The sequence below is a fragment of the Candoia aspera genome, chromosome 17, assembly GCF_035149785.1.
Source record: "Candoia aspera isolate rCanAsp1 chromosome 17, rCanAsp1.hap2, whole genome shotgun sequence".
Taxonomy (NCBI): Eukaryota; Metazoa; Chordata; class Lepidosauria; order Squamata; family Boidae; genus Candoia; species Candoia aspera.
This window is the reverse complement of record NC_086169.1, coordinates 3,036,159-3,169,676: the sequence shown is the minus strand read 5'-3', so window position 1 is coordinate 3,169,676 and position 133,518 is coordinate 3,036,159. Positions and strand designations below refer to the sequence as shown.

At 50.2% G+C, this 133,518-nt stretch overlaps 6 protein-coding genes across 7 annotated transcripts in view; 1 reads left to right on the top strand and 5 right to left on the bottom strand.

The window, feature by feature from the left end:
* Positions 1-18,171: 18,171 nt before the first annotated feature.
* Positions 18,172-33,276, bottom strand: LOC134506626 (ephrin-A4-like). Its single transcript, XM_063316875.1, has 6 exons — positions 33,121-33,276; positions 25,177-25,475; positions 23,514-23,579; positions 22,094-22,153; positions 20,622-20,992; positions 18,172-18,418 (listed from the first exon to the last, which is right to left on the bottom strand). The coding sequence occupies exons 1-5, from the start codon at positions 33,240-33,242 to the stop codon at positions 20,901-20,903; spliced, it is 639 nt and encodes a 212-aa protein (XP_063172945.1). The 5' UTR covers positions 33,243-33,276; the 3' UTR covers positions 18,172-18,418; positions 20,622-20,900.
* Positions 33,277-39,497: 6,221 nt separating this feature from the next.
* ADAM15 (ADAM metallopeptidase domain 15) lies at positions 39,498-65,372 on the bottom strand. Its single transcript, XM_063316767.1, has 24 exons — positions 65,196-65,372; positions 63,816-63,919; positions 63,336-63,418; positions 62,674-62,752; positions 60,989-61,065; positions 59,890-60,055; positions 58,790-58,855; positions 58,391-58,459; positions 57,347-57,516; positions 56,450-56,531; positions 54,638-54,786; positions 53,456-53,630; positions 52,224-52,316; positions 50,816-51,011; positions 50,027-50,135; positions 48,231-48,384; positions 48,074-48,145; positions 46,982-47,093; positions 45,509-45,650; positions 43,628-43,733; positions 42,076-42,153; positions 41,144-41,212; positions 40,861-40,976; positions 39,498-39,681 (listed from the first exon to the last, which is right to left on the bottom strand). Exons 1-24 carry the CDS (start codon positions 65,266-65,268, stop codon positions 39,621-39,623), a joined length of 2,601 nt encoding a protein of 866 aa, XP_063172837.1. The 5' UTR covers positions 65,269-65,372; the 3' UTR covers positions 39,498-39,620.
* A 2,521-nt stretch (positions 65,373-67,893) lies between these two features.
* Positions 67,894-80,543, bottom strand: DCST1 (DC-STAMP domain containing 1). Its single transcript, XM_063317199.1, has 16 exons — positions 80,480-80,543; positions 79,720-79,845; positions 79,376-79,450; positions 78,880-79,008; positions 77,613-77,752; positions 76,579-76,750; positions 75,910-76,053; positions 75,534-75,655; positions 75,261-75,421; positions 74,808-74,907; positions 74,413-74,508; positions 73,687-73,813; positions 72,716-72,832; positions 72,135-72,277; positions 70,871-70,984; positions 67,894-68,235 (listed from the first exon to the last, which is right to left on the bottom strand). Exons 1-16 carry the CDS (start codon positions 80,541-80,543, stop codon positions 67,990-67,992), a joined length of 2,076 nt encoding a protein of 691 aa, XP_063173269.1. The 3' UTR covers positions 67,894-67,989.
* A 1,130-nt stretch (positions 80,544-81,673) lies between these two features.
* On the top strand, positions 81,674-95,910 carry DCST2 (DC-STAMP domain containing 2). The gene is made up of 15 exons (XM_063317198.1): positions 81,674-81,995; positions 82,450-82,620; positions 83,448-83,549; positions 84,603-84,797; positions 86,003-86,068; positions 87,097-87,310; positions 87,462-87,619; positions 87,798-87,962; positions 88,686-88,853; positions 90,530-90,630; positions 91,280-91,410; positions 92,380-92,507; positions 93,329-93,422; positions 94,895-95,188; positions 95,790-95,910. Exons 1-15 carry the CDS (start codon positions 81,674-81,676, stop codon positions 95,908-95,910), a joined length of 2,430 nt encoding a protein of 809 aa, XP_063173268.1.
* A 2,425-nt stretch (positions 95,911-98,335) lies between these two features.
* ZBTB7B (zinc finger and BTB domain containing 7B) lies at positions 98,336-125,909 on the bottom strand. Of its 2 annotated transcripts, none has more exons than XM_063316861.1 (3): positions 125,868-125,909; positions 100,516-101,512; positions 98,336-98,997 (listed from the first exon to the last, which is right to left on the bottom strand). In XM_063316861.1, exons 2-3 carry the CDS (start codon positions 101,502-101,504, stop codon positions 98,535-98,537), a joined length of 1,452 nt encoding a protein of 483 aa, XP_063172931.1. In that variant the 5' UTR covers positions 101,505-101,512; positions 125,868-125,909; the 3' UTR covers positions 98,336-98,534. The 2 variants fall into 2 exon arrangements, with proteins under 2 accessions (XP_063172931.1, XP_063172930.1); XM_063316860.1 differs by lacking the exon at positions 125,868-125,909 and adding an exon at positions 125,677-125,806.
* Positions 125,910-132,701: 6,792 nt separating this feature from the next.
* LOC134506548 (mothers against decapentaplegic homolog 6-like) overlaps positions 132,702-133,518 on the bottom strand; it is a 9,785-nt gene continuing 8,968 nt past the window's right edge. The window contains exon 4 of the mRNA XM_063316781.1: positions 132,702-133,518. This exon is cut by the window's right edge and continues 2,097 nt beyond it. The gene's annotated coding sequence lies outside the window, so the exon portion shown is untranslated.

Genomic DNA, 133,518 nt, shown 5'->3' with positions numbered 1-133,518 from the left:
AAATCATCCCCATTATCGAATCCCCCCTGAACCAACAAACTTCCAGCCGTTCTCTCTTGGCCCAAACTACCTCAAAGGGTTGTTGTTATGGGGAGGGAATTAAGACAGACCCACCTTGTAATGGATCTGGAGCTCTTGGCAGAAAAGGCAAAATTCATGGGCATAAGTCAACAAAGGACGATCAATCATAATACAGTAGATTTAGCTTTCAATATATAATTCATATACAGCCCGAAAGTTCCTCAAGGGTGCCAAGGCCTCCCTTGGCCCCGTTCTTCCAGCCACAAATTCATCCATCAGGACTCAGTAGTTCTCAAAAATTTAAATTTCGGGAAGGCGTTCCACCCCAATCCTGGGGAAGAAACGTCTCCCGGTTATGGGGAAAAGAGCAACCCATCAGCCCACGGCCAGCTTTCCAAGTCCCGCGGGAGACGGTGGGAGGTTGCCAACGTTCACAACCAACCTCTGCTCCTCTGCCTTTTGCTGCAGGCGGACAGCAAGTCACGGGCTTCATTTTCAGACTGGAGGGACCAAATTAGGTGCCCCTGTATTTTATCGGTATCAATTCCCCTTTTCCATGCACACTTTATATATTTCTTTATCGGATGTATGCACAGCTCTCTTCCCACCCAGGCAAACTGGAGAATGCAACATGGCATCTTTTTTTTTTTTTTGGTTAATTGTTGTTTTGATCAGTTTTAATACCGCACGCCCCCGACTGGCTTTAATTGGGCTGACAAATCCAACAAATTAAAGGAAAATCCTTCAGCGATATTAAGGATCACAAAGCTGGAAAGAGCTAAGAGCAGCGACTGGGGGGGACAGGAGAGGCGTCCAAAAGAAGCAGCAGGGTGGGGCCTGTGGGATGCGAGACCACAAGGTGATCCCCTGGAGGGGGGATTGAAAAAACCATCCCCGATGATGTCATTTTTTTTTTTAATCTAAGGGAAAACACCAACTAGTCTATTGCAACACCAGTGGCTATTTGTTCCCCAGCACAGCCTTCAACGTTTGGGTCAATTCATTTGCTACGTTAATGTACGAAACAGCATTTTGATCAGCCCGGCGCTGACTCAAGCAGCTGATTTATTATTCTTTAAATGAATCTTAAATAAGATGGTTCGGAGCAGGGAGAGTCACCTGCATCTGAGGCCTCTGCCCTGGTTTTGAGATCAAGAAATCGATGACTGGCAAGGCCCAGCTGCTTTTTCAGCCCAGAGAGAAAGCAAGGATGAAACATTCGCAGGATGAAATGAACCGGGCTGTGCCCCGATCATGCTAACCAAAAGCCAGGGTCCACATTAACTGCATTAATTAATTGCATCAATTAAAGGGGGAACAGGCACCCTATCTGCGTTTGCTCCTCCTTTGCAAACCAGACCTCCCATTTGGGGAATTTCTCTTTGGAAACTCTCCTTGAAGGAAGAAAGATGCCTTAAAAAAATCTCAGAGGGCTCAGAATGGAAAGAGGGCAGAATTTAACTCTTTGGTTCCCATTTTGTACCTCCACCCTACATAGGGAATCTACAGCCACCTAGAAGGGAGTCCTAGAGGGCATTTTTGCAGGGCTGATCTCTATATCGACAAGATTTAAGTTTCTAAATTAGTAGAAATTTTAGTTTTGCACAATCCGCTGAACTATGCACCTACCGTGTGGCTGGGCTTGGCCTGATCTGATGTAAGTCAGAAAGTTTTCCAGGGTTAAAATTTCTTCGGGTCAAATTTGTCCATGCAGAATTTTCCACTTCAGTCAAATTTGGCAGTTTCAAAGTTCTGGAATGTTTGATTTCTGGGTGATGCTCCTAAAAAAAATGAAGCAGCAGAGATTTGCAAAACTCTCCCAGCTCCGGATCACCACTCACAATTTGGAGTTCGGATACGAAGATGAATCAGCAAACTGGCACTGGAAAATCCCCCCCTCCCAAAGTTTCCCCAATCTCTGTTGCAAAGCCATAAAAATACTAACTTTGGCTAAGACTGACTAAGATTAGCATCCTGAACAGATGTTCCCAGCTCTTTCATCGGTGTATCAAGTGTTAGAAAGAGGAATGCAATGGAAAATAAAGCATTAAAGAAAAAATGGGAGGATGAGAAGGAGAAAAAAATGGGGGGGAAGGGAAAAAAGGAAAATTTCTACCTGTTCTCCCTATTTGGTGACTCCCCCTCCCCAAAAATTACATATATGAGAACACTGCCCCTGGCAGAAAAAGGACCTATTTCAGATTTCAGCGACTGAAAAATGAAATGGCATGCATCGCTTGGAAGAGGCATTCCCGCTTTGCAACTGGGAAGGCCTCTTCTTTGAGGTTTCTTGCCAGCAAAATGGGGGTTCTGGAGGCCAAAAGCTGGGTTTCCTTTATTTAGAAATTAGGTTCTCCCTTCCTCCCAGCATGTCATTTGGAAGGACCACACAGGGCAAAGTGGGGACCCTGCTAAGACCCCCCACCCACAAATCTTTTTAAATGGGGGATCTGGGTTGACTCAAGCTGGGGATGGCTGGAATTCTAGCATGTCAGCATTTATGGAGGGGGGAGAGATCCATAAATGCATTGCTGACCTGGACCCTATGGGGGCTGTGAATCTGTCATTGTGGTGTGTCCATTCCCCACGCCCCCCCACCCCAATGGCTCCCCTCTAAATTATTCACACCATCGATCTTTGTTCTTGCTGCTCCAGCGTCTGGCTTTCCACTTGTGGGGCTGGTATAATGGGGCGGGGGGTGGAAAAGGTGGCAGAGAATTGCAAATGGCATGCAACTGGGAGGAGATAAGCCCCAAATGCTTGCAATTATTTTTTAAAAGCTATTTAACAGCCCCTGCTGCTGCTGTTAGCGAGGTTGTTTTGATGCAGCAGCCACCAGCCATAAAAGTTGACCGGGGCTGGACAGAGCTGGACTACAACTCCCATCCGCCCCAGCCGGTGTAGCCAAGAAAAGGTTATGCCTTTGGGCCTGGTTCAAGCTTTCCCTCCCAATATTCAGAGTTACCGCTCCCCTCTAATAGTCTGGATTACATCTTTGCTCATCCGCACCCCCCCCAGCGGCAGCCAGGCAGCCTAGGGATGATGGGAGTTGCAGTCCGACACACTGGGGAGTCAATGAGACAACTCTCAGCTACAGGGGGTCATTTCCCAGAATACCCCAACAAGCCGGGCTATCACTGAGAATTCTGGGAGGGGAAGGTTGTCTCAACTCCCAGTTGACAGCCTTCGACTCCCAGCATGCCCCAACCAGCAAGCCCATTGCAGGGAAGTCTGGGAATTCAGATCCACAGCTGCTCAGGTGGGGAAACACACAGGCTGTTGTGTGAGCAGATCTGGTGGGCACAGGATCAAGGTCTCCATCAAGGGGGGGACCATGCAGGCAAAGCAGAAAGCGAGTAGATTTAAATGGATTCAAAACAAGCCACAAGCGGGACCGGAGGAATCAGTCTTAACTGGGGGAAAACCTTCTTCTTGGTTTAATGTTAGATTTAATTTCAATTACTTGAACATGGGCTTTAGAAGAGCAATCCAGGGACCTCTTTCCAATCTCTCTTATTTCCTTCCCCATCCTTAGACTAAAATATTTGTGTGGCCAGGCAGACAGCCTGCCTTTCCCCACCACTCCCCTTCTCAGCCATTCCCAACATTTAAAGAGAGAGGCCCAACCATTTGTTCCTCCAGAAACACATTACAGGCTTATTAACACTCTCTTGACAAAGTTTTATTCTTGTTTTAAAACTTCTGAGCCCTCATTACCTCTCGCCCTGAGGCTGGATGGATTGCTGACTCCAAAACACCTGATTGGAAAGTCAGATTATCATCCGAAAAGGTCAATCCTTTTCAGCATCTCCAAGGGGGGGGGGGGAATCTCTGAACCCAGCAACTGGGTTAAAAGGTGGGTTTGGGCTGCTTTCAAAGCTCTTAAGATCTTCACCTCCTCTATTTATCCAGAAAAGCTCCCAACATTTGCGGAGATCTGTTGGCATTGCGGCTTGGCTAAAACCTGGCCAATTAAATTAAATTCATCCCGGAGCAAAAGAAAGGAACATGGCTAGAATATGCTCTGCTCAAAGGGTTGGTTTGCAAATGGCTCACGACCAGCTGGCACCAAGATAAGTACAGAATTCAAGCCTTGAGAAACTTTAATTGCAATTTTGACATCATTGCGGCAACATCCAAAGTGCAGGATGGGTGTGATTTTACCTCTGCTGAATCTAACAGGAAGAAATGTGGGCTTGTATTAAGCATGCCTTGTTGTGTGTGTGTTGCCCATTGCGTTCTTATAATCAGTCATTGTTACTGTATTTTACAAAAGTACCCGTCCATGACGGATTGAAAATGAAAAGAAAAAAACAAGAACTGGTCCTTTAGCACAGATAATTTGAGAAGTGATGATGTCAGAAGCCCACCCCTTCTCCCCCGCAACCCTTTCCCAATAATTGCAAACACTCCCAATTCTTCCTTTACAAGCCACGGCGCTCTTTTTCAAAATGAAATGAGGCCTTTTAATTTTTTCCCCCCTGAATCAGCTCGAATGCCCTGAGAATGAGCCAAGATTTTTTTTTTCTCCTTTAAATCGCTTTTTTACAGGAAGGAGAAAAAAGACATTAGCATGGGGAAAATGTAATTATGTAATGTAATATAACATACTCCCCACCAGAATCCTCAAACTCTTCCTCTTACGCTGGATTTCCAGATGGTAGTAGAAAAACACGATGTTTTGCCTTCAGTCTCAGCAACAACCTGCATTATGGGAATAATAATAATACCACTCAACTCCACAGGGCTGTGGTAAGCAGGGCAAAAGAATAATACAGGTAGTCCTCACTTAACAACCATTCATTTAGTGATGGTTCAGACTTATGACGGTGCTGGAAAAACCAACTTATGACCGGTCCTCACACTTATGACCGTTGCAGCGTCCTTGCAGTCACGGGATCACGATTTGGGCACTTGGCAACCGGTTTGCATTTATGACTGCCGCAGCATCCCACGGTCACATGATTGTCATTTTCAACCTTCCTGGCCGGCTTCTGGCAAGCGATATCAATTGGGGAACCACGAGCTTGGCTTAACAACCATGTGGTTTGCTTAATGCCCGCAGTGATTCGCTTAATGATGACTGCAAAAAGGGTTGTAAAATTGGGTTGGATTTGCTTAATGACCGCTTCACTTAGCAACTGAAATTCTGGTCCCAGTTGTGGTCATTAAGTGAGGACTACCTGTACAATGAAACTCCTTATCTAAATCATATTAACTCTGTGGTTCCGCTCCACCTTCCTTTTTATTCATATCGCTGGGGGGAAAATAACTCTTTTTGGCCCTAACATTTCCTGATCAAGCAGCTTCTGACAATATAAAAATACACATATACTAAAAAGGAATGTTGGCTTATTGACTTTCTGGGAAAAAAAAACCCAGAATGGAATGGAATCTCCCAGCAAAGACGCTAGGCGGCCACTTGCCCAGAAGGAAAGAGCACCACCCTGCGATTTTTTCCTGCAGTTCCCACCTTGCATCTACACACATGCGCACATGCGCAATCATCTGCTTCAATTCCACAACTGAACAGTAGCAAAGGCTTTACTGCCATAATAGAAACTCCAAAATTGCCCCACGAGATTCTGACAGTAAATCTGTATGGCAGGAGAGAGCTTGGTCCTATTTAATTTTTTGAAGAGTGCGGAGCCTAAAGCCAAGGCTAAGATGTCTTCCAACCAATTTCCATCCCGTCCCTTTGCAAACACCTCCCTCAGTTGCTGATTTTTTTTTTTAACTTACCTCCTCACTTTCTGCCCGCTTCTAATGGCCAGCCCCGGGCTGAAGTCCTTTGAAAATGTCCTTCCTTCCTCCAGGCTGTCCTTCTTTTCCACTTTGCACCAATTTTGGGTGGTCAGAAAGGTGAACCAGTTTCCCAGTGGCAACAAGGCTGAGCTGCTGGAGATTCGAAACAGGAATTAGGAAACTCTGGAAGACGGCCGAATGCATTTGCAAGACAAAACCAGGTCTCCTTCAAAACGGGGATGGAGAACATTGCAATCCTATTCAAACATACCAAGATCTTTTTTCCCCCCTAAGCAAAGATTGCTGCATAAACCAGATCAACTTATTAGACCCAATTCTTGGGGAACAAGCCCCAATAAACTCAGAAGGGTTTCTTCCGATGTTATCTATCTGGGGACTAAGATGCAGGGACTTTCTGCCACAGCTCTCCTTATGAGTTGGTGGAAGTAACCCAGAACAGCTGTGGCTCTATTTTTTTAAACCTGATTAGTGAATTATCCTATTTTCTGGTCGAAGGAAGCACAGAAGGTGGGCACGTGCAAAATGCTAAACCTTATAAAGGCTGCAAAATTAGCTGATGGGGGTTGCAGGGAAAAACTGGGTGAACTGATTCCCACCAGGAGCAGCAATCAAGGCATTTCGGTCCATGTGCGAGCAGAGCAGGGCAGGCACAGCCAAGTTCTGCAAACAAACCAGGGCCTGCAGTCACATTTCAAACAGGTATTTCCTGGCTTTAATAAGTTCCCTTGACAACCAATTTGCAGTTCTGTTGGTGCATGTTTACAGATGGGAAAACTCCGGCCACGCCGTTCCACAGCAGGATCAGAGATGCCATTTTTAAACTGGGCATCTGTGTGTGGGAGGAGGTGGCGAGGGAGGGAGAGTGAAAGTGAAAGAAAGGAAAGGAAAGGGAAATTGAAAGAGGCAGAAAGGAGCAGGCAGAGTGGGAAAAAAAGAATCGGAGGGAGGAAAAAAGCAAGCGGAACGAAGAACAAGAGAAGAAGGAAGGCAGGAAAAAAGAACAAGAAGGAAGGAAGAGAGGGAATGGGAGGGAGGGAGGGAGGGGGGAGGGAGGGAAAGAAGGAAAGAAGAACAAGAAGGAAGGAAAAGAGGGAATGAGGAGGGAGGGAAAACAGAGGGAAGGAAGACAGGAGGGAGGGAGGGAAGAAGGAAAGAAGAACAAGAAGGAAGGAAAAGAGGGAATGAGGAGGGAGGGAAAACAGAGGGAAGGAAGGAAGACAGGAGGGAGGGAGGGAAGAAGGAAAGAAGAACAAGAAGGAAGGAAAAGAGGGAATGAGGAGGGAGGGAGGGAAAACAGAGGGAAGAAGGAAGACAGGAGGGAGGAAAGGAAGGAAGACAGGAGGGAGGGAGGGAAAGAAGGAAAGAAGAACAAGAAGGAAGGAAAAGAGGGAATGAGGAGGGAGGGAGGGAAAACAGAGGGAAGGAAGGAAGACAGGAGGGAGGGAGGGAAGAAGGAAAGAAGAACAAGAAGGAAGGAAAAGAGGGAATGAGGAGGGAGGGAGGGAAAACAGAGGGAAGGAAGGAAGGCAGGAGGGAGGGAGGGAAGAAGGAAGGAAGACAGGAAGGAAGGAAGAACAAGGAAGGAAGGAAGGAAAGAAACAAGAGGGAGGGAGGGAAGGAAGGAAAACAGAGGGGAGGGAAGGAAGAAGAAAGGAAGGAAGGAAACCAGGAGAGGGAGGGAGGGAAGAAAGGAAAACTGTCTTGCAAAAATAAGCTGGGTTCAACTGGTCCATTTGCAGCCCATTTCCACCAAGACATTTGCTGTATGCATCACGGCCTCAACCTCGAGGCCGCCAAAGCCCATCAGCCCCAGCCAGCGAGGGCCAATATTCAGGGTTCAGAGTTGGAATCCTCAAGCCGGGGGGGGGGCAGCTTCCCCTGGCAGCCACAACCAACTTCAGCCCTCCGGTTCTACCTTGACGGAAAAGGGCATCGCTCAGCTTCCCGTGCAAAGCGCCCACATTTTTTATCCAGATGCAACATTGGGGACGTCAGCGAGGGCCTTGCTGGGGCGGGTGGCCCCATTTTTGTACCAGTGGCTTCATCACCCATTTAGGCTTATGATTACCCGGAACTGCTGCTTCTTAAATCTGTTTTTCCCTTTCCTTTCCTTAATCACTCAAAGCCTCATTTGTGGGTAGGTCTTTACGCAGATCTCAAAGAACGTCGTTTAGTTATACGAAGTCACCACCGTTCCTGTTTGGCTTTCTTCGCTGGCTCTGTTTTCGCCCCAGCCCTGTTGGCATTAATCTTCTGGCGCTCCTTATTCGAAGGAATTCAGGAAACCGCCACCTGCTTAGTGCCCAAAGGCTGCCCTCTCACCATCAATTTCTCCCAGGCTTCTAAGAATACGCAGGCCATCCGCCGGATCCAAACTCAGGACAGTTCAGAGCTCCAGAAAGCCCTTGAGCAAAACAGGGCAGCAATTCCTTTTCCCCGATTATCTGGAAGTAACTGGCAGAGACAGGTAGACTGTTTCTGAGCAAGGCAGCTCTAAAGGTGTACTGCAGCTAATAGCCATCTCTCCTTCCTGGCTAGTCTCGCAGCTCTGCAAAGCCATGGGTTTGACTTAGTTTGAACCTGGCTGATGGTGGTTTGTTCAGGAATGTATGGTTACTGGGGAAAAAAAACAGCCCACATATTGAGCAATTCGCTAGCGATCTCTGTAGCTTAGTAGTTGATTTGCGTGATATGCAAATGATATGCAGATGATATGCATGGTATGCAGATCCAAGGGAAGCATCTGATCTCAGCCTTGTGCGATCCCTGCATCTTTTGAAAAGTGAGTTCCATAAGCTAACTGTAGATGAAGGATAAGCTTCAGATGTTTCTTTTCTTCTGGGGGCTTGCAAGAAATTTAGGAACAGATCCCAACATAACTGGTCGTTCCAGGCACATTTCATGCCACAAGCACAACCCAAACTCAGTTTTACTCACAGGATCCTTGCAAGCCACAACCTCAACCTAGGGAGTATCTAGCAAGCTTGCCTATTGTTGCATGCAACTCCAACCAGGAGCAAAAAAAAAGGTTTTCAAGGAGGGGAGAAAAAAAAGAAAAAAACAGAAGAGATAAAACGTTGCTATAAACCCCATTTCCAAATTTCCTTTCCATTCCTCTCTCTCGGCGTGGATTTATTTTGCTTACTCTGACTTGCTCCCTTTCAAACTGGGGGCCACGCTGTTGCTGCTTAACCCCGAAAGGGGACAGCGGCCAAAAGGGGCGGATGTCAAAATTTAACGAAGTCGCCGACCACCGTTTTGTGAGGTTGGAGGACGGTTGGAAAAGCGAACACCAAATACGGTGGGAATGCGGCCCTTGTGGGGGGCAAGTGGGAGAAAGCTGGGCCTTCCTGCCCAGAAGACCAGCTGCCTTTCCCCCTGCGAAGAAGAAAACTTTTGTTGAGGAAAGTGTACCCGCCAGCACACACTCACACACTCACAGGATGCAATAAAGCTGGGCTTAAGTGCTGCGGCAAGTTTTCTCTTCCTCTTGGGGGCAATGAAAAAGGGGTTTAGCATGCGAGTGGCAGAGGCGAGAGATAAAGACAGGGTGGACAGCCTGCCCCTTCCAACCGGCTGGAAAAGATTACTGTCTATCAGGCTTAGCATGCAGAGGGGAGACAGGCTGGGGAAGATGGGGAGGCAGACAGGAAAAACGTGACGGGGAAGCTGTTTGGCACCACCGTCTCCGTTGGCTTCCAATGGCTGTCCGCCACAGCTGGTAGGGGCAGCGATCAGAAGCCATCAGTCTCCCTGGCGTGGGCACAGTGGTGGCCCTGCGGTGCGTTGTGCCGAGTTTGGGCCAGCGTGGCTCAACGCGTGAGCCGCAACGGGCCGAGCGGATGCTGCGCCCAACTCCGGCAGGCCATGTGTGGTCTGCCGTGCGCAGTGCCGAAAGAAAACACGGGCACGCCGCAACGGCACGCTCTTTTCCCACGAACAAATTCGCGCGGCCTCCCACCCTGCTCCAAAGCCACGTCCAAATGTAAGTTTGTCTGCCTCGGTGGAGAATAGTCCAGAGGTATGCACCCAGGACCCCATTTTTTGCAGAAACAGCCGCACGCCGGCATCCTGGGGGAACGCCCTGGTCCCCTCCAGATGTTTCGGACCAAGGTTCCCACAATGCCTTGCGGCAGATCAGCAGGACTGATAGGATGGGGAGTCCTCAACATCTGCAGCTAGCCCCCGCCAAGAAGAGATTAAGTTTAGGGCTAATAAAGATAATGAAAGGGCTCGGAGACAAGTATTTTCCTCCGCTGGCTGGAGATCAAAGCCTGGCAGTAAAGATTTAATCTGCCTTTTCCTCACTCTGGGCTTTGCCCCAAGCAATCTGCGCTTGCAGTTTTCTAAGAACTGAAGACAGATCCTTGCTAGATTCCTATCAAATCCCCGCAGAGCCGACAGAAGTTTCCACGTTGGAGAAAAGGTGGTCACCTTTGCAATCTCAGTCACCCAACAGCCGGTATTCAGAGACAAAGGTCAGGGCGCAAGTTTGAGCCCTTGGCTTCTCCTTAAAACTAGCCTGACCCTGTCACCTTATGGCAGAGAGTTCCATAAGCTCAACATCTTTTCCCCTGCCCTGGATCTCACGCTCATCTGTTTCAGAAGGTGAGGTCCAAACTCGGGTTATAGCACAATAAGGAAGAGGGAGCTTTTAGAGGGAGCATTTTAGAGGGAGCTTGCCGTGAAACCAGTATCTGTTTGCAGTTGGACGGCTGAGCCCCATGGCCATTGGAGTCACTGTGACTTCCAGGAACCCAACTTAGTGGCCAAGAAACTCAGGGGCCTGGTAGAAATTATGCTCTGACCTCTGTGGCCCGATACAGACTCAATAGCCAAGTCCCTTGGCCAAAGAGACAAGGCAGAGGGGCGGTTAGGAATCCCAGGCTTTAAAAAAAAAACCCAGAGTCTTCATGCGCGTCGGTGTGCATGGCTTAAGAGATGAGACCAAGCCAGTCCCTTGACACAGGGAGGGGGAAAAAAAGACAGCACTGGAAATGACAACTCATCAATTAAGACAGTTGTCCGCAAATCCACCCGTTCGGTGCTTGGCACTCATGGAAGCCCATTTTACAGACAGGTAAAAAGTGGACACCCCCCAAGTCCATTCCTTCAACATCACAATTCTTCCTCCTTTCGGATTAAACCTCTCTTGCTGCCCACTCTCCAGACCCCTTGCTTCATCGCACTTGCCATCTTTGATTTTATTGTCGTTTGATTGCCGTGAGCCGCCCAGAGTTGCTGGCAGTCGGGCGGTATACACGTTTCATAAATTACTACTACTACTTTTATTATTCCTGCACGTAAACCAGGCGTTAGAAGCCATCCTCCGGTGGGAGGAGATGGGCGGGGACAAATTTAATAAATAAATAAAATAAATAAAATTCCTCCTTCTTGACCAAAAGGCACTTTGGGATGCATGCAAGGGCGGGCTGATGGGTTTCGGCTTCTCGTTGCTAACCTTCCAATCACGTTTCCAAGTTTCTAGAAATCGACCTAGAAGGCACGCTTTGGCAGGTTGTGAGTTTTGCATCAGCCCCCCCCACCCCTTTCCAGCTCTCTCTCATCCCCAGAGTTGCCAATATCTCTGCCTTGGATTTTAATTGTTATAAGTGGCTCTGAGAACCCAGCTTGGCCGAGAAGCCAAAGCAGAAATAAAATTTAAAAATCAATAGCGATAGCCAGCCTTCGGGGGAAACAGAGGCTGGTCTGGCAGCTGAAGGTTCGCTGCTCCGGCAGCATGGCCAGCAAAGGTGGGAATTGCTACGGGAAAATTCAGTTTCCCCCAGAGCTGGTAAGCAGACATTTTTACAAAGCAGCATGGGTCAGGAGCAGGCTACCTGAGCTAGAAGTGGAAAGCTGAACAGCGTACGCTTTTTAAGGCCACCTTTTTAAAAAAGGCAGACGCTTTTTTCACTGCAACCGGTTCCAGAGAAATCAGAAGCAGCAGGGAGAAATGTCGGGCCCGGTCACACCACCCCTTTGGGGCAGGAAGCAGTTAGCCCCGGCATGCCACAGACAAGGGGGCGAAGCAAGTGCAGCCAGCTGGAGAAAGATGCAGTTTGGGCCTGATGCAGCACGAACATCAGAGACTCCCGGCAATCAGAGAAAACGAAGGGAGATAAATGACATTGTTAGGCGCGGAGGGAAGAGCCGGCATCGTTCATCAATGCCGACACCGAGGATTGTTAAACCGCCCTTGCCCAGCAGCCTGGTGGACGCCCAGAAGAGGACCTTTGTTAGCACTGCTGCAGCTATTGCCTGGGGATCTTGACAACTCAGTGGAACCTCCCTCTCCCAAGGCAGTCTACCCCGGCAGGCAAACCCCACCCACATGCAAGAGCAGAGGATTCTCCTTTTTACGGATGGCCCCCCAGTCAAGTATATGGACTAAACAGGGTTAGACCCAGCCCGATGGGATCTTAAAGCTTGCCACAATGCCTGGAATCAGACCCAAGAGACAATTTCTTGGATTGTCCATCTGTTACAGGATCATAACTATCACCGCATTCCCTCTCCCCCCCTGCCCACACTTTGCAGCTCAGGGGAACCTCCCCCTTCGGAGGCAGTCTACCCCAAGTCCTGGTGAGAGGCCAAGACCCAATTTGCCTTGACGCCCCTCCTTTTCTTGCCACACCAAGGAATTCCAAGCCTTGAGGCTTGGAATCAAGACAAGCCACTTCATTCCAAGCGTTGCCAAAACCTGGTTGGTCCTGCTGGTGTTTTAGGGGTGTGCCTTGCACCCCAAAATCTCATCCCAGGGACCAGATGCTCAGAGGCCACCCGGCAGAGCCGGCTTTGTCCATTTTCACACACACACGCCGGCTGCCTGTCTTCCCATCTCATTTGCAGATTCTGGTCCAGGTGTCTCCCTGGGGCGGCATTAAACGGAAGCCCCAAGGCCCAGCAAGAAAGCAAGGGAGCTTCATGGCGTAATTTACCTTTAATAGATTCAATTTGGGCAGCTACAGGCTGGCGGGGTGGAAGAGCGCTCTCCCCATTCGGGGGCCGAGCAATTCGATTTGCCAGGCCCCGCCGTCAATTAGCTGTTATTGAGGTCATTTCTCATTCCCCACCAAGGAGAGACGGGGAAAGCTGCAAATTGCAATCGGCCCATCCTTTCTAGCGAGCCCTCAGCCCTTGCAGTGGGGGGGTGGGTGGGTGGGGGGGTGGGTGGGTGAGGGGGTCAGGCAGAAAACCAACCGGCCAGGCTCCAGTGCCAGGCTGGTGATGCTAACCAGAGCCAGGCAAAGTCCCACTAGGACGGCAGCCTGCAAAGCTGCACCTGCTGCGGTTCAGCCTGTAACTGGGGGGAGGCCTTGAGAAGCAGAGGCCCCCAGTTTTGGTGTAGTCTGCTCAAAATTAACCCACTGGTTTTTGACCGGTTGGGTATCTTCCTGGAATTGTAAAGCGGGCGGGTGGAACTTGGGTTGGGTGGCTGCAATCTGTAAGATTTGCAGAAAAGGCAAGCATCTGGTTAAAAAAGCCAGCATCAAGACTTCTGAACATGGACAGAGTGCTACCCTCCCCTATGCCAAGAATAATCCGCAACAGCTTGAGACCCATCGATCCCTACATCCCCCCAACCTTGTTTGCCGGCTAAACCACAACTCTCTGGGTTTACCCAATGTGGGAGATGCAAACCACTATGACGTCGCCCATTGAGCCAGCCTAACCGCATCAGATTGCAGCTTAGCCTAGGCAAACCAGGCCAGAAAGCCAGCCAGGGCTTGGAAACCAGGAATCACCTCATTTCAGACAGGAAGGGCTACGTCGTTCATTAAACAGCGATTCCTTGCTGGAAAAATTGGGGAGCGTTTCCCAAAAGGCGTGTCATTCACCCATTTCTCGCAGAGGCTGGCTGGTTGCAGCAGGCAGGCGGGCGGGCGGCCACGGAGACCCAGGGCAAGCAGCCACGTTGGGGAGGGGGCCAGGGAAAAGAAAGGCAGCGGCGTCCCGTGGCAGACGACGTCAGCAGCTTGCAGGCAAAACCATAAACCCCCTTTCGGCGGGGCCTGGCCGTCCTCCGCAGTGCGTTGTTGAGCCAGGAAGGAGCAATTGAGCTGAAAAGGGAGGCTATTCAGTGGCAGGCCAGCAAGTTAGCAAGCCAGGGCAGGAGATAACCAGGAAAGGTGCCTGGCTTTGCATTGCCCAGGATGAAGCTAGATTTAAACCCGGTTTCTGTAATTTGGAGTGGGAGGGGGGCTCCCTGGTCTTCACCTTCTGAAGGTCTCTTGGGTCAGCACATGGCCTCCAAATCCAGATGGGGTGCCTCCCGTTGCAGTATGCAAAGGCAACAATTGTCAGTAGGGAAAAATGCCACTGTGCGTTGCACAGAAAGTGGTCCCTGCGCATCAAGTTGAAACCAGCTGCTGGGGCATCTGCACACAGCTCCGCCCCCTGTCCAACAGGCCCCGCCCCCGGGGCACCAGCGTCTGTTCCCCACGAAGCGGGCGGGCCTCAGCAGCCAAAAGCACCAGGCACGTTTGCACCAGGGGTTTGCGTTGCAAGAGGCAGAAAGGGGGGCACGAGCGCAGCAGGGAACAAACCACCAGCTGCAGAGACTGGCATGAGGGGGGGCCGCGGCCTGGGAATTTAAGGCGGGCGGCGGCACCGGATTGGCTGCCCTCGGTCAGCTGATCTGGAGGGATAGAATTCCGGGCCACCTTGCCGGCATTCCATCGGCATTGTCTGGAGCGCCCTCTAGGGGTGAAGGGGTTTTATGTGCATTTCGTGGCATTTCTCAAAGGCAGAGGGAAAAGGAAAAAGAAAAAGGGAAAAGAAAAGAAAAGAAAAAAGAAAGGAAAGAGAAAGGAAAAGAACTAACAGTTTGGGACTTCAGGTTGTCAAATGGCAATGTTCAACTCCAGCAATTTCACAGACACATCCATAATTTTTTTTTTTTTTTGCCTATACAATAAAACTGGTCCTCATCTGAAAGTTCCCACTTCGGCCCTCTGCCCTGGCATAGCCTGGCGGTCTCCTCTCCATCCCCTAACCAGGTTGGACTGCGTTGAGGATCCAATGGGGACAATGAGGTCCTGCTGCCTGGGGAGGCCGTTTTTGCACAGAGAGGTTGCAAAATGGCAGAAGGGCGGTTGGTTGTCAGGTTTCAGGGCCTGGGGCAGCACAAATCAGTCTGTGAAAGTATTTAAGGGACAATGATTCAGGAATATTTACTCACCTGTTTTGTGAGCTAAGAACCCAATCCAATCCCCAGCATTTTTAGGGAGGGCTGAATAAGACTACCTGGTCCAAAATACAGAGAAATGCAGCTGTTTAGCGCAGCCCAACAAAGGGTTTTAAACTCTTAACTCCCAGAAGCCACAGCCAGTGTGGTCTGAGGTTAAGGGAACCATAATCCCCAACATCTGGATTTGGCCTGCCATCTCCGAGGGCACTTAGGTTCCCATTTCATCTTCATCCCTTTGTTTAGAACCATGAGGACTAGACCCTTGATTACAGAAAAGCCCTTAGCTCGGTAACCAAATTTGCTCCCCAAAGACCCTGTCTTCCATCTTCAGGACTGGGAAAGAGAACTGATTCCCCAATTCTGGAAAATCTATAGCATTCCCCTACTGCGTGATCAAGCAAGGGAATGAGATCAACAGATACAAGTTGGGGGCTAAATTTAGGCAAGAGAAATATCTAGGGATACATTCAAGTTACACAACCAAGATGGGAGCTGGAAACTGGGTTGGGAAGCCGCAGGCAAGCCCTCCCCAGCTGCCCTGGTGGGAGCAGAGGAAACCAAGCTGCATTTGTACATCACGGCCCGTGAAATCAACATGCTGTGCCAGGCGCTCGCTGTTACAGCCGTTTATCAGCTCACCCTCCTACACCCCGGAGCATAGATTAAACCTGCAGGCGCATCGGATCAGGCGAGGGGACTGCCAGGCTCAACAAAGCCATCTGGGGGCTTCCTTGAGCATTGAAGCAGCTGGCTGTGCCCGCCACATTTGGGAAAGTCAAAATCGCATGGCATCCTCCCCTCCCAGCAGCATTCAGGCTGGTGCCCAGAAGGCCCTATCTATCAGGACGCGGTCTCCAATAGAACATCCACAGAACACCCAGGCGATACGCAGAAGCATCGAAGTCCACCCAAAGGCCACCTGTCCATCGGCGGAGTGGTCCATCCAGATGACCTCTTAAGGGCCCTCGCAATGCTCCAATCCTATGAAACGGCAGGTGTTTCCCAGCGCCCCCTAGAGGCAAGATCGCGCCACTTCCCGTGCCCACCGCAGCCCCCTTTCCAAGCAAAGACCCAATTCCGGAATCCGGGACACCAACGTGGCATCTGAACGCTTTGTGACAGCCACACCCCCCCATCTGCAGTGCGGCTGAGCTGCTCGATCGGCAGGGCTCGGGCGGGGGGAGGCGCGGGCCGACACAAATGCCACCTGCGTTTTACGGCTACTAGCCCCAATTTGTGACCGGGTGGGGGGGAAGAGGTATGGCCCAAGAGCCATTAACCGTCCACGCCATGCTGTGCAGAAGACTTCAGGAGGGGGGTGTTGGGGAAGCGTCTGACAATTGGGGAGGGCAGGAAGGGGCGTCACAGAATTCGGCGCCGAGGACGGGCCACGGCGCCATCACCCCACCGTTGCGTGCGTTTTCTTTTGTGTGCAGACCAACAATGGTTCCTCGGCTTCCCCTCCCATCTGATCACGCCGGTCCAATCCAGTACCCACAGCCATGACCGCCAGAAACGTCCCTGTTAAACGTGACACTCGCTTCTTGCCAGAAGAGCACAACAGAATTAAGATGCCGTTACAGAAAAGCGCGCTGGCACAACGGATTGCTGTGGCAAAATACGTTTTTGCAGGATTAAATTGTGCCGAACGCGCCCGGGGAAAAACCTGGCAACCTGTCTAGAAAGTGATGCATCAGTTCTGGTTTATTTGGGCTTGGCTCCCTGTGCAGAAGGCAGAGGCATGTAATTTAAAGCCCCCACCCCCACCCCCCGTTGGACACCGGTGCCCTGGGCCTGATCATTTTCTCTACCACAATAAGGACTAGTAACTTGTTCTTCCAAGCTTGCAAACGAACCAGACCTGAAAGTGCTAAAGACAGAATTTTACACCCGGTAGGTGTTTTTTTTCTTTTGAACACATCAATTCCAACTGGACTTGGGCAAGCCTGCTGCCTGATTAATTTTGCTTAGTGGAAAAAAATGCTCAATTTCTTCTACCGGCCTCAAAGAAGCCCTCTCCTATTTCACGGATAGGAAAGTCCTCCTTTCCATGTTTTCTGCCCTTGATGTTTCCCCGGGAGAAACAGGGAGGACCCTCTCTAGCTGCACCCCACACCTCACAAGATCAATCCTCGAGTGACTTGGGAAAGGCGACGCGTCCAGCATCTCAGCCAGACCCGGCTATCCACGCTAATTGCTGGCAAGTGATCCGTAATTAAAACTTCCATTGTGACATTTTCCCGACATCTCAATATCAAACACTGCAATTAATCCCAGCCGCCTCGGAGGTCGCCGAGCTGAGCGAGGGCTGGAGGAAACAAGGCGAGCAGAACAGGGGCGGATGGGCAGGGGAAGCACGCCAAAGAGTAAACCATCATTTCGTTCCTACCAGGCTTGTCTTGGTTATTCCCAAGCCTGGAGCTTGGCATCTGCAGCATGGGGCGTCTGCTTGAAAATCAAGCGGCGGCACAGAACGGGCTCTGCCGTTTTGTCCTCCCGGGCCCAACGTGGTGACCCCTGTGGGCAATGCCCCTGGTTTAATTTTGCTATTTTACAGACACCCCAGCTGGGGAAAGACATCCAGCTACCACTAAGGGGAAGAATTTGGTTGAATCCCCCCATCTTGAGAGGCGGACGCTTCCTTGGCCGATCTGCTGGGCTCTCCAAGCCAGCTGTGCCGAGGAAGGGGAGAAAGACCCCCATCGTCAGTTAGGGAGGGAGAGAAACCCCTTTAATTCCACGTGCGTTTGGAGGTCCAGCCTGTCAAGGATCCATCTCTTTGGAGTAGCCCTGGGCTTAAAAAGCAGAGATTAAAAGCAGCAGTAGCAACACCCATCTGCAGCTATCAACAATACCCATTTTTCCCCCTCATATCCTCGTTCTTACCACTACCATCGCCCCAACATTTTTCCTGTTCCCCCCTCCCTCCATTTCTTCCTTTCAAGGACTCCCGGGAGTGAAAACAAGGAACAGCATTTCTAAAATGGATTTATTGCTTGGCTCGGTCACTGAGGACCACCAAATTTAAAAACAAGGGCAGCACCAGCTACGGGAAGTTGGCATCTTCACGGAAGACAAAAACGGAGCCATCCGTCGTGAGGGTCGTTCTCGTCGAGAACAGAATAGGGCTGAGAGGCTGACATGGTCCAGATGTTTTGGGAGGTGGGCTGGGGAGAACACAGGGCTCAAAAGACCACCTGAAAGAGGAAAGAGGGAGGGGAGGAGCCAACCTCCTCCATTCCAGCAGCAATGTTTTAGGTCATCAGAAATTGCAAACGGGGGGCAGGGGGAATCTCCTATCTTTGGCGTGCAGTCCTGGAGACCCCTGGAAGAAACTAAAATCTGGATTTTCTTTACGGGGAGGGAAGCCCGGGTCTTAATCCGGTCCCCGACGCAGAAAGCGCAGCTTTGACATCCGGTGGGAACAAGACACAATGCCTGGAGGGGAAGACAGAGAAAGAGAGCTTGTTACAAGCCAGTTGTGCAAAGCTTTAGGAAGCAGAAATGTGCTGGGCGGGGTGGGGTGGGGTGTTGTGCATCAAAGACTAATTCTAATTTTGAGAGCCAAAGCTCAGGGCTTAGCCAGACACGAAGGCCCCAGGGTGAGGGACCCTGCTCAGCTGTCCTGGTCTTTCTCGGCATCGACCGGCTGGCTTTTTAGCAGGGGCACTTGAGCGAGTTTCAAGATTTATCCCAGCTACTCTGTGACCTTCAAAATCAGGATTCGCACTCCACGCTTGATTATCCTGCAACAACGGGCAAATCTGGTTTCTCTCTCCAGCGCGGGTCCACGCCGACCTGCGTTTAACTGCTCCCCTTTTCCAATCTCCCCAATTTTAATTCCCTTCATTCTTGGGTCAGGTTTACGCATTCTCTCCCTCCCCTTAAAAAGTTCATTGGCAAACCTGTATGCATTTCTCCCAAGGGACGAGATTTGCACTTTGCCTAAGCTACACTTTTGGGTGGAGGGAGCCCCCCCCCAGTACAATGCTGTTGCACATATAGCCCGCCAGCCTATTTTTGCCCCCGGTTTGGAAGAGGCAAACCGCAGGGCCAAGTCTGGAAAAAAACAGACAAACAGTGTTGAAATGAATTTATGCTTGCATCTAAAACCAGGGGGCGAACCGAGTCGGCTTGCAGTGACCCAAATGAATTTTCTCCACATTCTCTCCCCGGTTCTCATACATAATGTTTTCAGCGGCGTCCTTTGCTGACACCACTGGTCCCCCTTCCTTCCATTCCTTCATATTGACTTCTGACATTTTCATGGGTCTGTTATTTGATTTCGGCTCGGCCTCAACAGATTACCCAATTTGTTCTGTAATTTTCTGCCTTCGCCCTTCCAACTTCGGTGGCCTTTGGCAGCAAGCAGACAACTGTGGCCGTTTTGTGACTAGCTCAAAGGTGTTCTTTTTTTATTTAATGGTGACTTTTCTTTCTCAGCTCCAGAGGTTACGGCTGGTCTTTGGGCAGCCATACGTTACAGGGAGTCCTCGCTTAATGACCACTTGCTCAGTGGCGGTTCATAGTTACGACGGCGCTGAACAAGTGGGACTTACAATCAGTCCTTTGGCGTCCAGTGTGAAATGACAACCGTCGCAGTGTCCCACGGTCACATGATCACCCTTTGCAACTTCTCTGCTGGCTTCCTACAAGCAAAGCCAATGAGGAGGCTGGCTGGCGGTCACAAATGGCGACCAAGTGACGTCACACTTAACGACCACGCAGGATTCGCTTAACGACAGCAACGGGAACTGCCAGAACTGCTGTCATAAGTCAGCGTGGCCACGTGACATGGTGTTTTACGATCGCGCCACTTAGCGACGTAGTTGCCAGTCCCAGTCACCGTCGTTAAGCGAGGACTACTTGTAACGCCATGAACCAGTTTAGAGCGATCTACGAAACGGGCCTATGTGATATGAGTGTGTCCTGGACCCACAGGATCCCAAAAGGCTAGGGCACAGAATGAATGGAGTACTTCATCAACGGGCGCAGCTAGCTGGCTGGCTTTTAATTTTTTTTTAGAATTTAGACTCGCGGCTGGGAAAAAAAAAGTTAAAATCTTTTCTTCGCTGAAACAGCAAAGTCATGTTTTTATCCTTGCAGGGAAAAAAACTGGCAGACGTATCTGAGCTGTGTCTAGCATCTGGCTCCCCAGCTCGGATGGAAGGAGGGCACGCAGACGAGACTTGCTCTCTTTGTCGCTCCAGGCTTAATTTAGGTTTTTTTTTTTAAAGTTATTTCCACGCTGCTTTTTCCAGCAACGCTATCAAAGCGGCTCCTCTGAAGGAGAAGGGGAAAAGAAGCGATTCAAGACATGAAGTTTTCTTTTACTGGGAAGTTACGATGGTCACGGAATCGAGTTCTACGGATAATGCCTACCCAGCAGAAGTGACTCCCCGGTCATCCCCTGCCGGTTTGGTGAGCAGAGCCCCCCTCCCCAAATCAGAGTTTGATCCTGGCTAAAGATGGGCAGAAACGCCTTGCTAGTGAATAGACCCTCAAAGGGGTTTCTTTGCAAGAAACAAACATCAATCTATTAGGGATGCCGGTCGGACGTCCAACTCGGGGGGTTGAGCTAAATGACCTCCACGGCGCCCTCCTCCCTCCCTCCCTCCCACTCAATATTCCCCAGACTTACACTCCCATTGAAAATCCTCCTGAGCCTGAATGGGAGCAGAGATGAGCATCCCGGATTAAAGAGGCGAATCCTGTCCCTCGGCAGCCGGGAACGCTGCCCATCCAAGATGCAGCTTTGTGATCGGAGAATTGGAGGGGGGGTCCCCAGCCAGGTCTAAAGTGCCAAGTGACAAATCGGCATCTCTGCAATGGGGGTAGCAGCGGGGTGGAGAAATCCCTCTGGCAGCGCTCCCTGCCCGGCCCGAGCCTCAGGGAGGCTTGTAATCCAGATTCCCCACAGTCAGAGCCACAGGAAGGGCACTGCCAGGAGTCCCAGGCAGGCAACGCTGAGCTGGATCGGGGCAGGGCCGTTTCCTTGGGCGACGACCGCTTCTGGGGGAAAGGAAAAAAAATATCTAAGTGGAAGGAGACTGAGTGCTGAGAACGGGGGTTCACATGCATGAAAACTGGGAAATTTTGCAGGGGATTTCCTTCCCTATTTTATTTATTTATCTTTATTTCTTTATCTAATTTATCCCCGCCCATCTCCTCCCGTTGAAGGCCTCTGATCTATTTCCCCCTAGATCAGGGTTTCTCAACCAGGGAGAGGTCCCTGGGAGATCCCGATTTATTTAAAACATTATTTCAAATTTGGGCCACTTCATGTTAAAGAGGCAAGTTTCCTCCTTTATTTTCAGTTTAAGAACACGGTTAAGGCTTCTAGACAGGCCGACACATGAAACGCATAGAGTAATTTGGTGACTTCTGGCCTCTATTTGAGCCTGAATGGGCAGGGGTTCCCCGAGGCCTGGAAAATATTTCAAGGGTTCCTCCGGGGACAAAAGGTTGAGAAAGGCTGGCCTAGATCTTCCCAAATCACTTGTGCATGGTTTTCCTGGAAGTTTTGGGGTGTCCTGTCATCCCTCTCAACGAGACCACGAGGACCCCTCTCGCAGGGCAAATGCCAACTGGTATTGGGGCGGGAGGCCCGCCTAGCAAAACAGGAGTTCATCCTGTGGCAGTCCCAGTTTGCAGAGGCAACCGGAAAATCCATATGGACGATCACCCACATGAGGCTTGAACAGATGCTCAGAGGACGGAAATTCCACACCTGGGGGCCTAGCGCAGACCCGCAAGAGGCGGCTTATCCTAGCTTGCAGGGCCCCCCTAAGAGGATGGTAAACCACACAGGCTAGAAATCCATCTGCCAAACCATCCTCCTTTGTCGTTGGGCAGAGCAGCAAGGTAGACTGTGGCTAGAGAAGGAGGTTCCACCAGGGCCCAATCATACAGAATTCCCCTCTCATTCTCACACACACACACACACAGGCCTTTTAAAAAATGCATCCTTGCCCCTTTCGATTGGGACTCAAGGACTTCCATTCTAGATTTTTTTAAAAAATGCCTGTTGCATTAATTAGATAAGTATCTGCCAATTGCTTCTCAGTATGACCTCCCCGCCCGATCTAAAACACCAATATTCCCCAAACTCACTCTCTGGACCGCCTCTCCCACGTGGCTGAGATTTGGGTGCCTCTGTGACAGGGTCTGTGGCTAGAAAGGAAACAGGGATAAGCAAAAAAGCACAGAGTGGTCCCCTTTCCTCTTCCCCCACGCACAGCCTCAAAAAGAGCACATCAAACATCACCAGAGGGGCAAACTAAGTGGGTCTCTGCTTAGCGATTCCGGAGAATACAGACCAAGTGTTTCCCCCAAAATAAAACATGTCCATTGCATCTGAAGTCATCCAGGCCAGGTAATTAAACTTATGTTCATTTTATGCTAATTGTTACAAATAATCTAAACAACATCGTTGGCATTACTCTACAGAGGATGGGAATCACCGCATGCTATCTTGGGGTATTTAACGGACATTCAGAAGCTGGAAATCTGGTACCCACTCCAAAAATGGCCTGTTAAAATGAGATTTGAACTTTAATTGCATTCACACAACCCACTTGACGTGTGTCCCCCCGTTGTACGAAGCTAACAAACATTTCTCTGCCTTTGAACGACAGATTACCCTCTAAAGCGGTGTTTTTCAACCTTGGCAGCTTGAAGATGTGTGGACTTCAACTCCCAGAATTCCCTAGCCCTTCCCCATGCTGGCTGGGGAATTCTGGGAGTTGAAGTCCACACATCTTCAAGCTGCCAAGGTTGAGAAAATGCTCTAAAGTAACAAAACTGGGGAAGCTAGGATGCGGCTGCCCTCTTTATAAATCACCGTTATCATTTCAGGTTGGACTGGAACCCACTTTCAACTTGGATTGAATTATTTTGTTTATATCCTTATTCTTGTTGCTTTCAGTGCTTGCTCAAATGCTCAAAATTCGAAGTTGACATCGTTCCCAGCCCTGCTATGGAGATACTATGCTGGTATCAAATCAGCGTATCAAACTCTGACCCCGAGACAGAGCATTTTCCCTCATTTTTTTTAAAAAAAGGCTCTAGTCCTCATGGTTTTGAATTCAAGGACGTCTTACATACTGAACTTTTATCAACCAGATTATTAGTCCAACTCACCGAATACCGTATACCCTGGTCCTCACCAATCTAGCCACCCCACCAAGGGTTATTGGACCACAACCCCGACCATCCCCAGACAGCCAGGCCATTTATGGAAGCTGTAGTCCAACAGAGCTGGAAGGTGGCCAATTAAGAAAGGTTAGCCTCTCCACGATTCCAGACATGGGGGTTGTGCCAAGTTCTCAGCGACGCTGAGGATCAGAACTGGAACTTTTGAGGAACTTGGTTTGTTCTCGCCCTTTCATTGTATTTTGAAGGAGGGATGTGCCATCATCCAGGATTCTCAGGCTGAGAACGCAGGAGCATCAGAACAAGGGCCCTGTTGGATTTCACGGGCCCACCACCACAGACCCCCATAAACAGGAGGGACAGACCCACTTACTGGTACTGGCTTTGCAGCAGACAAAAACTCGTAGCTTCAAACACTGCCCAGCACTCTCCGACGTCGGGATAGCTGTGGGAAAGGAAGAGAGCGAGGACAGTGGGCAGAAGATCAAATGTGCACGTTGGCCCACAAAACCAACAAAATTAAAAAGCCAGCCCAACGTTGGGGAGATGTTTCATTAAAAAAGGGATACGTAGGTTGATGGCCCAGCAGCGAGACCCGGAAGGACTCTGGATGGGGAGCTTGTAGGGGTTGGGTGGTGTAATGGGATGTGGGAAAGGCCTTGGGAGACGGGGCAAAGAGACGCTGCCTTGGGAATGGACAGGTAAGAGGGAGCATAGCCCGCAGCTGCATAATGGGTGGAGAAAGAGGCTTGGGAGGGACCCTCCCTTGTTTCTCGGGCTGTAAAGGAGACGGGGGGAGATTTGTACTTTCAGACTTGCAAGATTGCTGTCAGCCTCACCAGATAGACCAGTCAGGAAACATGACCAGATGAGCCAATTCTACTTTATTGTAAGGCTCCACTGACATCAATCTTGCAAGTCTGAAAGTACAAATCTCCCCCTGTCTCCTTTACAGCCTGAGAAACCAGGCAGGGTCCCTTCTGAGCCTCTTTCTCCGCCCATTATGCAGCTGAGGGCTAAGCTGCCTCTTATCTGACCATTCCCTTGGCAGCGTCTCTTTGCCCCGTTCCTCAGGGCCTTTCTCACATACCATACAGGTAGTCATAACTAGGCCAGCAGCTGTATTGATGGGTACAAGTGTCCAATATAAGCAATGCCTAAGACTTGGGATTTACTCCCGGCTTGCACCCATTTTTCAATCTGCAGATTAATCCACTCAAACTGGAGCTGATTAAGTGGACACTGCACCATTCTTAAGCCAGGAGACATTGATTCATCAAGGGGCTTTTTTCCTAATGCATTGCAAACAATAACAGTAACGATAATAATAGTAATAACCCCATCAGCTATGCATTGCTTAGCCCTCCTGTGAAGGGGTCCGTCTCGGATCCGAGGGCATCAAAATGCAGCCTCTCACCATTAAAATTTAACTTCTCCCTCCTCATTCTGTGCCTTTCAGACAGGCAGCGTGGCAACCGAGCTCTGCTAACAGGCGTATTTATTTCAATAAACTCGGCCCAAAGGCATGATGATTAAGGCCGAGCGACACAAGGCACAGGAACCGTGACTCCCTTTGCGTGTTTTTTTATTATTATTTATTTTTAATGGAGCGCATCAAATTGGGGAGGGCAGCTTTTGTTCAGAGGAGCAGACTGGAATGTGATAAATTCCGCCGGCGGGGAAAAATAAGGCCCCGGTTTGAAAATTGGGAATATTTCAGGGTGCATTACAAATCTCTGTTCTCTAATCAGAGAAACGGTGTGCTCCAAAGGGCAGTTAAAATCTGGGCCAAGGACAGAGGAAACCTAAGGTGCCTGGGGATCAATCCTGATTTCTCAACCCAGCCTACCCCGCAGGGTTGTTGTTGTCAGGCTAAAAGCGGTGGCAGATCTGTTCGATATACTGCCTGGGGCTTAGGAGATCGCTCAAATGCGTAAGAAAGAAAAAGACACATTTGCATGATTCCCACCAACTTAGCTGCTTCTTAAATTAAATTACTACGGCCAGATGCACAACCCCAATCAAACTCTGCTTCAACTCACATATATAGTAATATTCCTGGCCCCTCTGAAACTCGATGCCCAGGGAGAACGGGGTGAACCTTTGGATTTTCTCTGAGAAGCGGATGGCTCCGTAGGGAGCATACGGGCGGTTGCATTCCCAGCGTTTGAAAGCTCCCGGAGTTTCATAGCACCCTCGGTAGCCTTCGGCGTTGACCATTAGCAAAGTGAAGGTTTCTGGGTTTCCCGCAGCCAACGGCCGCTCATAATGGGGGCAGTAAATATCCAGATAGTCATTGATGGACACCTGGATGGCGTAGCCTCCGTCTGAATCAAAGAACCTGGAAGCGGAGAAGAAAAACAGCTCGTGATTCCAAGCGGGATCACTAGACCCATCAAAAATTCAGATTATGTGGCTCAAAACACCCCAGAGATGCTCAGGAGAGGGGATTTCTCTCTTCCACACTTCCTGGAGCAAAATTAATCTCAGTTCATCTGGACGTTGCAGTTCATTGCAGAGACTCGGCTTATCCAGTCTTATTTTTTAAGGAGGAGGACAAAGCAGTCACTCAAACAGGGAAGCAACAGACTCCTTCCCAACTTATCCACTCGCACCTTTACATGACAGCACAATCACTCAAACAGGGAAGCAACAGGCAGACTCCTTTAGTTTTGCTAAAATGGAGGCAGCCTGATGCACCCACCGGAGCTGCGAAAGGCCCTTCCCTGGACCCTGATTAGAAACAGCGCTGACTGCACCGGCCACTCATCCAGAGACACAACGGACATCCTCTTTCTGTGGGCGGAAGTCAAGGTTCTTTAATTAAGAATTCATTTCTCATGAGGTGCTCCTGGGCCTCACCCAGCATTGATCCTCTTGAGCGTTTTTACTAACAGGCCCTTCGGAGCAAGCCAACTTTCCCCGGCTTTGCTAGCTGCCATAAAGTTGTCTGGATTTTGTTTCTAAGTTGCCCTTGGGGGAGGCTCAGGACTCTGATACGATGGAAGAACGCACAAATTCCCTCAACGGAGGACCGGATGATTAAATCGATGGAATCGGCACAAATGGCTAAACTGACCGCACCGATAAGAGAAAACACTGTAATTAGATTCGTTTCCATCTGGAAGCTGCTCTTGGGCTATTCGTTGGTAATGCAAAAGAATGAAGTCCTGACTTTACTTTTTATTTATTTAATTTTTCAAATTTCTATCCCTGCCCATCTCTCCCGAAAAGGGCACTCTGGGCGGTGATTTTAGGTTTTGATGACTGAATGGTTCAATTTTAGAGATACAGTGTTACTACATGTTTAATTAATAGGAAGAGAATAACTTTTATGGACTTGTACACCTGTGCGGGAAAAGGTCAGAGGCCACTGGTTGGATACGCTTTTTTGCTTATTCCTGCACCGGTTTAGCGTTTCCTGTTCCTTCCTTAGACTTGTATTCTATTGGTCTTATATTCTGCATTATATGCCTGAATTATATCTTGAACAATTAATGAATCCTCAACAACAACAAAAAAAGAAATTAACCACCATCAACTTCCCACCTGCCTCCAACAACTTTGAAGACCCTTCTGTCTCCCCACTGAATTTTTCCCCACCAAGTCCGGAGTCTGGGCCCCACAGAAAATGCCTCCCTTTCCCACACCCGCCACTCTGATCCAGCTGTCCCGTCCAGCTTAGCAAGGAGATGTCAGCTCTGATTAATTCAAGGGGCCGTGAGAAAAACGGGGCTGAGAAGAAGCCAGAGTCAAGAAATGGCTTGGGGTCCCACCACATTCCTCCCCAGGGCTTGAGAAAGGTAGGGACTGCAGCCTCTCGCCAATGGTGAACAACGGGCTCTTCCAGGCGGGCACCACTGGCCGTGGGCTCTTCCAGGCGGGCACCGCTGGCTGTTTCTGTCAGAAGGAGACCCAGGAATGGTTTCAAGGCGAAGGACACATTGGCAGTTGTACCATTTTGTTTGGATTTTTTAACTCGGGGGTAAAGAAAATTGAAGGGAAATTGAAAAAAATTGGGGAGGGGAGGCAGCCTTCTTTGCAGCATCTCATCAGAGCTACAGATCCGTAAATTATTTCATGTCCAAGGGGCCGTGTGACCGAGAAAACGGGATGCAAGAGGGTCCAAAGGAGAAGATTTGCAACCTCGGCTGAATCACATCGAGTGAGCACGCGCCTGTTGCTCCCAGGGAGAAATTCTCCCCAAACCCAGCCTGCGCAGCCAATGAAGATAAGCATAGGAGTTGTAGTCCAAAACAATGGGAAACCCCCCTTGCCTCTTAACTCCATCTTCTCCTACAGTTCAGCCCAAACGGTCCTTCTTTCCATGTAAGTTAAATCTCAAGGATTTAAACCTCAAGGATTGCAACAGAGAAAAAAAAAATCTTTTACTTTTAAAATGTGCTAGATTTGGAAACCGCTGCATATTCTTCTGACCTCACTCAGCCTTTCAGTTTCCAGGTGACACCAGAGAAACACACTGGGGAAACTTGGAAAAATCCAGCAAAAAAAAAAAAAAAGTATAAAAACTAGAGAGAGAAAAACAGTTTTCGTCCAATTTGCTGCTTATTTCTTCCCCGCGCTTCTTCCCAGGGCCTTCAGAAACCTAGGCTCAACCGATCCTTGCTGTGGATTGTCCCCAGCCCCCACTAAAATGGTCCTCCTTTGCTAAATTGGTCAGATTAGCATAGAAGGAATGGAAGCAATTATTTCTCAGGCCAGCATTTTGGCGTGGCCCGTGAACCGGCCCACTTGCTTTCAAGAACAATGCGCAAACATGTGCCAGTTGTGCAAGAAACAAAATTGAGTGGAAGTGGGCCACAGGGTGGAGAGGTTTAAGGCCCTTACCAGCCAAAGGCCTCAGCTGGACAATTATAAATGCCAATGACCTATTTTGATGCTGTGAAGGTGTTGCGAACAAGGCTAGGCATCTCTTCCATTCTGGTTCGGCTTTAATATAACCGCAGGAACGTTCTGGGTTTGATCCGGTATCTCAACTCTCCCCACCGAGCCAGCCCACACTTAATTCCTTGAAAATTAATTGGAAGAAGAGGAAGAAGAATCCAACCACAGCTGTGATGATAATGAGGAGAAGGAGGAGGAAATATCCTTTATTTATTATCCTGCCTTTATTTATTTTTTAATAACTCAAGGCAGCAAACATACCTAATACTCCTTCCCCCTCCTATTTCCCCCAAAACAGCACACTCGTGAACCAGAGAGGTGTTCAGAGGGGACAAAACAAATTTAGTCAAATACTGACATTTATTTTTCAAATTTCTATCACTGCCCATCTCTCCCAAAAAGGGGACATACAGGGATTTTGGAAGTCAACGCAATGTTTCATGGTAAGCGATTAGCGAGCTAAAAATAAAAGCACTCTCAAGTATTTGAAGAAAATCTGCTCTCTTCTCCGTGAGTGTGTGTGGGTGTGTAACGCAAGTATATTAGCAGAACCCCAATTATATATATGTGGGGTTTTACCGAAAATCATCGCATTTTGTTGGCCGGCAGAATCCCATTCAAAGAGACGCTTCGGGATTGGCAACGTTTGCCTAGGAACGACCAAACGCCACCCATTCGGAGGTGACTCGTCAGCCACACTCTGCACGTGATCGAGAAAACTCTGTTTAATCTAGCATTTTTTCTTAAAGTTTTGTGGCTTAGATGGCAGGGCTGGGCCTTTGCTGAGATTAACACCTTCCCCAGTTGCCAGATGAATGGCGCCGGCAAGTTGAATCAACCTCTTTCTTTTCCTTTCAAAAAGGGTTTCTAATATCTTACCCAAATTAAAATAATAATAATAATAATAATAATGCCACAATGACTAAACCGCCAAAGCACAGATTAAGCGCAAAACTCAAAGCAAGGATTTGGCAACTGCAGAACCAAGTCCAAAGCCCGGATAACTAATGAGATCTCTTTAAACGGACGTGAGAACAGATCTTGCCTAATGGATGTTTTGCCTCCCAGACCCAGCTTTCAGCCTCTCCCCTTCTCAGTTTAGGAATCCGGTCTGTCCATCACCTCCCCAAAGAAGCCACAGGAGACGCAGAATCCAAAATATGCTGTATTTCCAAAGCCCCAACATGTGGAGTCTTGTCAGCTGTTTGGGTTCCCAAAGCTGCCGTAAATACAAATGGGAAGATTGTGCGCTGGATTCTCCAGAAAAAAAACAAGGAGGATCACAGGAAGATGCGATCCGAACGCCCCAAGCTGCAGAGCGGCGATGTTAAGCCACAACTGAGACACTGACGTAACGTGCCAGACCAGCTGGGACATAGAGCAAGCTTTGGGTCTCACACCTCTGGAGCCAGGCTGCCCAAACAGCACCACCAGATCTGGAATCTGGAGTCCAAGCGGACACGGTCAAACGTGGATCACCCCCCCCCCCCAAACCGCAGATACGCCCCGTAAGTTTCCTTTGGCAAGCTGACATTGGCAAGAAGCTGAAAGGCTGCTCGGGGGCAGAGCTGAGTTTCCAGGGCTGGAAAGTTGGTTTTCAAAGGTCCCCTTGGAAGTTTGAAGCAGAAAGGACTTTGCTCAGGCCATCAAGTCCGGCCGCGAGCCGTCCTCCCTCCCCCCCATTACCAGATGTCACGGCCCACTGGGCAACTCACTCCGCAAAAGTTTTGACCCATCTTGGCCACACAGGAGAAGGAAAATAATGATGGAAAGCTTTAATGTCCCTCTGCAAAAGGAGACAGGAGCCCTTGCTGTGGTCACATTTGGGCACGGGATCCAATGGAAAGGAAGTGAATTGGAAAGCGGGGGATTCTCTGGCAGGAGAATCTGTCTGCAACCTTGAAAAAAAGTCCCTCTCAATATTTCGCCTGTGGGACACCAGAAAATGTCACTTTTCCCCCCCTTTTGCAAGCTCAAACACAAGATAGTTGCCACAGTCCCAAGGCCACGTTGTGCTTCCCAGCAAAGCAAATAAACCGAAAGGCGGGGAAAGGTTTCCATATACCTTGGCTGCCCTTTGCTTCGCCTCCCAATCGCAGGCAGAAAACCGTGTGCAGATTTATGGCCTTTTGCAAATTTACGGCCTTCTCCTCATGCACCCACAAGGACTCTGGGGGTGCAAGAATATCTCTTACGATGCTGTTTGGAAAAGATGAACAGACCCTCGTTATAAATGGGGCTTGTAACTTTATAGTCCGGCATTTACCGTCCTGTAGATGCACAACTACAAAGTTTTGCTAGAGATTTTCTAGTTCTGAGCATTGGAGACTGAAGCCACTGCAGGGTTTTGAAAAATCTGGGCAAAAAACAGGATCACAGCATCGCCATTTGTTGCTCGGCCACAGAAATTAAAACTCAAAAGTTCAGGTTGGTGAGAACGCAACTCCCTGGCCAAACCTGTTTGGAGCCATTGCACCCAATAATAATTTATTTTAATGTCTGCATTCAATTCTTTTGAACCATGTTTCTATTTTAATGTTTGCATTCAATTGTTTCGAATCATGTTTTTATTGTAACGTTTGCATTATATTGCATGCTTTTATTGTTATTGTTATTGTATGCTTTTATTGTATTGCATGCTTTTATTGTTATTGTCATTGTTTATTGCATTCAATTCTTTTGAACCATGTTTTTATTTTAATGTCTGCATTCAATTGTTTCCAACCATGTTTCTATTTTACTGTCTGTATTCAATTGCATGCTTTTATTGTAACCTTTGCATTCAACTGTTTCAAACCGTTTTCTATTCCAACCTTTGCTTTCTACTGCATGCTTCTATTTCCCATTGCTGGTTTTTATTTTAATGCTTGCCTTCTGTTGCAAGCTGCTTAGCGCCTTGCTTGGATCAAGGTGACATATAAATGAGCATAAACAGGAACACACACACAGAGAGGCGGCTTCAAACGCAAACTGGAGAGAGTTGACATCGCAAGGAAAAGATGAGATCGGAGGCCTTCTCCCTGAGATACTACATTTCTAAGTGCGGGGAAGGAATCGACATTGTGCAATGAGGAGGAAACCGATTTGGGAGGTTTCACCTGTCAACCCCTCCCTAGAGCAGCAGCTGGAGTTGCTGGCTAGCCCTTCCCAGTCCTAGTGTGGCTTTAACTAGGCCTCAAGAGTGCCAACTAATTTGCTCCCACGCTGAGCACAGCAAAAACAACCTGGAATGTATCTTGCAGATCACCCACCTCTCTCCTTGCAAACTTGCCTCTCCCCCACCTACCTGGGTGGGCCCCTCTCAGAAGGAAAAAAAAAGGGGGGGGTAACAAAAATCAAAGTTCTATCGGAGCAGCAGATTCCCACCAGCATAAAAACAGCTGGGCCTTTTGCTGGAGAGCATGCCCTGATGTCCCATGCCCATTTCAGCCTCAGGTGGCCCCAGGAATCTTGGACGCTTTAAAATAAGAGCCCCCCTCCCCTTTGTTTCTAAGGCTTGCTGAGATTAGGGAAAAAAACCTGGCGTGTTTTTCCCAAAACAAGGCCTCGGCAATTCCCTTTATGGATTAATAAATGGCAGGGAAGGAGGGAGGGAAAACAAATTCTCCCTGCGTGTTCCACCTTTGATAGTTTTGCAAGCAAGGCCCTGAACCTTCAAATGACTTATGCCAACGAAAAGCTGGCCAAACAGAGCAACTGGGGCAAATTTCTCAGGCGGCCCTGGTTTGCTTTAAGAAATGCGACCGCTTTCTTCCTAGGTCCCCATTCTCAGGGGCAGGCATTTCCTCCCCCCGCCACGCCAAGCAGGCATTCCAAACTGAAATAACAACCAGAAAAATAATAATGGGAAGAACCAGCCAGCCCCAGCTGAGGAGGAGGACCATGGAGCCTCAGCAGAAAATAATAATAATAATAATAATAATAATAATAATAATAATAATAATAATAGAACCATCCAGCCTCAGCTATGAAGGAGAAGAAATAACAGTAACAATAACAAAAGAACCATCCAGCCTCAGCTATGAAGGGAAAGGAGGAGGAGGAGGAGGAGAATAATAATAATAATAATAATAATAGAACCATCCAGCCTCAGCTATGAAGGAGAAGAAATAACAGTAACAATAACAAAAGAACCATCCAGCCTCAGCTATGAAGGGAAAGGAGGAGGAGGAGGAGGAGAATAATAATAATAATAATAATAATAATAGAACCATCCAGCCTCAGCTATGAAGAAGAGGAAGGAATACTAACAGCAGCAGCCAGCCTCAGCTATTAGCCAAAAAAAAATAAAAAATGCACATTTTGGAAAGAAAAACCATGGGGGAGCAAAGACAGAAAGCTGCTTACCCCCCCTCCAAAATGTTAACCCGAATCACAGCCGCCCCTAAACCAAATGAAAAAAGGTGGCCGGGGCGAGGAGCCCCCCCCCTGCCAATGCGCTGCCTTGAAGCAGACGGGGGGGGCTAAATCAGCACCCCCCAAAAGGGCGAAGTCTAGGGAAGGCAGCCGCTCCAATGGAGGAAATGGGGGGGGGGCGCCGCGGGCACCTGGGCGGCCTTCAAACAAAGGAGATGCTGAGCGCGCAACATGGAGCCGGCTGGGGAAGGAGGGCACAGCAGACGCCCCCCGCCCGGACCTCCTCCTCTCCCCCCCCCGCCCCGCCGCTTTAACTAGTTCCTTCCCACGAACAAACTTCGGGAAACTTTTTTTAAAGCAGAGCCTCTGGCCCGGAGGGGGGAAAGAGAGAGGGCGTTAAGTTGGGAGGGCCTCCCTAGTTTTTTTTCGGGGGGGGGGAGAATTCCTTCCATGTTGCGCTTTCTTCCTGCGCTCGGACAAAGGGCGTCCAGCCGCTGGGCCGCCCACCCTCCCGCGCGCAAGGCTTTGGGGGGGGGTCTTAGCAATGCAGGGGGGGCAGGCTCAAGAGGCCTCCCTGGGGTGCAAGGGCTGGGGGGAAAGCTTTTTCCAAGGAAAGGAGGGAGGAGGGCCAGCGCTGGCGACTCAAGACCCCCGGGAAGGGGATGATGGGCGAAGGAACCCCGGCGGCGCCCCCTCCCCAGTTTCCCCCCCCTTCCTTTCTCTACCTGGGATTGCTGGCGTTCCAGTAGACGCTGTGGCGGAGGCCTCGCACCTGCCGGCCCAGGAGGGCCCCCCCGAACAAGAGGAGCCCCCAGGGAAGGGCCAACAGCGCCTCAATGGGGCGCATCGCTCCGGCGGGGGTTCAGCGTTGGCAGCGGCCGCGGGAGGGGAGAAAAAGCGCCGCCGGGGCCCCGCCCCCGCCTCCCCACCTCGCTCGCAACTTTCCGCCAATCGGGAGCCGCGCCGCGGCCAAAAAAGCGAGGAGAAAAGTTTTAGCCGAACTTCGAGGAGAGGATGGAGCGCGGCGGGCGGGGGGCGCGGAGGCGGAGGGAGTTAACCCTTCGTGGCGCGCTGGGCCCGCTCATTCGGCTCCCCGCGGGAGGGGGCGGCCAACGTTTCGGCCTGCCCCTGCTCCTCTGCCTCGGAGGAGCCGCTGCCACCCCGAGGAGGGAGGAAGGGCAGGGCAACCGAGCTCGGGACGCGCTCGGCTCCCGGCGCCGGGCGCTCAGAAGACGCGCAAGGAGGAGGCAGCGTGGTTTGGGCACCTGGTCAATTGGCAACCCCGGGGCTGAACACCTGCCCTTTGCTTTTCACCTGGGCAGGGGAGGGGAGGCTGGGGCAGCAATCCAGCCCGGCCGTGCAAAAGACTTTAAAGGCTTTAAAAAGTCCCGTGGAAGCGCGGCCTTCTGCGTAATTAAGGCTCAGCTGTTGCTGGTCTGCAAGAAGGAAAACCTTTTGCGCCCTCAATTTCTTTGTTCCCTCCTTCCTTGGAAGATGTAGACCGTCGTTGTTTTCCGCCGGGAGGGGCTGTAATCGACCTCATCCCTCCCAGCTCTGTGGTTCGCTCCCGAAAGCCAAAAATTTGCCCTCCGATCGAATTTATACTGTGCGAGGTGGAGATTAAAATGCAGTGTGAGCCGTTGGTTTTTATTATTGCAGTTTATCTACCATCACCTCCATCAGAGCTGATCAGATGGGGCCTGCAGGGCCAGAAGTGGTCTGTCTGGATCCACCAGAACCTTCAGCTCCGAAGGCGGTCTATCTGGATAAAACTGAATCTCCATATTCAGAAGTTATATCTTGTGGTAATATATAAAGAAGCCTGTTGTTCACCATTGTGATTACACCAGTGTTTCTCAACCTTGGCAGCTTTAAGATGGGAGGACTTCAATTCCCAGAATTCCCCAGCCAGCATGCTTTAAGATGGGTGGACTTCAATTCCCAGAATTCCCCAGCCTGCATGCTTTAAGATGGGTGGACTTCAATTCCCAGAATTCCCCAGCCGGCATGCTTTTAGATGGGTGGACTTCAATTCCCAGAATTCCCCAGCCTGCATGCTTTAAGATGGGTGGACTTCAATTCCCAGAATTCCCCAGCCGGCATGCTTTTAGATGGGTGGACTTCAATTCCCAGAATTCCCCAGCCTGCATGCTTTAAGATGGGTGGACTTCAATTCCCAGAATTCCCCAGCCGGCATGCTTTTAGATGGGTGGACTTCAATTCCCAGAATTCCCCAGCCGGCATGCTTTAAGATGGGTGGACTTCAATTCCCAGAATTCTGGGAGTTGAAGTCCACCCATCTTAAAGTTGCCAAGTTTAGAAGCACTGAATTACACAGAGACCCATAATGACAGGCTGCCTCTGAAGGTTTGATCTAACTTCTCCAAGTTTTTCACTGACCACGGTTGGACCCATAACACTGGGCGTGTTAGGCTCATCCAGCAGGATTTTCAATTTATTCTTTGGTTCCACTGATTTATAAGCCCGGCTTCTCCAATCCGCGTCTGTTTCGAGGGCTGAGAAGCTGCAGGCAGGGTGGCCCCGCTGTAACACACGCTGGGCCTCTGCAGGTGGTGCGAATCCATCCTCTTTAATGAAGGTCTGTATTGATCACTCAGAAGACCGTATCGAACCCAAAACGCAGCGGCACGTCAAAAACAGTTTTAACAGAACCGGGGCCATTAAAAAAAGTTTGAACAAGATCATTGCCTTTGCTAGTGGTCCAACCTCTGAAATGAGTAAATCCTGGCTTATGGATTAGTGTGTTCGTTGGCACCTTAAGAGGGGGAATCTTGGCTTAACAAATTCAGAGTTAGCTCCTTGGAGCACAGAAGGGATTTGAGACACAATTTGTTGTGTTGTAAACTGCCCAGAGTCCCCCTTTGGGGGAGATGGGCGGTGACAGAAATTTGAAATACAAATAAAATAAAATAAATTCCATACACACAAGGGAAATAGGACCCTGGGACTGACTGTGGAATAAACAGACAGGATTACATGGTTAGGCAGGGTGGAAAATCTTGGCAACTTCCTTGTGCAGTATATTTGTCCCCCCCCACACCTTTCCCTCCCCCCCTCTAAATTCCAGATTGTATTATGTGAAAGACGAGAATCTAAAGGTACTCATTTAGCACCCAAGCATGATCAGGTTCCTAGGCCCTTAAAAACAGAACGGGGGGAGGGAATTAAATATTGTCGCATTGTCTTTACCCCCATGCCTCCTCTCCCCAAAAGGCATGCGTTCGGCTCATACTCAGAGGCTCTCTTTTCCTTCCTCTCATTTGGAATGGTTCAGTTCTTAGCCTTGCTGTTTTAAGCAGGGCAAGGCTTAAGGGCTTCTAAGCCTCTGGACCCCTGCAGAAACTTAGTTCCTTCTGGGATCTTCCCAACGGTCCCATTCATAATTTTCAGTGGGGCAAAGCTCCAGAGACCACATATGTCAAAGTTACCCTTTATTAGTTGAAATATTTGTTTTATGGGAAACGGATACAGGGACAACATTCCAGGAGGGAAATTAGATGCTCGTCATCACAAATGTTCTCTCTGGCGCGCCCTCTGTAACAGCAACAGCTCTTCTCCTAAAGACATGAAAACTATCCTCCAGCGTCAACCGTTCAACTTTATGCAGGCCGTGGCTTCGCTCTCATTAACCTAAGTGGGATCGATTTGTTATTTCACGCTTTGTATTATCGGGAATGGATGCCCAGCTACGCCACATCAACTCCAAAGCGACGGCGAAGCGTGCAAAGGTTTGGATTGCAAATCCTTCACCAGGGGAGGGTGGGGGGAGGGATCAAAAAAAGTTCAAAAAGTTGGCCGGGTGTTACTTGGCGCATCAACTTTCTCCTGCCGCGGGAACCGGGGCAGAAGGTTTGCAGTGGGCCACCCTGGGGAAGGAAAACGTGCAGGCCTTGTTTTCAAGTTAGCCAGCGCAGTGCGTCATGGCAATTTCTCTTTGGCAGCTCGGGCTGCTGTCAAGAATCACGTCCTTGCTGAAATTACAGGGTGGAAAGGCTCATCAACGTGGCTGTGCGTGGTTGGCAATACAAGATGCCCTTTGTTCTCCCACAGCAGGGAGGGCAGGTGTCAGAACAGAGCGTGCCAGGGACGGGCATGGCACTCACACGTCCAGACAGGGGTGCGGTGGTGCATCGGCGAGGGAGAGGGCTGGATTTTCAGTACCTGTTTGCCAGAATTAAAAAGCCAATGCAGGACGTTCAGTGAGGCCGGGGCAAACCCACTGGGTGTTGGGGGAGGAGAGGGGATCTTCCTAAAATTTTCCAAAATTCAGCTCCCCCCCCCGCATCTCCCAGCCACCATGAGTCCTCTTGTGCATTTAGGCAAGGCGAATCCCAGCTCGGAACAGACCAAAGATATTTCGTTTTGTGCTTTTTCATGAATATCATTGATATCCTAACCCTCTACGGGCAGTCCTTGCTTAAAAACTATTCGTTTAGTGATGGTTCAGACTTACGACCGGTCCTCACACTTACAACCATTGCAGCATCCCCATGGTCATGTAATCACGATTTGGGCGCTTGGCAACTGGTTCACATTTATGACCATCACAGTGTCCCATGGTCACATGATCACCATTGTCAACCTTCCCAGTCGGCTTCTGGCAAGCAAAATCAATGGGGAAACCGCGTGATTCGCTTAATGACCATGTGGTTTGCCTAATGCCTGCAGTGATTCACTTAATGACCATTGCAAAAAAAGGTCATAAAATCAGGTCAGATTTGCTTAACAACCACTTTGCTTAGCCACTGAAATTCCAGTCCCAATTGTGGTTGTTAAGCGAGGACTACCTGTACTCCTATTGACTATTCTAAAGCCTTTGACTGTGTGGACCATAACAAATTGTGGCAAGTTCTTAGTGGTATGGGGATACCAAGTCATCTTGTATGCCTCCTGAAGAATCTGTATAACGACCAAGTAGCAACAGTAAGAACAGACCACGGAACAACAGACTGGTTTAAGATTGGGAAAGGAATACGGCAGGGCTGTATACTCTCACCCTACCTATTCAACTTGTATGCAGAACACATCATGCGACAAGCTGGCCTTGAGGAATCCAAGGCTGGAGTTAAAATCTCTGGAAGAAACATTAACCATCTCAGATATGCAGATGATACCACTTTGATGGCTGAAAGTGAAGAGGAACTGAGGAGCCTTATGATGAAGGTGAAAGAAGAAAGTGCAAAAGCTGGTTTGCAGCTAAACCTCAAAAAAACCAAGATTATGGCAACCAGCTTGATTGATAACTGGCAAATAGAGGGAGAAAATGTAGAAGCAGTGAAAGACTTTGTATTCCTAGGTGCAAAGATTACTGCAGATGCTGACTGCAGTCAGGAAATCAGAAGACGCTTAATCCTTGGGAGAAGAGCAATGACAAATCTCGATAAAATAGTTAAGAGCAGAGACATCACACTGACAACAAAGGCCCGCATAGTTAAAGCAATGGTGTTCCCTGTAGTAACATATGGCTGCGAGAGCTGGACCATAAGGAAGGCTGAGCGAAGGAAGATGGATGCTTTGGAGCTGTGGTGTTGGAGGAAAATTCTGAGAGTGCCTTGGACTGCAAGAAGATCCAACCAGTCCATCCTCCAGGAAATAAAGCCAGACTGCTCACTTGAGGGAATGATATTAAAGGCAAAACTGAAATACTTTGGCCACATCATGAGAAGACAGGACACCCTGGAGAAGATGCTGATGCTGGGGAGAGTGGAAGGCAAACGGAAGAGGGGCCGACCAAGGGCAAGGTGGATGGATGATATTCTAGAGGTGACGGACTCGTCCCTGGGGGAGCTGGGGGTGTTGACGACCGACAGGAAGCTCTGGCGTGGGCTGGTCCATGAAGTCACGAAGAGTCGGAAGCGACTAAACGAATAAACAACAACAAACCTGTACTCCAGTGTTCCTCAACCTTGGGAACTTTAAGATGTGTGGACTTCAACTCCCAGAGTTCCCCAGCCAGCAGAATTCTGGGAGTTGAAGTCCTCACATCTTAAAGTTCCCAAGGTCGAGTAACATGGCTCTAGAGAGAAGTGTATAATGCTGGGAAAGGTGGAAGGAAAGAGAGGGGATGACCAGCAGCAAGGTGGGTGGACTCTGTTACAGGTGATGGGGGCACCTGAAGGACCAGGTTGGGGAGAGATCATCAGGCAGAAAATCTATCTCTGGTCGCTAAGAGTCAGCAACGACTTGATGCCACGTAATCCATCCATCCATCGATTTTTCTTCTCCAACCTTATTTCGTACTCTGTTAGCTTCTTGGATCAAACAAGGGCTGTTTAAAAGGGCCTCCAGTTACCAGCAAGGGTCAGAACAAAACATTTAAGATGACTCTCCACCCTGCAGAAGACGGGGCTGAAGAAAGGCTCAGCGCCGCCTTGACCAGATTTCTCGGCAAACCTAAAACGACACTTTACATAAAAGGGGGATCTGAGCGGGGAGCGACACAGGCTGCTTTGGGTGGAAAGGCCGAGCCTTCTGCGTCGCCTCATCTTTTGGTCACGGTTGCTGCTTCTCTGCTTTCCACATCGTGCGCCACCCGCTTCATAAATCAAGTTAATTAAATTACAGTAAAGGCGATGCTTGGGAAAGAGCGAGAATGTGGAGTGAGGAGCCATCTAGTGGATAAAAGACAAATCCATCTCAGGGACTGGGGGGGGGATAAACCCTTCTCCCGTCTCCCCAAAACAGTTTCTGCCAAAACCAAGCGAGTCAATCTGTTTTTATTACGAAGAAAAGATTGCCTCAACCCGGATTGATGGATATATTCCAGTGAAGATGGGAGAGGAATCCACTTCCATAGAGAACAGCCTCCCTCTTCCAGGATGTAACTAACACAGACCCGTGTGTGCTGTTCCCTTTGCACACGTACGCAACTGCACCTCCAGCGAGCATCCCGGACAGCCCTTGTTGCCAGTGCAAACACTTTCCCCAGAATTCCTTGGGACAGGATTCGAAGCAGGAGACGGCAGAGCCGAAAGGGCGTCCCCTTGGCCAAGTTAGGACTTCTAGCCGCTGGGCAAAAATCACACAAACCCAATGCACCCGGGCACGCAAACACTGATCTGAGCTTGCTACGGATGGACGCGACGCTCTGCAAAATCTACAGCCAAAATCAGCCAAGCGAGCAACAGGAAGGACGGCGGGGGGGTTCTTTCTGCCGGGGGACGAGAAGTGACTTCGATGGCTCCTTTGGTCCAAACGAACCAGATTAAATTTCACGACTGTGTCCTGAAGAGCTGGCCAGCGTGGCAGGGGGTGGAGGAGCTGGTCTGGCAGAAAAACAGAGAAATAAAATCAGACGTAGGAATACGCGCCCCCAAATTGCATTATCCGCTCGGAACTGAAATCTTAACTTAAACCTGAGCAGCATTCAGACATCTCAGCGATGGGTAAGGCTACAGGTAGTCTTCACTTAAGGATGGTTTGTTTAACGATGGTCCAAAGTTATGATGGCCTCCAGATAAGTGCTTTGTGACCTGTATTCACACTTCTGACCGTCTCGCCACCCCCGCGGTCACGTGATTGCAATTCGGGTGCTTGGCAGCCGGCTCGCATTTACAACCAGTTGCAGCACTCCTGTGGTCAACGTGATTGCGATTTGTGAGCTTTTTTTGCTGGTTTCTGGCAAAAAAAAGTCCATGGGGGAAGCTGGATTTGCTTAATGACCTGTGCTTCGCTTAACAACATCACAAAAATGGTCGTAAAATCAGGTCCGGTCACGCAGTGACTCGCTAAATGACCACACCGCTTAACAACCAATTTCCCAGTCCCTGTTGTTGTCCTAACAGTCAGGAATCACGCTGAGACGAGGAGCAGGTCTCTAGTGTTTATTACCGCTACATAAGACAGAATCCTAACAAACTGAAGAAGCGTGGGAAAACCCAGACAGGTAAACCCAAAAGTCAAGGCGGGTCTGATCTGTGTCTCTTTGAATGGCTGCTTAATTCCTCAGTACTACGCCTGCGTTTTCCCCCCTGGATAGAGGCCCCCTCCTGCTCGCCATCAGTACTCATGACAATTGTGGTTGTTAAGTGAGGACTACCTGTACAATCTCAGCTGCAGAAATAGATGCAACCACTCGAGGGAGCAAGCGTTTGTGTGACTCGCTGCCGCCCTCTGGTGGCCCTCTGCAAGACTGCAGCCTAGTGATTGCTGCCCTTTTGATGCAGCGTTTCTCAACCTTGGCAACTTTAAGATGTGTGGACTTCAACTCCCAGAATTCCCTGGCCAGCATGCTGGGAGTTGAAGTCCACATGTCCTAAAGTTGCCTAGTTTGAGAAATGCTGGACTAGAAGTTAGGCATCCCTTCAGCCCCTTAGGTTTACGTTTTTAATATTTTTGCCCTGCTTCCTGGGGTTGTAAATTGGGCTCTGCCAATTTGCCGATTTCCCTCAGCCTCCCTTGGAAACCAGTTCTTCTTGTCGCCCCGTTTCTATCTGTGGGCTCACCTGGATGGCAACATCTGGACTTCAGGGTCACAGCTGGGCACGGCAGACAGCTGAGGCCGGAGCGGATCCGAAGGCAGTGGCTTCTGGGGAGGGGGAGGCTTGGGGGGGCCAGGAGACTATGGAGAACGGAGCCAAAAGTTGCATGAGTGGAAGGCAGCGCCCCCCTTCGTATTTCCTCCCCACAAACGAGTCTCTGGGAAGTTCTCCCCTCTTTTCCATTTGTGTGACCCCTCTTCCCTCCCCTATGCAAACTCACCTCCGCGGGGAAGGGCGAAACAATTACCTGAGTTTTAGGAATAGGGTTGGGAGGCAACGGCCGAATAGGAGGGGCTGGCCGGTCCCCAGCGGAGGCCTGGGCAGAAAAAAGTTTTGATGGCAAAGAGCGCACGTGCAGGGCTGAAGAGGGGTTATTTTCTCAGAGAGGGGAGGTCCTGGGAGATGAGGAATGGCCATTTACCACAGAGAATCATCAGCCCTCTTAGGGAGGGTCCAGATTTGGTAGAAAAAAGCAACACATTGGTTGCTGGGCCAATGAACGTTACAGATAGTCCTTGCTTAATGACCATTTGTTTAGTGATGGTTCGGACTTATGATGGTGCTATAACCTGACTGGCGACTGGTCCCCGCACTTATGACCACTGCAGCATCCCTGTAGTCACATGATCGCTACTTGGGCACTTGGCAACTGGTTCCCATTTACAACCATCGCAGCATCCTGCGGTCACGTGACCCCCATTTTCAACCTTCCCAGCCGGCTTCCGGCAAGCAAAATCAACGGGGAACCGTATGATTTGCTTAACAGCCACACGGTTCGCTGAACGACTGCTGCAAAAATGGTCGTAAAATCAGGAGAGATTCGCTGAATGGCTGCATTGCTTAGCGACCCAAATCCCGGTCCCAAATTGTGGTCATTAAGCAAGGACTACCTGTACATTAAATCTTCCTTGAAGCTTAGGGGATCTTGGGGAAGGACGCAGCACAAGCAGAACGGACTCCTTGCATGCGAGGATCCTGCCCTGTGTCCGCTATCTCGATTTCTTGCAAATCTGGAGCAGGGAAGACTGGCAAGGGCTGGGGGGCAACGTGAAGGAAACGGAGGTGCGTGGGGGGGCCGCCTGCCTCATCCATCCATGCACAACCATGCAAGGTACATGCCACAGCCTCAAGGAACGCATGAAGGGCCCCCCTTCCCTTTCCCCCTCCCGGCTCAGTTACCTGTTGATTCTTTGGGATCGGGTCAGGCGGCAGCGGCTTGGAGGGTGGGTCAGGCCGCGCGGCACCCAGAGCAACGGGCTGCTGCAGCGAGGCAGAAGGGGAAAGCCACAAGGGACAGGAGGACGAGAAAAAGAAAGAGAAAGAGAGGAATGGACAGGGCGCCTGATCTTTGGCTCGTGACATGCTGGAAGTAAGTCAGACTTCGCCATGCGTGGGGGGGAACCATGCATCATGCACCAACTGGCAAGAAAAGGGGAAAACACGGACAGAAACAGAAGGGCAACCCAGGTTTCGCCGGGTGGCAGGGATCTTGACCTGCGCCGCCCGGTTTAGTCCTTCCTCGGCTGCCTCTCTTCGGTGGCTCAGAGATTCTAAGAAAGGACCAACTCTGCCCGTGTACAGAGGGCCCTACCAGTCCAGGACTGAGGAGCGGAAAACAATAATCATAAGGAAACAGATTTCTAAATCAGCACAGGGTTCTTTTTCTTCCGCTCAGTTGTTTATCTAGCTCTTTATAAAAAATCTACCTGGCTGTGCATGGGAAGCCACTGGGACCGATCAGACAGTTCATACTGAGGTTCAAGTCCTGCCTGCCGCCAAATCAAATTTATTTCATGGTGGTTAAGGACCAGGATTGGCACAATGCACACATTTTCCCTATCGTCACTTTGGTGAACTTGGCATATGGAGCTGCAAGGCTCTACGCTTGGGGCAGGGGGTTCAAATTTATTTTATTTTATTTTTAAAAAAGTCAAGTTTCTAGCTCTCATGAACGCTGAGGGAAAAAGTGAGAAGGCCGGAGTAATTTGAAGAGAGGGGGAAGCTGAATCCAGGTTTCTAGAAACAGGGAAAGAGACGGGAGATGCCCTCGGCGTCCACCGAAACCTACTTGGGGCTACAAATACAACTTTGGACGGACCCTAAACTTTTGCTCTATTGCATGTTCTAAGCCACGCCCCGCTTGCATGAAGTCCCGCCTCCCTTCAGCATCCTTTCCAATCACCGGCGATAAATGCTCTTGTCAGTCATTTTCCATCAATAGCAACAGTCCCCCCCCTGAAAAATGCCCCAGATTTCTAACTCCAGAGGCCGACACAGAGGGGATCCCCCGTTTTATCCAGCTGCACCCAGAATTATCCCCTACCGCCCCCCCCCAAAGTACAACCCCATGGCAATAAATCCCCCGTTTTACCAGCTGATCTTTCACTCTGATCGGCAACCTCGGAAATACGATTCACAACATCCCAAGATCTAAATGAGATCAAACATTTCTGCGTGGGGCGTCCTTCCCTCCCGGCCTCGCTTCTGTGAAGCGTGGGAAAGTCCAGCCCCTCCAAACCAATTTGTGGCACCCCAGACTATAAGAGGGCCAGAGAAAGGAAAATTCTCTTTTTTTGCAAAGCCGTTTCCTGGTTTGTTTTCAAACGGATGCTGCAGCTTTGGAAAAACTTTCCTCGGATCGATGCAGTCCAGGTCCTCCGAAGGCAATACTGGTTTTCTGGGATGAGCAGAAGAAGTGGGGGGGTTCTCTCAGCAGCCCCCCCCCATTTACCTTAGAAGTTGGCATGAGCTGAAGTTCTGTGCTATGCTTCCACTGTGGGGGACGTGGACGGTTTGGGGGGGCTTTGCTGTAACTCCGGGCTTCTGGTTGGGTGATCCTGCAGCAAGGGGGTTGGGGAGGGAGTGTTAATCCCTAATTTTGAGCCCGCTTGGGTGAAAAACGTCCCACCGCCTGCAACATACAAAACACCCAAGTGCGGCCATTCATGCCATGTGTCTTGTTCCTGCTTGCAAGCACCCCCCCAGGCAGCCTTGCGGGGCTGGCGAAGCGACCAAATTCCCAGATCCCCAGAAGAGGCTCTGCTAAGCCAAGGGTTTAAGAGCGGATTAAGCCATCCATCATCAAGGAAGTTCCAGCTGGCCAAATTTAGGAAGAACCACAGCAAGGCAGAGTAACTCAACCTCAAAGCTCAGCAGAAAAATCTCGGGCCCTCTTAGAAAGCGGAGCGGTGGGGCGTAGGAGCGTCAATCCAGGCAAGAAAAGAGGCTTCGAGGCCAGGAGAGGCCACGGGCTGGAGGCCCTCACCCTGGCCCCCTGGCTGCAAACTGCATTTGCGGCTTGCCACGTCGAAGGGCATTCCAGTCCTGTTTGGTTTATTCCTGCAGAAGTTTGCAGGACATTTTGCACCAACATCTAGGACGGAAGAGGTGGGAGGAATGCCAGCTATGTGGAATGCTCTGGCATCGAGAAGCATGGAGGCATTTGGATGCACCCCACACAGCATGGCACAAAGGCCCAGAAGCTGCAGAGCAAGGCAGGGGAGATCCCCTTATACACATGAAACCTGATTCTTCCCAACTGAAGCGTAGGAAGCCATTCTTGTTCATGCCCCCAACTTTGGGGTCCTCAACTGGCTGCCCATGGGCACCGGGTGGCCCACAAAGCTCTCCAGCCAGCTCTGAATATTTTTTTAAAAGGGAAGCTGCCACGGAAATATTCCAGCTACCACCCCTTTATTTTCAAGGTGGTTTGGAGGCTCTCCCGTTTTCTAATTATAAATAACTTCCTCCCCAAATTGAAAGCTTTCTCTCTTTCAAAAGAAAACCCCGCTCTTGAAACGGGAGCAGCATCAGAGGTGAGCAAAAACACTGGCTGGCTGCTGGCTGGCAACGTTTCCTGCATCCAGAAGACCCCCACAGATGTGGTGGTCTGTGGGAATGGCCTCGGGAGACAGGAGGAAGAGATGCAGACTAGGCAACTGGCATGCAAAAGGTATCTTCGGAGTCCCCCATTGGGGGAGAGGGGCGGTAATATAAATCTAATAAATAAATAAATAAAAGCTCAGCCCACCGAAAGAAAAGGGGCGTGGGAAGCATCTCAAAAGGGACCCTCCCTTGCTTTCCGGAGAGTAAAAGGAAAGGAGGGGAGAAATCCTTTCAGACTTGCAAGATTCTGTTTATAGAACCTTACAATAAAGAGAGAGCTAGTCCTCCTGGGTGCGCTTCTTGCCTGGACTACCTCACAGGGCACACACAGCTCTGCTCTCCAGAGTCCAGTCCCCCAAGCCAGCCCAAATCCATCCCCGTTCAGAGCCAGGATTTAATCAGCACCACCATTGTTCCAACCGAGGAAGACCCCCGTGGTTTTACATGCAGAGCGAGGGGCGCGTGTACCCCCGAACCAATACTCAGTTGCACCTTTCAGCTGGGTGAAGGAACTGCACCCGGGACTCAGGGTCAGCCCTAAAGAGGAAGGGTGGCAGAGTGAAGGCACGTAACAAGGGCTTTTCTTTTTCCCAACCTTAAGATTCCCACCACGCTCTTCCGGAACGAGCCCGCGCTGGTCTGCCTGGGCAAGTTACACCGGGGGAGCCCCTTCGAGTGGGAAAAGGCCCAAAATGGGAGCGAGGAAGAGGAGGACTGGCCGGCTTACCTGTATTGGCAGCTTGTCCCCTTCCCAAACTGGCAGAGGCGTTTGTGGAGACCAAGCCGTTTTGCGAAGCAGAGACCGACAATGAGCAACGCAGCCAGGAGGAGAGCGATCAGAACAAGCACCGTCGGGGTGGCTCGGCTCGCTGCAGAGGAAGAGGACGGCAGAGCGTTATCCCGCGCCGGGCAGAGCCAAGACCCTGAATGGCGCACGCCGAACTGTGGGGGCTGTTTGCCAGCTCACTAAGACAAAAGAAGCCTTGTTCCCCCATCGTTGCCTGCCCCAAACATCCCAGTTTTGACAAAGCCAGGCCTTTAAGGCATCAGTTCCATGGTGTCTGGCCCTCCCGGGTCTAATCTGGAGCTCGATTTGAAAACACGAGTTTCCTAAAGTAACGCTGGCGAAGGGGGAAAAATCCCAAGGTTTCTCCACTGAAAACTTCCTGGTTTTGTTTTGGCTGCCCTCCTTCCCTGCTGAAAAAAGAGGCTGGAGCCCCAAGGTTAAATCCCGGCTAGGGATCCGCACGATCAGTCGGTAATTCTAAGATAAGGCATCAGAGCTGTGGATGGGGAAGATGCTGAACGGGGCTGATTACCAATCTCACAGCTGCCTTTGTGCCATTTCCTGATCTCTGTTAGTTTTAGTCTGGCTTTGCTTTTTTCAATAGTTTTGAGTGTCAAGAAAATCCAGCCCCCTGGATTGCAATGTATTCTGCAAACCAGGAAGATGAGTTAATTCTGTACCAGATGAACACACCCAGTATAACATTCAGTTACCTTTCTAGCTGGTCCTTATACAAATCGTAAGGCATAAAGAATCTTCCTCCCTCCCTCCCTCCCTCTCTCCCTTCCCTCCCTCCCTTCCCTTCCCTCCTTTCCTTTCCTTTCCTTTCCTTTCCTTCCTCCCTCCCTTCCCTTCCTTCCTTTTCCTTCTTTCCTTTCCTTCCTTCCTTTTCTTTCTCTCTCTTATCTTTCTCTCTCCTCCCTCCCTCCCTCCCTTCCTTCCCCTTCCCTCCCTGGCCCTTATACAAATCATAGGGCACGAAGCATCTATTCCTCTTCCCTCCCCATCGCATCTTCCTTCTGTGTGGCGTCCCTTCCAGACCACAACCCCGCGGGCTGGGATTGCCTTCTTTTCCTTAATCCGTTAAGACACTTTGAGCCTTTCCAGGCAAAGAAGGGATTGTAAATGAGACACCAGCTGTTTCTTTTGTCAGGTAGACCCGCTAATGACCTGGCAGGCCTGAGAAAGCTCTCCTTAATGGGAAACTAATGGCTGGGGAAATTGCTGGAGAATTGGCGCGCAGGAACAAGTTGCAAGCTGCGGAAAGGCGGCTGGAACAAAGGATGGGTGAGCCAAGGCGAGAAGGCATGCATTACAATCCAGATATGCATGCATCTGCAACCTGTGAGTGTTGATGTAATTGCAGGTGACACAGTGAAGCTATTGCTCGGCACCCATCCCTCCTTGACCTACCTTCCCCTGGGGCAGGCGGGCCGCTGTCGGCGCTGCCCCCGAGGCCACCGTTCTGGCAATTCGGGGGTGCCCAGCCGGGCTGGCAATGGCAGTGTCCTCTGCTGTTACAGACCTGCAGGTTGAAGTGGGGAGTTTTAGTTGGACCAGCCAGGAGAAGAGGGGAGAGGAACGGAGAGGATCTCTTTCAGGGACGCCGCCTCTGCCGTTGTGGGATTTCCCAGTGGTCTCCTATCCGTGCACCAGCCAGCTTTTTGAGAACACCCCCTAGGCTGGCAAGGGGCTGTGAAACTAGGAGTGACGCAGTAGGGACATGTAACGGGGGAATGACCTTGGGAGACGGGGCAAAGAGATCCTGCCAAGGGAACGGTCAGATAAGAGGCGGCTCAGCCTGCAGCTGCATAATGGGAGGGGAAAGAGGCTCGGAAGGGACCCTCCCTCGTTTCTCGGGCTGTAAAGGAAACGGGGGGAGATGTGTACTTTCAGACTTGCAAGACTCTGTTAAGGTAGCCTTCCAATAAAGTGGAATGATGAAACACTTGGCTGGGGAATTCTGGGAGTTGAAGTCCACACATCTTAAAGTAGCCACGGTCGAGAAACACCGCGCAAGCGAATTGGGGCCTGACGCACCAACACATGCAAATATTGCTAAGATATGGTTTCTGCTGGGTATGTTGCACATCAGAAGACCTCCATTCGTTAACCCTGATATGGAAAATAGCTTTTCCCTGGTCTTTAATGCTTGGGTTCACCCTGTTTTCTATCTAAAGCTGAATTTCAGTCTCCTTTCTTAACTCTCACTTTCAAGCTTCTAGTCCTCAGTTTTCATCCATCCCTTCAGTCTGAGACTGCTCTTTCCCCTAACTGATTACTGGTTTAGATGGGTCTTTGGATTGATACCTAACAAGGCAAGTCTCCCATCCTCCCTTCTTTCTCGCAAGTTTCTAGTCCTCAACACCGCAAACAAAGTTGTGGGGGGAAAAAAGAAGGAAAACAGCCAGGGTTTTAGCCTGCATTTCCCTTGGTCTTCGGCAGTGGGACAAGCAGTTTTTGAAAGAGAGAAATGTGGGGGGGGGGGAGATATCTTTCACTTACCCCACGTCCATTGCATTTGCATACCGGAAATTTTAACGAGGAAAGTTCCCGGCATTGTTTGTCAATGCAAACCTGCAAATGGAAATAAGTGGCATTTAAGGCAAGGGAGCATTTGGGCCGCCCATCTTGGCAAGAGGTCCATCAGATGCTCACTCACTTTGCTGGGCCCACAAGTAGTCCCCGATAGCACCACGGCCTCATCCAGAACATCAGAACTGACGGCCACAGTAAGAGCATCATGCATGCAGTTGGGCGTCCTAAACGTCCCATTTCGTTTTTTCTCGCACTGCAGCCGCCCACACTGGACGTGGCTGTTGGAAAGAAGTTGAAATCATTTCTATTCGTTTTGCTTCATGCCCCTAGTCCTCAGTTTTTATTTTAAAAGAGCACAGGCACGCCCCCATACCCCACACGCTCTGAAATGTGCACAGGTAGTCCTTCCTTAACGACCATAATTGGGACCGGGATTTCGGTTGCTAAGCAAAGCGGTTAGTAAGCAAGTCTGACCTCATTTTAGGACTTTTTGCAGCCGCCGTTGAGCGAATCACCGCAGGCGTTAAGCAAACCGCGTGGTCATTAAGTGAATCACACAGTTCCCCATTGATTTTGCTGGCCAGAAGCCGGCCAGGAAGGTCAAAAATGGCCATCACGTGACCAAGGGATGCGGCGATGGTCATAAATGTGAACCAGTTGTCAAGAGCTCAAATTGTGATCACGTGACCACAGGGACGCTGCGATGGTTTTAAGTGCGAGAACTGGTCATAAGTCAATTTTTTCAGCTCCGTAAGTCTGAACCATCACTAAACGAATGGTCGTTAAGCAAGGACTACCAGTATTACTGCCAAGATACATCTAGTTTTTTAGCGGTTGAGTTTTAACTGCTATTGCTTTCAATATAGTAAATTTACACCCCTCTGCTTTATACTGCCCTGTATGACAATTTATATTTGACACGTAGATTTTAATGACAGCCTCTTTCTATGCTGTTAGTCACTCTGATCTATTTTTCCATCCTTTTTGTATATTAACATCTATCACCCTACTGCACCATGTCATCATTTACATTGCTCCCAGTGTTAATTACAACATTGCATGAAGACTTAATGACATTAGCCATGCTAATATTTAGCTATTTTTCCACGGTGTTTATATATCTTAACATTTGTTCTGCTGTTTTAAACTGCACTGTGTCTTCGTACACACTGCTTTGACATCAGCGCGAATTCTAATTCTGCACGTGGATTTTACTGACATTGTGATTTTATACTCTGCTGCCAGTCATTCTGATCCTCAGCTATTTTTCCATCATTGGTCTATATTAACAGCTATTTCCCATGATTTTGCACTGCACTGCGGTACCACGGTTCCAAAATTTTAAACCTTAAGCGCTACAGTGATTTTACACTTTGTTAAATCATTCTCACTGAATCAATCAATCAATTTATTACGGCTGTAAACCAGTACAAACGGCTGTAACTTTTATGGTTCTTGAACAGGCAGATAAGCTAGACTGTTCCTGTCGGGATGGTTGAAAATGGTCGTTTGCCAACGAAAATGTGGGGGGAGAATTCAGGCCCCCACTCTCCCGGCCTTCCAGAAGGGGGTTAAGACCTGGTTGTGCCACCTTGCTTGGGGTGGGAGGGGGGATAGCTAATCATGGGGTGGTTGGCCCCTTGATGGTGCCAATGATCAGATCGCTATTCGTTATTCGCCATCTTGAATTTTATATTTTATATTTTGGACTTTTACGTTTATATTTATATATTTATATTTGTACTGCATTGTTTTAGTGATAGGTTCTTCTTTTATTTTTAATTGTCTGTCAACTGCCCAGAGTCATTGTAATATGAGATGGGCAATAAAGAAATATGGCAAATAAATGAATAAATTCACCGGCAGGGCAGATTCAAAGATCGGGGTACCCCCAGTTCTGGGGAGTAAAGGAATGCTTGCCTCTTAGCACACGAGATGTAGGATCCATTGGGGTTTTGCCCGCAGTTCCCTTGCGCATCACCTCTCTGATTCAGAGACGCCACGCAGCCATCCGAGAGAGGAATCACATCTGGGAAAAATTTAAAAAAGGGAACCAGTGCAAATAAACGCAATCCAGCTACAGGACTCACAACCGAGAACACAAATGCATTTGGTCTTGGTTGTCGTTGTGGGAGCGGTTCCCCCCGGCAAAGTTTAATTCATCAATTCAACCAATAAATCAATTAATGAATTAATGAATTGATAATTAACAATTTAATTAATTAATGGTTTATTAGTTCGTAAATAAATTAATGGATTGATTTATTTTATTCAATCCAGACACTGCCGGATGCCGACCGACGCCAAGCGATTCGCAATGTAACGGGGTAAACCAAAATACAATAGGCCAATCGCCAACAATTAATTAATTAACTAACTAATATGGCAAGGTAAATAAAAAAGAAACAAAAATCTAGAAACAAAAACCACAGGTAAGACTAGAGGAGAAGATGATGGATGGGGCCAACCACAGGGAAAAGCATATGTAAACGTAGAAAAATGTCCCTTCTTTCATCCAGGGAAATGCCCCCTGCTTAAAAATTTATTCAATTTAGGTTGATTCCAGAAGAACTTGCAATATAAAAGACAAACTAAAATATAACAGGCGTAAGGAAGAGAAATCAAGAACAAATACAAATAAAACCAAGTCAAGCTAAAGGACAAGATCGCGGATCCAGGGGAATTTCCCCTGCCCAAACAACAGCTTACCAGGCCCCCAACGTCCTTGGCACTGGCTTAAGTAAGTGGGGCAGATCCCCCCATAGCACACAGCTTTGCCTCCTTCACACAAGGTCCCATCTTGCTTGTAGTAGTTGGAAGGGCAGCGTGGAGAGGCCCCATCGCAGAATTCAGGAAGGTCGCATTCGTTCCGGGCCGCGCGGCAGACGTGTCCGGCATTGCGTAGCTACAGGTCAGAAAACCGAAAAGGTGGAGTTGTCTCCATCTTTCTTTTTGGAAAGTGGTGGCTTATGCAAACCATGGTTTGAGTTGGAAAGATCGGTCTGGGGCTGTGACGGTAGGTGGGAAAGACCTTGGGAGACGGGGCCAAGAGAACGGTCAGATAAGAGGCGGCATAGCCTGCAGCTGCATAATGGGTGGAGAAAGAGGCTCAGAAGGGACCCTCCCCGGTTTCTCTGGCTGTAGAGGAGACGGGGGGCGGGGGGAATTGTACTTGCAGACTTCTAAGATTCTGTTAATGTGGCCTTAAAATAAAGTAGAATCAGCTCATCTGGCTGCGATTCCTATCTGGTCTACCCTGCAAGGCTGACAGGGGCTCTCTGCAAACCAACGGCATCGTGTTTTCGTTTCAAAGGGGCCATTTCAGAGTATTTCATGGATGCAGTACTGTAATTTGAACTTGCAGCTCTGCACAGCGTTGCCCAACCCCGTGCCCCACATCTGAAGGGCCCCAGTTCTCAAGAGTCTCCTTGGCTTAGGCCGGGGGCCTTCAGGTGGGGGCATGGGGTTGGGCAACACTGTGCAGAGCCGGCAAGTTCAAATTACAGCACTTTTTAAATAAAGAAAGAAACAAATAAACAAAGTTTTAAAGAGAACATACAAACTAACCCAAACTAATACAGAATAAAAAGAACAAAGAGACAGAGAGAGAGAGAGAAGAAAAAAAAACCAAAGTGCAGAAACAGTGCAGGAAAAAAGGATACAAAGAAATAGAAAGAAGCAGCTTCTGATTTCCTTTGCAGCAAATATTAAGTACAATTACAAAATTATCTCTTATCCTACGATGACAAAAAAAAAGCTCACTTTTTTCTATCAACCAATTTTTTTCACCCAAACCACAAGTCATAAGTGTATTTTTTTCCTGTTTCGTCCAAAAGGGGTTTCCAGCCAGCCATAAATGAAGATATGGTCTGTTCTCTAATCAAAGGAGTTGATTCAGTCATCTTTGCAAGTTTAATCACCTTCACCAACCATTCCTCCATTGTGGGTAGTGCCAAGCCTTTCCCAAATTACCGTGTTTCAACTGGGGGTCGAGAACGCGAACGGAACCCAGGTGTTTTTCTAGAAAGCAGGATTGGGGAATGAACAGAGTTCCTGGCTGAATCCTGGTTTGTGAACAAAAGGAAGGGGTTCCCCCTGCATCTTTGGGGCACCTTACCTTGCATTGGTGACAGCAAAGCTCTCCGGTGGCGCACTGGGCTCCAGGCATCAGTTGGCACACGCTTGCATTGCAACAAGGATCCTTACACTCCTGGAGAATAAAGAAAGAGAAAAAAGAAAAAAAAATGGTGATTTTGAAAAAGCCTGTCATATAAGGAATTGCCCTTGCACTTGGCAACTTTAAGATGCTGGCTGGGGAATTCTGGGCATTGAAGTCCACACGTCTTAAAGATGCCAAGTTTGAAAAACTCTGCTCCAGATGTTTGCTTCGGTTTCATGCAGGGGTACAGCCTCCACCGGAGGGCTGTTGAACCGTTGTTGTTTTTTTATAGGATTTGAGATATCTGGCCTCAAAGCATTACCCATGCACACAACTTGGTTTTTTTAAAATGTTTTTAATTAACTAAATGCAAAAATAGAGAGAGCTGGTCTGGTGTTGTGGTTAAGGCATCAAGCTAAAAACTGGGAGGCCTTGAGTTCTAGTCCCACCTTGGGCACGAAGCCAGGTGGGTGACCTTGGGCCAGTCGCTCCCTCTCGGCCCTGGGAAGGAAGCAATGGCAAATCACTTCTGAAAAACCTTGCCAAGAAAACTGCAGGGACTTGTCCAGGCAGTTGCTGAGAATCAGACACGAATGAAAAAAAAAAAGTTAATAGTGGGGTTGTGGGGCAGACAGGCAGAAGACCAGCCGAGCGCATCCATGAACACCAACCAGCTTTCAGGGGACACGATGAAAACGCCTTGATCTCGCCACACAGGGACAGACTCAACCACAGTTTCAGCCAGGAAACCGTCAGCATCCTAGGCCAAGCCACATCCAAAATGCCGGGGAATCCCTGGAAGCTTGGCATTCAGACAAATCAGCCATCAATAGATGCACAGAGCTAAACCACATTCACACACCCTTCAAAAGAGACAATTAAAAAGCTAAGAAGGAAACAAAAAGGCCAGAAGACATCTTCTCCACCAGCCAACACCCAGCTAAGCAGGGACCAACACCAGGCAAACAATCCAGCAGAAAACAGTAATCAAGGAACTGCCGAGGAGAAAACCACACGCCCACCAACCCTGGCAGGGCAAGCGGCTGTATATAAACAGGGAGCGACCCCCACCCTCCCCGGCACTGATGATGTCACCTAGTTGGGTCATGAAACGTCTGCAGGCCAGCCGCCCAGCTCGGAGGGCACAAGGGCGCCACAGAGAGGGATTGTTCCCTCTTGTTCTTCCTTACCAAAAGCAGGCCGCAGTCGCACTGCTCCTCGGCTTCCACAAAGCGGTTCCCGCAGTGGGACTTCACCAGGCGGCCTGGCTCGGGCCGGTCGAGCAGGCAGCCGATCCGATTGCTCTGTAGGATTTCCTGGACCCGCTGCTGGCTGCAGGTGCTGAAACTCAGCCCGGGCATGATCCTAGCGAAGGGAGGGAGGGAAGGAAGGAAGGGCGGAATAGAGGGAGGGAGGGAGGGAGGGAGGGAGGGAAGGAAGGAAGGAAGGAAGGAAGGAAGGAAGGAAGGAAGGAAGGAAGGAAGGAAGGAAGGAAGGAATAGAGAGAGGTAGGGAAGGGAGGGAGGGAGGAATAGAGAGAGATAGGGAAGGAGGGAATAGAGAGAGATAAGGAAGGAAGGAAGGAAGGAAGGAAGGAAGGAAGGAAGGAAGGAAGGAAGGAAGGAAGGAAGGGAGGGAGGGGGAGAGAGAGATAGGGAAGGAAGGAAGGGAGAGAGATAGGGAAGGGAGGGAGGGAGGGAAGATTTTTCTGCTCAATCCCCACTTTCAAGGCGTAGGAGGGGGGCATGGATCCTGCTTGGCTGTTCCTCCGTGGGCAGGATGGAAAGACTGGACCAAAAGGGGGATTCAAGAGAGAAAGTTGTTCGGAGCAATTCCTTTGGGAGGCGATGGGCTCCCTTGGGAAAGCAGAGGTGTAGCAATTGTCTGCAGGGGCATCGGTCATCACAAGAATACTGGGGTTTTTTCCTACCAATTTTCATTCCATCCGATGAAAAAAGAATTTGGCAAGGAGACGAGAATGTTGGTGATGTTCCCGAAGGCGGTGTGTGATATTGTCGAATAGATGGTGATATTGTTGATTATGTGGTGGGCCATGGGCTACGTGAGATTATCTTCAAGCTAATCCTCTCTCCACCTCCTGAAAATTCCTTGGCTCCCCAGGGGAAAACACCCTGCAGGAACACACATTGGATTTCCTTGAAGTGGGAAGCCCAGCCATCTCAGGAGGCTGCCAAGGGATGGAGGGTGGGAATGTCACCAGAACACCAGGAAGGAAATCCTCCCCGGCTTCCAATCATCTGGGAAGCGCCAAATCCCCGCCCAAAGAAATCCGCAAGGAATTTTCCAGCTCCCTGAAAACGAGGCAGAAAAACAGAAGCTGGCTTCACAGGCAAGACGACGTTGGCACTCACCCCGTTGGGGCTTCCATGATGCATTTACGGCTCGGTGGACGGGTGGAACTGTTGCATCCGCAGCCGTCGCCGTCGTGGGCGAGGCCAAGGTTGTGCCCAAGTTGGTGCGAAAGAGTGGAAGCCATGATTAAAGGGCTAACGGAATGGCCCTAGAAGAAATCAGAAATCAGGAAAGGTTGCTGTGCAGGTCCAGAGATGACCAGCTTCCGATCTGCAGGCCCTTATTCTGCGCAAAGCTGTCAAGAGTTCTCCTGGCCACGTAAAGAGTAAGCAAAATTCCGCAATCGGGTAAAGATTGTAGATTTGGCCAACAGCCAGCAAATTCAAAAGAACAAAAGCAGAGGGAGACAAATTCATACAGCAATGTACTAAAAAAATCAAATCCCCTAATAATATTACATTCACTCCTCTATGACGGTATTCACGCATTAGTTACCCAAGTAGTAATAAATCGAAGAAATTAATAGCTGGGTTATAAAGCATGTATCTCCTAGAGACTTATGAAGCAAGAAATATCAAATCATATCTGAAGTAAAAGTGAGCCCTCCTTGAACCGTTTTTGCCTTATTTTCATCACGGCAACCCAGAATTTGGCTACTGCCCAAGAAATGAAAGGTTTTAAATCTGTAAGAAGGTGATTCAGATAAAATGTATCTGGTCTTCCTGGGAGTAAAGCTTTCAAGAGTTCTCCTGTCCATGTACAGAGTCAGCAAAGTCTCTCAGTCGGGTAAAGAAAAATGTCTGGGACCATCTACTCGCCAATTTTTTTTTAAAAAAGCGTATTTTAAAGAAAACCATTCCCTCCTATATGCAGGGGGGGGGGGTTCAGAAAAGAAGAGTTATTCCCTCCTGCAGTGCTTGAGGTGAAAAATAAATGTATTATGAATCAAAATGGATAATAATTCATAAGCAGGCTGATTATAACAAAACAGACCTCTTTTTCTGAGGGTATTGGATTAATCCTGTAGACATGGGGCTCCTTGAACTGGGCCAACCTTTAACTGAAAGCTATTATCTTGGGTTTTCTTATAATAATCCTGGGGGAGGTGTTGGTCTACAAGCAGGAGTCTCTACTCTACAGGTAGTCCTCAACTTACAACCGCAATAGAGACTGAAAAATTTGTCGTTAAGCGGTGCAGTCATTAAGCAAGCCATAACGTGACTGCACCTGATTTTATGACTTTTTGCAGTGGTCATTAAGTGAATCACATGGTTGTTAAGCGAATCATGCTGTTGTTAAGTGAATCACACAGTTCCCCATTGATTTTGCTTATTGGAAGCCGGCTGGGGAGGTCGCAAATGGCAATCGTGTGACCCCGGAACGCTGCAACCGTCATAAATGCATCTTGAATTTTGATCACGTGACCGCTGGGGCTCTGTGACAGGACCAGTCGTCAGTCACTTTTTTCAGCGCCGTCGTAACTTTGAACAGTCGCTAAACAAATGGTCGTAAGTCGAGGACTGCTTGTACCACTAAGAAAGCATGGGGCGAGTGGATTAGATAGGGCTCATTTACTCTCACGTTCTTAGCAGGTGCTTATACCCCTAAAGCAAGATTCCCTGAGTCGTCTTTAACCAGATTTATTGAAAGGGAAAAAGCACTAAGATACCGCGATCTTGGCAAGCGGATACGCTCACTTTAGTACCGTACCCAATTTATTTTTCATCTCCTAAAGTGGGGATGCTTTGAGCCTCTTGCTCACCACTGCCGGTGCCCCGGGGCAGTGGCTGAACGGGGAAAGGTCCGACGAGCGCAAGGGTTTGCAAACTGCCCTCCACTTTCCCGGGCCCCAAGAAGTCCCTTCAACTCACCATGCTGATCCCACCGGAGCGGTTCGAGCAGATGGACCCCTGGGTAGACGCCCCAATTACGCCAGCGGTAAACGGGGGACCTCTGTGGCCGAAAAGGAAGCAGACACAGGGAGGCACAGTTTGAGTGAGGGAATGCAGGAAAAAAAAAGTCAAGCTTTCCTTGGTTTCGTGGGCGAGGCGAGGTTCTGCTAAAATAATTTTCATGGAGGTCCAGCGCCTTTGAGGGAAGGCTCCATAACGGGGATTCTTGGTTTGGGCTCCATGGGAGGGGTTACCCCACATTTAGCACATTGGGGGACCCCCCCATTGAGGATCTCACTCTAGCCAAGGGAAGGGGTAGGAGGGGGAGGGGAAGGGCTGCCCAATGGCTCCACCCCCAGCCTCAGGCTTCCAACCCAAGCTGCTAGTCCTTTGGAAGAATTAATACACACCAACCCTGGATGACGATAGCCAATCAGGGCTTCATTTTTGTACATTTTTCCCCCCTTCTTTTATAATTTTGCCTCTTCTTTCCTTCTTTTTTGCACTGGGTGTGAGTGTGTGCGCCTTCGAGTCAGGGTGGACCCCTGGACTGGTCCCTGTACTTTTCTTGGCAAGATTTCAGAAGTGGCTTGCCTTTGCCTCCTTCCCAGGGCTGAGAGCGCGCGACTGGCCCAAGGTCACCTGGCTGGCTGTGTGACTCGAACTCACGGCCTCCCAGTTTCTTGCCTGATGCCCTACCCACTACACCAAGCTGCCTTTCTCTCTTTTTGCATTCAGTTAATTGAGAACACTTTTTAAAAAATCCAAGCGGCTAGTCCTCTTGCTGATCAAAGACCCAGGATGCACCTGGCTTTGCCTACAGCCACCCTGCTCTTGGGATGCTTTCCCAGAGGTGCAGCCTCGTTGGCATCTTACACAATGAGCTGAGCGCTGTCGTGGGGAATCCGGGGCAGTAAATCCTTCTCCCTCCACTTGAGAAATTGCTCTAGAATTTCACGAGCCGTTCCGTTTGTCGACACTTGGTTGCCGTTGTTCCAGACTTCGGCGCCGACAAGCGCCACCCTCAGACCCAGCATCCTGTAAAACTGGACAAGGGAGAAAAAAAAAGGGGGGGACAGGTTTTGCATAGAGCAGGCACCAATGAACAAACGGGGAGACATTGAGAATCCAGACTTAGTTTTTAATTACTTTACTTTTTACTTTACTTTTTACTTTACTTTACTTTTTACTTTACTTTACTTTACCCTGCCTTTATTACTTTTTATAAATAACTCAAGGTGGGGAACATACCTAATTCTCCTTCCTCCTCCTATTTTCCCCACAACAGCAACCCTGCAAGGTGGGTTGGGCTGAGAGAGAGGGACTGGCCCAAGGTCACCCAGCTGGCTTGCATGCCTAAGGCGGGACTAGAACTCTCCTACCACGCCTGATTGGCTCTTGGGCTGAGAGGGAGGGACTGGCCCAAGGGCACCCAGTTGGCTTTCAGGCCTAAGGCAGGACTCACACTCAGAGCCTCCTGGTTTCTAGCCTGGAGCTTTAACCACTAGACCAAACTGGCTTAGTACTGGGATGAGAAACTAATCTGGATGCAACAGAGGAGGAGACAAAAAACAGCAAAGGCTGTTTTAAAAAAATAAATACATAGATATACATCCGCTATAATAGTACCCTCTGGAGTAAAGCTACATTATGCAGAGTGCAGAAAAAGAATCCAATATATCAAAATAGCTATCAGAATAGCAAAAGATAACTGAAAAATAAACCCCAAACTTTTAAAATAATAAAAAGGAAGAAAAACAGACCTAATTGGCTTTTTTTTTTTTCTGATGGCACCCTGTCTTTATAAAACCAGTACCGTAACAAAGTTATGATATCCCAGCAGAGTAATTCAAAGCTTTTGGTTGCTCCGATTTTAGGCCAAGGAAAAAAGGAATGTCTACCATCAGGATCGTTCCTCACCCCGTCCATGTGGCTGGCAATTTCCAAGATCCGTGTCTGAGTCCGGCTGATGTTAGGATCCAGCTTGAACTAAATGGAATGAAGAATGGTGGAGGCAGTGGGATAATTGAGGGATCAAAGAAGAGGGCGGATAAACAGATCTATGGGATGCCTGATGCACTGAGGAAATCAAGCTTGCATCTACAGTGAGAAAGCTGGGGCGAGGAGAGGAAAAAAAGGACAGGCTTACTCAATGAGATCTAGCAACATGATACCAGGTTTACTTCAACCTTCCCTTCAGCAGTTAACTCTGGGCCTGCCAAATTTGGTGGCATTTTGCTGGAAACTGCTGAGAAGCCTGCAAGCAATTGAGGGGGGGTCAAATCTTGGAAACTTGGGGACGGGGAAGACATTTCTCACCTCAGCCTGGTCGGCCACTATCACCAGTTCCACGTAGCCATGCTCAGCCTCCGCATCTCGCTTTGCCTGGGAGGAAAAATGGAGTATTCAGACGAAGTGCTGAGTTAAAGACCAAACTGGGCAGATTTGAAAAACAATGGAAGAAGTATATGGGTGAAAATTACTAAAGAATGTAAGTATATATAGAGAGACTCCCCTTTTTTTCTTTTAAGGCTAGATATTGGAGTTACCGGATGAGAGTAAGAGAAACAAGATATTTCCTGCTTTTAAGGCAAAATCAGCCAGCATTTAACCCCGGGAACTGCCTGCAATCGTAGTTTTCCTCTTCCCTCCCCGTCTGTTTTTCTTCTTCTTCTTCTTCTTCTTCTTCGTGTCAAGTCTTTTCCGATTATTCGGTTACAGGCAGAAAGCCCCTTCTATGCTCTGACTGTACACCGCCCCCTCTGAAAAGCTTTGGGGCTAAAAGGTTAAAAACAATAATGGTTCATTAATAAGGGATGAGATGCGGTTGGGAGCTTAATTCAAACTCAATAAAACATATTCAGAGAGCGGGATATAATCGGAGGGGTTTTTAGTTGTAATATCTGGAGTTGGCAGCCAATACATTTAAATAAATAAATAGCTAAAGACTGTCCATACAGGAAAACCAGCTTGGGGTGGGGGGATGATGAAAAAAGAGGTTGCTTTCTTTTCCCCCAAAAGAAAATATTTTATATTTTGCTGATGCGAAGGGGGCCTGAAACCAGACTGGGGTCCCCAGGCATTGGATTAATCGTCCTCTTTCTTGGAGACGCAGGGTGCTCTGTTCACACAACCCCAGGTCAGGGGAAGCATCACCTTCACCCAAAGAGACAAACTGTGTTTTTGTGTGCGCACAATACGTGCAATTTAATGGGTTGTGGGCCGGGGATCGCTGGACGGTTTGCTCTTTTGTATGAACCCAGGAAATGGGCGAATTGGGGGACCCAGGTCAGCGTGTTAGGAAATCCCATCGGAACAGCAAAAACGTGCAGTTTGTGGAAGCCTCCGGATTGAAGCACTGGGATTTCCCGCTCTAAGGCCGGATGGTCGCATGGCCAGTCCCGGGAGTTCAGTCGTACCCGATGAGGCGGCGCCCGCTTGGGCTCCAGTTGTGGGTGAAACCGTCTGCTCCGCCTGCAAGGCCCCATTGCTGGCTTGATTCCCTCGAGTCTGTAGGCCCTGGTCTGCCCATCCGGGGTAGACTCCAAGCTGTAGCTTCTAAACCTGGACATGGTAAGGAGGCCACTGGGTGATCAAAGAAAAGAAAGAGAGAGGGAGAGAGGGAGAAAGAGAAGCCATGTTTAAAAGTGAAATATTTTAGGCTTCTTTGGCGTTCCGGGTGGTGGAGTGACTTTGTTTTTCTAGAATGCACCAGAAAGGGTGTGTTTTTTTGTCAATTTTGGCACCCGAGTTGGCTGTTCTCCTCTTCCCTCCCCCCACCCCTGCTGTGTCTCCTGGAATGGAAAGACATGAGTGGGATTTACAGGTAGTCCTCAACTTATAACCACAATTGGGACTGGAACTTCCGCCGCTAAGCAACGCGGTCATTAAGTGAGTCGTGCCCAATCTTACGACCGGTTTTGCCATGGTCGTTAAGTGAATCACATGGGCTCCCATCGATTTTACTTGTCAGGAGCTGGCTGGGAAGGTCACAAATGGCGATCATGTGACCCGTTGTAAAAACATGTCCATTGCCAAGTGCCTGAATTTTGATCATGTGACTGCAGGGACATGGCAACGTAAGTGTGAGGACTGGTCGCAAGTCACTTTTTCAGCGCAGCGGTAACTTCAAATGGTCGTTAAACGAATGGTCATAAGTCGAGGACTTCCTGTATCTTGCTTTGAAAGGTCTGAAGATAGTTTTTTAAAAAATCCTCTAAATCAGCAGATGCCGTCCAATTGTGCCCTGCCCCTTCACGCTCGCGGGACGTCTGCAAAGCATTATTTGAGGTGGTTTGGGGTTGACTGCAAATGCCGCACCGGTTCAGTTCTGGGACTGCTCCAATTCCTGCAACAAAGTGCTGCAGCATACGGCTGTTGGCTGGGGATCATGGGATCTGCAGTTGGATTGTCTTTGAGGTTTCCAGAAGATCAGCATCTGCTGGGCTCGCGACGCCTCAGCGAACGAAAGGGAAGAGAAGGAACACTCGGTTCTGCCCTAATTTTGCCCATTTTTACCTTAAGCCGGAGCAAAGGCAGATGCTGGCCCAAGAGTTGAGGTGCCCTTGAATGCCACCCAGGTAACAGCAGTTGCCCTAAAAAAAAAAACCCAGACAAAACAGAACAGATAGCTCGATTCTAGATTCAGCTGCAACGGATCAGAAAACCCCTACTTAGCAAGTTAGAAAGTCGTGCATGAAAAGAAGCAAGGCACCGATTTGGGGATCCAGGCTTGTTCAAGGCAGGACAGATTGGCGGGTAAGCCAAGGTTTAGCCACCATGCCTGCACAATGCTACCCCTCCTGTCTGAGGTTTTTCCAGGAATCTCAGTGGGGTATTTCGTGCCAAGGCAGCAACTGTAGGGAGATTCAAGGAGACAACTAAATGGAACCTCCAGGTCTAGGGGCAGTCTACCTCTGGCGCCAAACCACTGCATTCCAGTGCCGGTCATTTTTACCCAACCATCTTATTTAGTGGTTGCGCACAGCCAGCCTTTGGAGATGGCTGAAAGATGGCAGGAAGCTGCTCCTGTTTGAAAAGACAGGAAGGGGGCATGCACAGAGTGCTTGGGAAAGATTAAAAGGAATTCCATGCTGGCTGTCTCATCTTTCCCGAGTTGCTCATCAACTCAACCGCTGTGAGTTTTCTCTGTTTTTCTAACCTCCCCAACGGATTTTACTGTGGTTAACATGTTGCTTGCGGGTAGTGCAAGATCTTGCTTGCAGATAATGGAATTAATCCTTCTCCTGCACCTACTGCTTCTCAGATGAATTATTATGAATTTTCCTCCCCCTTCTGAGTTGGATGAAAGGGAATCTGCTCACCACCCTTCTTTCAAAGAAGGAGAAATTTTGGAGAAAACATTGCTGGCAAACACGGCTTTTTTATGGTCTCGTGGCAGGAAAAGAATGTACAGGTAGTCCTCACTTAAGGACCACAATTGGGACCAGAATTGCTAAGTGAAGTGGTCATTCAGCAAACCTGACCCAATTTTACGGCCTTTTTGCGGCGGTCGTTAAGTGAATCACCGTGGGCGTTAAGAGAACCACATGGTCGTTAGGCGAATCACGTGGTTCTCCATTGATTTTGCTTGCCGGAAGCTGGCCGGGAAGGTCAAAAATGGTGATCGTGTGACCATGGGACACTGCAACGGTCATAAAGGGGAACTGGTTGCCAGGCACCCAAATCGTGATCACATGACCGTGGGGACACTCTAATGGTCATAAATGTGAGGACCGGTCACAAGGCGGCTTTTTCAGCACTGCCATAAGTCCGAACCACCACTAAATGAATGGTTGTTAAGCGAGGACTATGCTTAACACGCTTCCATGTTCAACCCATCCTACAGAATTCCTCCCAGGGCCCTTTTTACACTTGGGAAGTGTGCAAAAACAAGGCGGAGAAGCGAAGGCAGCGATGACACACAGCCTCCCTGCGCCCCTTTGAGTTCAAAAGCCCCAGCCAGAGAAATTCGACAGAAATTCTCAAGCATCCCGGAAAGAAGGGGAAGGAAGGTCCGGAGATTCCCAGTGCTGATTTTCACACTGCATTGTTTTAAAAGCCAGTGCAGATTATCAGCACCTTCACAGGGCTGAGTCCCACCATCAGGATAAAAAGCACGTCTGGGACGGACAGTTTCAGCCTGGAGGCACCGGATCCTGGAATGTAGCATGTGAAGCCGAGAAAATAAACAAGGTTCTTACCTCTGGGTCAGCTGAATGCAAAGTCTGTGTCCCGTTGGGGAGGTAATAGATTAACCCTGGGGTGCCCATCACAAGCTCCCTGCAAATAAAGAGCGTGCCTTCAGCACAAGTCAGCTTTGAATGTAAGAGGAAGCCTGCTATGCTAGCATTGCTCAACGAGGCCTCTCCAAAGCAGCCTCCTATTTCCAGCACGCCCCGTGGAAACCTCACAGCAGAGAAAGGCAGCTTTTTTTTTAAACTGCCTTTATCGCCCCCAAATTCCCAGTTCTCCTTTCTGCTGGCCGCAGGTTTTTAAGGACAGACTGTTCCTGCACGTGGAAGCTTTGCCAAATGCTCAAGGCTGAAGCCCGCTTGGTGCACCAAACGCTTTTTTTATATACAGAGATTCTGTGCTTTTAAAAAAAACTAATCTGCATTTATATTTGCATATAGAACTGCAGAGCCCTGGAGGTCATCAAGTCCAACCCCCAGCTCAGGGCAGGGATCCCCATGCATTGCTGCCAATGGAGGATAACAAACCACAGGAAAGGCTTACCACTTTAACATTGGCACGCTTCAGGAGCAACAGGCTGACCCCTCTGGGCCAAGAGGATTTGGGGGACCGATCCAACCGGGAGACCCCTGGAGCTCTGGGGGTCTTTCCGGCGTGGCCCCCGACTCACCGATTCTGTCCCAAATCCAGAAGCAGAGTTTGTCCTTCGATGTCTAAGGAAAGCTGCAGCTTTGTAGGGAAACCGCTGGGACCCTGAAGGCAAAAACAGACCAGCATTTCAAAAGACCCCCATTTCAGACAAGGGAGCTGCCTGGGCAGTGCATGCCCACCAGCTGGGCCGGGAAAAGCCCTTCCCAGTGAGTTTGGCGGCCCTTTGGGGTGGGGGCTGCTACGCCGTCCACAGAAGGTGTCTGCTGCATTCCCTTCCCTGCCCCACCCACGTTTTTCCTGCCCAACAGTAATACACGGAAGTGCTTCGGAGATTTCCAGCATCCGTCAGTGGGTGGGGGGCACACCACAGCGGGGGGGGGGCAGGAGGAGATGAGCTCATCTGACAGGCCAAACCAGCCGTCAAGGCAGGCTTGTGATTTATCACTTGTCTGGTCTCTTTCACGCCTTTCGAAGCCGCAAAGCTGGCAGGGCACCTTACCAACGCTGCCACCTTCAACCCGATGGGCCGACTGCCCTGCATGATTCTTGGCGTGACGGGCCAGGAACAAAGCTGGCTACTCCATGGTTGTGGGCTGGAGGCATCTGCAACAGACAAAATGCTGTTTTTTGGGGGGCTGGCGCTTCCCCCCCTCCAGTTGGATTCCCTCTTGGGGGAACCCTCGATGTGGGGTCATCTACAGACAAATCTGTGCCCATCCCAAAAGAACATGTCCGCAGACCCCTTGCTTCAACTATTCAGTTTTCCAAAGATTCTAGACCAGTGTTTCTCAACCTTAGCCACTTTAAGATGCATGGACTTCAACTCCCAGAATCCCCCAGCCATCCCCCAACCCATGGGTGGGGCTGATGGGAAGTGTAGTCCACATTGGAGAAGCCTAGGCTATTCTAGTCTATCCCTGGCTTCCCATCACTTCAAGGAGGGAGAAAGAGAGAGAGATGCCTGGATATTATCCTCCCTCACCGGGTTATACTGTTTTACAAAAGGGAAATTCTGAAATAGCCCTCTCTTCGTTGAAATTTTTGATTGCTAAACAAAATCATGGGTATCACATCAGGCATCAGATTGTCAATATAAAGCCTAACAGACTGGGAATAAAGAATCACTTGCTATTTGCTGGTGGTAAAGAGGTGGCTGAAAAGGCCAAGGACCCTGGCTGAGAAAGAATCCTGTGAGTTTGGTCAAGGACTTTCGAGGCTCTGGGGACCTTCGAGGTCATCTAGTCCAACCCCTGCTCCTGCTTGACTACAGAAGTTGGCGCTCTAGCACCTCGGGAAATGGCCTCCGCTGTTGCCCTGCTTTTCCTATTAAACCTCTCCCCCCCAACCCCTCCTTCACTTCTGTAATTTCAACCCATTCCTAAAGTTCTTCCCCCTGCGAGCCACCCTTCTTCCTTTCATCGGCAACCCCGATCACGGTTTGCTCCCAGGTCGACCTTCTTCCCCCAACATTTCAGAGATGGGGACTCCCTCCGCTCCTCCGCGGAGAAACTGAGCGCTCTTTGCACATGCTCAGGGGCCCAGGAATCTCGTCTGCCCTTCTACATCCCCGCGGCGCCCCCCGGCGGCTAAACCCGGGGGGGAGGGAAGCACGTCCGCCGTTCGGCCTTCCTGACCTTCAGCCCCACCTCGCTGTCATTTGCGGAAGGCTTTGCCCGCGACCCCGACGGGTCCCGACCCCGTTCCGCCCCGCTTGGCGAGCTTCGCGCCCTCCCACTCCCATCAACCGCAGCCTACCTTGCAGGGCTGTCGCGTGGGCTGCACCTAGCCGCCCAGCCCTCCCTGCCTCCCAGGCTGGACCCCCGGCGCCCAGCTCCCGCCCGCGGGTCAACCTTCGCCCGGCGCACGTGGGAAGGCTCACCTGCTGCGCGGACCCCGCTGGCCACGCATCCCCACGACGCCAGGAACAGCGCCACTGCCCGCAAGGGCGCCATGCTGCGGGCGGCCCGCTCCGGGCGGCGGAGAGGCGCCTCCGGGTCACCGGCCTGGCCAGAGCACCGGAGCGGGCGGTCTGCTCGCCGGACTCCGGCTCAGTCGCTCTCCGGAGCAGCAGCGGCGGCAGGAGGCGGCTCTTGAGGCTTCCCGGCCCGGCCCCGCCGCCTCTTCCTCCTCCTCCTCCTCCTCCTCCCTCCGCCTCGCATTGCAACGCCGCCGCAGCTGCTGGTGCTGCCGGGCCCGCCCGAGAACGGGAACTTCCTGCCCGGCCGCCCTTCCCTGGCCTCCGCCCGGCGCTGCCAAGCTCGCCAAGCCCCTTGCCGGGCGCGCTCCCCGCGCGCCTGGCTGCCAAGTCCCGCTGGGCGCGCCCGGCCGGAGAGGCCAGCGAGGAGGGCCGCGCGCTTCCGCCGCTCGACACGCGTCCCGGCGGCCGGGCGGGGTGGGGGGCGCTGGGTGGGGGGCCGCCGGGATTTCCCTACCCCGCTTGCCGGAGGGCGCGGCCGGGAAGCCGGGCCCGGGGCGAGAGAAGGGAGGAGCCGCGGGCGCTCGTCCTGCGCTGCTCCCCCGGCGGGCTTCGTGCGCCCCCCACCCCCGCTGCCGAGACCCCATCCGCCAGCCTCCAGCGGGGTGGGGGCGGGGGCGGGGGCTGGCCGGGCAAGCTCCCAGCGGCTGTCAAGGCTCTGGGTCCCTCTGGATCCCCCCCCCCCGCAGAGTTTTTCTTAGAGATTTTTAAAAAGGGTTTCCAGGAGCTCCCGGGCCTGTGGGGTGGGGTTTGGCCCCAAGCAAGCAAGAAACTGCCCTCCTTTCTGTAATTTTTTTTTTAAAAGAGGTCTCTTTGGGTGGGGGAAAAGGGGCTGCCAATGCATTTGGCCTGGGTGCATGATTTGAATCTTCAAAGCCTTTGGGTTTGTTGCTGAAGGCTTGGGGAGGGGGGGAGTGCCTGAAACTTGACACCTGCCAAATGGCAGGGGTTGAATTATGACTACAGGTAGTCCTCTCTTAACCACCATTTGTTTAGTGATGCTTCGGACTTATGACGGTGCATAATTGTGGTCATTAAGCAAGGACTACCCATAGCTGGGTTTGTGAAACAGGATTCAGCCTGGGTTCTGCTTTGCCCCCGGGGGAGGGTCCCTGGCACCGTTCAAGGAGCCGCCTGCGAGGCTAAGCTGCCCGTCCCCCAGTTAATCCAGGCTGACACTCTGATGAGCATGTGGGAATGCATCGGCTAGTTTTGACTCAAGTGGGTTTGGTCTGTTGGGCAAATCCCACATATATGTTGCTTCGTGTGGGTCTGGAAGAGAACGGATGGCATCTGAGACCATCAAGTGAAAGAAATGGCTTTCATAGCTGGGGTGTTGCATTGTGAAACCGTTTGGACCCACCCCCGGCTGAATAGAGACATTTGCAATTACAGCTGGAAGACATCAAACCTCTCCTAAGGCCCTCCTCATCCCTTTCTTCCCCATCAGCACGTCCTCGGCAGAAGTAAAGCTTGGGCTTATTTTAAAAACGAAGGCCTTGATCACGGGCTTTGGAGAATCACTTCTGGACTGGCCAGGAGAAACGCATCTGCCCTGGCGAGAAATATCTGGGTTCCATCTGCCACCCGAACCATCCTCTTGCTCCATCATAGGGGGATTTTCAGAATTTTTAATCACTGAGCTCGAACGGAAGCCACGGAGAACGAAATTTATTTGCCCTCGTTTCTTGTACAGCCAGGTAATTCCCGAAGGTAGGCCTGATTCTTTGCCTTCTGGGACTCCAGAAGATGGGAAACGCTTTCTCCTTAAAGAGGCCCTTGGTGCTGAGCTGCCTGAGAGGTCTCGGATTTAATTTTAATGTTATTTCAATGTGGCCATTTGGAGACCCCCTGCTGCCCTGCCCCAAATCTTCCCCGTGCCATTACAGCCTGTAAAGCAAAGAAAAGCTGCAGTAAGGACGGTCATGGTTTCACTTAGCAGGGTATCTGTGTCTGCATTTGTATATAATCACTTGAATAAATACAGGGAGTCCTCATTTAGTGACCACAATGGGGACTGGCAATTTGGGTGTTAAGCGAAGCAGTGGCTAAGTGAAACCATGACTGCTTACAATCTTACTGCAGCTTTCCTTTGCTTTGTGGACTGTAATGGCACGTGGGAAAGATGGAGTGAAGAGATGCTGGCTAGAGAACAGTCAGATAAGAGGGAGCATAGCCCACAGCTGGATAGTGGGCGGGGCAAGAGGCTCAGAAGGGACCCTCCCTGGTTTCTCAAAAACAGGAGAATTGGACTTCAGACTTGCAAGATTCTGTCAATGTAGCTTTACAATAAAGTAGAATTCGCTCATCTGGTCGTGTTTCCTGTCAGGTCTACCTGGGAAGGCTGACACAGACCTGCAAAAGTCGTAAGTGTGAGGATCGGTCGCAAAGTGACTTTTTCATCACCGTCGTAACTCTGGACGGTCGCTGTCTGAGGCAGGCACTACCAAAATCACCAGAATAGCTGAACTGGACATCCCGTTATGAGGCTATTTGTATCCCTTTAGAAGTTCTGTATATAATCGCGTGGACTTTGTATACATATTTGCCTTTCTCTTGTCATGTGTTCGTCATACGCTACATATATTGGGGGAGATGGGCGGTGACATAAATTTAATAATAAATCAATATACTACCAAAATGAAAAAAAACCCCACATCTAATGCAGAAGACTGGGAAAATGCCACCGTGTGCCTCTTTAATCGGCATAGCCAGTCCTTCCTTCGCTGCTGTCATCCTCTGAAAGCAGATCGTCGGGATGGCAGGCATAACATGTCTTGCCCATGTCTTGCCAGCAGAGTTGGCAGTAGACGGTCTCACAGTTGGCATTTGGGCATGTTTGGGAATTGCGGGATTCGGGCCGGTCGCAAAGAATGCATCGCCGGAGCAGGACGCCCTTCAGGAACGGAAGCCAGCGTCCAATCTGATCCGCAAGGGGCTTTTTCTGAAAAAGAAACACATTTGGGGCCCAAATCCGCTGTGCTTTTTCCGCCCCTCGCCAGCAAAAGCAGGCTGGGTTCCTCGGCCTTGACGCCAAAGGCCGCTCGAGAGCGGTTGGCATTTCTTGGTAAAGTAAATACAGAAGAGGTTTTTTCCCCCCTAAAGCCAGAGGGACAGGGATGTTATCAAATGATAGATTTCAAAAGATTCTCATCTCTCGACGTGGGCCCCATGATGGCATTGACCTTGAACCTGTGAATCATCTTTTTTTACGCCGTTGTGAGTCTGGGGCAGGATATAATCTGGCCTGTTTTAAAATTGAGGCCTGGAAGTTGCTAAAATTCCCATCTCAGGCAAAAATCCTAAAATTATACTGAAACAAGCAGAGGGTTGATGATTGAACCAAAACAATCAGTTTTGAGTTTTTAAATGTTTTATATAATAGCGGTCCACTTATGTGGACTCTCAGACCATTTCCCCTTAGGCTATGGCTTGCTGTTTTGATAGAAATCTGACTTCTATGAAATGATAGTGATGGAAATCTGAATAAATAATAAATAAATAATAAACTTATTTTTTAACATTGATTTTATGCTGTTTTAATTGTGAGCCTCCCAGAGTCAAGTATACGAGATGGGTGGCTTATACATTTATTAAATAAACCATTTGATTATATCTGAATTTTGCTATTTGGGTTTTTTTTTTCCCCCCTGGCCATAATAAATATTACATTGGCCATTCCTTGCAGTGGGGAGCGTGATTTTTAATCTTTTATTCTTGGAAGAATGGAGGGAGTTACAGGTAGGAAATGGGGGTGCAACCCCCAAGGATTCACTTTTACACATTAACAGGGGAACTGGAAAAAAGTGGGCTGCTGCTTGGCACATATCTTCAAAGTGGTCCTAACTGAGCATTAAAAGAAAAAGGCAGATGTCCACATTTCAGGTCTGCTTATATCTTTTTGGATGGATCCCTTGTGCAGCACCCAGATTTCAGGATCAAGCCCCCTCCCCATCTTGAGATCTAGCAACACCGCTGCTCTTGAGACAAGAAAGAACAAGATGGATGGCCAGCAGCTGCTGACGATGTTCACAACAGGTTTGTGAACTCGGAAGTCCAAAATTTGATCCCTGGCCTCTTAGGGATCAGACTGCAGGAAACAACAACAACTTGAAAGCGGATAGTCAAGTGGGAAAGAGGGAGTTCCCGAATCCCACTGCCCCTGAAGAACTAGCTTTCTCCATGCAAGGAAGGCTCAGAGCTAATATGTAGAAAGAGAGAAGAGAGCAGGGTTCGGTGCACCAAAGTGGCCTGGGATCGTTCCATCCCCTGCACCTTTTGCATGCATTTGGCACAGGACGGAGGTTGGCAGCGAGAACCGGCAGTGGGCGTCTCGGGATGACAGCCATCAACCTGCTTTGGCAATTAATGCACCGGCTTGGGTGGGTGCAAAACAATCCTGCAGGGAGAAGGATAGAGACGCCCATCCGGGGCTAACAGGAAGCTTCGAAGGTCCTGGAGCAACGCAGGGGTGGAGGGCCCTGAAGAAGAAAGGAAGGGAAAACGCCTGCATGCTGCAAGGGCGGGGCAGGGTGGGGGGTTCGAATGCTGCTTCAAGCTGGAAGCCAAGACCCGCGTGCCAAAAATATTTGCAGAAGCAGAAACTGGGCGGAAATAGCTGCGCGGAAGGTCACGAGGCCTGGCTCAGCTGCCTACGAACGCTGATCGGTGCTGTTCTTACTATTTCGTTTTGATCCTCGGCATTTTCCGGTTCATTTGGCCGGGCCAGATCCTAATGAATAATCCATACTGATTAATGAACGTTAACCCTGATTATTCATGAGGAAACCACGTTGAAGATATGACACTGGAAAGCAATGCAATGTTTTCTTCAGGTGGGGGGCAAAAGGCAATGTAATTTAAATGCGCCTTCCTATTGTCAGTATTGATTTGATGCAATCGGGTCCTGCTTCCTGCTAATAAGCAGGGCTGAGATGGGGACACGCTACACCTTTTAATTTTTTCCCTTTTTTTTTTTTGCAATGAATGAACGTGAGGTTTGCATTTCAGAAAACTCAATTTTAAACGACTGTTTTGATCTAATATTAAACAGATTTGTAGATGTCGTGATTTATCATCCTATGGTTTGGAGGGTGTCTCTGTTTCACGTTGTTGCTGGGTTTCAAAAAGTTCCCAAAAAAATAAATATTTACCTTTCTTGGAAAGGGAAACAAATGGGTTGTGTCAAACTTCAAAATTATAACGTTGTAACACTGGGGAAAAGACACAGGGAGTGCCATCAAAGCATTTCCTGAAATTAAGGAACAGTATCCTTTTGGGAAAAATAAACTGATTTTTCTGTTACTTCTCAAGAAGTAAAAGGGATGTCTTGGGTTTTCTGGAAGCCCCTGAAATCTGCTTTTCAAGCAGGAAAATCTTGGAGAACCCAGGGATTCCCACCCCCCTATTTGTGGTGGTAAGTTGGTAAAAAATGGCTGACTGGGGAATCCTGGGAGTTGAAGTCCACACACCTTTAAACTGCCACGGTTGAGAAACACTGGCCTAGACTGATAAAGGAAAATTCTGGTAATTCTTCTGGTGTGACCTACCTCAAAGGGCCAACATGCTGTTTTACTCACCACTCTCTTGCGCCCCCGAGCCCGCAGGATGATGCGCTTTCGTTGCACAATGACGAAAGCCATGCGCTGACGCAGCATCTCGTTGTATAGAAAGATAATTCGCTGCTTCTCACGCTGCCAGAAAGGGAGAACAACAAGGGGTGCTTGTACCTGCAAGCAGGAAGGAAAACTTCCCTTCCCTGTCCCTCGCCCGGACTGAAAGCGGTCTACCTCACAGGGTTGTGGTAACGTTGCCAAATGTGAGGATGAGGCTGGTCCAAGGGAGGGGCCCAGCAGAGCTTTGGCCTGCAGGGAGCAAACAGTCTGCAACTTTTAGGGAGCAAGTTACGGTGCGTTTGCAAAGATGATGCCAGCAAGCCTAAAGCGCAGTTTATTCCACGTGAAATAATTGTTCAGGGTTATTGTTCGAGCACAGACAGGAGGAGGGGTGATTCCCACAATCTGCCACAACCCTTTGGGCAAGGGTTCAAGTTTGACTTTGGGGTGGGGGGGGGTCCAAAGGGCAAAGTCTGCAGGAGAACGATGCCAAGGGAGCAGGGGAGATCATGCCGTAAATCTCCTGGACTCTGTTTGCGGCCTGAAGAGGGGTGGGAAATCACAGCAGCAGATGTGGCAACAGGGTCAAAATGGCTCTGGGGGAGGGGGCGAAGCATCGGGTTGGTCCACCCGTGCCGGCTGGGGGATTCTGGGAGCTGAAGTTCACCCGTGCCGGCTGGGAATTGAAGTCTGCACATCTTAAAGTTGCCAAGGTTGAGAACCACCGTTGCAGGTCCTCTTCAAGAGGAAGAGGAAGAGGAAGAGGAAGAGGAAGAGGAAGAGGAGGAGGAAGAGGAAGAGGAAGAGGAAGAGGAGGAGGAGGAGGAGGAGGAAGAGGAGGAGGAGGAGGAGGAAGAGGAGGAGGAGGAGGAAGAGGAAGAGGAGGAGGAAGAGGAAGAGGAAGAGGAGGAGGAAGAAGAAGAGGAAGAGGAAGAGGAGGAGGAGGAAGAGGAGGAGGAGGAGGAGGAGGAAGAGGAAGAGGAAGAGGAAGAGGAAGAGGAAGAGGAAGAGGAAGAGGAAGATAGATAACAGCAAGGTGACTCCAACTGATGCTTCCACCCGTTTTGGAACACACAATTCCCACCACCCATTTGGCCTCCCACATCCCAGCCTCTCAGCTTGGCTTCTCCAGCCCTCTGCTTCACCCACCCACCCCACTTTTGGTTTGCACTGGAAAAGGGGCAAAACTGGGAGAGAGGGTTGGCAGCTTTGCGAGAGGCACCCCAACCTTGGGGAAGTAGAAGGCGGCGATGACCCGCCGGATCCGGAAGACGTACACTTGCAGAAAGCAGAGCCCCACGAGGGCGCCCAGAGGGGCGGCACAGCTCAAGTACTCGGCCTGGCTCATCCCTCGCGCTTCTGGCAAACACTCTGTGGGACACAGACCAGGACAAGGGGGGAGTGTAGGGGGGGGGATCACAACTTCCAGCTTCTGAGAAAAGAAATGAGAAGCTGCTTTCTTGGGGTGCCCCCTGGCCCCCGGCTAGGCTGCAGTTCCTTCATTGTAAAGCAGCATTTCTCAACCGTGGCAGCTTTCAGGTGGGTGGACTTCAAGTCCCAGAATTCTGGGAATTCTGGGACTTGAAGTCCACCCATGCTGGCTGGGGATGTCGGGGAGCTGCCAAGGTTGAGAACCCCCCTTGTAGAGCATCCATGGGTAGGGGAAGTATGGCAGCAAAATGCAGATTTGAAACAGTGGGCTTTGGGCCCACCCTCGAAGCCTCCGACTGGCTGAGCAGAAGCCATCCCCGCCCACCCATCTGGGGCAGGGGGCCTCCTCACCTGCCCCTCCCCTTTCTCCCCACTTACGCAAGTTGTTGGTTTCCATCACCATTTCAGAGGACGTGTTCAGGGCCCCGATGGTGCTCCGGAGGAGACGCGCCATCATGGTTTCCCCACCGACCTTCACCTCCAAGTGGTGACTGCCTGCGGGGGGGGGGTGGCGGCAGGGAAGGGGTCTGTCAGCCCACCTTTGCCTCCTGGGCTTGGCTTCCAGCAAGGGTGGGCAACGAGCAGCCGCAGAGTCGCAGGGGTCCCTGATCTCTGCTGGGAACCTCAGAGCCCAATTACTTCAAATCTGATGTGGGTTTTTTTTTTCCCCTTTCCACCCCAGATGCCAACATTGCCCCGAAAGCCTTGAAAAAGCACACGGGGATTTAAAAGCGAAACCCAAGAACAGGTGGGAGTTTGACAGTTTTGGCCCACCCAAAGGTCCAAGTTTGTTGTGAGTCTCTCTCTCTTTTTCTTTTAAAAAATGGTGGGGGGGGGGGGTTTGAAAAATAAAAAAAGCCTACAGCATCTTGGTGAGGTCAGCTGGAAAAAAATACACCCCCCCCCAGTGTTAAGTCCATGAAATCCAGGGAAACAGGGATATTGAAGTTGCATAAAGAGGGGATGATTTATTTACTGGTTAGATTCACATCTGCTTAAAGGTGGAAGTCATAGTATTGTGTCTTCCCATTAGCTTGGCAACAACAGCCTTGTGGGGTAGGCTGAGCTGAAAGGGAGACGGACTGGCCCAGAGTCACCCCAAGAGCTGAAGGGGGAACTTGAACCCGGGTCTTCCAGCTCCTAGTCTGGCACCTTCCCCTCCAAACCAGGCTGGGAGCGGAATTCCAAAGGTGTTTTAGCTGCCTTGTAAGTTCATGAAAGGAGCCGCCCCTGATTGAACTCGGTTTCCCCTCTGGCCGAGGACCAGGGGCCAGGCCGTGGGGGGTGGGGAGAACCAGCCGCCCTTCCGGACCAGGGTGGGGACCCAGCGGGCCGGAGGCCGCGCTCACTGCGGAAGGAATACTGGACGAAGGCGTGGTTCCCGATGGTGCTGAAAATGGTGTAGAGCAGCGAGTCCAGGGCACAGGCAATCAGCAGGAAGACCAGGGGGGGCAGGCAGCCCAGCAGCTCCAGCATCTGTGGGCACAGCGGGGGTGGGGGGGTGAAGGGGCAGGGGCAGGTGGGAAGTGGCCCGGATGGCACAGGAGAGAGGGAAGGGAAGGGAGAGGGAGAGGAGGAGAGGAGGAAAAAAGAAAGGGAAGGAATGAGAGAGAGGGAGGGAGGGAGGGAGGGGAAGAGAGGGAGGGGGAAGGAAGGAAGGAAGAAAGGAGGAAGGGGAAAGGGAAGGAATGAGAGAGGAAGGGAGGGAGGGAGGGAGGAAGGGGAAGGGGAAGGGAAGGAGGGGGAAGGAAGGAAGGAAGGAAGGAAGGAGGAAGGGGAAAGGGAAGGGAAGGGGAAGGGAGGGAAGGGAGGAGAGAGAGGGAGGGGGGAGGGAGGAAGGAAGGGTAGATGAATCAGCTGAGATCTGAAATGAACAATGGGCATAGAGATGGAGATCTGGCTTCCAGTGAGTATCAGGTTGAGTACCCCCCCTGCCCTCAGCCCCAGGGCCATCCCTCCTGGGTCGCCAACAAACGCTGGCCTCCCCCTGGGTCAGTCCCCCCCCCGCCCCGGCCAAGTCCGCCTCTCTCCAGCTTCCCCCAGCAGGTCCCTGCCCTCGTCCCGCTTCCACTAACCACGCTCTTGGTCTCTGCGGGCTGGAAGGCCAGGCGCAACGGGTCAATGACGTGGCTCTCCTCGGCCCGTCGCAAGGGCAGAAGCGTCCGTTTTTTCTGCACATTTGAAAAAAGGATATGGCCTCGCTTGGGTGCCTCCCTGGTGCTGAACTACAAATCCCAGTAGCCTCAGCCAGCTTTCTTGGTGGGAAATGATGTCAGAGGCTGTAGTTTAGTAGCACCTGGCAAGTCCTGGGCTCACCTCCTGTGCACAGAGCTAGAATGGCAGTCTGAGGTAGACTGCCACGAACAGGGAGGCTCCATTGGCACATACCGTGGGCCCAGCTTGCATTCCAAGATCTTATGGCTGCCCTCCTTTGCATTGGAGACTCCAAGATAGACTATTGCTGGCTTACCTGCTTTCGACGCCTGGCATCAATCTGCCGGAAGTAACGGGAGATATAGAGATTATCGAAACGGATATCCTGGTTGTAATTGTTTGTGTAGGAATAAGCCCTGGGGAAGAGAAGGAAGGACATCCAGAGCCTTTTCTCAGCAAGGAATTGGGAAGAAAGGAAGTGCTCCGTCTTCTCTGCCCAGCTTCTTCACCCCAGCCCAGGCTGTTTGAATGCAAGACGTTTCCCTAACCTGGGAGGAATTATGTGGTTGCGTGATCCGAGCCTGGTTTACTTAAACTCCACTCCTGTGGTTTGTGCAAATGTCGAAAATGGGGGAGCCAGGCAGGCTGGTCGAGAGAGGAGGGTGGATCTGTCCTAGGCCTCCCTCCCAAACTTGAATGGAGACCTTCTGCATGCAGGGCACAGCACCCTTACCCTATGCCCACCCTTCTCAGGTGGCCCCCAACTCACGAGGCGAAAACGAGGATAAACATGCAGGACAGCAGAACACGCAGCATCGATACGGCGGTGCCTAGGTGTTTGCTGCTTTCGTATACCTGCTCGTTGACGTTATCCACCAGGTGTTTGTGGGAAGACAGGTCGGCCCCCACCAGCATCTCTTGATGCTGCTCCTGGGGAGGAGGGGAAAGTGGGGGTAGGGGGTCATTTAGGTGCCCCCCTGAATAAGATATGTCATGAGTTGCTCGGGGGCTTCTGAGCAGGAGAAGCAAAAGGTGACCAGACCTGGACTACAACGCTGGCAGTGAAATCTTGGTTTAAACTATCCACAGAGCCATTGACCCGGTCGTACGTCTGGCCAAAGTTCCCTTCCACAGGGATCTTGTCTTGGCACCAAGTGTTCATGACTGCAGAAGAGATGGAAGGTGGGTAGAAAGAAGGAGCGAGTGAGCCACGTTTCAACTTTTTTTCAAGGGGGCCGAGTCTGGGTGAGACTGTACCACTTCATAGGGCGGGTAGGAGTAAACAGGATGGGTTCCCCTAACCCTAACCATGACGTCCTCTTCAAATGTCCTTGCAGATAGAAAGCTAGCATTTCAAGGTGAAGGAATCCAGACTAATCTTGCAAGGCTAGCTTTCTGCATGCAAGGGTATCACTCACTTTTGGCCAGATGGCAAAGGAAGCTGAATTTCATGGGGAGGCACAGCAGGTGGTTGACCAGCGGTACGGCAATCGTCTTCATGCACAAGTGATGTTTGGTGTTGAACCACTTTTGGCAGCGCTTGACTGCCTGCTGGATGATATCTGCAAGAAAAGAGAAAGTCCCCCGTTTTCCAAAGAGTTGGGACTGGGCAAATCTCTCTGAGGGCGGGAGATTTGGGGAAACAATTCCATCTGCACGTCTCCAATTGATCCATTGGAGAATTCAAAGCTTGGACCTGTCTTTGCAATTTGCAATCCAGGTCCTTCACATCTCGACCTGCAGATGCATTGGGGGAAAATTCACAAACGAGACAGGCGGGGTGAATTGTCACCCAATGTTGTTTAATTTACTGGTGCTGTTTGTGGTTCAGAGACAATTAATGCAAAGGCTTATCGATAGCCTGGACGTTAACGCAAGGGTTTATCGATAGCCTGGTCTGCCATGAATGTGTCCTGCCCCTTTAAAACATTTAGGGCAGTATTTCTCAACCTCAGCAACTTTAAGATGTGTGGAGTTGAAGTCCACAGATCTTAAAGTTGACGAGGTTGAGAAACACCACTCTAGGGTTTGAAATCTCAGCTTAAACCCCATTTGAATGCAGTTTCAGCCACCCCTTGCCAGCTTACTTTTGCAGCGCATCCGCGTTTTCACCTCATAGACCTCCTGCGTCGAGGCGCCTCCTTTGGCTTCGCGCACCAAACGGCTGTCATAGCCTGCTTTGCTAGCCACTTGCTTGTTCAGCTCCGTAAAGGAACGTGAGACATCTTGGGACTCACTTCTCAAGGTCTTCCCACTTCCCTGCATTGGAAACAGCAATAAGGGCCAGGCAGGGGCTGCTGGGAAGCCGAGAAGCCCTCAAGTGCCTTCATGAGGGCTAGAAACCCCAGCCGGGAAGTCTGAACTGTTTCATGCTCTCAAGCAGAGTGCACGGAGGGCGTTCCTTTTTTTTTTTCCTACAAAGTCCCCCATTTTAGCCATCCAAAGAGAATTTGGTGGTAAGTTACCAGAATTGTTTATACTTGTTGTGATGAAAGGGGAAGTCATGTGTGTGTGTGTGTGTGTACGTGTGTGTGTGTGTATAATACACACACACACACATATGTATGTATGTATCGGATTTTTATTACCGCCCATCTCCCCCACACGGGGGACCCTGAGTGGTTCACAATAAAAACAATTTAAAATTTGATAAAATCATAAAAACTACCAATAATCAATCAGGATAAAATGCAATGAAGTCCAAGCTATGGTGGATCTGATTCAACCCATGGGGGAATAAAACTGGTCCTGGCAGAACTAGGGAGCCAACCAGCCCCAAGAACAGCTCTCCAGGCAAGGTGGCAAAACCAGGTCTTCAGCTGTTTTCTGAAGTCCAGGAGGGAAGGGGCTAACCTCACTTCTGGGGGAAGGATGTTCCAAAGGGCGTATCTATTCTTTTTCTTTAGCATATTCTTATTTTTTCTTTCTTTTCTATGTTTCTTTCTTATGCTGGTCTTTGACTGTAATAAAGATCTGATTTGATATTTTGATATTTTTCTTTCTATTCTTTTTTTTTTAAGTATTTGTTTTTATCTTTTTAGTTGTAATTCTTAATAAAATTACTATAGAAAAAGGAAGAGGACTAGCCACTTGGCTGGTCTCAAGGCTCTGTTACGCTTACCACCATGTCTTTGAGGATCTTGCGCATCGGGGCCAACGAAATTTTCCAAGCTTTTTTGGAATTTTCGATCTGCAGTTCCACGGTGCAGCTGATGGATCGCACCACCTCGCCCAGATTGTGACGAATATTCGCCACGGGGCCTGGCAATGGGGGACGGTGAAAAAGAAGGTTATGGAGTGGAGATTGGATCCAAATTGCCTACCTAACTGAAGGGCAGAAAAATTGGCAATTGAAACTTAAAAAGGAAAAATGTGGAGCAACAGTATTTTCAAAAGTGAGGAAATGCTGCCCTCTGGTGGCTGACGTTGGAACTATGCCCCAGAGGAAAATACAGCATTGAACTTCCCAAAGAGAGAGGAATATGCTGCCCTCCAGTGGCGTGATGTGGAAATTGCAGCTTAAAGAGAATCCACCTAAAAATAGGTAGCAATATTCTTTTTTTAGAGCTGAGTATCTTTCTGTGTCTGCATCTCTATTTATATCTGACATTTGCATAGAGAGGTATAATCTCAGAGAGCGATGCCTGTTGCAGTATAAATGGTCTTCGGCATTTAGTGCAGAAGCCTTCGTCCCCAGTTTTTATCTTTTTTCCCGGTTCATGAACAGAAGAATAGGAAGGGAGAGAGAGAAAATAAAACCAAAATCAATATATAAGAGAGGTCTTGTTGTTCTGATCCGCATCTATGCAGGAAATCCATCTGAAATATTTACATTGTTTAAGCCTCAGACGCCGATAAGAATCTCATATTTGTCTTCTAAATATTTAGAGAGCTGCTAGCAAAGACCTGGAAATGGAAAGGAAATGGAAAGGAAGATTTCTTTGGGGGGAATCAAGTGGTAGATTTGGGGAAGAAGGTGATTAAGGAAATGTTATATATTCCTGAACAGAAGACTGAAGTCTCTTCAAAGTGAAGCTTACACAAATTTGATGGTGAGAATCAAAAACAGCAAATACATTGCAATGACTTTCTCCTTCTGGTATTGCTCATGGAAATATTTTAGATCAGGCTTTTTCTAATGGGGTTCCACAAGAAATAAAGGGGGGGGAAGGTTAATTTGAACACAGCCTATTTTCTATCAATAGAGAGAATAATAATAATAATAATATTAATATATCATCGGTTATATAGGAGATATAATATGAGATAAACATTCTGGTGGCAGCTTCAGTGGGCCAGTTAAAACATACCAACAAGTGCCCTTTTAAATAATAATAATAATAATAATAATAATAATAATAATAATAATAATAGAAGAATCTTGGTACCATCATAGACAGTGGCCAACACATAAGTGAGAATATAAATCCGTCCTTCTTTCCCCAAGAATTTGGGGACGACCAAGAGGCTGGCACAACGGAATTGCGGAGAGATGCCCCATCCAATGGCAGCCACTCCTGGAGAAAAGAAGACCCAGCAGTGAGCATTAGCTCTTATCCTGGCTAGTGAGGATCAATCTTTGATTTTCAGATCGTCAAGTCTTACAGCATCCCCTGCCCACTTGCTCCTGCCCAATAGTCCATGAATGAGCTAGAATGTGATTGGTGGTTGCTGTTTTAAATTTGCATGTCTGTATGTCGGTGGGATGCTACCTTGGGATGGCACAAGAGGAAAAAGGGGTGAGGATGGAAGAGGAAGACAAGCCACAGAGGTCCCTTTACTCCCCACAGCGCTCTACTAGATTCTTCCTCTCTTCTCCCCCTGCCATCTCTCTCTTCTGGGATCATACCTCCTCTTGCCATCTCTTCCACATCCAGTTCTCACCTGTCATGGCACCCAACAGTTCGACTTTGGTGCGTTCCATGATGGTCATGGGAAAAATCAAGATGTGGGTGAGGCCTGGGGAGCAAAAATTCTAGATTTTAAGGGGGATCCTTGGGAGGAAAAGGACAGGTGTCTGATTCTTTGCAGCGGCCCAAACCTCAAAGTGATTATTTCCAAGCCAGATTCTCAGAGTTCTTTTTAACAAGATTTGTTGGCTATGGATCTATAGATTCAATGCCTTTCTCTACAGAGAATCAACCCTCCCATCCCGATCTTTTGCCTATTTCCATTCCCCCCTGCTCCGACCCCCCCATGATTCCATGACTGGGTCCCAGGAGACTTACCCAAAGCAAATAAAATCCCAAGTCCAGCCCCCAGGAAAAACTTGGCAGGCCGAAATTCATCAGGTGCGCTCCACAGGAAGTAAATAAAGGGTCTGGGTAAGAAAATGCTGAGGAAGTGCTTCAGGGCTATGCAGAGAGGAAGATTGTCATCATCATCATCATCATCATCATCATCATCATCACCATCAGAGTATTTAAAAGTTATCCAGATTCTCTTTACACTGCAGATTAGATCCCTGTCTGAGCAGGGTCTGTAGCCAAGCAATGCATTTGATTGAATATATATATTTATTATGAACTTTATTATTATAATTATAATAATAATTATAATAATAATTATTATTATTTCTACATTATTATTCTGGTGTAGAACAATTCAGTTGCAAATTGTATTGCATAAAAGCACAAACAGCAAACAGGAATGCCGTTCAAAAGCAATATTCTCAGTTTAAAAGGCCCAGTTCAAGAGTGCTGTAAGTCTGAAGCGTCAGGGGTGGAGGCAACATCCCATAATTGGTCACAAAGGGTCCCTATCAATAGGAAACCATCACCGTCTGCAATCACCACATTTCTTTTCCTTCTGATCGGTCTCAAGGGGCCCCCAAAGTGTGGATCTGCTACTCAACATTCTCTTGAGGACTAGAACCTTGCAGGCTGATTTTCAAACCAATCTTACATGCTGGTTTTAAATCCAGTCTGCGGAGCCATCTTTTTCCTCCCTCTTTCCCCAACCTTTTTCCTTGTGGGTCGAAGGACTCACTCGTGTTGGGGGGCTTTAGATGTTTCCCTTTCCGCCCTTTGAGTCGCTGATACTTCCCTTGCATGATCTGGGACTCCCAGGGTTGACCGCTGTCTGGCCGGGCCGATCACAAACCACAACCAAGCCAGAAATGGTCGTCTCCGAAAAGGAGCTGAATTCTAGAAAAACAGATTTATTAGAAGGCTGATGTCATAGAAGCAATATCTATGAGGCTGTTCTATGCTACATGGGAAGGGAGGGGGGAGCGGAGATCATGCCATGCCCTGCTTTATTGAAATCTGCCCAGCTCCTCGCAGAGAGAAAGCTAGCATGTCAGGGAAGGAGCAGTCTAACCTGATCTGCTACATTTCAGCATGCGGGGCAGTTGATTTTATTTGCTTGGAGGTGGAGCCTTCCACTGGGGAAGACCCCCCCCCCCCCATTCCATGGAGGCTCACTGGTTCCAGGAAAACCGTATCAGCGAAACCCCAGTTCTGTGGGGTCAGGAAGAACAAACGCTGCGGGGGGCACCACCAAGAGACCTGCCTCCTTTCCGTCCCATCGCCTTTTTCTCCCAATTCAGGTGGTTCTGGGTGAGCCCGACCAGAGCAAAGAGTTGATTAATCTGCAACAGCAAGGTGAATTTGAGTTAAGTGGGCAGGGTCCGTTGAAGGGTCAACAGATCCAGTTTTAAGACGCAGGTGCCCAAAGGTAGAAGAAGCCAGGGCAGAAAGAGGGTGGAGCTTAGCTGGAGCCCAGTAGCAAACTAGCAATTGATGGGAGGAGCCAGGGAGGGCTGTGGGTGGGGCTACGAGCAGAGCTTGGTTTGAAAACCAGCCTGCAAGGTTCTAGTCCTCAAGACACTGGCGAGGGGAGGAGCCAGAACAAATATGGGTGGGACGAGGGCCCAGAGAAAAATCAATCTAGCAACTAGTGGGTGGAGTCAATGCAAAACAGGCAGATTAAGGGGTGGAGCTAGAAGATGGGCAGAATCTGAAGCTAACTGGCATTCCTGACTCCCAATAACAGCCCTGTTTGGCAGGGTGGGTGGGTAGGAAAAGACAGGCCTGCCACCCTCTTCCCAAACTCTTTCCCCACGGCTTTTGAACCAAGCTTTTCTGCGCCCTTTCCCTGACCCATCTACATGCCCTCTGGGTGACCCTTGGCTTGCTTCCAGAGCTCACCTGGGGCATCTCTGCCCCCAACCAAGCCTCCATGGGCTTCTTGCCGGATCTCTCCCTCCGATGGCTGAGGAAAGGACGGAAGAAAGGCAATAGCCGGCGCAGGAAGCAGAAAGTGCTTCGGCCGGTGGCAGAGGACAGCCTGGGACGGGCGATGGTCCGTAGCCTGGGGGGCTTCGCCCTGGGGATGACCCTCTCTGCGGCCTATGGGGCCTTGGTCATTTTCGGCCAAGGCTACAGCATTTGGTACTGCCTGCTTTCCACCATCACCCTGGCCCTCGTCCTTGGCCTCGGCATGGCGTTTTCCTTCAAAGTCCGGGTGACTGTCCTGCTGATGCTACCCCAGCTCTTTTCGAGTAAGTGCCCCTTTGTGCCCCAAGACGCCCTCCTGGAAAAAAAAAAAAAGAACACTTAAAAAGGCAAAATAAAAAGCTTCTCTGCTGAAGGAGCAGGACCCGAATGCCAACTTTCCAATCTGACAAGGATCTGGCATTGCGGCTCGCATGTTGGCAGCCTCCCCGAATGGCAGGCGAGGAAGTGACAAGATGTGGACGATGTGGTGGTGCGGAAGGACGGCCGGAGGTTTTGCACGGATGCCTTGCGGTCCAAACATTGGCTGAGCCCCTGAATTAGGCCCTTGGGGGGCTGGGTTGTGGCAGAGGGGGTCCCTCATCGACTTAGGATGCTGTTTCAGGGGGCATTGAGTGGTTTTAAGGTTGCGGGGGGGCAGACTGAGCCCAGGAGAAGAGGTTCAACGGCTGCGGCGTTTTGCTTATGCTTCGCTTTCCCTCTTTCTCTCCCCTCCTGCAGAAGAGGGCAAGATGATCCTTATACTCCTGGCCTTTGGGATGGCCATGGAAGGACCCTTCGCCAACATCATCCGGAATTTCAACCGGAGTGCTGACACTGTCTCCTGTGGTGCCGAGCTGGCTCTCAACCAGACAGCGGAGATGCTCCAGCGTGCCCGCGAACCGCTGATCAGTGAGGGAGCCCGCACCACAGAATATAAATTTATAATTTATAACCGCCCAGAGTCCCTCTTGTGAAGGGAGATGGGCGGTGGCAAAATTTGAAAAATTTATAAAAAATAAAAAAATATAATATAATATAATATAATATAATATAATATAATATAATATAATATAATATAATATAATATAATATATAATAACATATCAGGACAGGACAGGACAGATAACTAACTAACATAAACCTGCTTTTCTGCCTTAGCTTTGTCTGGATAATACATTATTTCCATTGTGTACGGTCTGAACTCTGCTGTTTGATGCTCAGAGTCCGTAGCCAGTAGATTGGGGCACATCATAAATGTGGTTAATCAAGGCGTAATATAATAATATAGGACAGTACAATGATAGAGTGCAATATGTATACCCCAGTAGAGTATTATTATTATTATATTATCTACATATATAATAGAGATCACATGTAGTCTGTATTATATATTCTATACAGTACTGTAATAGATGTTATATATAAAACAATGTATGTTATATATATAATGTTATTCTCTTCTCTTCTATAATTATCATATATATTAATATATATTATCACTTATAATAAATAATATAGATTGTTCTGTTCTGTTCTGTTCTATTCCTGTTCTGTTGATTAAGAATTGCTGGGAGCCATGACTTCTACTGCAGAAAACATAGTGTATGGGAAATGCAGAGGTCCAGAAATATCATTTATTTCCCCAGAATGATCTGGGGTTCAGCTTCTGGCTTTGCACAACAAGGTGTCCCAGGCAGGCTTGTTCAGCATTTGTCTCCATTCCCCCTTTTGCCTAGACGCCTTAAAGAAAATCAAGGATATCGCCAAAAAAGCGAAAGTAGTTGGGGACCGTGTCCGAAAGCTTTTCCGGTCTGTCATGGATGCGGTGCGGCACGTCGGTAAGTGCTAGAAGATTTGCAAGAATTAAAAAAGGGGGTTCCAAAACCTGTCTGAATAGCTGCGATCCCTCCCACTGGGTTTTATGAGACCACAATCTCCATCATCCCCAGCCAGCATGGCCCACGCCTGGGGTGACTGATGGGAGACTTTGCTCCCCACAAAGTAATTACATTTCTAACCTTCTCGGGTAAATGCTGTGCCAGCATGACGCCTTATTAGCTGGCATTACCAGTTATGACCATTGGTGGCGCTGTTTGATTTTTGACAATTGAAACTTGATTTCTATTGATCTGAATGAGTTAGATGCCAAAACATCTGCGGGTGGTCTTTTTTTTTTTTTTTTTTAAAGAAAACACTATGTCAGATGTAATTTTGTGCAATAAGAAAGTAATAGGCCATAACCAGCTGGCATGAGTCACGCAGGAATCATTTTGGGAGATGTCAGAAGTGAAATGCAGGTGCAATTAGATTTCGATGCGGGCCTGAACTGTAGCAAGACACAGGATCTGAATCGGCAAGTGTGACGCACGACAAACTTTTGCAATACTTGTTGCGCATACACAACCACACTTACCCACTGCCGCACACACACACAGGGCCTTTGTGGGTCCTTTTGCCTTTAAGGGCCCTCTTTCCATAAAAATAATAATATTAAAAAATACATTTCATATCTTCGTGGGGGCATTTAATATACAACTGAGCTTTTAATTTGAATTGCCCATGCCTGGGCATTCAATGTGTATTTGATTTGTATTTTATGTATTTCTATTCTATTGATTGCATCTGTGTTCAAGGCTGAAAGGCAAAACCTGAACATAAATCAATTCTACTTCCTTTTAAGTCTTTCCGATCGGGGGAAAAAAAATTAAAACTTTTTGTGGGCGGGCCCTAGGCACTGTGCTAGACCATGCACACACACACACAGGGGGCAACGCAGGTGTGAGGAAGACAAGAAATACTCAGATAAAGTCAGGGATTGCAACTTGTCGCATGAGAGGTATCCGTTTCTTCCCGAAGCCTGACGTAATGATCTGCTGTTTCCTATCTGGCAGCCCATTGCCTGCGCAATGTCTGGTACTTCCTTCTTCACTTGGGTGATATTTGCAACGAGGAGATGGGTTCCCCGTATCGGAAGTGCGCCCGTCTCTTTGACAACGCCAGGGACGAGTGTGAACGGGCCATCCCTCTCCTTTCCTTCCTCTGCCACATTGTCCTTCTTTTCAAACACCTCTGTGGGCTGGCTAACGGTGAGCTCGCCTTACGTGACTGGAGAGAATGCATGAGGGTACAGGGGGGAGATTCGATTTGCCCAAAGCTGCCAAGCAAATTAACTGCCTCGCACCCGATGTGCAACGGTACGTGGGAAAGACCTTGGGAGACGGGGCGACGAGATGCTGAACTGCCATCTGTTGTGCAGCTGTGGATTGAGGCAAATTCTGCCCCAGCTGTTGCATTAGTTGTACCGTGGCATTCTGCAAGTGGATCCTCTATGCATCCACCGGCTGCCAGTGTTGCAACAATCCTGCTGGCAGATACTCGGCAGATAGTGGAGTTGCTTGAGGATCGGAGGGCATTCCTGAAATTTGGAAGAGTGTCTGAGACTTGTAAGGTTGATGTCAGCCTTCCCAGGTAGACCAGACAGGAAACACAATCAGACGAACTAATTCTACTTTATTGTAAGGCTACATTAACAGAATCCTGCAAGTCTGAAAGTCCAATTCTCCCCCCGTCTCCTTTACAGCCCGAGAAACCAGGGAGGGTCCCTTCTGAGCCTCTTTTTTCACCCATTATGCAGCTGTGGGCTAAGCCCTCTCTTATCTGGCCGTTACTTTGGCAGCGTCTCTGGGCCCAGTTTCCCAAGGTCTTTCCCACATCCCATTACATCTGAGGTCAGCCTTCCCAGGTAGATCAGACAGGAAACATGACCAGATGAGCTAATTCTACTTTATTGTAAGGCTATTTTAACAGAATCTTGTGAGTCTGAAAGTCCAATTCTCCCCCCGTCTCCTTTACAGCCCGAGAAACCAGGGAGGGTCCCTTCTGAGCCTCTTTCTCTGCCCATTATGCAGCTGAGGGCTAAGCCGCCTCTTATCTGACCGTTCCCCAGGCAGCGTCTCTTTGCCCCGTCTCCCAAGGTCTTTCCCATGCACCATTACAGATGGGAAAATTGATTCGGAAGGAGGGATCCCAAGACGCTAAACCAATTCAGATACTGTGGCTGATCCAGTACAGGGTTTGAAAGTGGCTTCAGTCTGGAACACCAGCTCAATTGGAGTTGATGGCTCAATTTGAATACCCATGCTGAATGGGCTCAGTGGTCCCATTCTATATAAATGAGAAATATAAGTATAGATAGGAAAAGCAGGTGCAGAACTGGGTGCAGCTGGGTGATCTGTCTTCACCAAACAATGTCAACCGGGATGTCCTCTGACGTTTCCTGTCCCTTCCACAGTTCTCCTGGTTTTCTGCATCATTCCCCAGTACATCGTGCCGTTTTTGCGCCGCAAGGTTGCGGAACGTAAGTCCAGAGAGTCATCGTCCTTCTTGCTCTGATATAGGAACCTTCCTGGCTCCCGTATTCTGCCAGAACTCATCTACCAGGATATCCGACTTTTTCCTTCCACCTGTATATATTTTCCCATCTCCGTATCTCGGCCTCCCACCCCACGCCTTCGTTCCCAGTGTCCATATTGAGTTCAGCCTTTAAAACAAAGCTTCCCCAAAGTCAAAATGGGCAGCCGGTTGGTGAGTTTGGCTGATGTCAGCTAAAGTGACCCAGACCGCTTGGCCTGGACGGGAGCCCACCAGGAGATCCCAAAGCCGAGGGTCAGACTGGGAAATCAGAGAGAGCAATCTGCTTCTGTATTTTTAGCAAGAAAATCAGGTGGATGTCCCCAGAATCCCCAGCTTAGAGTGCGTCTTCGTACTTTTCCCTTCAAAGAAATCTAATTTAATTTATTGAATTTACCTGCCACCCAATTCCTAGAAACTCTGGGCTGGATACACAGAACGGCCCCACCCCCAACTGAGTATTTCATAGAGATCCCATTTAGCTGTTACTGCTGAAAACCCTAATGGCCTTTCCCTCTATAATCATGTGGCAGGGAGTTCCGCCAGTTTCGGATAAAAACGATTCATCATTCTGATTGGCAGACTAGGGAGCAAAAGGCGGCTTTATGGGGTGGGGAGGGGGTACTAAAGGCTACACGTAGCCGCATGTCACACCCACCGAGTGCAGAAACAGGGTCAGATCCAAAGGAGGAAGAAAGTCAGGGAGAACCCGGGTTACAAATAAAGATAAATCTGATGCACGAAGACAATATTCTGCATTGTGCAATGGCCGACCAAATGCTTCCAAAAGCTTGGCCAAGCAATGGTTGGCCCTGCCCTTTGCACGTGGCCATGCCCCTCTTTAGCCCCACCCATATTTAGGCCCCGCCCCCTCTGGCAGGCCCTGCCCACCAGGTGGTCCTACCTGGGAGAGCGGAGCAGGTGGCCCTTGAAAGGAAGGCCAAAAAGATTTCTCGGCCCCGGTCCCCTTCCCAGCCATCGTGGCCATGCTCAATCGCGTGCGGGCCGAGTTCGAGTTCAACATCACCACCGTCCACCAGTACGACGTGAGCGTCAACACCAGCAAGAAGCTCTCCCAGGTCGCCTTTGACATCATGGAGGAAGTGTCCGAGCGCCTGCAGCCAGCGCGAGAAGCCGTGGGGCTCTTCGGCTACATGTCCACCCTGGTCATGCTCTACATGTACATCGGGTGAGCCGGGGAGGGGCGGTTGCGAGGAGGGGGTCCTGCCGGGGAGGATGGGCCCTGGAGGCCGGGCCAGCTGCCGGGGAGGCCTGGGCCCCCCTGGCTGGCGGGCTGGCATGGCTCCTCGCTCCCCATGATGAACCCTCGGCTCCCCCAGGGCTCTCCTGTACCGCAAGCATTACTTGCACGAGGACACTTTCGACAACATCTACATCACCGAGTCCTTTCTCAAGATGGACGCTGCCCGGAGGAAGACCAGGAGGCCGGCCGTGCTGCCCTTGTCGCCAAAGGAAAGCACCAAGTACATCCGGCCAAGTACGCCAGCGGTGGGATGGGGGCGTGCCTGTGTGGGCCAGAGGTACTTGTGGTTTGCCAAATGTCCAAAGGCCCAGGGGTCCCTGTCCCCATATCCTCAAGGGCCGAAAGCCCCCGTCCAGAACAATCCAGACCCCTTTCGTCAACGACAGCCACAATTTTGTGAATTATCCTGCAGCCTCCCTCGTGTTACCGCGCAGGGAGCAGATCGCCTACGCGCTGTCCCTGATCTCCATCTGCCGCCAGTTCATCCTGGTCATTCTGCTCATTGTCGCCGACTTCTTGGTGTACTGGCTCTTCGACTTGGTGCGCTACCATCTGGTGACTGAAATCGTCGCTAGAGGTAAGGCAGAGGGGCAGGAGGAGGAAAAGTGCAGTCTCGTGGTCTTGGCTCTGTCATGGTGCTCACTTCTGGGGTTTGGGGTCAGGGGCGTTCTTGATGCCCACCCTACCTTGTAGGGTTGTTGTAGAGGAAGGGGAAGGGGAAGGGGAAGGGGGAAGAAGGAAGGAAGGGGAAAGGAAAGGAAAGGAAAGTGGAAAAAAGCAGAGAAAAAGGAAGAAAGGAAGGAAGGGGAAGAAAGAAGGAAAAGGAGAAAGAGAAAGAGAAAGAGAGAAAGAGGAAGGAAGGAAGGGGAAAGAGAAAGAAAGAGAGAGAGAATGGAGAGAGACAGAAGGAAAGAGAGGGAGGGAGGCACCCTGATGGCATTTTCCTATGGATACTGCTTCATGACATGTTTTCCATACATTATTGCCCTGTTCCTTCGGCGCAGACCTTGGCATAACATTTAGGAACCGATGAGACCCACGTCTCTTCCCCTGCTCTTCGTGCCCCCTCCCGGTGTGTGTGTGTGTGTGTGTGTGTGTCAGATGCGACTGTGCCTAGGGCGCCCACCTATCCCAAAGATTTCTGTGCATTTCCCCTTCCTGGCACTGCTGGACGTTCCTGGTTTGCCTCCCTCCTGCCAGAGGGATCCCTGGACAAAGGGGCCCCAGGGAAGACAGCCTGTCTGACCGCCCACACGATGCCAGCCCCGGAGAGAGAGGACTGACCTTCCTTTCTCCACAGCCCCCCTGACGACCACCATCAGCGTGAACGGCTCGGGCTACACCAGCGAGCTCTACCGCGACTTAGTCTCGGCTTTTGATGTGCTCCAGCGGGGCAACGTCAGCGTGGTGTCCCCGAAATGCGGTTTGCGCCCATCGGAGCCCGACTACAACGGATACCTCGTGATCGGTAGCTGGACTGCAGGATCTCTGCTTCTCCTCCTGCTCATCAAGGAAGAGACCCTGCCAGTTTCACCAGATTTTCTTCTGGCCTCCAGTGAAACTGACCGGGTCCTCTCCCTACCCTCTGTGCTTCTCAACCTCAGCAACTTTAAGCTGGGTGGACCTCAACCCCCAGAATCCCCCAGCCAGAGTGCTTTAAGCTGCGTGGACTTCAACTCCCAGAATTCCCTGGCCAGCGTGCTTTAAGCTGCGTGGACTTCAACTCCCAGAATTCCCTGGCCAGCGTGCTTTAAGCTGCGTGGACTTCAACTCCCAGAATTCCCTGGCCAGCGTGCTTTAAGCTGCGTGGACTTCAACTCCCAGAATTCTGGGAGCTGAAGTCCACGCAGCTTAAAGTTGCTGAAGTTGAGAAACACTGCCCTAGAGAATGACTTAGCAGGAGGATTTTTGAAAAAGCGAAAAGCAGGGATGGGAAGAACTAGACAGCTATGGATTTTTTTTTTGAAAAGAGTCTTTGGGGATTGCATTGAAGCTGAGTTGAAGGCTGGATGTGAGTCACCACACTGGGGGAATGCAAATACCGTCTTATCTGCGCCACCCGGAGAGGGACCTGCATTCACGGCAGAAAACTCTAATTTGGCGATGGTGCTTGAACGCTTCGTGCAAGGATGAAAAGGTTGTCTTCGGAGAGCTTTAATGTACTTCAAACGACAGACGTGGCTTGTTCCAGCACTCCGGCTTCACAATGGCTGCGTTTAATGCACCGTTGTGGCCACTTTAAGGGAAGCAGCATGCCTGGAATGAGACTCAGCAGCGGGGCGTGCAAAGAGACGTAGAAATCCCATCATCCCCAGAAGGCCAGAGGGTATCAACCAGGCCATTCAGCAAATTCCTGTTTTGGGGGGAAGCAATGACGTTTTGGGAATGTCCTGCGTGTCCCCCCCCCACCCCAAGTTGGGCAGTTTCTTTCCTTGGTCAGCCAGACCATAAGGTGAGGGTGCGAAACCTGCAAAATTCTGGTATTCTGAGCGACCACATTTACTAGGCACGTCCTAAATCAGCGTTTCTCAACCTCAGCAGCTTTAAGATGTGGGACTTGCAGCTCCCAGAATTCCCCAGCCGGCTATGCCTCGAGCGGAGGGCTGGATTAGATGACCCCTAAGGGCTATGCTGGCTGGGGAATTCTGGGAGTTGAAGTCCCCAAATCTTAAAGTTGCTGAGGTTGGGAAACACTGTCCTAAATGTTGGACAGTGGGAATCATGAGCCCAAATGAAGCCAGTGGAATTTATTATTTATCCCAAACTCAGAAAGGCCTGTCTGGGATTTAATACAGCTTTCCTTTTCGAGCTGAGGTGCCCTTGGGGAGGAATCTTTCAGAAAGGAAAAATTAATAGGATCCATAAGCCATGGTCCTTGCTGCAGTCCAGCTGAAAATGCAGCATTCCTGATGTCTGGCCAAACTTTGCTTAAGAAGTTTTTCCTAATGTTTAGTCAAACTTTGCATCTCTACTCCTCCCACCCCTTGCTTCCAGCTCTGTCCCAGCCCAGGCCTGATTCCCCTGCAATAACAACAACACAGAGTTCTCAAGTGGGAAGGGCCCTTAAGGTCATCCAATCCAACCCCCTGCTGGAGGTGGAAAATCCCTGTTCACTCTTCTTTTTCATCTCTCCCCCTTCCTCAGGCCTCCTGTATGGTATCTGTTTCTTCAGCGCCATATTTGGCACCTACATACAGCGCATGCGGCGAGTGGTCTGCGCATGGTATTATCCTTCTCGGGAACAGGTAAGCATTTCCCACCCCTGCCTCCTCTGCAATCAGGAAAAGCTTTTTTGAGGCACGCCAAAGAAACAAGCAAGCTTCAGTTAAGGTTGGCTGTGGACCTGCCCAACCAGGATTTATTCGACAAATCCTCATTTAGCAAGAATGGCTTGGTGGGATCTGGGGATGTGTCAATGCATTGCAGTGCTTCACGGACACACAATTGCCTTGGCCAGAAAGAATGTAAGTCGACGTTGTGAAGCCTGCAAACATTGGCCACCATGCTGCGTAACAGCCACTGATAACAGCATTCCTATTTTTTGTGGAAACGTGTGTCTAATCCCCTTATAAAATCTTCCCAACTAGCAGCCAGCTCCATGTCTTGTGGCAAGAAGTTGCATAAATGAATCAAGAAGCATTTCTCCCTCCTTCCTCTTCTCCTGCTGAAAAAAACAGCCTTCAAGTGACTCCCTGCTTAACCGTTTCACGGAAGTCCCCCATATTTTGGGTTCACTGAGCTACAAATTAAGCAGATTCACAAAACGTGCCAAGACCTCTCTTAATGGCCCTGGATCGTTTTAATGTCCTTTTCCGCATCATGTTCGCAGCCAGCAAAATGCCCTAAGCAGCATCTGACGTTCGAAGAAAATAAAACTTTCCTCCCCAAATTTAGGAGCGGATTTGCTACCTCTACAACACTATTTTGACTCGAAGGACGAAACTAATGACCGCTGTGCTTAAGGCTGTACGGCAGCGCTCCACAGACGAAGGCCACAGAAGCATTTTACTCATCTTTGCAGCAAAGTAAGACATTTCCACACAATTCTGTTAAAAAAAAATATGAGCATGATATTTTTCCATTCCCATCGGAACGCACCCAATTTTTTAAATTTCACATTTTCAAATCAATGCGCCCACCAAAAAACAGTTAGGGTCCACATTCAAACTTTTTCAAACTTTGGAATGCAGTTTGCTATTTTAAAAAAACAACAACATACACTATACGAGGGAGGTTTTATACAGATCTGCCCGTATTTGCTAAAAATATAGCACGGCCTTATTTGGGGAGAGAAAACCAGAACTGCGCGCCTAAAGAGATTGTAAAGAAAAAATGCGTATGTTTGGAGACAAGTAGGCCAAATTAAATAGAGCTTTTAGGGCCAACCGTTTGTGGGGTGGGGTGGGGGATGCTGAATGTGATGAACTGACCTGGACAAATTTGTGAAACTGGGATGAGGCCTTAATAGAAACGGAAATGGACAGATTCACAAAAACAAGACAGTGAAGCTGAAATTGACAGTTTGCCCAAAGGACAGCGAAATGGAGAGACTCACCGCAACAGTGGTGAAATGGTCAGATTCTCTCCAACCACAACCACAACTGAGTCCACAACCACAACCGAGACTGGCATTTCGGTAGTTAAGCGAGGAGGTCATTAAGCGGATTCAACCCAATTTTACGACCTTTTTTGCGGCTGTCGTTAAGTGAATCACCATGGTCGTCAAGCGAACCACGTGGTTGTTAAGCAAATCATGCGGTTCCCCATTGGTTTTGCTTGACAGATGCCCAGAAGGTCGAAAATTGTGATCACGTGACCACGAGGATGTTGCGATGGTTGTAAGAGTGAGGACTGGTCATAAGTCAGTTTTTTCAGTGCCGTTGTAAGTCCGAACCATCACTAAACAATGGTTGTTAAGTGAGGACTACCTGTATTTCTAACTTTCATCTCACTCTTTCACACTCATGCATGCACATTCTTGGCTTTCTCCACAGGTTCCGTCTGTGTAGGTGGTTGGTTAAGAAGTTGGGCATCCATGAAACGTATTGCATGGGCTGTGGGAAAATCCACAGGGGCACGGACAGTGAGGACTTTGTGACGTGCATCACGCCAGCGTGCCGAGGTTTGGAAGCGGGCAAAGGTTGAACGGCTGTGGGGGGAGAACAGAAGGGACCAGTGAAGACTTCTTAACGACCAATTGGTTTGCAAGCTTTCCAGATTGGACCATATGACTGGGCTTGGAAATATTTGGCCTGTTTTCCATTGGAAAGAAATCCTCACAGCTTTCACGTTCCCTGCTGTTGGGGTGTGGGGCAATGGGTCTGGACTCGCAACGCTCCAAGTTTGGAGAAAGTAGAGGGTGAAAGAGGCTAGAATCTCATTGTGACTTACAATAACACTTTATGTAAAGCTATGTGACAAAGACCTTGGGAGACGGGGCAAAGAGATGCGGTCTAAGGAATGTCAGATAAGAGGGAGCTTAGCCCACAGCTGCATAACAGCCAGAGAAAGAGGCTCAGAAGGGACCCTCCCTTGTTTCTCGGGCTGTAAAAGAGACGGGGGGAGAACTGTATTTTCAGATTTGCAGGATTCTGTTAATGTATCTTTACAATAAAGTAGAATTAGCTCATCTGGTCGTGTTTCCGGTCCGGTCTACCAGGTAAGGCCAACACAGACCTGCGGAGGTCATAAATATGAGGATTGGTCACAAAGCTATATATTTTATGCCGTTGTAACTTCAAATGGTCGCTAAACAAGGCAGCTGGTCAGCGAGATCTACCTGTACATTTCCCGAACTTCAGGTCTTCTCGGGCCCTTTGGACGACCATCCCATCTGGCTGGGGAATATGGCTGCTGCGGCCTAGCAAACATCTAGAGGCTCAAAGCTGGGGAGATGTAGTGATGGCGGATTGGTGTTGCTTGGTGTCTTTCTTCCCTTGGCAGGGATATACTGCCCCGAATGCTACAAACTTCTCAACAACACCTGCTCCATCTGCATGGCCCCTCTCACATACCAGGGAGATATAGACGAGGAGATGTGAGTGTTTGCAGCTTCTAGCCCGTGACATGTCCTTCTTTTGGGCTGACCTTCTGGAGTCTTTCTGTAGGAAGGGAGCAATGGGGAGGGGCCACTGCCCCACATATGGAGGACTCCTTATGCAAAGGTCAGCGCAGGGAAGCTGTGTTCCCACATGCAACTCTTCCTAGGTTCACACGCGGCCACTTATAGATCTTTATGGTTGCATTCCCACAACCTCCGGGCGTCAGGCTTACCCTGGTTATTGTTTTTGGGGATGCGGCTCAGCATCTTGGGCAAACCAGGTCATTTTAATGCTTTTGGGTCTTAAGCAAACTCAGAATTCAACCACCCGGGTTCTGCTGTTCTAGGGAAGCCTGTTGCACCCACGATGATGTGTCCCCCATTTTTTCCTATGTTGGATTTCCCCACATTCTTGTTTTGGAGGACTGTGACTTCCATGGCTTAAAAACAACGGAGAGATGTAGGAGACATCGGTGTCATGAGGGGGATACCCCCCCATCACGGGGTTTCTCACAGCCTTAAAAGTTCATGCTTAATGGTTTCAACCCCTTCCCCAAAATCTTGTCTGAGTTAAGGTTTGCCCAGGTGCGACAGGCCTCTTGATGTAGTGGCATGTGGGAAAGGCCTTGGGAGACGGGGCAAAGAGACGCTGCCTAGGGAGCGGTCAGATAGGAGGCGGCTTAGCCCTCAGCTGCATAATGGGTGGGCAAAGAGGCTCAGAAGGGACCCTCCCTAGTTTCTTGGGCTGTAAAGGAGACAGGGGGAGATTTGTACTTTCAGGCTTGCAAAATCCTGTTAAAATAGCTTCACAATAAAGTAGAATTAGCTCATCTGGTCGTGTTTCCTGTCTGATCTACCTGGGAAGGCTGACTTCAGATGTAATGGTATGGGGGAAAGACCTTGGGGGACAGGGCCAATAGACACTGCCTAGGTAACAGTCAGATAAGAGGGGGCTTAGCCCACAGCTGCATAATGGGTAGAGAAATAGGCTCAGAAGGGACCCTCCCTGGTTTCTTGGGCTGTAAAGGAGACGGCAGGAAAACTGTACTTTCAGACTTGCAAGTTTCTGTTAATGTAGCCTTACAATAAAGTAGAATTAGCTCATCTGGTTGTGTTTCCCATCTGGCCTACCTGGTAAGGCTGACACTTGATGAACATAGTTTGATACACTTGTTGGCTTGCTTCACTCTGGTTTATAAAACAGGCCCCAAATAGGTAAATTTCCCCAACACGCCAAGCCTTAAATCAGGCTTACAAGTCCCAAGAGCTGAAGGAACAAGAAGGTGGGTTGACCTGCCACCCCAGAGCGATAACACAGGAGGATAGGAAATCTTTTCACTCCGAGAACCATAGCCCACCTCGCTAACAGTCAGGAACCATGGGACCCTCACCAGAAGTGGGGTGTCAGGGGCCCCCTCCATTAAAGGAGGTGCTCTAAAGCCACTTTCTTTCGGCCTGCCCTCCCCTAGGGATTCAAGTGACGAGGAAGCGATGGGGCTCTGGATCAACGCTGTGCACGCGCTGCGCGGGATACCGGATGAAAAACGGGAGAAGCAACGCCAGTTGCTCAAGGCGCGGATCGAGCGGGCTGTGAAGGGGAAAGGGGGGTGCCGCGCGTTGCCTCCAGAGCTGGCGAGGAAAATCTTGGCCCAACTGAAGGAGGAGGAGGAGGAGGAGGAGGAGGAAGATGGTAGCAAGAGTAAGGAGGATTCATCCTCTGGCTTAGACGAAGACAGCAGCAATTCCTCTGGTTCTGCCATAAGGTGAGAAGTGACTGCCACTCTCAGCGGTCCCCACAACAGATCCACGCCATGAGGCAGGCACATTTTCAACAGACAGGACCACACTACAGGGGTGGAAGGGTGAAGGGAGCTGTGTCTCTCTGTCCTGTTCTGTCCGGCAGGGAACCAGCTGGAGGGGAGATGGGGCAGCCAAACTACACTGGCAGGGTTTCTGTGTCGCACTACAGCACAGTGGGATGAATCAGGGTTTGATCATGGAATGTTGGCTTAATTGTGGCTTGATCACGGAAAGAAGCCACAAATGATTGGGTGGCCAATCAGGTCATCCACAGTGAGTTAGGGGCTGGGAAACGTGCCACGTCAGCCCCAGACAAGCCACATTCTGGCTCGCGAAGGCAAATTAGGAAAAGATATTTAGAAAAAAAACATTTTTTTAAAAAATTATTATTTCTTCTTGCTCCTTTTGGGCAAAGAAAAGCCCCAAGTATTTGGCTACCTTTTAAATACTGTAAGCATCTTTCTGGCAGAAGATGCGACCTCACAGCAATAGAAGTAAATCAATCAATCAATCGATTGATCGATTAAATAAAAAGGCACGCGCGCTTCCTTTTTTCCTTTGCAGCCATCTGGACTTCAGCTATCAAAAGGAGGCTGAGTCGAGCAGTGGGGAGGAACTGGAGGAAGTGAAAACAGATCGAAAACCTCGCTCGAAGAAGGATGGAAAGAGAATTCGAAAGAAATGACGTTTTCTGTAGATTGATCCCCTCGCCTGTGTATGTATTCGACAAGACAAAATATGGCATTATTCTTGGCCCAAAGTCGTCTTTAAGCTCTTGGTGATTTCATAGATCTTTCAGAATTGGGTTTCTGGCAACAATACAGAAGTCATTGGTCATTGCCTTTTTTCCAGTGATGTTTTCCCAGTTTTCTGATCCATGTTCCAGCATGAAGGTTTCCTAGTGGTCTCCCATCCTCAGTACTTACCAGCCCCAACTCGTTTTACTTTCGGAGATCAGACCAGGTGGCTTCTGGGATGGCTCCCTCATCTCCCCAGGGACATCCAAGTCAGAAAGGGATTTTACAAGCAGAGGCCCCCTCTGGTTGTAAAAGGATTTTACAGTGGAAAGACAGCAACATGATGAGGGTTGCCCAAATACAGCTGCATATTTGCCATGCCTGTTTTTTTTAAAATTAATAAGAAACTTTCTTAAAGGCTATGGTCTGGAGTGTGTACACACAACCATGGAAAAAGTGAGCAAAAGATGTGCCGACACACACCCGCGTGAGCCAACGGTTCCCTGCTCTCCATTTTATTATCAAGCCAAAAAGTCACCTTGAATTCCAGCATACTAATAATAACAACAACAGTTTAAAAAAATAAAACCAAAGCTTGAGCCATCCCCTTTTCCCAAACAGTCCAAGAAAATATGCTTTTTTTCCCCCTAGCACTCCCCCTGCCAGGTAGGACACTGTAAGAGAACGGTTATCCCTGTGGACAACTCAAAAGATTGAAAGGTCTCCATATGATAACCCAACCTCGTAGGAGGGGCCACGAGGGGAATGACGGGGGAAGTGAGGGAACTAAGACAGGAAACAGCACAGAAAATAAACAGGAACCAGCTTTTTTTTTCTTTGTTTGTTTCAAGTAGCTAATTCAAGTTTAAACACAGAGGCACTTTTAAAGCTAAGGAAGGTAGCTTTCTTCGCTCTGTTCCTGGTGGGGAAGATTGGGACTGAGTGGGTGGAAGGAAAACAGAGGGGGATAAATATATTATTTCTCTTAAATATAGATTAAGTCTCAGCAAATACTTCTGGGGGATCAGCTCGTCCTGCAGTTTTCTGGCCATTCGCCGCCCCCCGCCCCCCAGACTTTAGCTATCTAGGTTCAGGAGAATGCAAAACTTGTGCAAAAACAGAGTGGGAAATTGATATGCCTCATTTCTATCCCTCCCACCGTGAAGGCATACCTTAGTGCAATCGAGTTGGGAATTCCAGGAAAAGGGGAAAAGGTGCAAAGGACTTTCAAGGGGTCATTCTATTTTTTTTCCCATTTGTTTTGTGCAAACTGCCTTGGCGTACCTTTGGTTGTGTGGGAGATAGGATTACAAGGAGAATCCCTCCCCCACTTTCTGTGCTAAAGATGATCATTTTGCAAGAGCCGGGGGTGCGGGGACAGTGAGCCAAGAAGCACAGTAGGAATGTGGGGGAGAGGTTTTCCTGCAGCACATCACAGCCCCCACCCTTTCCTGCCATGGGCGGGAGAAGCTATAAAGGATCCGCGCATGCAGGGACCAGCCTGCTGCACTGTGCAAGATAGCCACCAGGGGGCAGCCAAGGGGCAGCCTAGCTCCGCTGGGGCGATGGAATTCCAAAAAGCAGCAGCGAATCTTGATAATAAGAGTCCATTTTCTGCATCACCCAACTGGAGGCTTCTCCAGATCGGCTGCCCTGGATTTGACGGGAACGTCCCAGTGGGATATATCGTCCCGAGGAATTCGACCCAAGTCTGCGTCGAGTCCACACGCCGACTGGATTCTGCACGCTTTACGCAGGCCTAATGGGGATGCCCAAGGTTGCTGCTCCTACCTCCCCTACGCAGCAAGTCTGTGGATGATGGGACTGAGCGTACGAGGCAAGGTCAGGCCACCCGCTCTGCGGAGAGCCTGTTCCGGGCGACCTGGTTGGAAAAAAGCTGTTCTCTTCTTCTTTGCCTCCTTAAACTGGGGGGAAAAACAACAACACCGCAGCAACCAAGCCCTGACATGTAGTCCCAAATGGATGCCAGGCCTCTGGGCAAGAAGGTTTGGTATAATTTGTGTTAGAATTAAGTTTCTGCACTCTCGACAGGACGAGGAGCCAGATTTGCTGCTCCTCTCCCTCTCCGGTCCTAAAACGGGTCAAAACCACATCCTTACGCTAACGGAGAAGGGAAAGAAGAGGCTGACCCTGTTCTTGCTCTTTCCCTTCCTAACGGGGGGCAGTGCCCCCAAAATATAGGCCCCTGAGTGCTGCCTCCCCCTGCCCCACAGCCCTTTTGCCTTTCCTTGGCTGGGGAAGCAAAATCAACCATGCCCCCTCCCCCAAACATCACCCTTATCTGCTTATTTGTGATACCCTGAGCAAACATACACCAGCCTTTCTTTGGTGCCCCCCATCCACCCCCCCCGTCCACTTGACCCCCTCTCCGTGGCTTTACAAGCTGCTTAAGGCACGGAATCAGAGAGTGGGCAAGGCGGGTCCTAGTGCATCTGCCCTCCGTGCCAGCGGCCAGGGCACATTCTGTCATCCCCCCAGCGATGGCATGGCAGAAAGGATGAAAAGAAATAGTGCATCAGCAAGTCCTGTCGTGGTAGCTGTCTGAGGGAGCCTATGCTGTTTCGGCTGCTGCCGCAGGGCCATCCTTCTGCGCCCCCTCTTTGGCTCCCTCTTCCTCTTCCTCCTCGTCTTCCTCTTTGGGGGCAGGGGACATTGTGGCCCCCCCAGGTGCCCAGTAGTGGCGCAGCTCCTCCATCCGCCCATTGGCCAAGCCAAAGTGAGCGGAGGACAAGGGTATCCCGGTGGGTGCCAGGGAGTCGGGCTCCTGATCCGGACCCCGCCGCCGGCGCCTGGTCCGCACTTCCAGACAGTTCTGACCTTTCAGGTGGCGCTGGAGGTGGTCATCCTTGGCAAAGGCCTTGTGGCAAAGGCAGCACTCATAGGGACGGGCACCCGTGTGCAGGTGGAGGTGGTTTTTCAGATCATAGCTGTGCAGGAAGCGTGCTGTGCAGTGGGGGCAGGAATAGGGGCGCTCCCCCGTGTGTTTACGCATGTGGATCTTCAGCTTGTCGTTCCTGTGGAAAGAAGAGACAAGGAGGAACATGGGTGTAAATCAAGGGATGCATTGCTATGTATGTAACACTTAAGTTTCTAGTCCTTATGATGGTGGAGTGGAAGCCAGGAAGATGGAGTCAGCAGGGGGGCTTAATTTTGGGGATGCAGTTAATACATCAAACAAACAAACAAACAAATACTTGAGTATTTAGATATACAAATTAGCAATATCATCATCATTGTTTTTGTTGTTTAGTTGTGGTCTCGCGGTGGCGCTGCGGGTTAAACCGCTGAGCTGCTGAGCTTGCTGATCGGAAGGTCGGCGGTTCGAATCCGTGTGACGGGGTGAGCTCCCGTTGCTAGTCCCAGCTCCTGCCAACCTAGCAGTTCGGAAACATGCAAATCTGAGTATATTAATAGGCACCGCTTCGGCGGGCAGGTAACGGCGTTCCGTGTAGTCATGCCGGCCACATGACCACGGAGGAAGTGTCTTCGGACAAACGCCGGCTCTTCGGCTTTGAAACGGAGATGAGCACCGCCCCCTAGAGTCGGACACGACTGGACTTAATGTCAAGGGAAACCCTTAGTTGTGGTCTACCAGATAGTTCTAACTGGATTTGATATTTTTGACTACTGGATCCTTCTCAAGGATCTAGGACAGTCATTGTTGTGATATATGTGCTATTCCAAGTAATGCAACTTTTTGTAAATAATAATAATAATAATAATAATAATAATAATAATTCAGTAGACCTGTTGTTCAATATTACCCTGACCTTGTCAAACTCCATGAAGGGATAACGTTGGGGAAAGAACCTTCTTTACTTTGCTATTATTTAGATATTCTTTAACTCACTTAAATACAGTATTATTTAAACTATTTATTACTGCCTTATATTGCCTTATTTTATTTCAATAAGGTGTTATGGATTTTAAAAATAACTCCCTGTTTTCCAAAATGGTATAAAGATCATCTTTCAATCTTTGGAGATCGTTGAGAAATCATGGAGGATGGGTATAGTGATATGAGGATAATCCACATTTTGGTTATGGTTCAAAGACAACCCATTAAGGCATAACTGAACATTAATCAAGGTGAAGGCTAATGAAGTATTGTAAGTTGTATGAACACAAATGATAGATTTATATCTGCTTTTACCCAGCTGGGGGGCTCCCCAAGCACAGGCAGCTTGAGAAGCCAAGGATAGACAGTGATTTACCAGATAGAAGGATGGGAAAAATAAGGACTTCATCTTCCAGAACATAAGCCCTATAATTGCTAATGTGCTTGCTGGTTTTTAAATATTAATATGATATATTGGGTAGCTGTTAACAGCCAGGAGTCCCTAGAAATTACAGTCATATATAAACTAATGCATTCATCCATCTCCCTCCCTTCCTAAAATAAGACACTGGGTGGGGATCTTGTGGTCTCTCTCAAACCAAGATTTGATACCCAGACTCTTAATAGCTCTTCAGGCTTCAGTTTTGGGTGGTTGGGGAGGGACAGCTTATTCCGAGTCAAAATCAACTCTTACCGGGTAAAACGGACGCCGCACACCTCACAGGCAAATGGCTTCTCCCCGGTGTGCGTTCGCATATGGCGAGGTAGCTTGCCTGCCCCATGGATGACCTTGTGACAAACAGGACACTCCTGGGGCATCTGTGAGCGGCGTTTGCGTACCAACTTGTCTGGAGGATCGAGACCCACGGGCAGCCCATCCTGGTTTAGTCGGCGCATGTAGGATAGGATGTCGTGATCCACAGGTTCGTCGTCTGAACCCAGGTCTTCCGGGGAGAGACCAGGGACGTATGGGAATGGGAAGGTACGAGATGGTGCCATGACCTCTTCCTCCTCCTCGCGGGGGTGGCCCAAAGCTGGAGCAGGTGAGGCCTGGCTGGGAGGGCTGGGGCGCTCCTGAGTCCCCGTGGACGAGGGAGACAGTGAAGGGGAAAGCTCGGCGATGTGGTTGTTAAGCCTGGAACCTCTGGCCTGGAGAAACTTGCGAGTTTTTTTGCTACGACGGGGAGCTGGGAAAGCTGGGGGCTCAGCCAGATCGCCTTCCGTGCTGGGCAGGGTGCCAAAGGCTTCCAAGTAGCGTCGGGCTCGTTCCCGAGCAGCGTCGTCCGGAACGGGAGCTTCCAAGCCGTGCCCTTGCAGGATTTCCAGGCATGCCGCAATGACGCATGGGATCTCCAGGAGGCGCGCGGCGCGCAACACCTCACAGAGACTGCCCGTGCTGATGGTCAGGGTGGCGGTGTAGGCGAAGTCCAGCAGGGCCCCCAGAGCTTCTGCACCCACAAAATCCAGCTCACACACTGCCATGCTGGGCCCGGCGAAAAGCCTCTGGAAGTAGCGGCTGCAGGCAGCCAGCACTGCCCGGTGACTCTGATACTCGGAGCCCTGGGCCCGGAGGGTGACGTCACACAGCATTCCTCGGCGGCGCTGCTCGTTCAGACGAGCCAGCAATTCACTGCTGTGTTCAGGAAAAGGTATGCCAATCAAATCATCTTCAGGGCTACCCATTGCCTCACCTGTACGGGGAAAAGATACAGCGATATCAGCATCCTGCTGGGGCGGTTCAGCGGGGAAGGTGCTAGGAGTGGGGAGGCCCAGGTTCTAGTCCCCTTTCAACCACAGAAGATCCCTGGACTTTCAGCTTGGCCTACTCGGGATGGGTAGGAAAGGCAGGTTAAATAGGTAGTCCTCATTTAGCAACCACAATTGGGACCGGCAACTTGGTCATGATGCGAAACAGTCGTAGGTGAAACCGTGATTGTGCTTATGATCTGACTTCAGCTTTCCTTTGCTTTACAGACCTGCAAAGGTCGTCAATGCAAGGATTGGTCGTAAAGCTACTTTTTCATCACCGCCGTAACTGTGAATGGTCGCTAAACGAGGCAGTCGCTAATTGAGGACTGCCTGTAAATCAGACCATCACCATGAAACTCAATCCAATCCAGGCTGTTTTGTGGCCTTGGACTCAATTAAAAGAAAAGTCACCCACTGGTCTAAGACAAACTCCAAGGACTGGAGCTGTCAATCCTGCGGCTTCATTTTAATCATGGCGATGAATTATTGAGATTCGTGAGCGAGGACTTGATCCTGGTCCTGGCCGCCCACAAGGGGTGGGTTAGCAATGTTACGGGAGGGCAAAGGAAGGATGTGTGTACTGACGGGGCCCGCATCTCAGCGCAGGAGGAAGAGGCTTACCCAGATGTTACACGGCGCAGATCAAGGGGCTCGATAACCACCCGATCAAGCAGATTCCTAGGAAAGATAAATTTCTTCCCGCCCGCCACCCACTGCCTTGGGTGCCTCTGGGGGAGGCAAACCATTCGCGGTCAGCTTGGCTTTGAACCTTCGCTCAGCGAAGGCAGAGACGTAGGAGGTGCTCAGCGATGCTCTAGACTAGCCCCCCCCTTCTTCTCAAGGTGGCTGGGGAAGATGGGAGAGGTAGTCCCCGGTGCTTCTGCAGGATGCCCTTTGCCAATCCATATCAGGATCTGACCCATCAAGCTGCAGTGAGACGTGGAGGACCGATATTACAGCTATCTGGTTGAATGTTGTCATCTAGGACGATCTAAGCCGTACAGCATTTTTTCTTCTTCTTCCCTATGCCTTTGCTCTTTTAACTGTCAAGGCAGCAGTTTCAACCAGTGACGCTCTGCAGCCAATGGGAACGAGCCCACAAGGTAAGGGTCGAGCCCTGCAATTTTGGGGCGCCCCAGACAGGCCACATTCAGCCTCCAGGCGGCCCGCTGCGGGTCGCCCTCCCCGAGCGAAGTCGAGAGAAACCGACGGGCCAGGCCCAACCGACATCAGGCCAACGCGGATTTAATTCTACTGGCATCTAATTCCAATGATGGGGCCCCGTGCATCGAGGGACATCCCCCTCCTGTTGCATGAAAAAGAAGGACGGGTGGCATCGCTTGGAACGATGCCGTACCCAAGGTTTTTGGAAGCTGCACGCAACTGAGGGGCATTCGCTGAGCAAGTGCCGTGGTGCCAGCTGAAAACAGGGACAATGCTATTTTTCAGCCCCATTTTAAACACACACCTCTGAATTAAAGTGTGTGTGTGGGGGAACTACTGGGCTTATCAAGCTGGAGACAAAGGGTGGAGAGAAGTGGGATTGTTAAAAGCAGAAATGGCGCACGGGTGTGTGTGTGTGTGTGTGTGTGTCTGTCTGTGGCCACATCTGCTCCAGGCCCACACGGAAGAAACCGATGCATTGCCAAGTTCTCGGTAGAAAGAGCTGGCTGCCCGGTTGCCAACTGCTGAATCACCCTAGGTAGCTATGCTTGGCCAGACAGCACCTTTTTTTTTCCTGTTCTACAGCAATGAACAGGGGGTTGGTGGTGGTTTCTCAGCCTGGGAATGGCCCCCCCTGTCGGTTTCTCTGACCCTGGAAACTCGGGGGCAAAGGCAGCATGGTGGAGCAATCGGGGGGGGGGGATTTTCTAGTCAGTTGGCAACCCCAGCTGTGGTCAGAGAGGAACTGTAGAGCGGATCCAAAGCAGACTGATTTAAAAACTGAAACCTTTCTGGAAGATTTATGTATGCCCTATCTGGCAGGCCAAAGGAACAGAGCTGGCACTACCAGCTTGGTGTACCCATCCCGACTGGTTCATTTACAAGGCAAAGCCCCATGTGGATCCCCCCAATGGATTCTTTCCGAGAGCTGGTGAAAGCTGTGGGAGAATCCACCTGTCCTTCCCCCCATCTTTTTATTTGGAGAATAAATTGAATGCCAAAAAACCTGAAGCTGGCATTCTGTCCCCCCCCCAACCCCCAATCATTCCAAATATAAAAACCTGGGGAAGAGGGAAAGAAAACAACGATTTATTAAACTTGCATGCCCCCCGACTCTCAGCAACCCCTCCCGCCTTTTGCCCATGCTCAGAGGCACTCTCCTGTCCGGCCCCGCAAACCGGCCAAAGAGGACGCTTCGCTTGGGAAAAGAGATCGGCTCCCCCGCGTTCTCTGGTTTGCCTTCTCTTCCTCCCCACCTTTTGCCCAGATAGCTCAGGTGCCCTGGGCACAGATGTCAAGCGAGGTGGGGCCGAGGGATGGGGGGCAGGAGGAAGAAAATTGCAAGCATGCCCCTTCTCGCCCCGGGGAGTCAGCCAGGTCTGCGCTGCGGCCGCTCCCTGGCAGCTTGGATGCCCGCCAGGCCGGCTGTTTGCCTTCAGCAGGACAGGGGGAACGGGGTGGGGGGTAGGTGGGGGCAGGAACGGGCCGCAACAGGGGCCGCCCCTCCCCTTTCTGCCAAGCAGGCTCGACCGGCTGAGCAAGGGGTGGGCAAGCTGGATGGAAAACTGCCGGGCGTGGTGAAGCTAGGGCACTCTGACCGAAGATTTGGGCGCGGCACCTATCAGGGCAACACCCCCAGCTATGCCAGCTCAGCCCGGAGCCCGTGCTGGGCACGGAACCAAAGAGGAGAATGTTGCACATGCTTCCCAGACTCTGAGACCAGCCGCTCGGCGTCCAGAGACTGTCCCACTCTTTTCCCACCCCGGGCACCCGCCCTGCCAGCCTCCGGCGATGCATGCCCGTCTTTGGCTTCCCCCAACCAAGTCCCGGTTTGATCCGTGAGAAGGGCATCGTTTGCGGGGTTTGTGCAACGCGTTCGACTGGAAACTAATGCAACTCATTCCTAGTGCCACAATCCAACACAAACTCACTCAGGCCCACCCTAACCCACTTTGGCTTGTAAAAATGGCAGCTGTGATGTTGAACTAAGCCATCTAAACGTGGGTCCCCCTCCCCCCGGGGCTAGCTTCTCCTGTTGAATGCCTGCCTGTTCCTTGTTTATTTTCCCCCTTGGCAGCTTTACCTTTTGAACGCCTGCTCTGAGTTTGGCGAAGCAAAGGGAAAGAAAGCAAAGGAATGCCCCTTGGATCTTCGTTCAGGAAGTAGTCCTTCCCACTTCTGTGGCTGGGAGGTGAAGCTTGTCGACGAGGAACTAAGTCCTGACCAAACTCCCACCCAGTTAAGGAAAGGCTTAGCAGCAGGAAAGGGAGGAAGAATCAGGAAGGTATCAGCTGGGGAGGGATTTCCAAACATGTGTTGGGGTGTCCAGGAGAAAGCTTGAAAGAAATCAAAGCTTTTCCTGATGGATATCTGCCTGTTGGCATAAGAGCAGCAGGCCTGGCGCCTTGGCTTTGCAGTAAGTCCAGATCTGGGTCAAGCGTTTTCCTGAACTGCATGGAGTCTGGGATCTGCCCCAGTCTACACATTGGCTGACAAACACATTGGCTGACAAACACAGCACATTAAAAGCAGTTTTTTTCCAACCGTGGGAACTTTAAGATGTGTGGACTTCAACTCCCAGAATTCCCCAGCCAGCCATGCTGGCTGGAGAATTCTGGGAGTTGAAGTCCACACATCTTAAAGTTCCCATGGTTGAGAAACACTGCATTAAAGTAACTTAAAGAGGCTGGATCTCCCTTCCAGTGTGGGAAGCCTGAGTGCGAAGATCATGGTGAGGACCAGGGTGTCCTCTGAGCGTGGACAGAGATATGGGGAGGGCCAAAATAAGACCAGGAAATCTAGAACCTCAAGTTAGCCACTGCAGCTCCAAATAATATACCTCTCCCTTTTCACGCCCTCGGTAGCTGTATGCACCCACAGGGGGAACCAGGATGGTGAAAAAACAAGCAGCTGTTTTCGCAGGAGGCCCAGAACTTGGTTCGTATTAACCTTCGTTTCGCTGGTCAGTGGAAACGGCTGCCAGCTGCGTGAACCTTGTCTTTGGGATCAGTTTATCGCTCTGTCTCTTGAGAAACCCAGAAAAACGGGTTGATTCAGTTGCCAAGTCTGGAGTCTTGTGCAAACACAGCGAGGTTGCCTCTTCCAACCACAGGGCTCTTCTCTGGGTTTTTTGCAAAGGTTATATAGGAATTTGCAAAGCGATCGATCCAGCGTGGAAGGGTGTGGTACATTTATTTATTTATTTTGCACCAGAGGGATTAGAAGAGACAAGCTGGCGAGAACAGGGATGCTGAAGAGGCTGGCGCAAGGGTCTAGAAACAGACGAGGGGTGTAATTTGTAATATGAAAAGCAATTATACCACTTTAGCAGGGCTACCAATTTCCCCATCGCTCCAAGTACTTTGCAGAAATCCTGTTGCACCAATGGAGAAGCTGAGTCCGAGAGACTCCCAGGATTCATACCTGGATTAGTGGAGCAAAAGCTAGCAATTTATCCTCATGTCTTCCTTTGGTTTTAGTTCAATGTTTTGAAAACTTAGGGCCTAAAGACCTGCACGGTCGGCTGACAGTAATTTCTCAGTGGCAAGAGAAAAATACTCTGCCTGTGCTCAGAGGACACTAACCCTGCTTTGTTATTCCAGGACCAGATGTGGGATTTTAGGAGAGAGGCCGACATATTCATATGACGCCCTTCCGGTTCTCTCTCCTGCAGTTCTGTTGAAATAAAAACCTGCAGCAGGGAAAATGAAACCTGATCAAAGTTTCTTTCCATTCCTCAGCCCTTCTCAAGAAGGTCTGTCTTGGTCCGGCACACAGACGCAGGGCAGAAAACATTTTGCCCCAAAAGCGGTGGGAAAAGACAAGATTGAAAGCATTTCCATGAAAAGCCGGGTGGAATATTTTATGGCTAAAAGAAACAGCATCGCCCCGAATAGCATACGGGGAGCTGTACAAAACTCCCCCCAAATGGTTTAGTTCAATCCCCAGTCGAAAACAGCCAAGGAATCTTAGGCTGAAAGATGGTGGTGAACAGGAAATCTCAGCGTGGCGTCTCTAGCGATCTCCAGCTCAGATTTACGTCCCCCCACCCGCCCCTTCGATGTGGGTTCAAGCATCTTTTCCTGTTTTCTGCAAAAGGTTTCGTGAACGGGCAGCGAAGGGCCTCAACGCATTTAAAGGTGCATCAGGAACCGTGGCTGTGCAACCCCGCGGGCCTCTTGCCACAATCTACGAGCCCAATTGGCAGCACCCAACAAGGAGATGGGGGAAGGCGAAGGATTAAGAAGCAAAAAAGCCTTGCTGAGCAGCCAGCCTCCTCTATGAGGTCTAGCGGCATGCCTCGTCGACGAACTGTTAAAGCTCAGAAGGACATGGGGGGCTTCACGTTCTCACGAAACGGGCCCCCCCTTTGCTCGCTTGCCCGCAAAAGGCGGCTGATAACTGTGCATCCCGAGCTGAGAATACGAGGCCTTGGTGCTGTTTCGCCTGTGGAGCTCCAGAGCATGGGCAGACGGCCTTTTTCTCTCCCTGAAATCCGGCCGCCGAGAGCCACAAAGGCAGCGACTTCGATGTTTGAAATTAAAAGGGGTGGGTGGAACAGCGGATGTCGCAGTATCCTAGCGGGGGTGGGAGGTGAGTTTTTTATTTTTCCCCACCCCGGGGAGATGCTGAGAAGATAAGGCCAAAGATGTTGAAGACGGGAGGCAAGAAACCTCTCAGGGTGAGACAGTTACGGGAAATCCAAATTACAGTTAGGTAGAAATGGGGATTTTCTACGCTCTGATTTGTCACCCAGAGTACAAATTCCCCTGCTTTCCTCTACCAAGGGTTACTCTTTGGGCAACAGAGCGACAGAGCCGGATCAGGGCTTGAGGCACCCCTGAAAAAAATCAAATCCAGCCATTGGAGTGGCCTGCTTGGCAAATTGGGGAGCGGGGCAGACCAGGAGGGGTCCAGCTGTCTCCCTCGCCCCAGCCCCGTGGCACACGACAGGTTTCCCACTGCCGGCCTAAAAAAAAAATTAAAAGTCAAGGAAACCTGGTGCATTAGGGATGTATCAGGAGACCATTTAATGCAGAGTTTCTCAACCCAGGCCACTTTCAGATGGGTGGACTTCAACTCCCAGAATTCCCCAGCCAGCAACGTCAGAAACACTGATTTAATGATAAAGCAAAATTTCAGAGGAGGGGGTGCTAAAAGAAGGAACGGGGGCAACACATATTGCCTAGCGAGTGTTAATCCAAACCAGTGTTTCTCAACCTTGGCCACTTTAGGACAGGTGGACTTCAACTCCCAGAATTGCTGGCTGGGGAATTCTGGGAGTTGAAGTCCACCCGTCTTAAAGTGGCCAAGGTTGAGAAACAGTAATTTAATGATAAAACAAAAACTTTATTTTTTTTTGGCAGAACAACTGGGAAGAAGAGCGATTTGGGGGACCCTTAGCCAGATAAGATTTACCAGGTCAGATTTACTCTCCTGAGAGGCCTCACCAAGACAATTTGGCCAACTTTCACCCTCACCCGTCGAGCTGCTGGCTGCTTGGTCGGTTCCCTAAGCCGCTAGTCCTCAAGAGACCTCGGCCATGCAGACCCTGGAACCCAGCCCGAGCGTTCTGCTCCCTCGGCTTTCATGTTTGGGCTACCTCTGCCCATACAAGAAGGTGCAAACCTTTTGTTCCAGCACAGCGTTGGCACGGAGAATTCCCAAGGAGGCCCAGCCAAGTTAATTAAGAAAGAAAAATCCTGGGAAGCTGAATTGAGCTGGCCGCCACCAGCATAGTCGGTGTGGCAAGGCTGCTTCGTCAGAAAACCGTGGATGCCAATCTCTCATCCAGTTTGCCACGGCTCTGCCCCTAAGCCCTGAAAAGGAGTTAATTGTATCAGTCCACCTTGCAGGGCTGGAGCAAACTGGCCAAACACACATCAAGAGCCCTGGATTGCTCTCGCCGGCAAAGGCACTTTCTTTCCCCCCAACTGAAATGAAACCAAAGGTTTTGCAAGGTTTTGCAAAGTCAAATGCAGGTGTCTCTGCTAAATCCTGGGCGGTGGTCCACAATCCTTGTGATTGGCCGGGTTTGCTGAGCTAGATAGCCCCAGTTTCCTGTCTTCGGATGCAACTTAACAATCTGGAGTTGCCTTTTTGGCCCAAAAAAGAAGATTTGAAGATGAAATTGCAACCAGGGGGATGAAGTCAGTGATGGCGGAGAAGGAAGGAACCCGCAGCTTTGTCTTCGCTGTGCAAGCACTTTTAAATCCACACATCCTAGGAATCAAGACACATTCTCACTATATTTTTGCGTGCTGGAGCCCCTTTGGCATGACAATGCTGCCGGACCTCATGAAGGAAGTCCACTGTCTACCTTGCCCACTTAACAGAGACCCAGAAATTGAATTTCTAGCTCTCTGGGTGGAAAACGAAACGTGAAAAGGCCCTGCAACCTTCATACTAATAACTTTGAAAGTTTCTTTTTAAACTGGGAATTAGAACGAGAAGAGTTCCTTCCCAGACACAGGGCAGCAGAAAAAGGGACAAATTGATTTATACCTTTTTATCCCATCCTTCTTCCCAGGAGGATACAACTAGCTCACCTCTCTCACCAACAGACCTCATAAGGAAAGTTAGATTTAGAGACACTGTCCGGGGTCCTACACTGCGCTAATCAGGGATTTTAACGATACCGTAATTCGTTGACCAAGCCACAGTTGCTAGATTCGCAGATCACATAAAGCCCTAAATGGTGGCTTACAGACTGCGATGGCTGGTTTCATAAAACACACAAAACAGAACCACCGGATTGGTGGAACCCCAGTCTTCCATGGACTTGAAGTTAGGAATCTCCAGGAATAAAACCCAGGTCTCCATGATCTGAAGTGGAAGAATTAGCCAATTTCACCTTCCAAATGCATCAGTTTTGCTTTAGGGATTTTTAAAAAAAATGATCATCTTTTTCCTCCCTGGATGTCTGTGGAGGACTCTCTCTGCACGTGGAGGGCTCCTTTTTAAAGACCCCCCGACACTTTCCATACCAAATTAATTTTTCTCCTGCCCCTCCTGTCAATTCCAAAGCCCATTTGAGTCAAAAAGGGCCACAAAGGGAGGGAGATTGCTTGGCTCAGAGCTTTCTGCCCTTCCCTTCCCAAATCCCTAAAGTGGATGCACACTGAAAGCTTGGGGAGTCTTGCTCAGGAAGTTACCCATCTGGCATGAAAATGGGGCACAGGGCAGAGAAAGAAAGATGGTATCATCTGGGCATTAGCATGCAAAACTGGAATGGGGTGTGCTTTTCCCTTCACCGCCCATAAATCCCTCTGTTGCAAGGCCCCCGGGGAAAAGGGGGGCACCACCACAGCTTTCATCGGTGCCAGGCAGGCTGTGGGTGGGAAACTGGCATGCCCAAACAGGTTGGGAGAACATGCAGTTTCTCCTTGGGGTCAGAAGGACCCTGGGTCTGGGGGAAAAAAAAAACTTTCCGGGAAAGAGGCAAGGGAGTTAAAGAAAATGCCCATTCATCTTGGCTGGGACTTAGCTGCTAGAGAGTTCCGGGTGGGGTGGGGTGGGGAGGGATGGGAATACAGGGCCTTGGAAAATTAATTTCGAAACAAATCCCAGAAGCTCACTGGGAAGAGGGGAAAAGAAGCTGGTGGAAAGATGGGAACAGAAGGCCTGCCTAGCTGTGCAGCCACGGCACATGAGGCTAGTCCTCAGCGACTTAGGAGGACATTTGTCCCACCCAAGGCCTTTCGGATCCGCACAGGTTTTCGATGGCCCTTCCAGGCCCGCCTCGCGAAGGGGAAAAGTCTTCTTAACACCTTCTCCAAATGATAAAGAGGTGCATTTGGGGGTGGGGGGCATTTTGTGCCTCTCTCTCTGCAGGGAGGCCTCATTCCCATGTCAATTTCAAGAGCTGGGTTTTCAGCCTAGAGTTCAGCAGCGGTTGAGGTCTTTGGAGTTGAAATCCGGACAAGATTAAGGGTGGGGAGAAATGGGGCGTCTTGGTGCTCGGGCCAAAGCGGGGGAGTGCACTGAGAGAAGGGCACCCACATATTAACCTGTCAAGGCACCGTTTCCTCCCTAATTGTGGATCCAGTCAACATTGCTAGATGTTGGCTTCGTCGTCAAAGAGGCTTTAATGGCGAAGGAGAACCCCAGAGCCACCACGTTCCACTCTGTTTCAGCCAAATTATATTCTCCCCTTAAAAAAACTCTTTTAAACAATGGGGTGCCCACTTTCCAAACCCCAAATGCAGCAATGTCCAGTGACCAGCTTGGGTTAAGCCATTCCACTAACCCAGTAAAATCCCAAAGCCCATTCGGTCGGGACCAAGTGGGATTTTTATACCTGTTGACCTTTGGCCATTTTTTAAAAAACAACAACACCGAAGTATTAACTAAGCTGCTTTCTCTTATTGCCATTGCATTTGCAAACAGTCTTGGGCATCAGTGGTTTCCCGAGACGACAACAGAAATGTAGAGGGCTTCTGCTGCATTTTTGCAGCCGCTGAATTTTTCAGCCAAGGTGTCAAAAAAGACACCCGATTTCTCTCCCTGCCCCAAATCTTAATGAGGGTGGGATGCAGGGGGAACCCATCACGCCCGGCAGCTATTAAAAATAAAAAAGTAAAGTCAATTAAATTAAATTAAATTATTACAATTCCCACGGCTGGGCCCCGGATCACATGGCTGGAAAAGCACAGCCAACAGCAACTCATGCAGAGAGGCAACCGGCACCCTCTTGCAAAGATGGGGGATGCATGGAAGGGAAGAGGCTTTCTGGGAACAAGAGGCATCGGCTTCAGAGGGAAAAGCAGAGCCGTGGCCTCGTGCAGATCTGGCGGGCCTCCTCCCGTCAATCCATCTGTTGGTAAATTGATTTCGAGGCACCTGATCGGGGAGTGTGCAACTTGACTCATGCACCCGTGCAGGAAAAGCAAGGAGGCATCACAAGCAGGTCCTCCTCCTACAGCATTTGACAGTTACAGCTTGCAAGGCAAGGCAGGCCTCTTCCATCAACTGCATTCATTCCCACCCACTGGGGATTACAACACCCATCATCCCCAGCCAGGCGGCACTCCCGACGTTGCCTTTCCCCAGCTTGCAAAAATCCAGGCAGGGGTTGCAAACGGCCTCTCTCACTTCCCGAGCACCAGGAGAACCGGGGTCCGGGCATTTTGCAAATCCCGAGTTTCAACCCCCAGGGCGTGGGAGAAAAAGGAAGCCATTTGCCTTTAAAATCCTAGATAGATGTAGGTTCCAAGCTTTGATCTCCTCTGTTTACCATCATCTCAAAATGTGCTCTCCAGGTAGTCAGAAGGTTAAAACTGGGTTTGCAAAGTCAACTTGACGCTTGAATGCATGCTAGCATTGCATTGCATTCCCTCCTGGTTGCATTCAGATAACACTCTTAACCCGGTTACTGAAGCCACCCGTTTTCTCTGGACAAAACACGAGTCCGTAGATCAACCAGACAGACTAGGTTCTCACCACACGCACAGGCCATCACAAAAACAAACCGGGATGAACGAACCAAGGTTAATCGATTGTACGACCAGGGCTTGACCTGACCTTATTAGGCAAGCAGTGTGAACTTAACCTTCAGGTGATTGTTAAGTTCAATTGTTTTTCATACAGGATGAAAAACAAATATTCAAAGATTAAAGTTCTGCATTCAGCGGTATTTTGGATTTCACCCTCTGCCCACTTCCAAAGAAAGAGCTGAAAATTGAGGGCAACAGCGAAGCAGAAATGATTCAGGTGAAAAAAGGGTGCCACCTTATCGATTCTCTGAAATTGGAGGGGGAAAAATAACGCACAAACTTTGGGCTGCCTTTCTCCTGGCTTCTCAAACACTGAGGACTAGAAGGGCTATCGACGTTTTGAACTCAGCGCAGGTGCGATGGCAGCAGAGCCGTCGCACAATCCATTAACCATGGCAAGTTAATCCTGGTTGGGAAACCATGATGGAAATTCAGCTCGGCCTTCCTGGCCCCGAATTCGAATTTCGCCAGGCCAAGCTGCAATCTCCAAAGAGAATTTTTTTCCCTCCCTCCTGGTGCACCAAGGTCATCCGAGATCACCCTCCCCCTGCAGCAGACCCCTCACACTTGTGAGAAGACCCCCTCCCCTTCTAAATGCCCCCGACTTAATGCCCCCTCCCTACAAAGTCCTCGGGGCAAAAGTCCCCCAGCACTTATTCCAAAGCCTACCTTTGGGAATTGGGCATTGCAAGTTGGGAGGGTAGCCGAGGAGAAAAGGAAGGACAGATTTTTTTTAGGGGGGGAGATGCAAAATATGCATCAGGGGTCCTAGAACCGGGCAGAACCCGAAATCCACCCCTGCTGGTTTCCGCTGGCTTTCTCTACCATCTCGGAGTCGTGCCAGGCGGGCACACGTCTTGGCAGGGCCTCGGCGTTGCAGCCTGGCAGCCTTACCCTAACCTTTGGGGGTCCTAGGCAATAGAACTGTGGCTCCCCAATGCTGCCCCCCCCAAATCTTGCCAATATACCCCCCCACTCACCCCTTGCCACGTTCTTTCCTCCACTGGCGTCTGCGAGAACCCAAACCGATCTGAGCCAATCTAAGTGCAATGGGTTAGCACACCCCGGCTCTCATCCCACCTCAAAGCGGGCACGCCCACACCCCCGGTTATGCAGTGCCGTTCCCACGTTCCCGCCCCTCTCCCCCTTCTTTTTAACTCTTTCACCATCCCCAGGCAGAACAGCAGCCCCCCCAAGTCCCCTCGGCCCTCCTTGGAAGCCCCCCCAAAGAGGGAAGGATGTGACCGAGTCAGGAAATACCCCGTTCCAAATTGAGGCCCTTGAACGCCTTCCGGTAGTTTCACCACGCCCCCTTTGACCTTGAGCCACGCTTGCCCACCTCGCAGGGTCGTGGGAAAGGCTACAGTAAGGCCCCCACGGCTTGTTTAAGCCCCCCCCCCAGCCTGTTTCTTACAGGACTGGCCTTTGCGCATCTGCAAATATTGAAGGACAGCATCCATCCTGCCAGACTGCAAGCCAGTGGCTTCAGGGATTGAATAGGCCAACCGTGGTTTGCTGTGGTAGTTTTTTTTTCTTTTTAAATGCTCAGTTTACAGCTCTGCTGTCACTGGACAGATGACCTCCACCTAGGGTTTTTTTTTTTTTGAGATCCGCCCAATTTAGGGGCTGTTCCCGCTGAGCTAGGCAAGATCAGGTACACTGCCTCCAAATAGGGAGGCTTGATTTTTAAAAGCCGTACGGGCAGATCTAGATCTTCCTGTTTGGAGAGGGGGGGCACCCCTCCCTTTAGGGATGCTCAGAGGCAGTACCTTTTAACCATTCTCCCGAAGGGTGAGTTGTCTGCCCTTAACCGCGACATCAACCCAACTTTAAAGCAAACTTGGCGTGAGCATCTATTCATTCCAGCCAAAGAGGTGGGCAGAACAGGCAGACAATCCCCACCCCCATCTAATTCTACACTGGACACACCCCAAGACGGGATTTTATTTCTGCAACTTAAACAGCACCCCCCCCTCACACACACACACCCCGCCGGGGACAAGCTGGAAGTGTTCAAGAAGTAACTCTGATCCATTGTATTTCAAAATAATTTCCTTTCCTGCATAGGTACTGCAGTAGAGAAATATTCCAGCTGAGAGGGGCCTCTGAGCACGTGCCAAGTGCTTTTCCCACCCATCCCATGGGAAATAGGGAAACCCAACTATCTAAGCAAGAGTCACTTGCTGAGATGGGCGGCTATAGAAATTGAATGAATGAATGAATACCAATCTGTATTTTAGGAATTGTTGTCTAAGTGGTGGTGGGCATTCCACGGATATACGGAATTGGGCATATAAGAAATAGAAAGTAGAAAACTAAAGTTTGTCTCATCATATCAGAAATCACGACTGTCTCACAGGGATAGAAGAAAAGGAATATTCTTATTGAAAAAGAAAGGAAATAACTACATCAGAAGATGGGATTATAAAACTAACGAAATTTGCAGAAACGGCAAAGCTGACCAGTTTGGTCAGAGAAAAAACAATAAAGGCTTTTTCTGAAAGACTGGAAACTTTATAGGGACTTTTTGCTGAAAGAGGGAAAAAAATGAATTGGTGATTTGAATTTGGGGATTCAAAAGGGGATGAAGAGGTTGGGGAAAAGTTTACGTTTATGTTCTTTCTTTTCCTTTTTCCATTTCCCTCTTGTTTTTCTGTTTCTTGTTTTCTATCTTTGTTCCTGTTTGTTTGGTACGTTTTATTCCCCTGAAACATTCTCATAAATTAGTGTCTAATGTTATTCTAATAAAATTCATTAAAAAAATAAAATTAATTTTAAAAATTCTAAGGAAATTGGTTTCATCGCTCCCATTCATTGGAAAACTTATTTTCCTCACAAATATATGAAAGGAAAGGAAAGGAAAGGAAAGGAAAGGAAAGGAAAGGAAAGGAAAGGGGAAGAATATTCTCAACAGCCTCTTCCCCCAAATTGGATTCCCAGAAATCTCAGCAACAGCCAGGGGAATTCTGGGAGCTGAAGTCCACCCATCTGGCACAGGGATTTTTGCCAGCCACTCTGCAGCAGGAAGGAAAACGCTCTGCATGTGCTCAGAAATGCATTCGCCTCGGCTCTTACGATCAAAGCCCCGCCCCGCCTTGGGAGATCTAGGGAATCAAAAGAGCAGCTTCAGAAGGAGCCGTTCCTGGAAGAATAAAGTGGCATCGGTGCAGCTCCAAGGGTGTCTGCCAGTTTGGCCGAATCCCTTGCCGCACGGCCCACTTCTCCGAGCCAGATCGTGGCGTTCATCGGGGCTGGGCCGAGACTGGCTTGCCACAGCCTGCCTGGCGAGGCCCCCACCCGAGTCGCTGGCTGAAAATGCCAGCTTGACTCAGCTCCTCGGGCAGCCCAACCAGAACGGGTGTCCTGGGAATTCTGCTTCCCCTCCGACAGGAAAATGCAACAGGAAGGCCCCCAGGCCAGAAAAAGTGGATTTTTTTTTCTCCCTTGCTCCCTCGAGAACCGGGCACATGCTATTCTTGAGAGAGAGAGGGAAGAACTGGAGAGTGGCGGCTTTAAAAAGAGGCTGGCACTGGCGCTGGGTGCAGGACCCGAAAACTTTGGGGCACGGGTTCAAGTTCTGACGAAGGTGTGCTCACACCTCCCCCAGATGGATCTGAGGAAGGGAATTGCGCCTTTGCCGCCCGCTGCACCGATTCCCCAAAGGAAAGATGCAGCTAAGCCATTCCAGAGGACCGGAGAGAGAGCTGGAATTTTTCATTTCCCCCTCACCCCTCCCCAGAAACTGCCTTTGCAACAAGTCCTGCCTGAGTTGGGCAGGCTGTGTTTCCCCATTTCTGTCCTTCTTTCAACCGCCGGTGGAAAAATGAAAAGGAAAGGGGGGAAAAAATCTCTGCGTATATAGGCTGCGGCAAGAGAGGACAGAATGGGAGGAGGAGTGGAAAGAGAGAATTGGAAATGAGAAAAATAAAAGTCAAATAACGCAAAACAGGGAAACGGAGCGAAAAGGCAACCCCTTCGGTAAAAAAACAGCTGGTGGAAAAAGGGGAAGCGAGGAAAGGGGCAGCTTCCGGAGGACAGTGATTGTGTTAATTTCCCATCCCTTTCACAGCCTTTCACAGAGTTGCTGCTGTTGTTGACAACAACACAACTGAGGGCCATGCTCAAAACCCCCATCCAAATGCCCTTGGACAACCAGCTGTCACAAGCCTGCAAGCACAATTATTTTCCCTCTGCCCTCCATCCCGAGTTTGAATCTCGCCTGGCCCCCAATCCCCCCCACGGGGCACAAAGCCAGCTGCTGTTTCCCCATCCTCCTTGCAGCACAGAAATCCTCTCTGCCTACACCGCAGGGCTGTGGGAGGAATGGCAGAGATGGACTCCAAAGTCCATTGGGCTCCCCCGAAAAAGGAATAAGTTGTTATTTTTGCAAAGAATTCTTAACCCAAATGGGGGAAAGGTAGCCTAGAGGTTGTAAGTGCCCTCCTGATTAGCTTTAAGGGAAAGGCACTCTGCACATGCTCAGGGGAACTGCCACCAGCGTGTCACAAATGCGAGGTGGAGCACCACAATGGTGTGGAATTAAACCAATTCCTGCCAGATCTTGCTTCCGTTTTCCTTCTGCTCGGCGCAGCAGAATCTCAGTTTTCTGAGATTTTTCTGGCCAGAGATCCCTTTTTACACATTTTGCACACCCATGTGCCCAAGACAACAAAGGACAGGCTTTGCTGTAAATATCAGAGGCAGGGGCTTCCTCAAAGGCCAAACCAATGACCCTGTTTCATCGCCTCTGCTGCCTCACCTACAAAGATAGACTGCCCCTATCTGAGGAGGCTCATTTGGCCCTTCTGGGGGTCCTTCCACAGGTGGATGTGTCCCACCTTCACTTCAAACCTTGGCTATTAATAGTGGGTGGAGCCACAAGCAGATGTGGGTGGGGGCTGCAAGCCGGAGTGATGGCAATGCCTCTGCCTTGCTCCACCTTGGCCCTTTCCAGATGCCCAGGGACCAAGGCCTGAGAAAGCTACTCCTCCAGAGGGCAAGCTGACAAAAAGAGGGAGGGGATGGGTGGGAAGCGATCCTCAGAAAAGATGTTTAAGATGGGAGTCATGCCGGCCACTTATTCCATGCTTAAAACATTTCCTGCCAAGCACCTGGCATTTGGGGATAGTCTGCCCCTGACTCTGGAGGCTCTGCTGAGCAAATCCCAGCCCTATTCTCTCCTCTTCTGGAAAGCTGGCCTGAATTTGCTTACGAAGATCCAGGAAGAAAAAGAAAGAAAGAAAGAAAGAAAGAAAGAGGGAGGGAGGGAAAGAAAGAGAAAGAAAGAGGGAGGGAGGGATGGAGGGAAAGAGAAAGAAAGAAAGAAAGAAAGAAAGAAAGAAGAGCCAAGCGGGCACCAGAAGCAGCAGTTCTTTGCCCTTTTGCCCAATGCAGCTCCCCACTAACTGCCCCCCCCCGGAACCTGCCCAGGTTGTGCTACTTCCTGGCAGCCAAGCGCCCTGGTAGAGTGATAAGGTGGGTGAGCCTGAGCCGGGCACCATGATCTGGCATGGCACAGAGGGTTCGGAGCAGGGCCGCCGGGGCTGCAGCGGAGGGGGGCATGGGGCGTGGAGAAGGCCTTGCCAAGCAGGCAGTGACTCAGCCTGGGTGGGGGCGTCTGCTGCAAGCACTTTCTGTTGCAAGCTAAAGCTGCTATTATCCTCCTTCCCCAGGCGGGGAGCTGACGAAGGAACAGCGAGACCTCAGCCCGAAACAGAACAAACAGGACTCGGCGGCAGCTTAGCCAGCTTGGCGTGGGGACAGCTTTTCCAGGAAGCCGGAGCAAGAGTTGGCCCGAGCATGCGCAGATCTCCTGGACGCCACAGAGGGACCCCTGAGGCCCTCATCTCCTCTCAGGCCTGGAAGGAGGAGAGGGCGTCAGAAGGGGAGGCTGCATTTCCAGGTTTTCTGGCTGAAGACCCCCGCACAATTATTAGCAACCGCCCCCCAAGACGCAATGGCTTGGGTGCCCCCCCAACCGCCCTCTGGGGAAATCCAAATTGACTAAGCACGGAGGACTTCCCCTGATGGACAGCATGCTCCCCACCCACTCCCTACCCCCATTCTCTCTATGTGGTGAGGATTCCCTTCTGCTCTCTAGAGGAAGAAATGTCTGAAAAACCTGCCATCAGCACTCTGGAACTCCAGACTCTCCAAGGAAGGCTGTCTGGAAGACTGTGGGCAGATCGAGCCAGTGAGCCAAGCTGCACCCAGGCTCGGAGAACAGATAGAAAGGGGGGACAGCTGCGGGCAAACTGCTTGGAAAAAAAGGAGTGGGTTTTCTGCCCTGAGGATCACAAACCCAGGGGGGGTTCAGAAACCCACCTCGTCTTTTCCAAGCCAAAACCCGCCAAGAGGAAGCTAGCAAGGGGCAGGGAAATCCTTCTCAAGCTGCTGTTGTGATTGACTATAGCTCCCATCATCTTTGGCCGAGCTGGCTTGGAATCATGGGAGCTGAAGTTCAAGATTTCCCAGTTGGGGACAAGTGAGTGAGTGGCCCAGCCTGGAAAATCTGCGTTCGATCCGCCACTCCATCTTAAAAATGAGCCAGAAGCAACAGGTGCATTTCTGCTCTATCCTACATTAAAGGGGCGTTGCAGGGCCAAAGCGGGAACGGGAAGATCTGAACTGAGACCCCACCATGCCCACATTCCCAGTGCCCACCTGTCCCCCCACCAACACTGCCACAGGTTTCAACCCCTGTGTCTTTGCAATGCACTGCTCAGTGTATAGATCACGCTTACAACAACCTTGACAGGTGGGACGGAATTGCTTCTCGGGAGGTGAGGATTTATTTATTTATTTGTCTATCAAATTTTGCCACCGCCCATCTCCCCACAAAGGGGGGACTCTGGGCGGGTTACAACCAGGATGCATGGTGGGGGGGGTGTTCCCTAAACTCAATTTCTTATTACAGGAAGCAGGGAGGGGAGGGTGGGTTTGGGCAGAATCCAGAGCCAAGAAGACAGTTTCTAAAGCGGGTGGGTGGGATTTTTGAAACAGGACGACGAGAAGTGGAAACTCTCTCGAAAGATTTAAGATCAGAAGCTTCCGACAGTGTAGAGCAGCGTTGCTGAACCTTGGCCACTTTGAGATGGGTGGACTTCAACTCCCAGAATTCCCCAGCCAGCAAAGCTGGGGAATTCTGGGAGTTGAAGTCCACCCATCTCAAAGTGGCCAAGGTTCAGCAACGCTGCTCTACGCCATTCCTAAGGAGGTGGGAAAATTCACAGACTAAACCAGGGGCCCAAGAAGCTTGCACACTCGCCCTGGTTTTGCACACTCACCCCAGTTTTGCACACTTGCCCTGGTTTTGCACACTCACCCCAGTTTTGCACACTCACCCTGGTTTTACCCAGAAGAGCAGGCCGAACTTTTCCACACCCCAGGGCCTAGCCACAGCTACCGAAAAGACTGCGAAGGGGTTTGGGGGGAAGAGAGAGAGAGAGAGAGAGAGAAATGGGCAGGGAATTATCCAGGGTGGGACTCAGCCCCGCAGGGCAGCTGGGTGGGGTTGGCTAAGTGGGTGTGAGTTGGGAGCAACAACGGGCACTTTGGAACAACAGGTTGTGCTGCGTACGAGGGGAGCGTGCATGCACGTGTTAGGCACGAGAGAAGCACTTGATGACTTTCAAATCCAGGCCCCTCCATAGCTCCCATCATCCCCAGCTAGGATTTCGCAAAAGGGCCCTTGAGCACATCCCTTTTCTCTTTGGGGACAGAATCGATACCACAAATGAGATTTTCAGAACAGGAAGGCAGAGACTTGCCCCAGCTCTGGAACCACGCTGCCTGCTGGGGAGCAGCGCCAAGGCTGAAAGCAGTAAACAAGCCAGTTTCTGAGCATACACAGAGTTCTGTTCTCTCCCTGCTGAACAGCCCTTGGGGAGTGTTGGGACAAAGGGGCAGAGGGAAGGGGAAACGGTTCTAATAAAAATCTTAAAAGCCTGCCTGTTGCCAATTATTTCTTTTTTAAATATCTGGTCCAATCATTCAGCCAGCCGGCATCACCATTTTTCTCCTGCAACCGGTGCTATCTCAAAGAAACCACCCCACTGGGTACAACAATCTTAAAAATCCCTGAGTGCTTAATTTAAATCTTCAGCTTTAAACGACATGCCTCTTTTTAGCTACTTTGGGCCCAGCATGCAGCGTTGACCGGGGAGGGAGGCTTGTGGGCAGCCGGATTTGAGCAAGGGGCATATCACATGGAATCAACGATTGCAGTAAGAGTACGGGGAAAAATTGACTTCAGGCTGGGTCCAAGAAGCATCCCCAGCTCTGAAACCTTTCTCCTTCAAAAAAGATCTTTCTTTTGCCCCAAAGATCCTAACTCTGTGGGCCAACTGACCCCAAAGAACTGTGGCACACACCCACCCACCCACCCCTGTTGGCTAATTTGCTTGCTCCCACCCAACATCAGTCGGGACGACCCCCACTGGAATTCATGTCCTTAAAGAAGCAGGAAGGAAAAAGCTTGTTTTGTCTGGATGCATCTCCAAGGAGATCCAGACCAGAATGAAGCATCTTCAGGGCTCTGGGAAGCTCCTGGGCAGGGGAACCATCCCTGCCCCCGAAAGGGTGCCCCTGCGCTTACCCCATCCGGTGCCCATGTGGTTGGCGGAGAGCAGCTGAAACACAAGATGTCAGCTGCAACAGGGCCCCAGAAGCACTGCCTGACCCACTTCTCTTTCCGACTTGTCACCTGCTTTCCTTTTCCCCTTCTAGGGGAGGGGAACTCGGCTGAGTCAGGCCACCTGTTTTTTAGGGGAACACCCCTTTTCTAGGGGAGGGGTGTGTGTCGTCCCCTGTCCCCAAAGCTTTGGGCAGCAGGGTCCCTCCCGTGCATGGAGAAAGGCAAAGATGCTATTGCAGGGGAAGGAAGAGCTGAGTGGCTGCTCTCCTTGATGGCAAAATAGGTCCCCGGAGTTGAACCCGGGGCACGTGGGGCAGGGGAGAAGCTGGCGTGGGCCCTGCCGAAGGAAAACCCAGAGAACTGTTGGGCAAGGCCTCTGCCCTTCCCCACCGGCCCCAAAGTCCAGCGTCTAGCATCTCCCCCAGACCAGAGTTCACCTTCTTCCTTCTTGGCACTGCCAGCCAGCTGGCAAGATGCCCAGCTGTGCCTCGCCTCCCTGAAGGTTCAGCCTCCTGGCCAAAGGAGGCTCCGGTTTCAAGCCAGGAGGGTGGGGAATGGGCAGGGGGTTGCCATGGAGTGCCTGCCCTCTCTCCTCGGCCCCCACCCCACCCGGGAGGGGGGCATCTCTGGCAAAACGCTGGGAGGGGCCCGAGGAAGATTTCTCTGCGGTTTCATCAGCCACCCCCCCCCCCAGGAGGCGTTGCTGCCTCCCAGCAGCCAGGGCAACTGGGCCATGGGGGCCGCGCCACGTCTGGCTCGTGGCAGCGATGGAAAGCTGAGCTCCGGAGTTTTTGAACCGGGGCACCCATTCTTGGGGTACGCACCTGGGTCCTTTCCATGCCTTGTCAAAAGTTACAAGAGATAAATGGGATGCTGGGTGTCCACCCAAAGGGTGCCACGTGGGACCACGCCAGCCAAGAGTCCCTTTGGCCTGCTGCCCTTCTGTACAATCGAAATGATTCTGCGCCAGCCTCCTGCCACCCAGGACAGCCCCTGAACTGGGGGCAACTGGACTGGGAAATTCCACAGCACCGGTTGAATTTCTGCCTGCAACAGAGAGGGCTCGCAGCTTCGGCCTGTTAAGAAAGAAGGGATTGGGATTGGGAGCTGAACCCCAAATTCTCCTGCAGAGGTCAAGGTCTGGCTTGTTCATATCGCCAGGAGAAACAAAGACTTTAACTTCCTTTACATTGCATTTTGTCACTGATTAAAAAAAAAAAGTTTTTGTGCCTGCTATTCCCCATATGGGGTCAAGGGGCCATTGAGGGGTAAAGAACTCTGCACATGCTCTGAGTTCAGGCCCACAATTGATACCCATTGCCCATCCTGCCTTTCCCCACCCTGGGGCGTTTTAGGGCCTCGAAACAACCTGACATCGAGGGAAAAAGCAGTAGCCGAAGCTTCTCTGGCAGGGAAGAATTCCAAAAGCAATTAATTATTTTAAAAAATAAAAAATAAATTCCAGGCGAAGCTGAGAACCCACCTGATGCAGGTAGAGACACTGAAGACATTTCCAGGCTCCGGTTCATTTCGGTGCAGCGCATGCCCACCCACCCCACCTCCTTGTTTGATAAGCTCCTGGCTTGCCAACTGCGTACCGCCTCACCCCCAGGGGTTTTGCACGCATGCACACACGTGCAAACAGAACCATCCACCCTCAGCCCTCTCTAGCTTCTTGCAACCCCCCTTCAGTCCCCTGAGCTTCCATGTCCAGGACACCTGGGGACATACAGCAGGTGCCTTCTTAGTGACACACCGCACTCACCTTTGTGCTGCCAGCTGGGAGCATTCGGGGGGAGGTGAGGTGTGCCAACAGAAGCTTCCTGCCCCCCAGTGATCCATGGAGGCAGGGAGGGGAGGCCTTGGGGGCAGTGCCAGCCAATCTCGGAAGCTAAAAAGGGTCTGCCCCAGTGAGTGCTTGGATGGGGGACCACCTGGGGATTTCAGGGCTGTTGGTTAGAATGGAAAGTGGAAAAAAAACATCGCCAGAGCAAGCCACTTCTCAGAACCCGGGCGAGCATGATTCACCCAAACCATTGCTTAAGCTAGACCCACAAGCTGCCATCTTTGCGTTAAGCAACTCAGAATAAACTCCATTCCTGGCTGCAGATTCTCAAAGGCTAATCGGGATCAACGGCTGGACCGGAATATCAGGAGGCCGAAAGCTGATGGAGAAGTCTTGAAGAATTGGTCCCCCATCTCCCTGCCTCCCCCCGCCCCCGATCCTCTGTCCTGCTTCTGCATAATTTTTCCCACTGCTTTTTAATTAAGAACACTTCCATCCGCTCGGATAATTGTCCACTCCGAGACCGCTTTCTTCTTCCCTCGAGTTTCACGCACGCAGGAAACTTTCCAAATTTGCATGTTTGATGTGAAAATAATTCTTAAAAAGCCCTTTTGCCTTTCTGGGGTGCAGAAAGCATGTTGAAGCACATGGCATCGTTGCCTATCTTCCACCTTAGGGCCCCTGCCTCAGCAGAAAATAAAACAGACTTTTTGCTGCTTTATCGGTAGGAAAAGGGGGGGGGGTTAAAAGCTGAGAAGCAATTGCAAACAAGGGCCTTTTCTCTCCTTGTCTCCCCTGCCACCCCTTGTAAAACTGCTTGGCGCTTCTAGATTTCTGCCGTGCCTAGCAAAGCAATTCACCGGATCCTAAAGATTCCCAGAAATGGCACATCCAGTTCTGCAAGGGTGACCTCATGGAAACACACCCCTGCGAAGGAGGGCAGAGTAATCAGTGGGGCTGGGTGCGCCCCGTGGGCCAGAGTCCAATCAGAGAGTTTGCCCAGGGAAAGTCATGCATCCATCCACAGAACCTTCCCATCCAGGGGAGGCTTAAAACTCGGCCTCTGCCAGAGCAGACCTGCCATTCCAAAGGGCATAGTCAGAATCAAGGTCTCCTCAGGAGGAAGCGATAAAGCTTCTTGCTGATTGGAAGCTACTTCTGGCAATTGGGGGGGGGCAGGAATGGGAGAAGGACTCTGTTGGACTCCACCTGCGTGGAAGACCCAGGAGGAGAGCCCCACAGATGCCAAGGCACAATTACTGTCGCATGCCCACCTTTTAGTGCCAACGGGAGCTGAAAACCCACAAGATCATCCTGGTTGGATTATTAATGCCCACCAGCCCCACCAGGACAGCGTACAAGGAGGGATGCGGGGAGTTTTCGCTCTGCAACACGTACCACCGATTCCTCTTTTCGCAAGGTGGTATCGCCTGACATGGCACCCTCTAGATAGGCAGAAGGGGTGAGTTAGTGAAGCTAACCAAGTATGGCACGAGGGAACAACAGCCAAGAAGGTGGGACAGTCTAGGGAACGGCGTAACAAGGCCAAACAGGCAGATCCTGCTAAATGAGACAGCCATATCTTAATTGTGCCCACTCATTTCGGTAAAGTGCCTAGACTGGTGCGTCGGAGCGCCCCTCAATCCCACCCAACATTGCCCCAGAGAGTTTGAACGAACAGAAAACAGCTGCTGCTCCCAGAAGGAACAGAGAAAACAAAATCCTTCCAGGCAAATCCTTTACTCAACCAGCTTTCTCATATTTGAATGTGCCAGGCGGGCAGAATCCAAGGAAGGTGAGTTGCCTACCCCGGTTAGCATCCGACTGCTTTGCCACAGACGGAGGGAAAAGGATCGGAGCCGATTTAAGATTTGAACCAGGTTTGAATGCCGTCTCTAGGCCCAGAGGAGAAGCGGGGGTGGGGGGGGGAGACACACTGGTTCTGGACAGATGGCAACTTTCTGCCCCACTCTGCAGCGTGTCATGGCCCATCCACCCTGGTTCTGGACATGATGCCAAAGACTTTTCAACCCCCCACCTTTCCCACAACACACACAGCCTGAAAGGACATCATTGGAAAGTAAAAAATGACTCAATCTTCCAGTCTGCTGAACGCCTGCCCGTTCCACCCCCCCACCCCCAGCTATAGGGTTTAGGATGGGGGGCAAAGAAATGTCCCTCACCCCAAATGGAGAACATCCTTTGCATCCGGCCCTGCGTGGACCCAGCACATTCACAGGACTATATTTCACTCAACTGAGCCCGGTCTGGGACGCTGACCCATAGATTGACCCAGCCGGGCCTCTCGGCTGAAACGGGCTGGACTCTATTGTGGCTAAGCTTGTGGGGTGAATGTAGATACGAAACACCCTTTCTGGATGTAACTTTGGATATAGATGGGAAATATGGGGGTTTTCCCCTGTGATCAGAACTCTTGACTTGATCTTTCCTCCCCCAACCCAATTCTATGTCTGCCACCTGCTTTCTGGGAGGTGGGGGGGAAGGCTGGGAGAAAAGGGGGCAGTGTTGTCTGGGGGGAGGAAGAGGAAGGAGAAAGCTAATGGAGGGGGGAAGGGAGGGGGGAATTAGGGGATAATTGGGGGGGAGAGAAAAGGGAGAAGGGGGAGTGAATGTACAGGCACCCCCTCCCCCTTCTGAGCCCTCGGGTCAAAAGTCAGCTCAGGCTACCAGGGAGACAGGAGTGTAAAGCGACACACATCCCCCCCCCCACCAATATATAGAGAGATGAGTTGGAAGGGAGGCACCAAAGCTGCCTGCTCCAACAGGCGCCTTCCAGATGCGCTGGATCACCTCCCCCATCATCCCCAGCCGGCGTGGCGGCTGCGAATGGGGAGGGGGGCGCCCACTCAACTTCTCCGAAGGGCTCCGGGTTGGGGAAGGCGGCGGCGCGGGAGGTGGGGGCTGGGCTGAGGGGCTGGGGAGAGGACGAGCGGGGAGCGGAGACCCCCCTCCCCTTCCCCTGCCCCCGCTGGGGAGAAGGGTGCCCCGAAAGGCGGAGGCACTCACCCCGCCTTGGCGGATGCTGCTAGGCCGGCTGGCGGTCGGTACGGCGGGCGGGGGGCGAAAGAGCGGGGCGCTCCTGCTGGTGGCGGTGGCCGGTCTCTTCGGCGGAGTGTCGGGCACGATCCCTCCTCCCTCCCACCTGGCGCTCTTCCCCCTCCCGCTCACCTGTCCTCCTGGCCACGCCCCCCACTCACCTGTCCGCCCCCTCCAGCTTGGCGACCGCGGCCGCAGGCGACCTCCGCCTCCCAGGAAGGGAAGGAGCCTGGCCCCCGCCCTTGCCCCATCTTTCCCTTTCCCCCCCACCGCCCCCACCCCCGGCCAGCCCCACCCCGCCCCTACCTGCCCCCGAGCGCCGCCTCACCTGGCGGAGACCCTCCTCGCCATCGGTGCCCCGCGCGCCCGGGCGCCCTACTTTTCCAGGCGCGCAGGAGATCCCCGCCTCCGGAGCTTCCTCATTGGGCGGAGGGGAGTCTCGCCGGCTTCCCATTGGCGCGCCCGGGCTGCTCTTCACCCCTCCCCGAAATCTGGCTGGAGGTGGGGGGGCAGAGCCGGTGTTCTTGCGGGGGAGGGGGCGCGCGAGGTGGCCGCCGGCGACGTCTTCTCGGCCCCCGCGCGTCCCTCTTTGCGCACGGCGCCGGGGCTCCCGGCGAAGCCCCTCTGCTCCGAGGCTGGGGTCCCGCAAGGTTAAAAGTCTTGGAAAGGGATTTTGGGGGGGCGGGAAGGAGGGAAGGGTCACTTAAAGGGGGAGGGGGAGAGGACGGGCTGAATCATAGGCGGCTGCGGAAGAGGATGCACGAGTGGAAAAGATGACGGAATCGCCCGGCGGTCGGGCTGAGACGGGACTTCCCAGTGCGGTGGGGGGCCGACGGGGGCATCCCTCCCTCATCCCTCCCTCCCCCTCCCCCCTCCCTCCCCTCCTTAGCCCTTGCCTCGATGCAGTCAGACAGTCCTGCCCCCCAGCTTGGAGACGGACCTCCCCGTCTCCAGCCGGGCCTTTGGATCCTGCTGGAAGATGCGGGTGCGGGTGGGGTGGGGGGGCAGCCCAGCGCTGTAGGGGTCCGGAAAGCTGGGGCGGCCCTTTGCAAAAGCCCCCCTCTTGCTCAGGGTTGACCCCGCCGGGTGTGTTCCCACGACAAGCCTCCACCCGGGTTCAGGAGCCCCAGTTTGCCCGGCTCAACCCACGCCGGACTAGGGATGCACTACCCAGGGACATGCTAGGTGAAAACTGGCTTGTTTCTGGCTGATGTGTTGTGCGCCAAGACTGTCCGTTTCTATTCCGAAATCCCACAGTATTTTAACCTGTTCATTTTCAACTACTTTTTCAGCTATATCTTCCCACCAATTTTTCATTACTGGCACATTATAATCTTTACAGTATTATTATTAATTCTTCTTACTATTATTATTCACTGCACTTTGGAACAGGAGCAGCCAACCTGGTGTGCCATGAATGTGAGTTAATACTGCTCAGCCTTTCCCCATCAGCTCTTCTGGGTCTGCTGGATTAGCAGCCCATCTCCCCCAGGCGGGGATAATGGGAACTGGAGTCCAGCTCAACCAGAAGATACCAGGCTGGGAAATGTTGTGTGAAGGATCAAGTTTCAGTTCCAAGCCAGTTTCTTTTTCCTCCATCCTCTCTAGGGGACTTTGAGGCATTCCCTTGTTGACGCCTCCCAGAATTGAAAAATAACTTTAAGGAGGGGAGCTGGGATGTTTAGCATACCGAAAGCAACAACAATCACACGATTGCTTCAAAATTCACCGTAGGCCTTCTGTTCACCTAAAATAGCAGCCTTTTCCAGGATCTGCTTTCTTAAAAAGATAGGTGTGAAAGCTTAGCTAGAGAATCAAAGTTCAGGGCACCTCCCTCGCTCTCAGGATCCCAAATAGCTGGGGGGGCAGGATGCTTTGCTGGGCACCTGTGGGCAGGTTGGGTGAGGATGTGAAAGGAGAACGCAGGCGGGGAGGCAGGCAGATCTGACTCAGGGGGATTGCGGGGTACCAAAAAAATGTGGAATCCAGGATTCCTACGTGCGATGCAGGTTGGGGGAGTGAGTCAAGCTGAAGGGGGTGAGCACATGGGCCTAGTAATGCTTCTTTCTCTGAGCAAAAACATCCTGGGGAAGCTGCATGTCTTGCTTCCTGCTAAGTCACAACTTGCCTCCTGCAGGAATGAATCCGGAAGGAATTCGCGGAAGCAGGGAACTGGGGCATGCGGATTGCTTTGACAGCTGAGTCTGCCACTGAGCTAAAATAAAGTTTCCCTCTGACATGGTTCCAGATCCCAAGTGTCTAGAAAAGGATGGGAAGCATGTTTTGAAGCCTTGGAAGAGCTGTCTCCCCCATCCTGGGTGTCCAGTAAATAAATGAATACAAATTATTGCCAGGAGATGAAAGAGCTGTATCAGCAAAATTAACTAGGGAATTGCAAATATCCTGTTGAAGTGGCTGATGGATGGGCATCGACCTTGTTCATGGTTTTTATCCGATCAAAATGTGGAGTCTGGTGGAGGTGGTTCCTGGCTGTTCAGATACCAAGCTGTTTTCCACTCTATCCATAAAATAAGTCCACCCTTTTTCCTATTGGTGAGGCATTAAAAACATCTGTTAATTTTTTAAAATTGATTGAGGTTGTTCATGGGCATGAATTTGTTGTCAAAGCAAGTTGGACAGAGATAGAGAGACAGAGACCAAAAAACACCTTTATCCTTGGCCTCCTCAGTGGCTGGCCAGAGTTTTCAGATTGGGGGTGGGATTAAAAAACCACATTAAATAATGACAAACTGCCAACATTCACATTCACACCCCACATAAACTCAGATCCAAACAGTCTAATGCAGGGTTTCTCAACCTTGGCCACCCTTGGAAGATGGGTGGACTTCAGCTCCCAGCATTCCCAGAATGGCTGGCTAGGGAATTCTGGGAGTTGAAGTCCACCCATCTTCAAGTGGTCAAGGTTGAGAAACACTGGTCTAACGTATTGTGCGGACCAGGCTTCTGCATGTGAGTCCTTGGGATGTGAAAATGGGAACATGAGGTCAATTTGCAGAAGGAAAATCTACCCATCCATCCATTCCCTATCGATCGATCGTGGTGGGAACAGTCCCTAAGCTAAGGCAAGACACGAGAATTTGTGGGAGTGAAATGGAGTACTGTAGTCTTCCAGCTGGCCAGCATCCTGCCTTTGAATTCTTCCATGTTGCAAGGAGAATGGGATCCTGATGCCAACCAGGTGGCCTGAATTGCCTCAACGTGATGCCAGGGCAAGCTGACACCCTGTTTCTATGCTCCCCCTCACACAGGTGACTGGGTGGGGTCACTCAAGCACAACCTGTTCAGCCACAATCAAGCAGGTGGGGAGAACAACACGGTGTTCTTCCCGGGCTCCGGGCTCACCTGGTCTCACCTGGCCCCACCCGATGCACAACTGAGCAGCCTTCCTGCACCCCACCCCACCGCCCACCACCCTCCCGATCGGCTTCCCAAATCGGCTCCCCTCTTTCCTGCCGCTCTCGAGGCTTGGCTCATCCGCGGCCAGGCAGCTGAGCCTCGCACGGCCCCCTTGCCCGCTTGCCAAACAAAACAGGGCCCTTTTGCACCAACATCAGTGCAAATCAACCAACCCGCGAGCCAGTTCTGGGCAGGTTCGAAATGGCGCGGTGGTCGCCACAATTCATTCCATGCACACTTTTGTCTCGATATTTCTTGGACCGAGGCAACTCCTTGGCCAAGGCGCACACCATTTTCACAGCTCCAGAAATGTAAACGTGGCCTCAAAAATACGCAGAGAAACATCAGGCATTTTGGCATAGCTTCTGGAAGGGGGCGAGGGGGGGGAGAGTGCAATTCCAGGGGTTCCTGAGTAAGTGCAGACTGTTTTTTTTCTTTTGCGAACGAGAGATCTTTCTGAGCAAGTCCAGAGAGATTTGCTTTTCCCCTCTCAGTGAAAATGCTTTGCTGAGCAGATGCAGATTGCAAAAGAGATACAAATCTTGAGCAGAGTGATTTGGAGGAGAAAGTACACCCAGCAGATGCCCAATGGGGATTTCAGTGGGTACAAGATGGCTTTTGATCATCACCGTAAGCAGTCACTGAACATGTACAAAGTGTCTTTGGGCAGAATGCATTCAGCTGAGTTTGGATGGATTAACTGGTTGGTTAAGAACTTAGTATTTTGATAAGAACAAATGCATTTATATGAAGCGGCTGTAGAATGTGTGCCAATGGCAGATTCAGGGCACTTCTACATTTCAGAAACTGGGGAATCTGTATTTCCTGTCAAATGTGGATTTTGGCCTGTATTTTCTAGAAATTAACCATAGGACAATACTTCCTCTTTTTTTTTTAATATACTTATTGCTAAGTCTAACAACCAGAAGAGATGATAAAATACAGCAAAAAATAAAATCAGAAAAAAATATTGAATAGTGAATAAATGAGTGACATTTATAGAAACACACACCCACACAAAAGTACATGCATACACACAGGTGACAGGTGACTGGGGAGGGGGCATGGCCAGTGTTGGCTGGGGAATTCTGGGAGTTGAAGTCCACATCTTGAAGTAGCTAAAGTTGAGAAACACTGGCCTAGGGGAACATCGAAAGCAACTGTCAATGTTTAGAAGAGACGCAAGTAGAAAAATAAAAATGGGAGGAACCCAGTGGAAGCAGGATGAAAAAGCTTATTAAAACACGGATGATGTTTTCAAGGCCGGTTTGTGAACGAGCAAAGATTGAGATGTTCCACCTTCCTGTGGCGGGGAGTTCCAGAGATGTAAGGAGGCTTTGCTTCCAGATAAAGGCACCTTGGCAGCAGGAAAAAAGGGAGGTTTCCCAGGCTGGCTTTACCCCCCCCAGGCAAATAGAAGTTAGGGATCTAAGGAATTCCTAAAATTAGAAACTCAGAGCTGCTGACCTGGAGCAGATTTTCTTCTTCATCCAAAGCAGGGGTCCGCCCCTGCAGGGGTCCAGCTTTCTCCTAAGGAGGAACTAAGTTGCTAGTCCTCATTTTAAATTGGCTGACTAAAACAGATTTTTGAAATTACTTGCACAGGACAGGAGTGGAAGAGGGGGAAAAAATCCAGAATTACAGCAGTGCTGGGCTTGCATAACCCCAGCCCGCCCGCCCACATGGTCACTCGATGATCCAGCGTGTCAGGACAAGCCCAGGAAACCAGGTCTGCTGAGTGAACCCCAGTTCTGCCCCCCCCCATGGGGCAAATGCCACCGCAATCTCAGCCCGGAACAAGGTTGGGGTGGGGGAGAGGGGGCACGAAGCACGTCAGTTGCACAGGGAAGGCCTGCCGTTGTCGGAAAGCCGAGCACTCGGTTTTCGCACTGGGGGGATCTGGAGGCGGAGGGTGGTTTTTGCTGGCGTGTGGGTAGCTTGGCATTCCCCTGCTGTGCCCCTCTTCCTTCCTCGCGGTCTCTGAAGTGGTTGGCATGCAGGAACCCAGCTTCCCCACCGAGCCGCTGGACCCCCAAGGTGGATTCTGCAGCAGCAGACACGCTAGCTTCGGTGTTGAGCTGGCAGTCGCGGGAAGCCACAGACAGGAGGGGGCGGTTCCCGAGCTGTCAATCACAGACGCCAGACGAAAGCTTTGGATGGCTCCCCCCCCACAAACCCCAAATACTCTGGGGTTTGGGCTAGCTGTATCTTAGACACCTGCTTGAGGCAGGGGGCCCAGCTGATTGCCTTATCGGGTTGGCAGCCGCTCGCTGATCAAGGTTCTATGGGATGGGAGACCACCAGGAAATCCACAACGATGGTGTGTTGAACAAACCATCTACTGGCAAACCATGACATTTACGTGTCTGTGAATGATGGTCATGTTGTGGTAATCCGTGGCTGGTTTGATCAACCACTATTGGCTGGGCTTAGACAACGTTGAGCCGTAAAAGGGGATTACAGTTTTATTGAGCGTAAAAGGGGTTTGCAAGGGGCAGTGGGTGGATCTGTGCCACATATTAAGCCCCTGAGCCACAAGGAAGCCAAGCACACAGTGCCAATTCACGCAACACATTTAGTGGGGTTACAAAACAATCCCATTTCCAGGACCCCAATATGCTGTATCCTAAAATATCCAGTTGGGTTGGGTTCACCCAAAGCTGTAAACCCGCCCCCCCCAAAGCTAGCCAGGATGAAAACTAAGCAAGTTTTAGTGAATGAAGGCCCTAAGTTTGTGAGTGAGTTGATTAAATGTGTTCGAGAAATTAAATTTCCACTCCATGCTAAGTGACAGACTTGCTGTTGCCATCACTGCATCTCCAGGTTTCAAAAAAAAGAGGAAGAAAAGAAAAAGAAAAGAAAAACCTGTTGGGTACCTGCCTGCCAAGCGACCCCTATGAAAAGCACAAAGGGATTGACTGACATAAATAAATGAATCCAACCTTCAGTGGGAAACAATGAAGTGTTTTAGCAGCCCAATGCAGCGAGCGCCCTCTGCTGGCAGGTCTACAAACTTCAAGTTTGGCTGGCCAAGCGTATTTCATATATTAAATTTATATATTTGCAAAAGGGAGGGGTGGCTTTGCCCCTGCTTATCCTTGACCTCCCCCCCCAATACAATGCATTTGGAATCTGAACACCATTTGCAGCATAGCGGTAGAGGAAAAGAGATTGCACTTTGCATATGCTCAGGGGCCTGCTTCTTAAACTCCCAAGGTTTCTGCCCTTCCCGATTGTCGAGCAAGCAGAAAACCCAGTCATTGGTCGCTCTGTGTATGTTCAAGGGCGCTCTTTATTTGATTCCGTATGCCCGGCAGCATGTGGCGAACCAGAATGTTAATCTTATGCACTGGGTAATTGTGAAACAATGAATTAGATAACCTGGCTAAAAACATTTAACATCTACACGCATAGGTGTGTGCATCTGTGCATTTGCAGTTAAGGTTTTGTCTATAGAAAATGTTGATTTGCATTGATATCATTTTTTCTTTCAAAGTAAGCACAAAAACTGTTGTTTTTTTTAAAGCAATTTAATCTTGAAGATATGCAAGAGGAAGACGTCAGTCCTGCACATTCCCTTTTCCCCACATCACTATCCAAGCTCCAATCCCTCTCAAACCACCATCTTTTCCCCACTAAGGTTTAGAACAATCTAAGATCTTTTAATCCAAAAGCTGGACATTTTCTTCAACTGCCCCGTGATAGACCGACTTCCTCCTAGATCCCAAACCTTCATCTTTCATTATCCCAAACATGCTTTTTCTTCTCATTTTAAATCTTAAACTCCAGAGGGAAGAGGACAAGGTTATTCTAAGGCTAGCTAGTTTGCTAGAACCACGGATTGCAGGAATGCTGGATGGTGGGGCCAGATGAAATGGATGAAAAAATTTGCATTGCACTAAATACAGGTAGTCCTCACTTAATGACCACAACTGGGACTAGCACTTCAGTTGCTAAGTGAAGCGGTCATTAAGCAAATCCAACCCAATTTTATGACCTCTTTTTGCGGCAGATGTTAAGTGAACCATGTGGTCGTTAAGTGAATCATGCAGTTCCCCATTGATTTTGCTTGCCAGAAGCCAGCTGGGAAGGTTGAAGATGGTGATCGTGTGACCACAGGACACTGCTATGGTCCTAAATGCGAACTGGTTGCCAAGTGCCCAAATCGTGATCACATGACCAGGGGGACGCTGAGATGGCCGTAAGTGTGAGGACTGGTCATAAGTTGGTTTTTCAAATACCGTCGTAAGTCTGAACCATCACTAAACAAATGGTTGTTAAGCGAGGACTACCTGTATGTCAGAGGGATTCGTGCCCTGAGTACCCCGTTCTGGTCCTGGGTTACAGTATTGCATAGCCTGAAATTCCTTCCTCAAAAAATAAAAATTGTCAGAT

Bases quoted from the DNA above. Each gene is read 5' to 3' on its own strand.
- ADAM15 (XM_063316767.1), bottom strand. From the start codon at position 65,268: ATGGCGCCCTTGCGGGCAGTGGCGCTGTTCCTGGCGTCGTGGGGATGC. The intron at 57,517-58,390 runs GTGAGGAACGAT...TCCCTTGTCCAG, and splicing joins TTGCCAGCCACATGGACGGG to TTTTACAGGATGCTGGGTCT. The intron at 50,136-50,815 runs GTAAGCTGTTGT...AATTTTTCCCAG, and splicing joins CCAAGGACGTTGGGGGCCTG to ATGTGATTCCTCTCTCGGAT.
- DCST2 (XM_063317198.1), top strand. From the start codon at position 81,674: ATGGGCTTCTTGCCGGATCTCTCCCTCCGATGGCTGAGGAAAGGACGG. The intron at 82,621-83,447 runs GTGAGGGAGCCC...CCTTTTGCCTAG, and splicing joins TGCCCGCGAACCGCTGATCA to ACGCCTTAAAGAAAATCAAG. The intron at 91,411-92,379 runs GTAAGACATTTC...CTTTCTCCACAG, and splicing joins TTACTCATCTTTGCAGCAAA to GTTCCGTCTGTGTAGGTGGT.
- DCST1 (XM_063317199.1), bottom strand. From the start codon at position 80,543: ATGCAAGGGAAGTATCAGCGACTCAAAGGGCGGAAAGGGAAACATCTA. The intron at 72,833-73,686 runs GTGAGCGCGGCC...CCCCCCCCGCAG, and splicing joins CGTCCAGTATTCCTTCCGCA to GCAGTCACCACTTGGAGGTG. The intron at 68,236-70,870 runs GTGAGTAAAACA...TTTCTTTTTCAG, and splicing joins CTCGGGGGCGCAAGAGAGTG to AAAAAGCCCCTTGCGGATCA.
- LOC134506626 (XM_063316875.1), bottom strand. From the start codon at position 33,242: ATGCGCCCCATTGAGGCGCTGTTGGCCCTTCCCTGGGGGCTCCTCTTG. The intron at 25,476-33,120 runs GTAGAGAAAGGA...CTCCGCTTCCAG, and splicing joins TGGAACGCCAGCAATCCCAG to GTTCTTTGATTCAGACGGAG. The intron at 22,154-23,513 runs GTACCAGTAAGT...TTTCCTTTCTAG, and splicing joins TTTTGTCTGCTGCAAAGCCA to CCACAGACCCTGTCACAGAG.
- ZBTB7B (XM_063316861.1), bottom strand. From the start codon at position 101,504: ATGGGTAGCCCTGAAGATGATTTGATTGGCATACCTTTTCCTGAACAC. The intron at 98,998-100,515 runs GTAAGAGTTGAT...TTCTTTCCACAG, and splicing joins TGCGGCGTCCGTTTTACCCG to GAACGACAAGCTGAAGATCC.